This window comes from Lontra canadensis, unplaced genomic scaffold, assembly GCF_010015895.1.
Source record: "Lontra canadensis isolate GAN:19392208 unplaced genomic scaffold, GSC_riverotter_1.0 scaffold34, whole genome shotgun sequence".
NCBI classification, from domain to species: domain Eukaryota; kingdom Metazoa; phylum Chordata; class Mammalia; order Carnivora; family Mustelidae; genus Lontra; species Lontra canadensis.
Genome location: NW_022631028.1, coordinates 6,182,763 through 6,326,941, shown reverse-complemented (window position 1 = coordinate 6,326,941; position 144,179 = coordinate 6,182,763). Strand labels below are relative to the sequence as shown.

At 38.9% G+C, this 144,179-nt stretch overlaps 4 protein-coding genes across 6 annotated transcripts; 3 read left to right on the top strand and 1 right to left on the bottom strand.

The window, feature by feature from the left end:
• Positions 1-40,336: 40,336 nt before the first annotated feature.
• Positions 40,337-54,561, top strand: LMOD3 (leiomodin 3). 2 transcript variants are annotated; one of them, XM_032867362.1, is made up of 4 exons: positions 40,337-40,494; positions 40,949-41,278; positions 44,011-45,411; positions 54,256-54,561. In XM_032867362.1, exons 2-4 carry the CDS (start codon positions 40,985-40,987, stop codon positions 54,280-54,282), a joined length of 1,722 nt encoding a protein of 573 aa, XP_032723253.1. In that variant the 5' UTR covers positions 40,337-40,494; positions 40,949-40,984; the 3' UTR covers positions 54,283-54,561. The 2 variants fall into 2 exon arrangements, with proteins under 2 accessions (XP_032723253.1, XP_032723252.1); XM_032867361.1 differs by lacking the exon at positions 40,337-40,494 and having other exon boundaries at positions 40,826-41,278.
• Positions 54,562-59,751: 5,190 nt separating this feature from the next.
• On the bottom strand, positions 59,752-79,248 carry ARL6IP5 (ADP ribosylation factor like GTPase 6 interacting protein 5). Its single transcript, XM_032867360.1, has 3 exons — positions 78,964-79,248; positions 62,779-62,996; positions 59,752-60,301 (listed from the first exon to the last, which is right to left on the bottom strand). Exons 1-3 carry the CDS (start codon positions 79,137-79,139, stop codon positions 60,129-60,131), a joined length of 567 nt encoding a protein of 188 aa, XP_032723251.1. The 5' UTR covers positions 79,140-79,248; the 3' UTR covers positions 59,752-60,128.
• A 3,699-nt stretch (positions 79,249-82,947) lies between these two features.
• Positions 82,948-106,458, top strand: UBA3 (ubiquitin like modifier activating enzyme 3). 2 transcript variants are annotated; one of them, XM_032867358.1, is made up of 18 exons: positions 82,948-83,033; positions 83,221-83,262; positions 85,050-85,170; positions 86,507-86,587; positions 90,122-90,204; positions 92,918-92,998; positions 97,713-97,756; positions 98,088-98,152; positions 98,457-98,612; positions 99,437-99,539; positions 99,699-99,812; positions 103,604-103,657; positions 104,360-104,396; positions 104,483-104,564; positions 104,883-104,983; positions 105,108-105,171; positions 105,291-105,345; positions 105,667-106,458. In XM_032867358.1, exons 1-18 carry the CDS (start codon positions 83,014-83,016, stop codon positions 105,753-105,755), a joined length of 1,392 nt encoding a protein of 463 aa, XP_032723249.1. In that variant the 5' UTR covers positions 82,948-83,013; the 3' UTR covers positions 105,756-106,458. The 2 variants fall into 2 exon arrangements, with proteins under 2 accessions (XP_032723249.1, XP_032723250.1); XM_032867359.1 differs by lacking the exon at positions 83,221-83,262 and having other exon boundaries at positions 82,956-83,033.
• A 2,269-nt stretch (positions 106,459-108,727) lies between these two features.
• TMF1 (TATA element modulatory factor 1) lies at positions 108,728-143,167 on the top strand. Its single transcript, XM_032867355.1, has 17 exons — positions 108,728-109,147; positions 112,594-113,789; positions 115,570-115,673; positions 116,707-116,833; positions 119,773-119,878; positions 125,528-125,670; positions 125,896-126,062; positions 126,347-126,503; positions 130,421-130,513; positions 131,222-131,378; positions 135,264-135,456; positions 136,235-136,304; positions 136,546-136,638; positions 137,511-137,612; positions 138,135-138,287; positions 139,420-139,545; positions 141,278-143,167. The coding sequence occupies exons 1-17, from the start codon at positions 109,006-109,008 to the stop codon at positions 141,419-141,421; spliced, it is 3,273 nt and encodes a 1,090-aa protein (XP_032723246.1). The 5' UTR covers positions 108,728-109,005; the 3' UTR covers positions 141,422-143,167.
• Positions 143,168-144,179: the final 1,012 nt, after the last annotated feature.

The window sequence follows — 144,179 nt, the reverse complement described above, 5'->3', positions numbered from 1 at the left end:
TTGACCTGCATCTTGAATGCATTCCCATGCACACCTTTGTTTCTTGTCCATGGTCCACATTAAGTAGCAAGATGGCGCCATCTTAAAACCATCCCTTCTGATCCAGCTTTTGTCTGTTATTCATACATATATATTTTACTTAACTATATGACACCGGTGTGCTTTGCTGAATTTGAGTGGAAAGGGGGGTAGCATTTATTGGAAACACCCTAAAACTCCAGTAACTTAACTGGTCTCCACCTTTATAATGATTCATAAATACTAATGTAGTGCCAATATATTAAATCTTACACACACACCTGCCCAGGTGACAGTGATTCTTCATCAGGGATCTGCCCACACCATTATCACAAGTGTTCCCAGCTCTTCTGCTAAACCTTAAAGTTGCTAGAGCCCCTGTGACTTCAAGGCCCAGCTCTGACACCTGCTAGCCCTGTGACCTTGAAAAAGTCACTGGGCTTCTTTAAGAATCATTTTCTTGGGGCACCTGGGTGGCTCAGTGGGTTAAAGGCCCTGCCTTTAGCTCAGGTGGTGATCTCGGGGTCCTGGGATCCAGCCCTGCATAGGGCTCTCTGCTCAGTGACGAGCCTGCTTCCTCCTCTTTCCCTCTCTGCCTGCTTGTGATCTCTGTCTGTCAAATAAATTAAAAAAAAAAAAAATCTGTTTTCTCTTCTCCCTTCCAAGGATTGACGTGCATTTTAAGGATGGTGCGTACAAAATGCATGGTGCATGACAGGCTCAGAGTAAACACACATTGTATGCTAGTGGGAGTGGTGATTTTGCTATTTTATGACCTGACTCCCTAAGGTATCATTGATGGATCCAGGGGTGCACGCTTGACCTAAGCCAGGGCACTCACACCCCCTCTGAGGAATTTGAAATTGGGAAGTGAAAACATCAGAGACTGGGTGGTATCAACATTTGACATTTGAATCTTTCTGCTAAAAAGCTGTCAGAGGACCAGCAGGATGAGCATCACCTGAGAGCAGGTTACTCGACACATAATCTCAGGGTCCAGCCCAGACCGACTGAATAAGGATCCATTTTTTTTTTAAGATTTTATTTATTTATTTGACAGAGAGATAGAGATCACAAGTAGGCATAGAGTCAGACAGAGAGAGAGGGGGAAACAGGCTCTCTGCTCAGCAGGGATGCTGAGGCAGATACGGGGCTCGATCCCAGGACCCTGAGATCATGACCCGAGCCGGAGGCAGTGGCTTAATCCACTGAGCCACCCAGGCGCCCCAAGGATCCATTTTTAATAAGGTGCACATTACAGCTTGAGACACACTTAGAGGAAAGTCTCTTATCCTTTTGGAAGGCATCTCTGTGATCTTTGCATCTTCTTACCTGCATATACAAATGCAGATATTTATAAAATATTCTCAAAGAATGCCTTATCTTGTCTTTTTTTTTTTAAGATTTTATTTATTTGCTTGACAGACAGAGATCACAAGTAGGCAGAGAGGCAGGCAGAGAAAGAGAGGAAGAAGCAGGCTCCCTGCTGAGCAGAGAACCCGATGCAGGGCTCGATCCCAGGACCCTAAGATCATGACCTGAGCCGAAGACAGGCTTAACCCACTGAGCCACACAGGTGCCCCCTTATCTTGTCTTAAGCCTGAGTTAGCTCTAGTTCATCCCTGCTGGTTGCAACCTCCACATCTCCATAGCATTGCAGACCATATTCTGGATGTTAGAGCTTTTCCGCCATATCCTATAATGAAGACAAACCTAGATGTGGAAGAGAGGTTAGGTTCTAAAGTCAGCCCTTAAGGTAAAAACCGTATTTGATCAAAATATGCCAGAAAATGGGAGTAGAGATGTGCCACATTAAAAAGCAATACACCAGTTTAAGAGGACCAAGATGGCGGAGGAGCAGGAGACCTAGATTTTTGTCTGGTCCCAGAAATTCAGCTAGATAGTTACCAAACCATTCTAAAGATCTACAAACTCAACAGGAGGTCGAATTAAAGAAGAGCAGCAATTCTGTGAATGGAAAAGCGGCCACTTTCTGGAAGGTAGGAGAAGTGAATCCGAGATGATAGTCAGGAACATAGACCCTGAGGGTTGTGGGGCGTGGGTAGCCTCCACCAGCCAGCTACATGCAAGTGAGAGAGCAGGGGAGCACAAAATCGGAACTTTTAGAAGTCTGCTCCTTGGAGGGACATTGCTACAGAGGTTAAGAGGGGGGTGGGGCCCTTGCGGGGACAGTGTGGTCTCAGGACCTGTGGCATCACAAAAAGATCAGAATTGTCTGAGTGTGGCAAAGCTCCCAGGTATTGGAGCAGGGAAGCTGGATACAGAGACAGAGCCAAGGAGGGGGCTCTCAGCTCAGGGTTACCTTAAGCCATGATCATGCACAGTCGGGCCACTGCTCATCGATCAGGGACCCCACAAGTGGCAGATCCAGAGAGACCCCCTCCTCCTCCGGGAAGCGGCACAGCAGCACACTGCAGGAATCTGCTGGGTTTGGAGAGTCTAAACAGGGCCATGCGCCAGAGACAGAAACGTGTTGTCACAGTCTGGGTGAGCACAGAGCATGGCCGGAGACCAGGGAGACTGGAGGATCTGAATGCTTTCCTCTGAGGGTAAACTGAGGAGTGGGACTCTGAGCTCTTGGCTCCTATGGGTCAGAGATTGCCGTCTTCATTCTCCTCCCCCAAAGCTGTATGGAAAGCGTTCAGGGAACAAAAGCTCCCAAGAGCAAACCCGAGCAGATTACTTAGCCTGGCCCCTGTGAAGAGTTTTGATCAAGAAAGGATGCTGTACCTTATCAAATGGTTTTTCAGTCTCTACCGAGAGTATCATATGGTTCTTGTTCTTTCTTTTATTAATGTATTGTACCACATTGATTGATTTGCAGATGTTGAACCAACCTTGAAGCCCAGGAGTAAATCCCACTTGATTGTGGTGAATAATCCTTTTAATGTACTGTTGGATACTATTGGCTAGTATTTTGGTGAGAATTTTTGCATCCATGTTCATCAAGGATATTGGTCTGTAATGTTTGATGGGGTCATTGTCTCATTTTGGGATCAAAGTAACGCTGGCCTCAAAATAAGTTTGGAAGTTTTCCTTCCATTTCTATTTTTTGGAACAGTTTCAGGAGAATAGGAATTAATTCTTCTTTAAATGCTTGGTAGAATTCCCCTGGGAAGCCATGTGGCTCTGGGCTCTTGTTTGTTGGGAGTTTTTTGATGATTGCTTCAATCTTCTTACTGGTTATAGGTCTGTTCAGGTTTTCTGTTTCTTTTTGGTTCAGTTTTGGTAGTTTACACATCTCTAGGAAAGCATCCATTTCTTCCAGATTGTCTAACTTGCTGGCATATAGTTGCTCATAATATGTTCTTATAATTGTTTGTATTTCTTTGGTGTTGGTTGCGATTGATCCTCTTTCATTAATGATTTTATTAATTTGGGTCCCTTCTCTTTTTTTTAAATAAGTCTGGCCAGGGGTTTATCAATCTTATTAATTCTTTCAAAGAACTAGCTTCTACTTTTATCGATCTGTTCTATTGCTCTTTTGGTTTCTTTTTCATTGATTTCTGCTCTGATCTTTATTATTTCTCTTCTCCTGCTGGGTTTAGGTTTTATTTGCTCTTCTTTCTCCAGCTTCTTTAGGTGGTAGGTTAGGTTGTGTATTTGAGACCTTTCTTGGTTCTTGAGAAAGGCTTGTATTGCTATATATTTTCCTCTAGGTACTGCCTTTGCTGCATCCCAAAGATTTTGAGCAGTTGTGTTTGCATTTTCATTTGTTTCCATGAATTTTGTCATTTCTTCTTTAATTTCCTGGTTGACCCATTCATTCTTTAGTAGGATGCTCTTTAGCCTCCACGTATTTGAGTTCTTTCCAACTTTCCTCTTGTGGTTTAGTTCTAGTTTCAAAGCATTGTGGTCTGAAAATATGCAGAGAATGCTCCTAATCTTTTGGTACCAGTTGAGACATGATTTGTGACCCAGGGAGAATGTTCCATGTGCACTAGAGAAGAATGTGTATTCTGTTGCTTTGGGATGGAATGTTCTGAATATATCTGTGATGTCCATGTGGCTCAATGTGTCTTTAAGGCCTTTATTTCCTTGTTGATCTTTTGCTTGGATGATCTGTCCATTTCAGTGAGGGGGGTGTTAAAGTCCCCTACTATTATTGTATTATTGTCGATGTGTTTCTTTGATTTTGTTTTTAATTGGTTTATATAGTTGGCTGCTCCCATGTTAGGGGCATAGATATTTAAAATTGTTAGAACTTCTTGTTGGATAGAAACTTTAAGTATGATATAGTGTCCCTCCTCATCTCTTATTATAGTTTGGCTTAAAATCTAATTTATCTGATATAAGGATTGCCATCCCAGCTTTCTTTTGATGTCCATTAGCATGGTAAATTGTTTTCTACCCCCTCACTTTCAATCTGGAGGTGTCTTTGGGTCTAAAATTAGTCTCTTGCAGATAGCATATCAATGGTTCTTGTTTGTTGTTGTTGTTGTTGTTTTTAAATCCACTCTGATAAATTGTCTTTTGATTGGGGCCTTTAGCCCATTTACATCCAGGGTAACTATTGAAAGATATGAATTTAATGCCATTGTATTGCCTGTAAGGTGACTGTTATTGTATATTGTCTCTGTTCTTTTCTGTTCTATGTTACTTTTAAGTTCTCTCTTTGCTTAGAGGGCCCCTTTCAATATCTCTTATAGGGCTTGATGATCACAAAATCCTTTAGTTTTTGTCTGTCCTGGAAGCTTTTTATCTCTCCTTCTATTTTCAATGACGGCCTAGCTGGATATAGTATTTTTGGCTGCATATTTGTCTCGTTTAGTACCCTAAATATATATCATGCCAGTCCTTTCTGGCCTGCCAGGTCTCTATGGATAGGCCTCCTGTCAATCTAATGTTTCTACCATTGTAAGTTACAGACCTCTTGTCCTGAGCTGCTTTCAGAATTTTCTCTTTGTCTCTGAGATTTGTAAGTTTTCCTGTTAGATGTCAGGGTGTTAGAAACTGTCCCCCAAAATTTTAAAGAAAGAAAAACTTATATATGTATATATATATAATATAAAAACTTACATATATAATATAAAAACCTATATATTTGTATATATACATATGTATATGTAAATATGACAAAGGGATGGAATATGGCTGTAAAGATAAAAATTTAAAAAGATTTTTAAAAAGGAATTGATAAGAAGTTGGTAGAAAAAAGAAATAAAAAATTATTTAAAAAAATAGAATGTGATCAGGCAAGAGACTAGAACAAAGCCATACTCTAGAATTAGGCTATATTTTGGTCTCTTAGAAGAAACTATATCCCAAATATTAAAGAAAAATGTGTGTGTGTGTGTGTGTGTGTACACACACACACACACACACACAAATAACATTAAATACAATGAAGGGATAGAATATGACTATAAACATGAAAATTAAAAAAAGATTTTAAAAAGGAATTGATAAGATAATATGTTGGTTAAAATGGGAAAGAAGAAAATTTTTTAAAAATAGGAAAAGAAAAAATAAAGAAAATTAAAAATTTTAACTTTGAAAGACTGAAGAGTCTTGGAGAAAAAGAGTTCTGTAGTTCTCATTGATCAGTGAACTTGGTCTTGGCTGGATGTTCTTGCTGATTTTTACTGCCTGTTGCAGTGATTCTCAAATGTCTTTGCCCAAAACTGTGCCAAAATTCTTCATAGTGTACATACCTCAATATCATAAAAGCCATCTATGAAAAATCCACAGCAAATATCATTCTCAATGGGGAAAACTCAGGAACACAGCAGGGCTGTCCACTATCACCACTGCTATTCAACACAGTACTAGAAGTCCTAGCCTCAGCAATCAGACAACAACAATGACAAAATAAATAAAAGGCATCCAAATCAGCAAAGAAGTTAAACTCTCACTCTTTGCAGATGATATAATACTTTATGTGGAAAATCCAAAAGACTCCACTCCAAAACTGCTAGAAGTCATGTAGGAATTCTGTAAAGTGTCAGGATATAAAATCAATGCACAGAAATCAGTTGCATTTCTACACACCAACAACAAGACAGAAGAAAGAGAAATTAAGGAGTCGATTCTATTTATAATTGCACCCAACCCATAAGATACCTAGGAATAAATCTAACCAAAGAGGCAAAGAATCTGTACTCAGAAAACTAAAGAGAAAGAAATTGAGGAAGACATAAAAAAATGGAAAAATGTTCCATGCTCATGGATTGGAAGAACAAATATTGTGAAAATGTCTATGCTACCTAAAGCAATCTACACATTTAATGCAATCCCTATCAAAATACCATCAACTTTTTTTAAAGAAATGGAACAAATAATCCTAAAATGTGAAACAGAAAAGACCCCGAATAGCCAGAGGAATGTTGAAAAAGAAAACCAAAGCTGATGGCATGACAATTCCAGACTTTAAGCTGTATTACAAAGCTATAATCATCAAGACAGTATGGTACTGGCACAATAACAGACACATAAATCAATGGAACAGAATAGAGAGCCCAGAAATGGACCCTGAACTCTATGGTCAATTAATCTTTAACAAAGGAAAGAATGTCCAATGGAAAAAAGACAGTCTCTTCAACAAATGTGTGTTGGGAAAATTGGACAGCCGCATATGAAAGAATGAAACTGGACCATTTCCTTACACCACACACAAAAACAGACTCAAAATGAATGAAAAACCTCAATGTGAGACAGGAATCCATCAAAATCCTAAGGAGAAAATGGCAGCAACCTCTTTGACCTCAGTCACAGCAACTTCTTCCTACAAACATCGCCAAAGGCAAGGGAAGCAAGGGCAAAATGAACTACTGGGACTTCATCAAGATCAAAAGCTTTTCACAGCAAAGGAAACAGTCAAAAAAACCCAAAGACAGTGACAGAATGAGAGAAGATATTTGTACTGACATACCAGATAAAAGGTTAGTATCCAAAATCCATAAAGAACTTATCAGACTCAATACCTAGAGAACAAATAATCCAATCAAGAAATGGGCAGAAGACACAAACAGATATTTCTGCAAAGTAGACGTCCAAATGGCCAATAGACCCATGAAAAGGTGCTTAACATCACTCAACATCAGGGAAATACAAATCAAAACCACAGTGAGATGCCACCTTACACCAGTCAGAATGGCTAAAATTAACCAGTCAGGAAAAGACAGGTGTTAGGATGCGGAGAAGGAGAACCCTCCTACACTATTGGTGGGAATACAACCTGGTGCAGCCACTCTGGAAAACAGCATGGAGGTTCCTCAAAAAGTTGAAAATAGAGCCTCCCTACGACCCAGCAATTGCACTACTGCGCATTTACCTCAAAGATACAAATGTAGTGATCTGAAGGGACGTGCACTCCAATGTATGTAGCAGCAATGTCCACAATAGCCAAACTATGGAAAGAGCCCAGATGTCCATCCACAAATGAATGGATAAAGAAAATGTGGTATATTTATGTATAATGGAATACTATGCAACCATCAAAAACCCCCAGAATCTTGACATATGCTATGTCAGGGTTGGAACTAGAGTCCATTATGCTAAGTGAAATAAGTTAATCATAGACAATTATTATGTGATCTCACTGATATGAGGAATTTGAGAAACAAGACAGAGGATCATAGGGGAAGGGAGGGAAAAATGAAGCAAGATGAAACCAGAGAGGGAGATAAACCATAAGAGACTCAAGCTCAGGAAACAAACTGAGGGTTGCTGGAGGAAGAGGCGGGGAGTGATGGGGTGGCTGGATGATAGACACTGGAGAGGGTATGTGCTATGGTGAGCTCTGTGAATTGTGTAAGACTGATGAGTCACAGACCTGTACCCCTGAAATAAATATTATATGTTAATTTTTAAAATGCAACAGACCATCTTGCAGTAAATCCAACATAGCTGATTTTGGAATACACTGATACTTCTTCACATGAGCCACAGAGGAAGTAGTACCTTCTCTTTCATGATTATATTGTATGAAAGTACTTACTTTTAAACCCAAGACTGAGGAGACTGGCTCAGTTGGTTAAGCATCTGACTCTTGATATCCATTCAGGTCAGATCTTGAGGTTGTGAGATCGAGCCCACATTGGGCTCTGTGCTGGTCGTGGAGCCTGCTTAAGATTCTCTCTCTCGGGGCACCTGGGTGGCTCAGTGGGTTAAAGCCTCTGCCTTCAGCTCAGGTCATGATCCCAGGGTCTAGGGATCGAGCCCCGCATCGGGCTCTCTGCTCAGCAGGGAGCCTGCTTCCTCCTCTCTCTGCCTGCTTCTCTGCCTACTTGTGATCTTTGTCTGTCAAATAAATAATAAAAAAATAATAATAATAAAATAAAAATCTTAAGAATTCCTTACACAATTTAAACTGGTTTTCCGTGACTTTTTCTCTCTCCCCCTTTTCTCTCTCTGGCAGAGGTGACTTCTCACACATTAAATGGGAGCACGTTATCATTCTCAGTATGTTGGATCACACATTTTTGTATACATCACAGACTCTCCAATTCTAGCATTGGGGGCAGCCCCTAGAAGTGTTAAAGGCTATACAAGATAGTAAACAACCCGGCAGGAATTAGCCTGGGACCACTGCTGCAGCTCAGGGGTGCTCGTCTCCCAGAGCACCCATAGTCACACAGCCTTCCTTCGCTTGCTTTCCAACATGATGTCCACTAACCCCGTCCTTTCTCCCTATCGTATCCCACGGTGGCTACGTCATCATAGCACGTGTCCCTCTCTGACAAGTTTCACTGTAAACTCTGTGTGTCCTCAGTCCTAGCAAATACAAATTCTCTGTATTGATCAAGACTTGGTGACACACATGTGAAATGTTTAGTTTTCTAGCCACTCAAAAGTGTTAAAGGCTCCACAGGATAATAAATAAGCCCACACCTTGCTAACGGTCACCTTCTAACACTGTATCTTTACAAGATAGCACTGTCTTTCATCCACGCCGCTGCTTAAAAATGGTCCTCGTCCTACAATGTGAATAAACCTTGAAATGTTTTGCCAGGTAAAATAAGCCAGACCCCAAAAGACAAATACTCTATGGTTCCACTCATAGGAAATGTCTAGAATAGGCAACTTCATAGAGACCAGGAAGTAGATGAGAGGTTACACAAGGGCTGCAGGGAGAGGAGAATGGGGGTTTCTTGCTTAATGGTTACAGAGTTTTTGTTTGGGTTGATGAAAAGTTTCAGAAACCTATAGCAGTGAATGTGATTAATGCCACTTAGTTGTATGTACTTAATGCAAATTTTTGTTGTCTGTACTTAATGCAAATTTTATGTAATACATATTTTCTGTAATACATATTTTAAACAGTGAAAGAAAGGGGGAATAAATGGTTCCTTAAGGTCCCATATTCTAGCTAGCCTTACTGCTTAATAAACCCAAGGATCCCCATCCACTCCATTCAAAACTCTTCCCCCATTCTTTCCTCATTCTCGCCAAACACACTCTGTGTTCATTCTCATTTCCTTGGGTTTTCACATGCTCTTCATTTATTTATTGAATTAATTATTTATGAATTATTATTTTATTAAATTATTACCTATAATGCACCAGGTGACAGAAATACAGGAGTTTCAGACATGGGCTACCTCCCCTGGAAGTTTGCAGTCTAATCAGGGAGTCAGTTGATTTCATAGGTTAATTGTAATATAGTGCAAAATGATATGATCAGGGACCCCTCGGGAACTGGGTGTGGGCAACCAACATAATTGGGGGCAGGGTGCTTTCAAGGAAATCTGCCTGTAGGAAGTGTCTTCCGACTCTTAGTGCGTGTGTGTGTGTGCGCACACGCTCATGAGCACACAAAATTGCCTCCATCTTGTCAATTCAACATCAGGTGATATTGGGAGTAGCCACCCTAGCACAGAGTCAGTAGTGAGCAGTTTGGTATCATCATCATAGGGCACCTGCCACTTAATGGGTTCTTGTCCAAGAATTGTATCTACAGAACCATCCTAATGATAATGGGTGCTTTATCACGCTGTAATCCAAGCACGGCAGATGAAAATAATCACGGTTTTCTAAAAATCGGAAGGCAAGAATACCTTACGACTAGAGAATAGCATGCACAACTTGCTCGGCCCATGGTTTTCTCCTTTCTTTTTTGAGGTCTCAGGGTAAGGGGAGAGTGTTCTAGAAATTAAAAGGTAAGTTAAACTTGGGATATAGAGAAAGGCCAATAGGTATGGTCCATCTGAGCCATTCCCAAGATTCCATGTAAATAAGTGGAAAAAATGAGACTCCTATTATTTGGAGGTCATGAGGTAATGGGAAGAACATAAGCTTTGGGGTCACTTTCCCACAAGGGCCTTGTTAGTAGAAATAATGATAATAAGACCTAACAATAGTTACGCTCTAGTCATATAGTTAGGTTCCCATTCAATATGCCCATGAGGCGAGTACTACCGTTAGTCCTATTTTATAGATAAACAAGCTGATGCTTTATTAGGCTACATGCCCAGTGTCGTTCTCCTCATCTCTCACATGGGAATGAGGAAGCTGATTTGTTTTGATAGAAGTGGACAAGAAATACTTGTATAGTACCTAACAGAATAAATGATCCTCTCGCTGGGATTAATGCCATTGGACCACTTTAGAAATGAGCTCTCTCTGTAACTATCCCCTTTGGTTAATTAAGAAACCAATACCCTTTGGCTAGAATCACATTTGGAAAAGACTCTTGGAATTTGTGTCTTTAATCAGTTTAAAATTCTGGTGGCATCTAACGTAAGCACCTCAATAATCAAATGGTAATTTGTAGATTTGATGCATAAATAATGCTAGGCTAACAATGAAGGTCCAATCTGCCTTGAAAAGCTGTTGGCATGGTAAACACTGTAGATCTGGCAAGGTCTCAATAGAGCAAGGTTTGGGCTGGAGATCTACCAAGAATCTCAAGGGACATAGACATCCTTAGCCTGGTGTCTTTGTTGCAGGAGTATCAAAAGTAACCATGCTATAAGACTAGCTAGGTAAGCAGATAAACCCTGCAAGAGAAAGAAAGTAGTTCCAAGCTCACAGTGCCTAGATTCTGAACAAGTTGTATTTTTAACAAGTAGAAAAGTACCCCAATCCAGCTCTCTGCTCTCAGTAACTCATTAACTGCATCAAAAAAGTAACTGTTGGCCTTCTTTGAAGATAATCTGTGAAAAGGTACATATATTGATCTAGATTGATCTATGAATCAACCTATCAATGACTGTTCCTTGACACAGGCTATACTTAAATCAAAAACAAAGCCAATCTGGGAAGATCAAATTTGTGTGCACACCCTAATCCTCTGGATTCATTCCCCGTGTAGAGGACAGCAGTAGTGCAGGTAATCCAAAAAACCTGAATAGAGGGAAGCCTGGGTGGCTCAGTCAGCTGAGCATCTGACTTTGGCTCAAGTCATGATGGCAGGGTCCTTGGATGGAGCCTTGCATGGAGGCTGAGCCCCACGTGGGGTTCTGCACTCACAGAGGAGTCTCTTTGTCCCTCTCCCTCTCCTTCTGCCTCTCCCCACTGCTCATACATACACACAATGTCTCTCTTTCAAATAAATAAATAAAATCTTAAAAAATATATACAGACATATATTTTTCAAGATTTTATATATATATATATATATATGTATATACACACACACACACACACACACACACATACATACATACATACAGGGGTGCCTAGGTGTGTCAGTCAGTTAATCATCTGCCTTTGGCTCAGATCATGATTCCAGGGTCCTGGGAGAGAGCCCCATGTTGGACTCTGCTCAGTGGAAAACCTGCTTCTCCCTCTCCCTCTGCCCCTCCCCGCACTTATGCCCTCTCGCACTCTCTCTCTCAAATGAAAAAATAAAATCTTTAAAAAAACAAAACACAAAATTAAAAAACAAAAACAACCTAAATAGGGTATTTGATTTTATAAATATGATTTTAAGTAGCAGATTTACTTCCACTTATGCTTGGCTTAAGTAAAGAGTTAAATGATATTAAATTGCTTGGGTACATACTGCATTTTGGTTTAACCAAATAAGTTTCATCATGGTGCCAATACAATTACAATTCTCACAGTTGTAAATTCTAAACTTCCTTTGTAGGGCAAACCCTGGTCTCTCTGGTTATAGGACATTCAACCTGCCCTATTCTTCGCTTTTACTCCTGTGTTGTAGGAAAAGATAAATGTACAAATCTGGAAAGGAAAATAGCATGTGATTTGTTCTACCTAAGACCTGGATGTTAGGGGATATGTCATGCTGTGTTCTTTGTCCAAATTCCTTCAGTGTATTTAGGCGGGTATGTGTCAAGGGCTAGTCCCACACGTCTCCGCTCCCCCTTTCCTCTAGGATGGCATTTGCTAGTCTCCGCACTATTGACTTTTGGGGCCAGATACTTCTGTTGCAGGGGCTGCCCTGTGCAATGTAGCACATCAAATATTCCTCTCCTCCACCTTCCAGAAGCCAGTAGCATCTCCTCCACAGCTGTGACAACAGAAAATGTCTCTAAACATTGCCACATGTCCCTTGGGGAGACACAACCCCTGCTAGAGAACCACTGCTCTACGAGGGGTAGTTGCTAATCTGAGTGTTGACCACGTTGCCTCCATTGCGGCACATTTCACTGGCGGGGTTGATCACTGTTCAGCAGCACTTAACCTGACCTCTCTCCTGCTTTTGGAAGTTTCTTAAGTCACACAGGCCAATAATGTAATGGCTACATGACACTGGGCTCACAGATGTGGGAATCTAATCCAGCTTCAGAATTTACTACGTATTTAGCTTTATTTTCTTTCCTTTCTCTCAGACTTAGTTTCTGATCTATAAAATGGACATAATAATTATACTTATCTGTAGCAGATGTAGTTCATCCCATATCCAATATCTGTGTTGTGCTTCTTCTATACTAAAACCCACAGTTCTGTCTGGGCAGCATCGTATCCAAATTAGGATAGTCAGACCTAGCAAATAAACATAAAGATGTTCAGTTGGATTTTAATTGAAGATAAATGACAGATTTGTCCTGTAAAAGTATGCCCCATTCACTAAAAATGTATTTAGTATATTCAGGACCCCTCTTAGAACTTGACCTACCCTGTTCTTCTTTTCCTTCTCTGACACTCCTTTCCCCATCTCCATCACTTTCCTCCACCCCCACACTTTACATGGGTCCGCAGTGGTCAGGTCCCAAGATTCTGTAAGAGAGAATAAGGAGCAGGAGTCTCACCTCGTCCTTGAACCTGAGCCAGGTCCAGGGCTTTGCTTTAGAGTGTGGTACTCTTGGCAAGCATTGTACAATCTTACACTTTGCTTTTTTTTTTTTAAGACTTTATTTATTTAGTGAATAGAGAGAGATCACAAGTAGGCAGAGGCAGGCAGAGAGGGGCAAGCAGGCTCCCTGCCGAGCAGAGAGCCTGATGCAGGGCTCGATCCCAGGACCCTGAGATCATGACCTGAGCCAAAGACAGAGGCTTAACCCTCTGAGCTACCCAGGCGCCCCCACACTTTGCTTTTCTTTTTGCAGTTGATCCCTGATTGTACTCCATGGATCAGAGCACTAAAAGGAAAAATGAGTAAATGGTACCCCAAATACCTAACCATCATTGCAAATAACAAAATCTAACGTCTGGACAAATGGGGTTTTTTAGCTATATTGAGATGTGATTGAAATATAATATTTTATAAGTTGAAGGTATCCAGTGTGATGATTTAATACACATATCTATTATGAAATGATTGCCACAATAAGGTTAGTTAACATACCCATCACTTCACATAATTATCTTTTTTTTTTTTTGAAGGAAAAGAGGGAGAACATTTAAGATATACTCTCAGTAAGTTTTAGGTATACAATACACTACTGTTAGCTGTAGTCACTGTGCTATACATTAGAGTCCCAGAATTTATTCATCTTATCACTGAAATTTTATACCCTTTGATCAACATCTCCCCATTTCTCTCCGCCTACCCACTTGCCCCTGGAAACCATCATTCTATTCTCTGTTCCTATGACTTCGGCTTTTGTTTGCTTGTTTGAGGAATAAGTGAGATCATATGGTGTTTGTCTTTTTCTGGTTTTGTTTTTTGTTTTGTTTTATTTTTGCTTTTTGTTTTCTTTTTCTGGTTTTACAGCATAATGTCCTCAAGGTCCATCTATATTGTCACAAATGGCAGGATTTCCTTCTTCTTATGGTTGAATAATGTTCCATTGTGTGTCTATACTGTATTTTCTTTATCCATTCATCCACAGAGAGTCGCTTAGTTGTTGCCATGTTTTCGCTATTGTGACTAGTGCTACACAGGGTGAAGATAGCTCTTTGAGATCTTGGTTGAAATTCTTTTAGATATATATTCATAAGTGATATTGCTAAATCATATGGTCATTCTATTTTTAATTTTTAAAAATTTTATTTTAAGTAATCTCTATACTCAATATGGGGCTCAAATGCACAACTCCGAGATCAGGAGTTGCACACTCTACTGACTGAGCCAGCCAATTGTTCCCTATGTGGATGCGCTTTTTCTCTGGACTTTCAATTCAGTTCCATTGGTTTATGTGTTTAATGCCAGTAACACACTGATTTGTCTATGTATTTTTTTTTATTTTTTATTTAATTATTTAGAGAGGGTGCGAATGGGGTAAGAGGCAGAGGGAGAGGAGGGGGAAACTGATGCAGACTCCCCGCTGACTGCAGAGCCTGATGTGGGGCACTTGTCTCACATCATGAGACCATGACTCAAGCCAAAGTCAAGAGTGATACATTCTACCGACTGATCCACCTAGGGATCCCCCATGTGTTTATTTTTATGTCAGTAACAACTTGTCTTGATTACTGTATTGTTTGAAATCAGGAAGTATGTGGGTTGGTTTTTTTTTTTTAAATATTTTATTTATTTGACAGAAAGAGAGATCACAAGTAGGCAGAGAGGCAGGCAGAGAGAGGAAGGAAGCAGGCTCCCTGCTGAGCAGAAAGCCCAATGTGGGGCTCAATCCCAGGACCCTGAGATCACAACCTGAGCCGAAGGCAGAGGCTTAACCCACTGAGCCACCCAGGCCCCCAAATCAGGAAGTATGTTAAAGCTAGCTTTGGTTTTTCTCAGGATTGCTTTGCCTATTCAAGGTCTTTCATGGTTCCATATGACTTTTCAGATTGTCTTTTTCTGCATCTGTAAAAAATGTCATTGGGATTTTGATAGGGATTGCATTGAACCTATCCACAGCTTTGGATAGTATGAATATTTTAACAATATTCTTCTGATCAACAAAGTGGTATCTTTCCATTTATTTGTGTCAGTGTGTTATAGCTTTCAGTAAATAGATCTTTTATCTCCTTGGTTAAGTTTATTCCTAAGAACTTTATTGTTTTAGATGCTATTATAAATGATACTGTTTTCTCTATTTTTTTCAGATATCCATTGTTTGTGTATAAAAACACAACTGATTTCTGTATGTTAATTTTATAGCATGTGACACTTTCAGTGAAATCTTTATGATTTTCTGTATAGAAGATCAGATCATCTACGAACAGGTAATTTTACTTCTTCTTCAATTTGGATGCCTTTTATTTCTTTTTCTTGCCTAACTCTTCTGGGTAGGACTTTCTGTTCTTTTTTTTCTGGCTAGGACTTTCAATGCTATGTTAAAGGAGTGGTGAGAGTAGGAATCCTTGTCTTATTACTGATTTTAGAGGAAAAGCTTTGAGCTTTTCACCATTGAGTAAGCTGTGGGTTTGTTATATATGGCCTTGATTATGTTGACGCATGATCCCTCTATATGCAATTTGTTGAGAGCTTTTGTCATGAAAGGGCATTGAATTTTGTAAAATTTTCTGCATCAATTGAGAAGATCATAGGGTTTTTATCCTTCATTCTATTCACGTGTTATATCACATTTATTGATTTGTATATGTTGAACTATTCTTGCATCCTAGGGGTAATCCCACTGAATTGTGTAAATCCCATTTAATCCTTTTAATGTGCTGTTAAATTCAGTTTGCTAAAATTTCATAGAGAATTTTATATTATTTTTTTTGAAGATTTTATTTATTTATTTGACAGATAGAGGTCACAAGTAGGCAGAGAGGCAGGCAGAGAGAGACGAGGAAGCAGGCTCCCTGCCGAGCAGAGAGCCCGATATGGGGCTCGATCCCAGGATCCTGGGACCATGACCTGAGCTGAAGGCAGAGGCTTTAACCCACTGAGCCACTCAGGCGCCCCAATTTCATAGAGAATTTTAGCGTCTATATTCATTAAGGATATAGGCCTATAGTTGTTGTTTTTTTTTAATTTAAGTATAGTTGACACACAATGATACATTAGTTTCAGGTATGCAACATAGTGTTTTAGTGGCCTATAGTTTTCTTATAGTGACCTCATTCGGTTTTGGTAGCAGGGCAATACAGGTGTCAAAGAATAAGTGCGGAAGTTCCTCCTTTTCGTTTTTTGGGCGTTATTTTTGGAAAGAGTTTGAGAAGGATTATTATTCCTAAAGTACTTGGTGGCATTCACCAGTGAAAATATCTGATCGTGGGTTTTTCTTTGTTAGAAGGTTTTTGATTACTGCTTCAGCTCTGTAGTCACTATTGGGCTGTTTAGATTTTCTATTTCTTCATGATTCAATCTTGGCAGATTGTTTGTTTCTAGGGATATACCCATCTCGGGTAGGTTATCCAACCTTTTGGCATATAACTATTCACAATAGTCTCTTATGATCCTTTGTATTTCTGTGATATCAATTGTCATGTTTCCTTATTTATTTATAATTTCATTTATTTGAGTCCTCTATTTTTTATTATTTACTCTTACTAAAGGTTTGTCAATATTGCTTCTCTTTCCAAAAAAAACCCCAAATCTTAGTTTCATTGATTTTTTTCCTTTTGTCTTTTTAATCTTTATTTTATTTACTTCTGCTATAATCTTTATTATTCCCATCCTACTGCTAACTTGGGGCTTAGTGTGTTCTTTTTCTAATACAATGGCCTGTAAAGTTAGGTTGTTTGAGATCCCTTTTCTTAGTGTGGATATTTATTATCAATTTCCCTCTTAGGATTGCTTTTGCTATATCCCATGAGGTTTTTTTTTTTAAGATTTTATTTTTTTGTTAGAGAGAGAGAGAGAGTGTGGGAGCACAGGCAGACAGAGTGGCAGGCAGAGGCAGAGGGAGAAGCAGGCTCCCTGCCGAGCAAGGAGCCTGATGTGGGACTCGATCCCAGGACCCTGGGATCATGACCTGAGCCAAAGGCAGCTGTTTAACCAACTGAGCCACCCAGGCGTCCCTATCCTATGAGTTTTAATATACTATGTTTTTCCTCCCTTCTTCCCCCTTCCTTCTTTCTTTCTCTCTCTTTCTTTCTTTCTTTCTTTCTTTCTTTCTTTCTTTCTTTCTTTCTTTCTCTTTCCTTCCTTCTTTCCTTCCCTCCCTCCCTTCCTCCCTTCTTTCCTTCCTTCCTTAAGTTCTACATGCAATGTAGGACTTGAACTCATGACCCAGAGATCAGGAGTCATGGGCTTCTCTGACCGAGCCAGCTAGACTTTTGACTCTTTTTCATTTTCATTTGTTTCAAGATACTTTCTGATTTCCCTTTGATTTCTCCTTTGACCCAAGGGTTGTTCTGGAGTGTGTTATGTAATTTACATGTATTTGTGAATTTTTCAGTTTTCCTCTGTGCTACTGATTTCAGACTTCATACCATTGTGGTCAGAAAAGATATTTAATGTGGGGCGCCTGGGTGGCTCAGTGGGTTAAAGCCTCTGCCTTCGGCTCAGGTCATGGTCTCAGGGTCGTGGGATCGAGCCCCGCGTCGGGCTCTCTGCTCAACAGGGTGCCTGCTTCCCTTCCTCTCTCTCTCTGCCTGCCTCTTTGCCCACTTGTGATCTCTGTCTGTCAAATACCTAAATAAAATCTTTAAAAAAAAATTTAAAAAAAAAGAAAAGATATTTAATGTAATTTCAATTTTCTCAAATTTGTTAAGACTTCCTTTGTGACCCAACATATGATCTGTCCTGTAAAATGTTCCATGGGTGCTTGAAAAAAAATGTGTATTGTGGTGCTGTTAGGTCCCTTTGGTCTATAGTGCTATTGAGGTTTGCCATTTCCTTACTAATTTACTATGCGGATGATATTTCCAACATTGAAGGTGGGGTATTGAAGTCCTCTTCTATTATTGTGTGGCTGTCTATTTCTTCCTTCAGTTCTTTTAATATTTGCTTTAAATATTTAGGTGCCCCAATGCTGGGTGCATATATATTTACAATTGTTATATCCTCTCAATGAATCAATACCTTTATCACTATATATTGACCTTTTTTGTCTCTTTAAATTCTTCTTCTTTTTTAAGTCAGCTGCTTACTGGGTGACCTGAGATCAGGACCTGAGCTGAGATCAAGAGTCAGATACTGGGGGGCACCTGGGTGGCTCAGTGGGTTGAGCCTCTGCCTTCGGCTCAGGTCATGATCTCGGGGTCCTGGGATCGAGCCCCACATCGGGCTCTCTGATTGGCAGGGAGCCTGCTTCCCCGCCCCCCCCCCCCACCGCCTGCCTCTCTGCCTACTTGGGATCTCTCTGTCAAATAAATAAATAACATATTTAAAAAAAAAAAAGAGTCAGATACTGGGGCACCTGGGTGGCTCAGTGGGTTAAGCCTCTGCCTTTGGCTCAGGTCATGATCTCAGGGTCTTGGGATCGAGTCACATCGGGCTCTCTGCTCAGCAGGGAGTCTGCTCCCCACCCACCCCAGCCCCACCTGCCTCTCTGCCCACTGGTGATCTCTCTCTGTCAAATAAATAAATAAAATCTTTAAAAATTAAAAAAAAAAAGAAGAGTCAGATACTTAACTGACTGAGGTACCAGGTGCCCCTCTTATAATTCATTTTGGCTGCTGGCAAACTGTAGCTGTGAGGAGCCTGGAGCCAAGTGTAGGACTCTTTTAGGATCTCCAGGCACAGGTAGGAGTGTCTCCTGCTGGGTCCCTGTGCCAGCAGGCCTGGTCATCACCTACAGCTGGGATAGGCTGTAGCCCAGTTTCAGGGCCCTTTCAGAATCTGTAGTCTTACCAAGTTTTGCAGGCTTACCTCCAGGGGCTCCCCAACTGTGGCTGAGAAGGGATGGAAACAGTTCATGGTCTATTTCAGAATCTACAGCTGGGAGCAAGATTTGTATGCCAATTATTTGACATACAGGTGGGCATTACTTCTTCTAGGTCCCTTGGCATGTGATGTTGGCAACAGAGCAATAGACAAATGGGGTTGCAGCTAAGTTTTCAGAGTTATGGAGCAGTTTCTGGATCTATAGCTGAGACCATGGTCTGAGAGTCAGCCAGATGTGCACCTGCTTTCCTTAATCCTGGACTGCATGGTGTGTGTGTGTGTGTGTGTGTGTGTGTGTGTGTTTGGGCGTGCTCAAAATCTCCTCCTTGATTCCCAAAGTTTCTGTCTTTCATTCACGGATGGATGACAAAATATTGCTGTTGCAGCAGGGATACAAATGAGGGACACTCGCTCAATAAATGGTTTTAATTGGGGGCTGAATAGAAATTTCATCTCAGACACCAAACTGATTGATAGTGGCTTCCTGGTGGAGGTTCTGTGAAGGTCTCCAAGGTTGCTCTGGGCTTGGAAATTGCATCATCATCAGTTAGCAATGTCTGACATGGGCATGACATAGGGGAGTGGCAATACAGGTGCTCTCTGTTTGTCATCTTGATCTGTAATATAAGCCTCAGCCAGTGATAGTAGTGGTAATTTTCTGCTGGGTCATGCCCTGACATGGCCTTGGCAGGCTATTCAGATGTCTTGGTAGCAGTTGGGGAGTTGTGCTGTTTACTAAACTAACTTTGCACTCACTAAACTCATAATTTAAGTAACTGATCAGTGAGCATATTATATCCATATATTTGAGCTCTCAAGAGGTGTTTAAGCTTTTAAGTGTATTTTGATGCCTAAAAAATGAAAAACTCTTAGGATAAATACAAGAAATACATATATGTTAGATTAAAAAAATGCTAGTGACTACCTTAGTTTTATTTGTTCATGAAACTTGAGAATATTATTTCTCTCCATTCTTGAAACATTTATTTTGGAAGGAAAGGGAAAATCACATTAATAGAAATTACACATGCCATGACATATAAAAAGTCTCAAAATTATTTTAGTAAAAATGGCGCACACACAAAAAGGCAACAGAATTATTTTGCCCCCAAAATGAATGCCGACATTGACATGAAACATTCAAATACCATGTCCTCGTTGCCTTGCTTCTTTCCCAGAGCCCTGCACTTTGATTCCTCTCGTTGCTGGGTGGTTGTTATTGTAAAGGCGCCATCTGACCCTCTATAATCCCCAGATTACATTTCAGTGGATTGCAGTTGGGCAGAGGCAGATAAATATTTTTTTCAATTTTAGAAGCCTCCATCATACCTACAAGTATTTTCTAAAGGGATGCTAGTTTGTGTTACATGGAAACATTTGCTGAGCAAAGTCAGGGAATGTCTGGCAACTGAAGACAGTGAGCGATGGCTTAATCAGTCGTTCGGTGTTGCTTATCAGGGGGAAAAAAATGAAGCCAATACTGTGAAATTTGTTTGAAAGGATTTAGCATGTGACACTTTCATTAATTTAAAAATAGACCCCAGGAAGTAGGTGAAATAGGTAAGGAATGATGTTCATTATAGGATCAGCGAAATAACTTCACTGTGACTAAAAACAATCATGGTGATGGGAAGACCACCAATCCGCGTCCAGTTCTAATTCTCCCAAGGATGCTTGTTTCTCCTTTGTGGATGGGTTAAATTTCTGAACTCAGGGAAGGACACCTGTGTTTCCAAATACGGACTTCTGAAGATAGTAAGAACTCTATTGCTCAAAAGATTTCATGGCCTGGTGAAATGGTTTACTGAGGAATGTAATATGAACCAGTGACGCCAGAAAGGCTCTGAAATGATCCTGCATATTGGCGGCACCTTAAAAACTGGAGAAACAATGACTGACTCACCTCTAATTCCGCACTTTTATCTACAACAGTAAGAGCTCACAGGGAGAATCAACTGTGACTTTCAGTTAGAACTTGAAAACCAGGGGTGCCTGGGTGGATCAGTGGGTTAAGCGTCTGCCTTCAGCTCAGGTCATGATCCCAAGGTCCTGCAATCGAGCCCTGTGTCAGGCTCCCTGCTTAGCAGGAAGCCTGCTTCTCCCTCTCCTGCTCCCCTGCTTGTGTTCCTCTCTCGCTGTGTCTCTGTCAAATAAGTAAATAAAATCTTAAAAAAAAAAAAAAAAAGAACTTGAAGACCAGCTACAGTAAAGTTGGCTATTTTAGACTATGATTGGTTATTTTAGGTTCAAGTGCTTTAAAAGTTGTCACACCACCTCCAATGGCCTTCTGTGCAAACTGACACTCTGGTTGCTCTCCAGGCTGCTACAATTACAATACGATGATATCTGTGTCCTGATAGAGTGGGAGGCAGAATTCCCTTGTGTAAGCTTTATTGCACACCAGAGACTCTGAAGGAAAGGTCTGGTCCAAGGGCAAGCCAAAGAGGGGGACATATGAGTTGTGGCTTTGTGTTCCTATTGACCTCATGAATTTATCAAATTGTTTTCAGTAAGCACTTTTGATAAGTACCATACATATCTTCCTTTTCTCCCCAACCTCCTACGTGACTCATTCATTCCCTCATTCATTGGCTCAACGAAAATACTTAATAACTTTTTGTGTGCACTGAACCATGAAAAGACATAAAGAACACTGATAGCCCTTGTCCTTACAAAGTTTTCTGATACATGAGATATCGGCTTATCTTTTGCTGTAAAGAACGCAAAGAATAACCATGCTTTATTATTGTTGCTTTTTTATATTAAATTACAATTCAGATGTAATAGTATATTGGTTTCATGTATACAACACAGTGATTTGATATTTTTATACATTGTGAAATGATCACCTTGAGCGTCTAGTTACCCTCTGTTGTCATACAAAATTATTACAGTAACTAAACCTTGTATCATTTTACTAATAGTCATATTTAATATGTGAGAATGTCATCTCTCCTCCCTTTTACATGGCAAAGAAAGGTAAAATATATGTTAATTGAAAACATTACCATTTGGAGAACTAACTGCTGGCATATCCTGTCCAGGAACATACCAGGCCTGATTCATAATCAGTGCCGTCAGGCTCCAGTAGCAGATACCAACAATCACAGGAGGTAACAGCGTATCTCACATGTAAAGATGGGCGTGCGCGCGCGCGCACACACACACACACACACACGCGCGCGCGCGCGCAAAGCACCGAGCAGATGAGATAGCCAACATGAGAAGAAGACAAAATCATGAAGTGGAAGAATTCATGCACAGGGAAATAGAGTTAATAACAGAGAGCCTTAAATCCTTGAAACAGTACAGTGTGACATGTGTTCTAAGAGAGGTAGCCCAGGTGGCTGAGGACCCAAAGAGGAAGCATCCCACACAGAGGGAGGAAGAAAAGATTCAGGTTCTTGGAAGAAGTGATATTTAAGCTGTTTTTTGTTTTGTTTTGTTGTGTTTTTTTTTTTTAAATTTTAGATTGAGGTCAGCTAGGAAAATAGGGCACAGAAGATATTCCAGATCAAATGTATAAACAAGGGAAGGCAAGACACAAAACTTGATAGGAAATACAAAGAGATCAGGATTCCTGATTTTGAAATAGTCTGCGTTCATTGTAATTCACCTTTGTGTAGTTCTTTGCTGTTTTCTAAATGCCTTCACAGATACTCTGTGTCAATTTCGCCTGCTCCCTGTTTAGTTGTACACATTTGAGAACATTTCACAGAGGAGGAAACTTCACTTGAGGGTCAGTGATTTGCCTGCGGGGAAGAGTTTAGTAGAGATAGGCTCCAGCCTTCTGCTACGCAACTAAGTGGCTTTTCTGCTGCTTTACAGTTGTCTAGTTTGTGTTCGCTGGCATAATACAAAGTGGCAGGTATTATTCTGGTCCCATGAGTAGTGAACAGAAAGAATAAGGTGGAGAAAGCAACTCCTGGTATGCTCTAAAGAAAACACGATTTTTCTCAAGTAAATTTTAAAAAATCTAAAAAAGGGGGGGCATGCTTGGGTGGTTCAGTTGGTTAAGTGACTGCCTTTGGCTCAGGTCATGATCCTGGAGTACTAGGATCGAGTCCCGCATTGGCTCCCTGCTCGGCAGGGAGTCTGCTTCTCCCTCTGACCTCCCGCTTCTCATGCTCTCTCTCTCGCTCTCGCTCTCTCTCAAATAAATTTTTTAAAAATCTAAAAAAATAAGAAAGAAAACACAATTTTATCACAGAACCTGAAATTTTCATCTGATTTCTGGAAAGCCTAGTAAAACCTTTTAAATGCAACAGAAGTCTCCCAAAATTTTAAAACTTAACAATATCTTGTCAAATTGAACTTGACTTTAGGAGGCAGCATAGGTGTGGGAGAAAACAGTAGGGATCAATATCGTAATTGTTTTAACACTGCTCTTTTCCTTGCATCTTGCACTATGGCTTTATTCACTAGAATTAACATGTTCAATATGCTGTGACTTTTTCAGCAAAGAATCATTGATAGGGTTATAAACTTAGCACCACATGTAGGGGGATACCATATTTTTACCAATCCAGCAATTAATCCATCTTCTCCAGGTAACAGCACCCCAGTAATTCTTGAGGTACCATCCTTTCCTCACTGGATAGGAGTTTTTGTGGAGTGTCCAGTCCAGGTGTCCCCCTGCCCCCTGTCCTCAGGACATCTAACTAAGGGAATCATATACCCATTCTCTGGAATTTTCATCTTCTACTGAGAAATCTGAAGACTGAATGGATGGTGGGGGTTTCTTTTTCTCCATAAGACGTGTGAAAGACACTGCTGCCTAGCTCCTGCTGACCGGATTCCTACAACCCTGGATTTCTACCACCGACGTGCATTCAGAAACAGTGCACTTGGCACCACTGACATTAGGACCTCTCCGGCTCACACTGCCATCTTGTCCCTTGCAGGATTCTGCAGCAGCTTCTTCAGCATCTCCCTGCTTCTACTTTTGCCCCCAGAAAAATCTATCTCCCTTGTGAATTCAGAGGGATCCTCTAAAGTCACAGATCGTCTTCTTCCCTCGCAGTTCCCTTGCAGTGGCGCCAACTGCATTTAGGATCAAATGGGAACTCCTTACCATCTAGACGCTGTCTAAGCCCTGCCTACTCCCCAGACCCACTCCTGTCACTCTTAACCTGACTCATTAACTTCCAACCCCCCTGGGAAAAAGAGAGAGGAGGTGAAGAGTTATCTCAAGAGACTAAATTATTTCAGCAATCAAGTGACTCTCAGTCGCTGAGAATTTTACCATTCATTCAACTCATCCATTCAGAAGCCCTCTTCATCTCTTCTAGAAAGTGGGGAATAGCAAAGCAGATGAGACAGACATAGTCCCTGATTTTACATCACTTATATTCTATTTTTTTTAAAGATTTATTTATATATTTTAGAAAGAACACAAGAGCAGAGGGAGTGGGGGAGGGGCAGGGGAGGAAGAGATTGAGAGAGAAACTCAAGCAGACTCTCTACTGAGCATGGAGCCCAATATAGGGCTCAATTCCAGGACCGTGAGATCATGACCTGAACCAAAATCAAGAGTCAGATGCTTAACTAACTGACACCCCGGTACCCCACATTGCTTGTGTTCTAATGGAAAATAGTCAAATGAAGAATATTTAACAGAAGCCACCCTAGGCTAATGGTTGCTCTCAAAGAGACACTGCAGAGATGCTTTAATACATGCTGGAACCATTTAAATAAGTATACCTCCTATCAAAAAGACTGCACATAAGAAAATGCTCATCTGGGTTTGTAAACTTCAATGTGTTCCTCTTAAAAATGATGCTTCATATCCACTTGTAGTCACATTTCATACACAAGTATAAGTAATGGCACTTTTATATTTGCAGAAAGAAATTATTCATGGAAAAATACTACTCCCTTGAAAGAATAACATACATTCCATGTCATAAATGGTAACCTCGGAAAGACAAACTTAATTTCTCATAGAAGAAAACAATCCCATCTTTAGAGAAAGAGAAACTGAAGAAAAGGTTTTAAGATCACACAGTGCGTGGAGGGACAACTGTGATTAATTATGTGTAACTGTTGAGAACTCTCCAATAAAGATAGCCACAGGTTTTTGCAAAGTGAGATTTGCAGAACCTCACTTACATAATAAAAAAAAAAAAAAAAAAAGAAAAGAAACAGGGCGCCTGGGCGGCTCAGTTGGTTAAGCAAGTGCCTTCAGCTCAGGTCACGATCCCGGAGTGCCGGGATCGAGTCCCGCTCCACGGGGAGTCTGCTTCTCCCTCTGACCTTCTCGCCTCTCATGCTCTCTCACTGTCTCTCTCTCAAATAAATAAATAAAATCTTAAAAACCCAACAACAACAGGAAACAATCTTAAAACATTATAGCATTTCAAATACACACACACACCCACACACACACCCTAAATGTTAAAATGTGTTATCTGTTAAATAGTTATTTCCATTTTTTATTTCTGTTGATCTGTAGTTCCAATTTTTTCTATAATAGGCTTGTGTGATTTACATAATCAAAATCAAACTTATTTAAAGAGAGAAAAAATAACTTATTTCCAATGACCATATTTTTTAGCCTTTTCTTTGGAAAGACACCCAGGAGGAAGCTCGTTTGTACCTTAGTAAGATATGATAAAATTCTTGAGACACCGAACGTGGTTTCAGGTTATGCTTCTAAAGTTTCTTGAAGCTCTGGCCTTTTCTCCAGTGTCATGAGTGCTTCTTGAGTAACAGAATTGTGGTATCTAAATTTCTTCTTCATTTCAATCAACTAAAGTGCACTTTGCCTCGTAACCTCAGGCATCTGGTGCCAACAGTGTCGTGGTTCTTTTTTCCACATGCAAATGGCCTGTGATGTTGTTCTAGTTCCACCTTTTATTTAAAATTTTATGTATATATTGAGGCAAAATGAGCATGACATGAAATGCCTAGATCTTAGATATACAAATAGCTGTGACAAACAGATCCCCTGATGTAACCAACACTCCAGTCCGGAGAGAGCGGTCATCCCGGAAATACCCCCAGTGGCAGCTTTCCAGGCAATCCCCACCCCCATCAGCAACTGTGCTTAGGATTGCCATCTCTCAGGTTTTGCTTTACTAGTTCTTGGTTTTTTTACAAGTGGAATCTTACTTCTTGTATTTGGTATCTGCTTCTTTCACCCACCAGAGGTCCTTGCCGTTCAGCCTTGTTGCCGTGAATATCAGTAGTTCATTTTTATTGTTATAAAACTTGTTATCCATTCTTCCATTGGTAGACTCAATACCCTCAACCTTTTTAAGAAGCGGCTTTTTATTTTGTAAAATAGTTTAGAAGAAATGAATAGAATCTCTTTGTTTCCTGTATCGGATATATTTGTTTGAGATACCAACTGAATTTCATTTTTTTAATTTTTATTTAAATTCCAGTTAGTTAATGTATGATGTGTTATTAGTCTCATGTGTACAACATAGTGACTGCACACTTCCATATAACACCCGACGCTCGCCACAAGTGTCCTCCTTAATCCCCACCGCCTTTTTCCCTCATCCCCCCACCCCACCGCCCCAGTAAACAACAGTTTTGTTCTCTATACTTAAGAGTCTGTTTCTTGGTTTGCTTCTCTCTCATTAACATTTGCTCATTTGCTTAGTTTCTTAAATTCCACCTATGAGTGAAATCATATGGTATTTGTCTTTCTCCGACTAATGTATCTCACTTAGCATAATGCTCTCTAGTTCTATCCACTTCATTGAAAATAGCAAGATTTCATTCTTTTTTATGGCTGAGTAATATCCCATTGTACATACACCACATCTTCTTGATCCATTCATCAGTAGATGGACACTTGGGCTATTTCCATAATTTGGCTAGTGTAGACTGCTGCTAGAAACAGAGGGATGCATGTATCCCTTTGATTTAGTATTTTTGTATTCTTTAGGTAAATACCTAGCAGTGCAATTGTCAGGTCATAGGGTAGACCTGTGTTTAACTTTGTGAGGAACCTCCACACTGTTTCCCAGAGTGGCTGCCCCAGTTTGCATTCCCACCAACAGCCTAAGAGGGTTCCTCTTTCTCCAAATCGTCGTCAACACCTATTATTTCTTATGTTGTTGCTTTTAGCCATTACGAGAGGTGTGAGATGATATCTCATTATAGTTTTGATTTGCATTCCCCTGACGATCAGTAACGTTGAGCATCTTTTCATGTGTCTGTTGACCATCTGTATGTCTTCTTTGGAAAAATATTCATGTCATCTGCCCATTTTTAATGGGATTATTCATTTTTGGGGTGTTGAATTTTATAAGATCTGTATATATTTTGGATACTAACTCTATCAGATATGTCACTTGCAAATATCATTGATAAATATAAGCTGGCACATCTTGATCATCTAATTACTTTAAATATTTTTCACTCAATAATTTTTCAGATATTTTTTATATTGTGGGAATAAACACATAATATAAAACTTAGTATCTTAACCATTGTTTTATTATACCCATTTTAAAGTGAATACTCAATAGTGTTAAGTATATTAATGCTCTTATGCAATCATCTTTGGAATTTTTCATCTTACAAAAATGGAACTCTGTACCCATCAAACAGCTCCCCCCTTCCTGCTCCCCACCAGTCCCTAACAACAACCATTTTACCTTCTGATTCTATGAATATTACTACTGTAGATGCCTCATAAAGTGGAATCATACGGTATCAGTATTTGAGTTTTTTTGTGACTGGCTTTTTCACTTAGCATAATGTCCTGAAGTTTTATCCATGTTGCAGCATGTGACAGAATTTCCTTATTCCTTGTGGCTGAATAATATTCCATTAGATATCTATATCTTTATCTATATCTATATTGACAGATAGATAGATACACCACGTTTTGCTTATCCCATTGATCTGTCGGCTCATAGCCAGCTCTTGGCTATTGTGAATAGGCTGTCATAAACATAGATGTTTAAATATATCTTTGAGATCCTATTTTCTTCTGGATATTCTTCTAAAAGTACTACTGCTAGATCATACAGTTGTTCCATTTTTAATGTTCTGAGGAACCGCCATACTGTTTTCCAGAGTGGCTGAGCCATTTTGCATGCCCATCAACATTGCTTCAGATAGTTTTTGAATGAGTCAAATATCATCATTAATGTAAAGGTCCTAGGTTACCTTTTGCTTTTACTCCTCTCTCTCTCTGCCCAGAGAAAGCTACTACCCTGAATTTGGTGACTCTTTTACCTGTGCATATTTTGATATTACTCTATTAACTGCTGACACCCATTGCTATGAATAAGTTGTCTACAGTGACTCTTAGTTTTTGTTATTCTGCAGATAATGTCTTTTCTCTCTGGTAGATTCTCTGAAGTTCTCTAGTTTTACTACATGTTGTCTAAGTATGGCGAGGTGCAGCTGTTTTAAAATTGTAGATGGTTTTAAATGTTTTGAAACCCACTTTGCTCAGTTTTGGAAACATTTTCACTTAGAGAACCTAAATTTTGCTTCATTTTTGGAAAATAAGGAATAATTTCTCTTCAGATCCTGCTTTGTCATCATTCTCCCCACTCTCTTATTCTGGAATTTCTGTTAAACAAATGTGGGAGTCCTAGAATCATGCCATATTCCAAACATCACAGTTCTATGTTCCATTCAGAAATATACTCTGTGTCCAGCTGGAGTTTATCTTATGGTTCATTCCTATAAATATACTATTTATTTCTAAGATTTTTATTTTTGTATATTTTTTGTTTTATATTTTGTAACTATTTTGAAAGAGAAATTGTATTTCACTTTTCTGAACATCTTAAATAGCATTTTAAAAGTTTATCAAAATCTATAAATTAACTTAATCTGCAGTTAACACATGTTCAAAATACTGATTTTGCTGGGTTTTCCCCCCACATAAACTCCTTGAACCATTCACTTTTTGTCTTTTCCTTTAAAAAATTATCCCTGTTGTTTTTTCTTTCATACTTTATTTTTTATTTAAGTATAATTAATCTACAATGTTATATTAGTTTCACATATAACCCATTCTTATTTTTTAAAAGATTTTAATTAATTTATTTATTTGAGAAAGAAAGACAGAGTGAGAGAGTGGGAGATGGGAGAAGGTCAGAGGGAGAAGCAGACCCCCCATGGAGCTGGAAGCCCGATGTGAGACTCAGTCCCGGGACTCCAGGATCATGACCTGAGCAGAAGGCAGTTGCTGACCAACTGAGCCACACAGGTGCCCCACATATAACCTATTCTTAAGTTCTCACTAAAATATAGTAAACCAGGGGGCCATGCTGGCTCCTCTATGATAATGCCCATTGAGAATGGCCTACATTTTAATGTTGAAAAATAACCCCTATAAGGATATTACCTATATATTAATACACAACTAAAATATGGTTTAATGTTTATTTTTTTCTGATCATAAAAGTACACATGCACCTCCTAATTTAAATAACTTGGAAATTTGTAAAGAAGAAAACAAGGATGCCTGCTTCATATTGATAAAGATCCCACCAGATTTTTTCTATGTTTATATATATAATAGATATAGGTGGATTATATTAATACACTTTTTAAGTTGAATACATTGTGCCATTTAATAACGGGCATTTATCACTCCATAAATTATAGATAAGATTCCATAATAACAGCTTTATATCAATTTTTAAAACAGGTTTTGAGGTATTAGGTGATAAGAAAAAGATATACTTTGACTAGTCCCCCATTGTTGAGCATTTAGGTTGTTTCCAGGTCACTGTAATAAATAATTCTGTAAACATACTTCTATTTTTTTTAATTTTTAAAAGATTTTATTTATTTATTTGAAAGAGAACACAAGCAGGGGGAGGGGCAGAGGACGAAACAGACTCCCCACCAATCAGGGACCCTGGTGCAGCTCCATGAGAGGACCCTGAGATCACAACCTGAGCTAAAGGCAAGACACTCAACCAACTGAGCCACCCAGGCATCCCTGTGAACACACTTTTAAACATTGAAAGTTGTGAGGATCTTTCAAAATAAAATATGCTACCTAAATGTATTTCACTACCCTTAGTTTTTGTTATTGTAGTAAAATATACATAATATTTTTAAGTATACAGTTCAATGGCATTAAGTACATTCACGATGTTGTTGTCACCCTTGCTTTTAACCAAGTATGAATGTGCAACTTGATGGAAGAAATCTCCTTATAGCAGAATGTGTTATAGACAGCCATCAAGAAATCTTGGGCTTGCTCTTAGTTTTTAAGTTTTCAGAATATCTCTGCATTTGAGAGTGTGGACTTTTACCAAAGTAGTTGGGAGATATCATATTGCTGTGGTATCCAAAAAGACAATCTTGACATTGCTTGCTGCATTTACAAATGTCAGAGAAAAATATGAATTGGTTGTTTTATTTATTTTATTTTTAAAGATTTTATTTTACTTATCTATTTATTTGACAGAGAGAAAGAGATCACAAGTAGGCAGAGAGGCAGGCGGCGGGGGGCGGTGAAGCAGGCTCCCCACTGAGCAGAGAGCATGATGGGGGGCTCAATCCCAGGACCCTGAGACCATGACTTGAGCCGAAGGCAGAGGTTTAACCCACTGAGCCACCCAGGCGCCCCTGAATGGGTTGTTTTAAAAGATGCCGATGATTTAAGGACCAAAGCACTTTGTTCTGTGTGTCTGATCAGACCTGCATTTATTTATTTTTCTTTAATTTTTTATTTTTTATTAACGTATAATGTATTATTAGCCCCAGGGGTACAGGTCTGTGAATCATCAGGCTTACACACTTCACAGCACTCACCATAGCACATACCCTCCCCAATGTCCATAACCCCACCACCTTCTCCCTACCCCCTGCCCCTGGCAACCCTCAGTTTGTTTTGTGAGATTAAGAGTCTCTTATGGTTTGTCTCCCTCCCAATCCCATCTTGTTTCATTTTTTCCCTTCCCTACCCTCTAACCCCCGACGTTGCCTCTCAAATTCCTCATATCAGGAGATCATATGATAATTGTCTTTCTCTGATTGACTTATTTTGCTCAGCATAATACCCTCTAGTTCTATCCACGCCATTGCAAATGGCAAGATTTCTTTTCTTTTGATGGCTGCATAGTATTCCATTGTAAATATATACCACCTCTTCTTTATCCAATCATCAGTTGATGGACATCTAGGCTCTTTCTGAAATTTGGCTATTGTGGACGTTGCTGCTATAAACATTTGGGTACACGTGCCCCTTCGGATCACTACATTTGTATATTTAGGGAAAATACCCAGTAGTGTGATTTCTGGGTCATAGGGTAGCTCTATTTTCAACATTTTGAGGAACCTCCATGCTGTTTTCCAGAGTGGTTGCACCAGCTTGCATTCCCACCAACAGTGTAGGGGGTTCCCCTTTCTCCACATCCTTGCCAGCATCTGTCATTTCCTGGCTTGTTAATTTCAGCCATTCTGACTGGTGTGAGGTGATATTTCATTGTGGTTTTGATTTGTATTTCCCTGATGCTGAGCGATGTGGAACACTTTTTCATGTGTCTGTTGGCCATCTAGATGTCTTCTTTGCAGAAATGTCTATTCATGTCCTCTGCCCATTTCTTTTCTTTTTTTTTTTATTTCTTTTCAGTGTAACAGAATTCATTGTTTTTTGCACCACACCCAGAGCTCTATGCAATATGTGCCCTCCTTAATACCCACCACCTGGCTCCCCCAACCTCCCACCCCCTGCCCCTTCAAAACCCTCAGATTGTTTTTCAGAATCCATAGTCTCTCATGGTTCACCTCCCCTTCCAATTTCCCTCAACTCCCTTCTCCTCTCCATCTCCCTATGTCCTCCATGTTATTTGTTTTGCTCCACAAATAATTGAAACCATATGATGATTGACTCTCTCTGCTTGACTTATTTCACTCAGCATAATCTCTTCCAGTCCCGTCCATGTTGGTACAAAAGTTGGGTATTCATCCTTTCTGATGGAGGCATAATACTCCATAGTGTATATGGACCACATCTTCCTTATCCATTCGTCCGTTGAAGGGCATCTTGGTTATTTCCACAGTTTGGTGACCTTGGCCATTGCTGCTATAAACATTGGGGTACAGATGGCCCTTCTTTTCACTACATCTGTATCTTTGGGGTAAATATCCAGTAGTGCACTTGCAGGGTCCTCAAGATCAAAAGCTTATGTGCAGCAAAGGAAACAGTCAACAAAACAAAGAAGAAACCCACAGAATGGGAGAAGATATTTGCAAATGACAGTACAGACAAAAGGTTGATATCCAGGATCTATAAAGAACTTCTCAAACTCAACACACACAAAACAGATAATCATATCAAAAAATGGACAGAAGATATGAACAGACACTTCTCTAATGAAGACATACAAATGGCTATGACACATGAAAAAATGTTCATCATCACTAGCCATCAGGGAGATTCAAATTAAAACCACATTGAGATACCACCTTACACCAGTTAGAATGGCCAAAATTAGCAAGACAGGAAACAACTTGTGTTGGAGAGGATATGGAGAAAGGGGAACCCTCTTATGCTGTTGGTGGAAATGCAAGTTGGTGCAGCTACTTTGGAGAACAGTGTGGAGATTCCTTAAGAAATTAAAAATAGAGCTTCCCTATGACCCTCTGCCCATTTCTTGATTGGATTCTTTGTTCTTTCGGTGTTAAGTTTGATAAGTTCTTTATAGATTTTGGATACTAGCCCTTTATCTGATATGTCATTTGCAAATATCTTCTCCCATTCTGTCAGTTGTCTTTTGGATTTGTTGACTGTTTCCTTTGCTGTGGAAAAGCTTTTGATCTTGATGAAGTCCCAACAGTTCATTTTTGCCCTTGTTTCCCTTGCATTTCACAATGTTTCTAGGAAGAAGTTGCTGTGGCTGAGGTTGAAGAGGTTGCTGCCTATGTTCTTTTCAAGGATTTTGATGGATTCTTTTCTCACATTGAGGTCCTTCATCCATTCTGAGTTTATTTTTGTGTGTGGTATAAGAAAATAGATGTGCACTTATTTTTTATGTGTTTTAGCAGGTTATTGATAACCCAAGTAACAAGATTCAGGCAGTTATTCTGAAATTGACTTAAACATTATCTGGGGTTATTATCTGCATTTTAAAATGTAAAAGCAGGGGCGCCTGGGTGGCTCAGTGGGTTAAGCCGCTGTCTTCAGCTCAGGTCATGATCTTGGGGTCGTGGGATCGAGTCCCGCATCTCTGCTCGGCGGGGAGCCTGCTTCCCTCCCTCTCTCTGCCTGCCTCTCTGTCTACTTGTGATTTCTCTCTGTCAAATAAATAAACAAAATCTTTTTTAAAAAATGTAAAAGCAGCATTTATTTGTTATTCTGGAAATATAGAAAAGGCTGTATCAAAAAACGAAGCAGAATACAAACACTGGTAATGCCTCCACTTGGGTCTGTAACATTTTAGAGTATTTCTTTCCAGCCTTTTTTTTTTTCTCTGTAGACACACACATTTTGATTTCTTTATTTGACTTGATTAGATCAACATGTCACAAAATGCACTATGAGGAACATTACTTTTTTAAAAGATTTTATTTATTTATTTATTTAGAGAGAGCATGTGGGAGCATGCAAATGGGGGAGGGAAGAGGAAGAAACCCAAGCAGACTCTGTACTGAGCATAGAACCCAATGTGGGGCTTGATCTTACAACCCTGAGATCACAACCTAATCCAAAATCCGAGTCAGAAACTCAACCAACTGAGCCAGCTGGGTGCCCCGAGGAATATTACTCTTTTTTTTTTTTAAATATTTCATTTATTTATTTGACAGAGAAATCACAAGCAGGCAGAGAGGCAGGCAGAGAGAGAGAGGAGGAAGCAGGCTCCCTGCTGAGCAGAGAGCCCGATGCGGGGCTCGATCCCAGGATTCTGAGATCATGACCTGAGCCGAAGGCAGCGGCTTAACCCACTGAGCCACCCAGGCACCCCAGGAACATTACTCTTATAATGTGCCCTGTGGTAAAAAGTTTTTGTGGTCATCAGTTTGGAAAAGACAATTTTCTCAATTTAGAAATTCACAATTATCTTAAATGTTTACCAAAAATTAATAATAGGTGGCTCACACTGATGTGTGATTTGTTTAAAGACTGGATTATTTATTTCTTGAAATTTTCTCAAATTACTTGGGTGACTTCATTTTCACTTAAGTTCTAGTATCCTTATTTTTAAAAAAAAAGAAATTCATAATTCTCATTGGGATGTTCTAAACTTTGGGTTAAGAAACTTCTCTAGCTGGCATGCTGGATGGCTCAGTCAGTTAAACATCTGCCTTGACTCGGGTCATGATCCCAGGATCCTGGAATCAAGTCCTGCATCATACTCCTTGCTCAGCAGGGAGCCTGCTTCTCCCTCTGCCCCTCTCCCACTACTCATGTTCTTGCTCTCTCTCTCTCTCTCTAACAAATCAGTCAATCTCTCTAGCTTTCTCTAAACCAATTTGATCCAGGAATCCTTACAAAGTCAACATTCTGAATAAGTATTTGATGATAATAGTATTGCTGTTGATGATTATATAACTTACAGTCTACCAGAGTTTGCCATTTTTTATCTGCACCAACCAGCAAAGTGATCTTGCTTTCTGTGCTATGTGATTGCGCTCTGCTACAGACTTGAGATGCCCCTTCTGCTGAACTGAAAGGAAGTAACAGAGGACACTGCCTAAGAGCCCCAGCTCTCAAATGCCATGCCTCGGTTTTAAAATCTGTAAAATGAGGTTCATGAAAGTATCCATCTTGTAAGATTGTTTTTTGCAGAAATTGACATATCCAATATAAAGCACTTATCCCAGGCTTAGGGGATGTTAAGTGCTCAAAAAATATTGGTGGTGTGGCTATACAATTTTTTTAAAAAGATTTTATTTATTTAGGGGCACCTGGGTGACTCAGTCCATTGAGCATCTGCCTTCAGCTCAGGTTATAATCCTGGGGTTCTGGGATCAAGTCCCACATTGGACTCCCTGCTCAGTGGGGGACCTGGCTCTCCCTCTGCTGCTCCCCCTGCTTATGCTCTCTCTCTTTCTCTGTCAGTAAATAAATTAAATATTTTTTATCTATAAATAAATTTTTATTTAAATTAAAATTTATTGATAAATAAATTTTTATTTACCTATAAATTTAAAAAGATTTTATTTATTTTATTTATTATTTTAAAATATTTTATTTATTTATTTGGCAAAGAGACAGAGCACAGGAAGAGGGTCTGAGGAAGAGGATCTCAAGCAGAACCTCTGCTGAGGGCAAAGCTCAACACGAACACCAGTTCAATTTGGGGTTCAATCTAATGACTCTGAGATCATGAGCTGAGCCAAAATCTAGTCGTTTCATCAACTGAGCCATCCAGGTTTCCCAAGTGGCTATAAAATTAATAGCAGTAGTAGTAACTACCAGCTGTCATGTTAATAGCAGTAGTAGTAGCAACAGTAATAAACATTATAGTGACAACAGTGGCAATAGTAGTGGCAGTAGTAAGTAGCAGTGCTGGTGAAAATAGCAGTAATGGTGATATTTAGTGTAATAGCTGTATTAGTAGGAGTGTATTAACATCCTCTCGCCCTTTGGAAGTATAAGTATAGAGAATTAATTCATCTTTGAAATTAAGCCCAAATCAAATGAATTCAATTTTGCAATTTTGAGATGGCTTATAAAACAATTAAGATAAAATAGTAATTATCCGCTTATAATTCGAGCTTCTCTGGGATCTGGTAAAAGCAAGAGAGGCTGGGAATTTTGGCTGTAGAGAAACACTTGCTTCATAAATTTAGGAGTCCACCCTGTGGCAATGCAACCATGGGTCAGGGAAATTTGAGGAGAGAGCCAGGCATTTATTTCACTCTCCCGAAGTCTTCAGGGAATTTGCAGCCAGTGGGCAGAATGCTGGTGATCCAGATGAAATTGCATAAGAGAGTGGGGTGCCACAAACTGGACAGAACTGATTAATTTAGTATTTATTTGGAAACCATTTATAGAAGTCATGTTCATTTATAGTTAGTGCTCGGGGCTGATGGAGGATGTGGGTTACCCGTAGTTTTCCCCATCCTGAATGAATGTGGGATGGAAAAATAAGTGGATCAAAGGAAGAAGTGCTTCCTTTCACCATGAGGACTTTTCGTAAATGTATCCAGCTTTACATATTTCTTTTACAGTTATTCTATGCATTGTTTGAAAAGAATAAAGCCAAACAGCTGTTTATTCCTTTCTTGAACAATATTTGTTAGGAATCAGGTACTTTCTGGGCAGAAAAAATTCATACAATTTGGTTGTGAAAATATAATAATAATTAATGTTAAATAAGTGTCTACCATGGATTGTGTCTTTCAGGTTCTTAAAAAATCCTAAAGTGGCTGGCGCACCTGGGTGGCTCAGTCGGTTAAGCATCTTCTTTCAGCTCAGGTCATGATCCTGGGGTCCTGGAATCAAGCCTCATGTCAGGCTCCCTGCGCAGCAAAGGAGTCTGCTTCTCCCTCTCTCTCTCTGCCCTTCCAGCCCCATCTTGCACCTGCATTCGAAGTAAATAAATCAATAGATAGATAAATAAAATCTTTAAAGTATGTACAATTATCCCACTTTTGCAGATGAACGCATGAAACACAGAATTGACATGCCTAGTGTAGGTGAGGAGGAAAGTATTTTTTTTTTACTACCTTCATGGTTCTCCAGTTGAGACCCTGTAAATTGACAAAGACAGATAAACAAAAGAAAAGCATACAAATATACTTAAGGGAAGTTTTGCGTGACACAGGAGTGTTCATATGGAAATGTGTACCCCAAGAGAAGTTAAACCGAGTGATTTTGTGCTAAGTTTAATGAAGAGTAGAAAATCATGGAAAAACATGTGACAGGACAAAAGGATATGAGCTAAAGGTAGTAAACTGGGCAAAATTTAGCAAGGCTTGTCAGTTTGGATTCCTCCTGGTGTCCTGTCTTAGGAGTTGAGGACTCTGTTCCATGGAAAGGGAGGACGCCTCTCTGATGAGCGACTTAGGACCTGCTTGAGTGCAGGAAAGGAGAGGTCATAGAGTCCTTCCTGCTCCTGCCTTTTCTGAAACACCTTCAGCTTAAAATATTCCATATTTCGGGGTGCCTGGGTGGCTCAGTGGGTTAAAGCCTCTGCCTTCAGCTCCGGTCATGGTCCTGGGATCAAGCCCCATGGCAGGCTCTCTGCACAGTGGGGAGCCTGCTTCTCCCTCCCCCACCCCCGCCTCTCTGCCTACTCGTGATCTCTGTCTGTCAAATAAAATATATATGTTCCATATTCCAAGGTGCTGTATCTGGAGGTAGTGTGTTCTGAATCAGATGCCGTTCCTTGAGCTATCTGAGCCTGATCTGTAAAATGGGGGCCTTGCCATAGCCCTGTGATCCCTGTGCTCATTTACACATCTGAATCACCTGGAGAGCTTTCAAAAAATACAGATTCCTGAACCCAAATCAGAGCAGTCTGGTGGAGTAGCTTCTGGGTGGGCCCCAGGGCATCAGTGCACTCACTCTGAAATCTCTGCCAGACATTCTGATCCGTGATGCCCTACCTGAGCTAGAAAACTCAGCAGTCGCACAGCGAGCTGCTTTCTTTGGGTACGGTGGTTGGAGTCTGATGTGAGACGGCAGCTGCACAGCATCGTCAAGAGAGAAACCCAACTCAATCATCTGTGTGTCAAATGAGGCTAATTACACCAGCAAAACCCTCTCTGTCAGCATATGAGTAAAATGCGCAGCGGAAGCAGCTGGGAGAGATGTACGCTCTTCCTGAATTCGCTCAGCAGGATGGAAGTTAGCTGAAAGAGTGCCCCTTACAGCACTTCCTCAATCCGCTTTTGATCATCAGAAGTGTTTGTCACCAGAAGAGAATTTAAATCTGAAAACTTACAAGCAACAATTCAGATCGTTTTTCTTGGAAGAGCTGTCTATTAACAAAATAAATGGTGGTGTTCTATTTTCCTTAGACACAGTCCCATCTAAAAGCCTCTTGCTTTCTGTAAAAGCAACAAGATTTTTTTCAAGCCCTTTGTTGATTGACATTACTATAATGGTTTCTCCCATGGAAATGGTTTACAAAATGTGTTACATTTTATAATTGTGTTTGTTTTTCTTTAAGTGTTTCTTTGGTTATCCATGAATGATGAGACTAGTAATAGTTAACACTTATTAAGCACTTGCTCTGTGCCATGCACAATCCTGCTTAATTTGTATAGCTATATATAACCTCATGTCTGTCTCTCAGTAATTGTATACGGTAACTATTATTCTCCGATCCCTTTGATATGATGAGGTAATTGGGCCAAGTAAGCTGTCCAATGGCACATAGTAAGGAATTCAGCTGGAACATGAATCCAGCAGACTGATGCCAGATCTTTCTTTCATATTTAGATCAGTATGCCCCAAAGTATGAATTTGGAAAGTTAATTGCACAGGATAATAATAAATGATTTGGAGGGTGGGGGTTGGGAGGCATGAATTAAATGAGGTTGGGGAATTTTGGGTTAAACAAATTGGTTTCTTTGGTGTGTGATTTCTCAGAGTGTTAAAAAACTCAGGTGTTACACACATCTTTAAAAGGCAAAAGCGGAATTTCACATTTCCCAAACACCTTGAACACAAAACTCTTCTTAATCAAGTCTCTCTAGACCACTGACAAACGACGTCTGTGAAATGATGGTTTGCAAATGAGTTATCGGCAAAGTGGTCTACCTCCTTGCCGCCGAAGCCATGAATGTCTGTCCATCTTACAGGGATAGTAGGAAGACCTGAGAGCAAGAGGACAATACTGTGGTGCCACCATGCACCTGTGTCCTTTACGTTAACATGATCATTCAAGTAAATTGCTAATAAATTTCTTGGGAGCCATTTAGCCATATCTTTGAAAAGCTTCTCAACCTTGGGGTATTCAAAATAAATAACTGGGATGGGAAGAAAACATTAGAACATCCATTTAAAACTTCCCACATTTGATTTTTCTGGATATGTTTTGTTATATAGCTGTACATGTGTGTGTGTATATAACAAAACATATGCCAAAAATTAACATTTATAATTATAAATATTTACTTAAGAATATTTGGCCATGTATATTATAAATATAATATCTATAAGTGATATATTAGAATAGTTACATATGTAACTTGCAAAAAATTTAATATATATGTATTGGAGATGATTTGCAAAAATATTGAGATCACTTAGGTGTATGAAATGTCTTCCACTTCTTCATACTCTTGGACCCAGCAATTTCACTTCTTAGAATGTATTCAGCTTATCCTAAGGAAATAACTTTACACATCTATAATTATTTAGCTAGAGGGGTTGTTTATTAAAGAACTCCTTGTGCTTGTGAGAATTGAAAAAAGTCCCAATATTCAACAATTGGGGATTGCTTACATAAATTATTGTCTATCCATATACAGAGTCTTAACAGAGAGCTATTAAAAATTATGTAGTAGTAGAAAACCATGAAAAAATCCTGATTTTGTAATTTAAAAAAAAAAAAGAGAGATGACAAAAGATTATTTAGTTCATATGCCTGAAAGAATGCACTGGAATGATGAACCAAAATGTTAATAGTGGTAGCTCTTAGTGGTGACAAAAGGGAAAATTTTTATTTTCTTTATACTTCCCTGTGTTATCTTAATTTTTGTACAATAAATGAGCAAAAAGCATCAAGTAAGCATTGAAATAAGCATTAAAAGCTTGACTAAGCGTTATATTCATAAAGCCCCAAAGTTGGCAATTATGAAAGAGTATACAGTAATGAAGTCTTTCCCAGCCCCATCTCCCAGACAAGCCACTCTTCTCTCTGAAAATATTGACGATAATGGTTTCTTGTTTATTTTTCCAGGGATCTGTTATGTTGATAAAATTTGTATATATATACCTATATTCTTTTACCTCTTCTCCTACAAAAAACAACATATAATACATACTGTTCTATACTGTTATATTGAATAATTCTGTACACCTGTCATTTCACCCCTATCGACAGCATATCTGTAGGATACATTGCCAAAAGAGGAATATCTGGGTCAAAAAAATGTGCATTTGTCATTTGGATTAAATACTGCCCTCTGAGGACATAAAAAAAGAAAAATCCTCTCATGGTTTCTTCCAGGACTTTAACAGTTTGGGTGCTTGTTGCCTTTCATTTGTGATCCACGTCAATTTATCCTAGCTAATGGATACTTAGTAAGAAAAACCAATTATTTAGAATATTAAACTCCTCGCTTATAGTGGAATTCAAGCACTGGTTGTCCCCGTCTGTCAGATCACAGGATCGAGATGCAAATAAGGACATCTTGCAGAGGTTCAGCTTACACTGGGAATGAGAAACAGAGCCAGACCCCCGCTCTGCTGTGTGCTGGTTTGCTTCCAGAGTCACCCTGGAATGAAGAGAGAAGCCCTGAGAGCTCGAGTTCCACCCACAAGTAGAATTTTGACTTCTGTGGAACTCCAGTTGCTGGTTGGATCTTCCCTCCCAAAACTTGTAAGTTGCTCTAGTCAGCTAAATAAAAAGAAGTGATCTCCCCTGTAGTGTTACGGTATGTGTGTATGGGCTGCATGAACTGGGGTGTGACAGTACCTGGGAAGAACTGATTTTATCCCCATAGAAATTCTCTAGACCTGGTACTCGCTGGCAGACCTCAGCAGCTGCACTGAAATGTCAGATGGATTTGCACAGCTGACTCAAGTTGCCAGAATGAGAGCCACACAGTAGTTTCATAAATTGACGCTATCCAGCCAAGCCCTGCTTAATATAGATACGGCGTGAGCTTAGCTACAGCTCCCCACCCCCAGCTGCTCAGCACAGGCCACTGGGATCCGCAGGGGTGAAAACCTCTTTAAGCAGTGTTAACCTGGAATGTTTATTAACTGGGGGGGAATTCCTTGAGAGTTTTTGATTATTTGGAGTGAGTCTTTGATTATTTCTCCTTTTCTAGTAACAGAGAAAAATACAGGGGGGAAAAAAAAAGATCATGTCAGAACACAGCAGGAATTCAGACGAAGAAGAACTCTTTGATGAGGAGATTGATGAAGATGAAATCTTGGCCAACCTGTCCCCCGAAGAGCTAAGAAAACTGCAATCAGAAATGGAAGTGATGGCCCCTGACCCCAGGCTTCCCGTCGGAATGATTCAGAAGGATCAGACTGACAAGCCACCCACAGGAAATTTTGACCATAAGTCTCTAATGGATTATATGTATTGGCAAAAGGCATCCAGACGCATGCTGGAGGACGAACGTGTCCCTGTCACCTTTGTGCCATCCCAGGTAATCAGGAATTTGTGTACAGCAGAGAATCGTCTGCCTGGGCCCCAGCGACAGGTGTCCCTGCAGCAACTGTCTGTTTCTCAAGACTTCATGTTTGGTCTTGTTTTGTTGCCGCTGCTAGATTAGGTCATTAACATTTAATCTGATGTCGGACTGGAACTTCCTGAAACACTTACATGGTATAACTGGGAAGGAAAAGTGATAGTTTTCGTGTAAATGTCTCTTTTTTAAAAAATGGCTGTGGGTTTCACTGTGTAGGAAAGCCTGATTCTACAGACATGATCTTAATGAATTAGCTCATAACCTATAAGAATTTGTCCTTAACTCCTTTTTTTTTTTTTGACACATAGGATGTTTTAAGAAGCTGATGAATGCTCTGTACCCCTCCTTCTGTTTACACATTCATAGGTAGTATTTCACAGAAAATTGCAAGGGCGTCACTGCCCTTCTGAGGTCTCGCCACATAATCTATAGTTCAACCATGTCAAATAACCCCCAAAATTCCATGTTAACACAGTTTATTGGATATCAGTAACACATTTAGAAATTGATAGCTATTGAATAGTTGTTGTAAAGACCATTCTTTCTGAAATATATTTCTTATATGGCCACTAGAATTGTAGTTGCATCTATGAACCTATCATATATCAGCATACTTTTCTTAATGTTCCACTTAAAAAGGACAAGCCAAGGGAAGACCAAGATCCCTGCAGGTAAAGACTCTTTTAGTTATACCTGCTGATACAGCTCTATCTTCTCACATTGCTATCATGCTGGCGGTGACTAAGGAAACTTACAAACTGGTTTCAGGGTCAGAAGAGTTCAAACATGTACTAAATTTAAGCAGTTGCCCGTTTGGTCAGGTTGGAGTTTAAGGTACAATCTGCAGCTATTTGGAGTGACTATATTATACAGTTGGAGTAAAAACCAATTCTATTCTGGATGCAAATTTCAGAAAAAGAAAACTGGGTACTTTGAACACTTTTGTCTTCCCTTAGTATAATTAAACAAATTGATGATTGTCTCCCCCTACTGGGACAGATGAGAAATGCAGTGGGGAAGGCTTTAAAGTGGTTAGGATGACTTTTGCCAACTGTCACTTCCAACCTACCATATGTTGTAAGCAAGAAGATCAAGTTCTTGCTTGAAAATGCTACACCAGCTTTTGAAATGACACCTGTGAGGTACACATGTGGTATAAGAAAGCACACTAATTGATAAGCAAGAATCTAACAAACATCATTGCTTAGAGACTGCTAATTTCCTTTCTAGACTAAGGCATTCTTTTTTTTTTTTTTTCTTAAGATTTTATTTATTTATTTGACAGAGAGATCACAAGTAGGCAGAGAGGCAGACGGGGAGGGCGGGAAGCAGGCTCCCTGCTGAGCAGAGAGCCTGACTCGGGGCTCAATCCTAGGACTCTGAGACCATGACCTGAGCTGAAGGCAGAGGCTTTAACCCACTGAGCCACCCAGGTGCCCCAAAGCATTGTTTCTAAAGATCTGTATAATCCCATCCTCTTTTGTAGCCAGCACTGCCCCCTAGACACTTTCTTTCAAAAGAAACTGGACTCATGATCCTGTCCTTGAAGTAGTCAGGATAGTGGTCATAGAGCTGAGGAGACAAAAAATCCAAGTCTAGGTCTTTGGTATATTTCAGAGTATTGAAATGCTCTCATTTTTCCCACAGTATGTTATGTTTTCAGGGAAAGTTGATATACACATTATACTAGATTAGCAGGTATCTTGGGATGTAAGTTTTGTTTGGAGCAATGAGCAATTTGTGTAACCCAGGACTATTGAACACAAAAATGCCTATTTGGCTATATATAAAAAAAGACTTCAGTGTATTGATCGATAACTTCATAAGGTTTTCAAAGCAAATAATTTTTGGACCGCTTCTAGAATTGAACACCATTTTTAAAAACAATACAGAATCCAAAACCAAAATTATGTTTCATTTTACCATATGGAATGAGATAAACACAACCAAAAAAAAATGTGTTTGTATCTATCTGTAGTATGGCTATAAAAGTTCATCTTTATTTAGATTATATTTACTTACAAAACTAATACGTGTATTTAAAAAAAAAACACTTTAGAATTATAGGCATCCCCTCTCCAGTTATCTTTTTTTAAAAGATTTTATTTATTTATTTGACATACAGAGATCACAAGTAGGCAGAGAAGCAGGCAGAGAGAGAGGAGGAAGCAGGCTCCCTGCTGCACAGAAAGCCCGATGTGGGGCTCGATCCCAGGAGCCTGGGATCATGACCCAAGCCAAAGGCAGAGGCTTTAACCCACTGAGCCACCCAGGTGCCCCTCCAGTTATCTTTTTATTTTATTTTATTTTATTTTATTTTTAAAGTAATCTCTGTAGCCAACATGGACTTGAACTCATAACCCTGAGATCAGGAGTCACATGCTCCTCTGACTGAGTCAGCCAGGCACTGCTCCCTTCTCAATTAACTTAATAGTTCCCTCTCTTTTTAAGAGAGAACTGATAATTGGGTAAGCATTACCATAGACTTGTTTTTCCTATACACTTATAAGCTTTTATATATTGTATATGTGTTTGCATATATGTATACACATACAAATGGAATACTATACACACCATTTATTTGCTTACTTGTTTCACTTCCTAATAAATCTCTTATTTCCCATAGCGACTGCTCTGCTTCCTGTCTCTCCATCCCCATGTGTTCTAACCCTCATAAACCTCTCTTTTAGGTGGACACTCAAGAGGAGCACAAAGAAGTAGGCAAAGGTAATAAAAATGTGTCCCAGTATTTAAAAGAAAAGCTCAACAACGAAATCGCTGCAAATAAAAGAGAATCAAAAGGCAGCAGCGATGTCCCAGAAACCGATGATGCTGATGGTGAAGAAGATGAAGGAGATGACGGGGATGAGGATGACGAGGATGAAGATGACGAGGATGAAGATGAGGAAGGAGATGATGACAGCGAAGAGAGTGTGGAAAAGCCACAAAGAGGCGTGCAAGGCAGGGTAGAGCAGCAGATCAGAAACGGGGAGAGCAGCTGCGCACAAGTAGCTAAGAAGGCATTTGGAGAACAGAAAGACGGACCAGAGGCCCAAGAAAAAAATGAGAAGAAAATATCAAAATTAGATCCCAAGAAGTTAGCGCTAGATACCAGTTTTCTAAAGGTAAGTGCAAGGCCTTCAGGAAACCAAACAGACCTAGATGGGAGCTTGAGGCGCGTTAGACAGAATGACCCTGACATGAAGGAGCTCAACCTGAACAACATTGAAAACATCCCCAGGGAGATGTTGCTTGACTTTGTCAACGCAATGAAGAAAAACAAACACATCAAAACCTTCAGCTTAGCCAACGTGGGCGCGGATGAGAACGTCGCATTCGCCTTGGCGAACATGTTGCGGGAAAATAGGAGCATTACCACTCTCAACATCGAGTCCAACTTCATCACGGGGAAAGGAATCGTGGCCATCATGAGGTGCCTCCAGTTCAACGAGACACTCACCGAACTTCGGTTTCACAATCAAAGGCACATGCTGGGCCACCATGCCGAAATGGAAATCTCCCGGCTGTTGAAGGCAAACACCACTCTCCTGAAGATGGGCTACCATTTTGAGCTCCCGGGTCCCAGAATGGTGGTGACCAACCTGCTCACCAGGAATCAGGACAAGCAACGGCAGAAGAGACAAGAGGAACAAAAGCAGCAGCAGCTCAAAGAGCAGAGGAAGTTGATAGCCATGTTGGAGAACGGGTTGGGGCTGCCCCCTGGAATGTGGGCGAGGCTGGGGGGACCCATGCCCGATCCCAGGATGCAGGAGTTCCTCCAGCCTCCTTTGCAGCCTCCCAACCCCCAAGCGGCCGCCTTCAATCGACAGAACGAAATGATGAAGAAGCCGTCACAGCCCCCGAAGTACAGGACGGACCCTGACTCCTTCCGAGTGGTGAAGCTGAAGAGGATCCAACACAAGTCTCGGATGCCCGAGGCCAGAGAGCCACCTGAGAAGACCAACCTCAAAGATGTCATCAGAACACTCAAACCCGTGCCGAGAAACAGGCCACCCCCGCTGGTGGAAATCACTCCCAGAGATCAGCTCTTGAATGACATTCGCCACAGCAACGTCGCCTATCTTAAGCCCGTAAGTAGAGGGGAGGAGAAATGGTGAACAAGTTCCAGGGTATCCCACCTCTACCCCCTGCTCATTTTAACACCGGGAGAGTCTCACTAGGGGTGACTAACTGGAGGAAGCCATCAGCATTACCAGGGCAACGAAATTACCAGTTATCCCCAAGGACACATATACAACTAGACAACTTTGTACCAGTGCAATTCACAGCTAAGGTGTATTAAGCGATTATTGTAGGCCAGATGCATTACATGAATTAACTCATCATCTTAACCCTAGGAGGTAGATATTATTATTCTCCCTATTTTATAAAAGAGAAACTGAGGCTTACAGAAGTTCAGTACCGTGTATAGGAGATAAAGCTAGAAAGTGGTAGAGTCGACACTGAAATTCAGCTCCAGGTCCAGGGCCAAGCCTTTATCCACCCCAGCCGCAGAGCTGACCTTCAGAGATCTCGAGGAACCTGCTGCAGGAATAAGTAAGGACGAAGCCTAATTTAGGCCCGTCATTTGTAAATAACTGAGTGCTTCCAGAATGTTTAAAAATAGTTGGTTCTTTTTTAGCAGATGAAGAGAGACTACCTGCAATTGCATTTCTGTACTCTTCACTGTTGAGGTGGCCAGATAAACGGTAAATGTCAGATTAGCATCTCCATAACCCCGGGCTAATTGCTACATTTTCTATTTTCCATCAGTTCTAAACTGCTATAGATTTTAAGCTCTGTGAATGAATGGAGGTTTGACTATGATTTCAGCTTTAATGTTTACCATGATTCATGATTAACTGCTGCTGATACACAAAAATGTGTATTCCTTGCAGGTGAAGTTGAAGAAATAAGATTTTTTTTTTGTCATTACAATGATACCATCTATGGACTCTGAAAGGCGTATGTCCAAAAGTCATAGGTACTTAATAATGAACTATATCATTTTATTTTAAGATTTTATATATTTATTTGACAGAGATCACGAGTAGGCAGAGAGACAGGCAGAGAGAGAGAGGAAGGGAAGAAGGCTCCCTGCTGAGCAGAGAGCCCGATGCGGGGCTCGATCCCGGAACCCTGGGATCATGACCTGAGCCGAAGGCAGACGCTTTAACCCACTGAGACACCGAGGTGCCCCAAACTGTATTATTTTAAAATCTAGAGTGTAATAGAGCCAAAAAGTCCATCTATTATTTCATCATAGGGAGTCACAATTTCTTCAAGATGTGTTATACAGATGTATGTCCCTTATTCCCATCTCCGGGTAATGCAGAATTGACAGCATTCCATTCTTCTAAATCAAAGATGACTTTCCTCTGTGTCATAGAGGGATTCTGATTCTTCCTTGGGTAGAACAGGGTGAGAACACTAGAAGGTCCCCTGAGGTCAGGCAAGAGTTCTTTGCCTGCCCTTGGGTACTACATAAAGAGTTTCTGCACCTGCTCTTCTCCAGGCAGCCAGACCCCCTGTAGGGGGGTGGCTTGGGGTGTTGATTTGAGAGAAACTAACTGTGTCACTGTGTAACCAGTCATTGGTAAAGCATATTCAAGCTGCCTTGGAGGCTGTACCAAGAGAAAATAACAGTCTGAAAAGAGTGAAGAGGAGTCTTTTTTTTTTTTTTTTAAGAGATGGAGAGAATGTGCACAGGGGGAGAAGGGGCAGAGGGAGAGGGAGAGAGAGTATGTTAAGTAGGCTCCACGCCCAGCACAGAGCCGGATGCTGGGCTTGATCTCACGACCCTGAGATCATGACCTGAGCTGAAATCAAGCGTCAGACAAGTGGGATGCCGGGGTGGCTCAGTCAGTTAAGTGTCTGCTTTGGCAAGTCAGGGTCCTGGTATCGGGTCCTTCATCAGGCTCCCTGTTCAACTGGGTGTCTCCTTGTCTCTCTGCCCCTCCCCTATTAGTGTATGCTCTCTCTCTCTTTCTCTGAAATAAATAAAATCTTTTAAAAAAAAAGAGTCAGATTCAACCCACTGAGCTAGCCAGGTGCCCCAAGAGAAGTCTTTCTAAAATCTGCCTTAGAGGTGACCTATGGATTCGGAATAGCAGAGAGAATGAAGTTTGAATGATTTTCTGACCCAATTCCCTGCCTTCCGAGGGAGAGTTCTACTGAGCAAGTCTGCTTGCCCTGGAGTCTGTTTCATTTTGCCCATTCACTTATTAGTTAATGTAGCACTTACGTAGTGCACCTGTGTGTCAGGTACCCTCTGAGGGGCCAGGGACACGGGGTGAATAAGACAGGCACATTCTTGACCTCACGGAACTTACAGTCTTGGTTTTATAACTTCCACAACCAGGACCCTCTGCCTTTTAGTCAACCGAAACACTTTAACTTCGAGTCCAGATTCTAGAACAAAAGACATTAAAATAAATTAATGAGGATAACCACAAAAACGCAACCCCTGGCTGATTGCTACATTTTCTATTTTCCATCAGTTCGAAACTGCTACCGATTTTAGGCTGTGTTTTGTTTGTGCTTGATGTCCGTTAAGAAAGAAACACGCTTCAAAGTAAATGCTGACATGATTTTTGAATGAGTGTCTTGCAAAGCAGCCCATGCTTTGAAGTGTCTTTTGTCTGTTCCAAGGGATTGGCAGTTTCTCCTGCTTTCACCCGCCTGGCTTGGCCTGTGAGAGGCATCTCTGCAGGTACATGAGATAGAGATCGTCACACAGCTTCATACACATAGTCCTGTGAATGCTCTGAAAAAAAAAGATGTGCAAATGCTTTCATCCCAATGACCAAAATTCACTCCACTAATGTCCCTTTGTTCCCCACCGATCAAATTGTGTTCCTTGCTGCATACATAGTAAATTTTCTGCTTTCATGCTGAATCGCAGTGTGATCTTTTTAGAAGACAGTCTTTTTATTGTGAAATCATTTTGACTTGCAGAAGTTCAAAAATAGTACAAAGAGTTGTTACATTCCCACCCCATTTTGTCAAGTTGGCGTTGTCCTTCTTCAAAAAGCTATTCTAAATGGCAACACATCTGCCTGCATAGTTAATGGAGCTGCTGATAGTGTGGAAAGCCGTGGTGTGTTCGTGCTTGAATCCGCCGTCAACTCTTGTAAAGTTTACGGACTGTGAGATGCTTTCTGATTTGGGGAATCTGTGGAAATGTCACAAAATGTGCCTCTTAGACTGAGCGGAATATAGAAAACACCACTGGTGGCAATACTACAAAATCCCAGCAGAAAGGGGTATTTTTAGCCAGTCAAATGAGACATAACAGCCCTCATTTGGGAAAAGTGAAATTAAAGATTTTTAGGTTTTTCTCCCCCGCTCTTGGACTGGTGGACAGAGATGCCCTCCAAACCCCTGGGTTTTCAAGGATGAGGTTAGAATTAAAGTATAATTTTGAAATGTTGTGATTTTTAAAAAATATTTTTCCATTTAAATTCAATTAACTAACATATAATGTATTATTGGTTTCAGGGATAAAGGTCTGTGGTTCATCAGTCTTATATAATCCCCAGTGCTCATTGCATCACATACCTTCCTTAATGTCCATCACCCACTTATCTCTTCCCCTCCAGTAACCCTCCCCTCCCTCCAGTAACTCCAGTATCTGGAGTTACTTCCCTCTCCTCCAGTAACCCTCAGTTTGTTTCCTATGATTAAGAGCCACTCATGGTTTATCTCCTTCTCTGATTTCATCTTGTTTTATTTTTTTTCCTCCTTCCTCTATACTCCTCTGTTTTGTTTCTTAAATTCCACATATCACTGAGCTCATATGATAATTGCCTTTCTCTGACTGACTTATTTTGCTTAGCATAATACCCTCTAGTTCCATCCACGCCATTGCAAATGGCAAGATTTCATTTTCATTGTGATTTTTTAAAAGCTGAGGATCCTAACTGGAATCTCAAATATCCAAAAACATAAATGATTTAGTCTTAGCTAGTCTTGTTTTCCTTGTTCAGTCTTCTGTTTTCCTCTCATGGACTTGGAAATAGTAATTCTGTATATGCAAAACATATCCCATCAAGCAGTCCGTTTATATTTTTTAATTGTATTTTTTTTTTTTTCATTTCAATGCCTGTTCTCTCCCCCACGCCATATTTCTGGCCTGGAACCCTTAAAATGAAGTTGGTAGCAAAGAATAAAGAGAAATCTGTACACTGGCTTGGCTTAAATGCTACCTTCTCCAAGAAGCTGCCCATTTACCCAGTTTAAGAGAGATGTGTTCTGTGGGCCAGTTATGTGAGAACAGGCCGACTGTCAGCCACATCTGCAGGCCTGGAGTGTTTGGCTTGGATATTGTTGTACCAAATTTAAAATATCCCACAATAACACTTAGTTCTCTGGCACCACCTGAAACATCAGAGCTGGCCATGGTGGGCTTGCGTTTGCACAGCACTCATCAGCTGGATTTGACATTTGGCTTCTCTCTTAAGATAGGTAATGGACACTCCAGTTTTTCTCAGCCTCCACCATGCCCTACTGCCTAACACCTGGCCTGTTTCACTTGTTGACATTACTTACTTGGCTCCTGTAGAATTTTTTTAGTTTGTTTTGTTCTTGTTTTTAGCTGTGCTTTTAAACTCTCTGTCTTGTCTAACAAAGTGAATTCATTCAATAATCACAGATTCCTTTCCTGATGAGTTAATAACTGAGTTAATTGGAGGCTTACCCCTCCCTAGGCAAATGTGGGATTTCCTTTTTCTTTTTCTTTCTTTTTTTTTTTTTTTTAAGATTTTATCCATTTACCTGAGAGACAGAGATCACAAGCAGGCAGAGAGGCAGGCAGAGAGAGAGAGAGGAGGAAGCAGGCTTCCCGCTGAGCAGAGAGCCCGACTTGGGGCTCAATCCCAGGACCCTGGGATCATGACCTGAGCCGAAGGCAGAGGCTTAAACCACTGAGCCACCCAGGTGCCCCGGGATTTCCCTTTATCCTGAAAAATTTTGTGGACTGTTCACTGCCTACCATCCCAGATGGGTCTTTGTACTTCTCCCTGAGATAAGATCCCATCTGTGACGATTTCATTTACCGATATCAATGTCCAGGTGCCAATGCATTTATATCACACACAGGCTTCAGTGCCAATCAAAGAAGGTGGTTTAACATTCACTCAATTTCACCTTGGGTTCACCTCTCTATACCTGGATTGCTTCCACCCCATTGCCTAAAAACACAGCTAAATTTCTCCTTTGGAAAGACTTCAGTTTAAGAATATCAAAAGCACGGGGCGCCTGGGTGGCTCAGTGGGTTAAGCCTCTGCTTTTGGCTTGGGTCATGATCTTAGGGTCCTGGGATTGAGCCCTGCATTGGGCTCTCTGCTCAGCAGGGAGCCTGCTCCCTGCCCCCCGCCTGCCTCTCTGCCTACTTGTGATCTCTGTCTGCCAATAAATAAATAAAACCTTTAAAAAAAGAAAAGAATATCAAAAGCAGCCTTGGTTAGCCAAAAGACTCCATGACGTATAGGTAGTTATGATTATGAAATGGGACATTATAGACCCTGGAGTCTTCATTTCCACCTCTTGCCATTTCTTCTTCGCCTCATTAACAAGATCTTCTTTCTCTTAAGGATTTCTGGATTCCATACTTCTGCAATTTCCTCTTCTTTCCCATTTTATCTTCTCCTTTTGTTTCCATTGTCACATAATCTAGGATACCTCCCAGATCTCTCTTTCCGTTTAGATCACTGAAGTTTTCTTAGCACCTTCGTTCAGTTTTTCCCAGCCAACCTCTTGAGTTGAGGCCTGCTTGTGTTTCTGGTTCCCTGTGTTCACTGTTCTTTCCCTTCTCTTGCACATTCAGGTCTAAAGCCCCAGAGTTGTCTTCAACGACTTTTCCCTCTGCCCTATATTTTTGTTCCTTATTTTATTTGTTCCATCAGTTCCTTATACAAGAGGTCTCCCCGGAAAAGAGCTGTGTAATATTTCAAACTCATCCTGAAAGAGCATACCTTGACCAGAACTACAGAGCATAGGAACTGCCTTTTCTTAATACCTAGTTGGAAAAAGAGTTTATGGTGTACAATGTTTCTGAAGTCTGTGATAGTGAGTCTTAAATTTTAGCATGCATCAGAACTACCTCGAAGGCTGAGTACAGATTCCTGAGCTCGTCTCTAGAGTTCCTGATTCAATGGATTTTGGATGGTGCCTGAGAATTTGCCTTTCTCTCCAGGTCCTTGGTGACACTGATTCTGCTACTGTGGACATCCCACTGACAACAACCACAAGTCTATGGCACCCACGACAAATCACATCCCTTGACATTTCCCCCAAAGGGTCTTCTTTTCTTGCCTCCATACCCTTTGCTCATATGACTTTTAGTTCTGTCTCTTGAATGCTATCCAAACAGGCTTGGCTTGAACAGGACTTCTTATAGCAAAAGAAACCAAACGAGTCATCAGGAGTGAACGCGCTCCCTTTATGTTTCCAAGACCCTTCATGCATATGTCTCTTACAGCATCTCCCGCATTTTGCTTGAGCACCTTTATGGGAATAGTGTGGGTCTCCTAGTAGATTCTGAATTCCTCAGAGTAGGCCTTCCTCAACTCTTTCTGGACACCTACTGGGGTGTTGACTAAAAGCAGCAATTCAACTTGATGTGCCCAATGAAATAACCCCTGGAGACGGTCTTCTCTTCCTGCCCCAGTCTCTGTGAGTGTATGTACGTGTGAGCCCTGTGTGATGCTCTGCACACATACTTTTCTTAAACGAATTTTAACCAACCAGTGAAGGGGGGAACAGGGCCCCCTAACCATACGGTGAGCAGATTGCCATGCTTGTAAGTTTTATATAACATCAAGGCTAGTTATCTTTTCCTCTCTAGTTTCTGTCTTTTGTGTTCTGCTTAGAAATGGCTTCTTTTGAAGCTTACTAAAATATTTGCCTATCTTTTATTGCTGCTTTTATCACTTTTAGTTTTTTTTTAATTCCCTATTACAGATGAGTTAAAAGGTTAAATTTTTTTTTTAAAGATTTTATTTATTTAGCTGACAGAGAGAGATCACAAGCAGGCAGAGAGGCAGGCAGAGAAAGAGGAGGAAGCAGGCTCCCTGCTGAGCAGAGAGCCCAATGCGGGGCTCAATCCCAGGACCCTGAGATCATGACCTGAGCTGAAGGCAGAGGCTTAACCCACTGAGCCACCCAGGTTCCCCAAAAGGTTAAATTTTAGAAGGACATAAGGAGCAAGAAACCCACTTTGATTTTTTTTTTCTTCCGAATCGCTGATCAATGATAGCCAACCAGTGATTCTTTTTCACAGTGTTCTGAATTACCATCTTGATCATGTTTTAAATATGTCAATATGTGTCTGGGTTTACTATGTTGGGTCAGTGCCACATTTTGCTTTTTAAAGTATTTGTATTGTTTTGGATCCCTCCCCTGTATATAAACATACATCTGGAATAGCATTATATAAAATGCTTTTTTTTCCATTCCGCAAAACAAAGAACAGTTTTAATTATTTGTTGCAGCGCTGTAGTTCTTTTAACTATGTGGCATTGTATTTTTGGCTCACTGGTGTTCTTCTCTGTTGGTGTTCTCCATGGTTGAGCCCTAGAAAGGTGCATCCTGAAAGTCAGGCACTAGGATGGAGAGGGTCAGAAGCACACGGAGAACCCCTTGGTTTGAAGGCTGGGTAGGCAGCAACAACTGCTTGAGGGCAGTTTCCATGGTGGGCAGGATATTGGGAAATCTTTCCAGCCAAAGGCTGAGAGAAGACTGGCTGCAGGAGGGGCCGTAACAGATGGCCAAAATGGCTCATCACATTGGCAGGTGGATGTGGGGAACAGGAGAAAAATTCTTACTCATTTTTATACACACTCTGAGTGTCCTCTGTACCTCTTCAGTGTCCTCTGGAAAGTTCTTACATGATGGATAAGTCACTCTCCCAAGATGTAATACCACCTGACACTGTTTAAGAACTTGCCTTATCTTTAAGTCGTTCCTATGATACAAACCTGCAAGTCAGACATAAGCTACTCTTTGGTCATTGATTCTGCCCTTGGGCCTTCTCCAAATACTTTGCTTTATAAATTTAAGTGACCTTCAAATTGGGAATGTGCTTCAAAACCTAAAGGCCAGGTTATAAAAGAACATCTATCGTATTCTCTAGTGGTATTTTTTGTGGTTCAGGCTTGGGTACTGAAATCAGGCAGATCTGGGTTGCGATCCTGCCCTTGCACTAACCAGCTGGGTGGGAAACGCCTTCCCCTCTCTGAGCCTGTCCCCTCCTTAACAAGGCTATTGTAGAATAAAATGAGAAAATGTTCTTGAAGTGTGGTGTTGCTTACTAACTTGTTTTCTATCACGTAATCCTTAAAATAGCTTTGTCTGCTAGACACGTGCTGTTACGGTCAGTTTATAGCTGAGAACACTGATACCCGCGACCGCACAGCTAGTAATACCAGTACCAGGATTTGAACTGGGCAGACTCCAGCATCTGCCCTTTTGGGTTTTTTGTTTCTTTTTTTTTTTTAAGATTTTATTTATTTATTTGACAGAAAGAGATCACAAGTAGGCAGAGAGCATGCAGAGAGAGAGAGAGGAGGAAGCAGGCTCCCCACTGAGCAGAGAGCCCGATGCGGGGCTCAATCCCAGGACCCTGGGATCATGACCTGAGCTGAAGGCAGAGGCTTTAGCCCAATGAGCCACCCAGGTGCCCCTGCCCTTTTGTTTTTATGAGATTTACCATGTGCTTACAGCCCTTAGATCAGTCCCTGGCATCACGAAATGCCCCACGGATAATGGATACAGTTGTTACTGTTGTCTTATTATGCTTTGGGAGGCTCTCTGGCCCAAATTTCTCATCCATTTTGCAACTTCTGAGGCACGTAAGTTTTGTCATTTTTGCTGCCAAACTCTTGAATTTCCAGGATTAATTTTTTCCCCTTTTTTTCAACTACTTCAATCCACAGGTGCAACTGCCAAAGGAACTGGCATAAGTGGGAACAGAATAATCTTAGAAGAACAAGGAATTGAGACAATGAGTCTGGTCAGAGCTTGGAGACCGTCTCAGCAGCATACTTCTGGAGCCAGGTGGTGGAACTGGGAACAAGGCTGGCATCTGATAGGAGTATTCTGTAAAGGCCGGGGCAAAATAAGAGGCTGGCAAGGAAGGGGGAGATAAAAAAAATTACTATTCTGGGACAACATTTTCTACTTCCAATCCGTTTGAGTGACTTGGGTGAAATTTAGTTGTGTTTCCAGCAGCAGCATTTAAAAAAAAAGAAATTTTTTTCCTCATAAACGTTTGTTTTACTATTGCTTTCTTCTGGTAAATGACAATAAAAATTATAGATGTGTTAAATATTTCTTCCTCCATCTCCTGCTGTAATTCATGGCCCAAATCTGTTTCACTCTGTGGAAATGTGAATTGAACTCCAGGTCCGCTGATGCTCTGAAATGGAAGACCTGTTCGTTAGCTCTTCTCCAGAGAAGCAGGCGGGATTTTCAGTTTCCAACCCTGTTTAGCTTGCTCTCCTGGCCATTCCCCTGGAGCATCGTACTTCGGAAGGGGTATGTATCTGTGAGGAGTGGAGCAAGGAGGCACAGGACATGGAGAACACAGTGTTTCCAGGAAAGGTCATGGGGGAAAAAACCCTGCAGGTATACATACATGTATACGTATAGACTTCCTTGTTTCCCTATATAAAGGAACAAAGGCAGAGAGCATTTTTGTTTTATTTAAAAAATAAAATGTTTTGCATAAATAAGATAGTTATTGACAAGTTTTTAGTTTTTGCTAATGAAATATATGTAAGTTTAGTTTGCGACGCTAATTTGGTCTTATAAGTCTCATCAGAAACCTTCTAAAGGAAACTTGCTATAGTACTAAACTTCAATTTCTTAACTTTATTCAAGGCCCTCCATTATCTGTTCCCAATTTAGTAATTGAGTCTGCTTTGCCACAGATTCTTTTTTTTTTTTTTTAATTTATTTGACAGAAAGAGATTACAAGTGGGCAGAGAGGCAGGCAGAGAGAGAGAGAGAGGAGGAGGAAGCAGGCTCCCTGTCGAGCAGAGAGCCCGATGCGGGACTCGATTCCAGGACCCTGAGATCATGACCTGAGCTGAAGGCTGAGGCTTAACCCACTGAGCCACCCAAGTGCCCCACCACAGATTCTTTACACTTCTCTTGATAAGACATCCTCTTACATCCCGTGTGCCTTGCTCTCCTTGATCCTTCCATGGAACAATTTCCAAAAACACTTTCCTTCTTCTCTCTGTTACCTTCTTCAGGCTTACCAAAGTCCTACCCCATCTTTACAGGTGGGTTAGGTCCTAATCCTCCATAAAAGTCTTCCAAACAACTCCAACCCCAGTGGTCTTTCCAAGTTCCTAGAGTTCTTAATTATCTGGTCTAGTTGCTAGATGCATAGAATCTGAAATTTTATATAAACATGGCATGAACATTAGAAATCAGGAAATCACACATTGGTGCCTTTTCTGTCTTCTTTACCTGACTGAACAGATGGCACCTGCTCTCTTTCTCCCTTTTTTTTTTTTTAATGTTATTTATTTATTTGACAGAGAGAGATCACAAGCAGGAGGAGGCAGGCGGGACGGGGGGTGGGGTGGGGGAAGCAGGCTCCCCGCTGAGCAGAGAGCCTGATTCGGGGCTTGATCCCACGACCCCAAGACCATGACCTGAGCTGAAGGCAGAGGCTTAACCCACTGAGCCACCCAGGCGCCCCTCTCTTTCTCCTTTTATATAATCATAGGTGATACATCACAAGCAAAACCGGCTAGGAGAGAATAGATCTAATGGAGAAAAGTTAAACAATACATTATTTAGAAGGACAAGTCATGGGAAAGAAATATGGTGTTTCCATTTTTTAAGGATAATTTAGTGTGTACTAAAGTATCCACATTTGAATAGCTGTAGTTTCAATCAGGTCACTGATTTTACAGTAGCAAATAGCTGAGAGTTTTTTTCTCCTGTGTTACCATTTCTATAAAACCTCCTTGCACGCCAAGCAGGACCTTTCTAAGTGTCTAGCATGTTCTACATCAAGAGCACCCATGGGACACAGTGCTTTAAACATGTTTAAAAGCTTACTATGTATTAGTGGTTGAAGTTCTTTTTTCTTTTTTTTTAAGATTTCATTTATTTATTTGACACAGAGAGAGAGAGATCACAAGTAGGCAGAGGGGCAGGCAGCAAGAGAGAGGGAAGCAGGCTCCCTGCTGAACAGAAAGCAAACTGCGGGGCTCTATCCCAGGGCCCTGCAATCATGACCTGAGCCCAAGGCAGAGGCTTAACCCACTTAGCCACCCAGGCACCCCAGTGGTTGAAGTTCTTGAGAGACCTTATGTTTGCTGATATAGCCACAGTATTAATAAAGTCAGGAATGTCAAAAAGTGCTAATAGTCCCAAAAGACAGCTTTAATTTTAGACGTGTGATGAGAAAAGATGATCCAAATACATAGCTTACTGTTTTACTACACAGATTTTTGTCAAGGGACAGGTGAAGCCGCTTACTTACACTTGTTCCATCTACCCACTCCTACCCTAAAAATCTTAGTTGAAGATTAACTTTTTTTTTTTTTACTGTCTTAATTTTATTTATTTTCAGTGTTCCAAAATTCATTGTTTATGCGCCACACCCAGTGCTCCATGCAATTCATCCCCTCCTTAATACCCACCACCAGGCTCACCCATTCTCCCCACCCCCTCCCTTCCAAAACCCTCAGTTTGTTTCTCAGAGTTCACAGCAGTCTCCCATGGTTTGTCTCCCCCTCCGATTTCCCCCCAACTCACTTCTCCTCTCCTTCTCCTAATGTCCTCCATGTTATTCCTTATGCTCCACAAGTAAGTGAAACCATATGATAATTGACTCTCTGTGCTTGACTTATTTCACTCAGCATAATCTCTTCCAGTCCTGTCCATGTTGATACAAAAGTTGGGTATTCATCCTTTCTGATGGCTGCATAATATTCCATTATATATATTTAAATTGTTTTTAATTTTTTTTTTTTTAAGATTTTAAGTAATCTCTAAACCCAACACGGGGCTTGAACTCACAACCCTGTGATCAAGAGTCGCACTCTTGATCCCACTCCAACCAAGCTGGCCAGGTGCCCCTTAACTTTTTTTTTTTTAAAAATTTTGTTTATTTATTTGACAGACAGAGATCACTAGTAGGCAGAGAGGCAGGCAGAGAGAGAGGGGGAAGCAGGCTTCCCGCTGAGCAGAGAGCCAGATATGGGGCTCGATCTCAGGACCCTGAGATCACAACCTGAGCTGAAGGCAGAGGCTTTAACCCACTGAGCCACCCAGGCGCCCCAAATTGTTTTTAAAATGCAATGATTTACAGCTCTTACATGCTACATTTTTTTTTAAAGATTTTTTTTTTTTTATATGACAGAGAGAGATCACAAGTAGGCAGAGAGGCAGGCAGAGAGAGAGGAAGGGAAGCAGGCTTCCCGCTGTGCAGAGAGCCCGATGCGGGGCTCGATCCCAGGACCCTGAGATCATGACCTGAGCCGAAGGCAGCGGCTTAACCCACTGAGCCACCCAGGGGCCCCCATGCTACATTTTTATATTATTTTCCTTTCAGAATTGACCACCAACCATTAGTAATTATTATGAGTATGTATTTTATTTAAGTTGTCACTATTGCACTCAGTCTACAGAATTCATGTAGACACTAGAAAGGGCTCAAATATGTCACGTTTAAAAAAGGATCCCATTGGAATTCAATTTTATTCTGACTGGAAATTACTAAAGAATTAAAGTATTACTAAATAGTGCCATAGCCTCCCCACCCCTCATCCAATGGAGATATGGCCTAAGAACCCCAGTGGATGCCTGAAACCAGATAGTACTGAATCCCCTACATATATTGTTTTTTCCCTGTACGTGCCTACAACAAAGTTTAATTTATAAATGAGGCACAGAGAATAACAACAAAAACTGATAATAAACTAGAACAACAATAATAATATGCTGTGATAAAAGGTATGTGAATGTGGTCTCTCAAAATCATCTGATTATACATACTTATCCTTGTTCTGTGATGACATGAGATGAGAAAATGTCTCCTGTGGAGATGAAGTGAGGGGAATTACGTAGGCATTGTGTTGTCATATTTGTTACCATTGACCTCCTGATGTGTCGGGAGGAGGATTGTCTGCTTCTGGACCAAGGTTGACTGCCGGTCACTGAAACCATGGAAAGCAGAAGCACGGATAGGGAGCATGGGGGGGAGACTATGGTGTGTGAAACACAAGCTGAATGGTTTCTGCCGCAGGGCAAGTCCTCATCATGTAGAGGGCTGTCACCAAGTATCCCAGGTATTTAGCAACAGATGTGCATGAAACAAAGCCTCACAAATAAAAATCTTGGATCAACTTTATTCTCCATCTTTGGGTAAGGGTACAAACTCTACACCATGTCTATGAAGTCACGGTGCTCTCACTGTGCTAGAGAGGAAGGCTGCGGGTTGGGTGAGAAGTTAAAATGCAAGACAAATCAGGAGTAGCATATGCTGTGGCTTCTTATTTTAGGATGTACAGAGAGTCTCTTCAGTAAGTACTGCTCCCGTTGTCTTCATAACTCAGTGTTAGGAAAACCCAAATGTTGTCTCTTCATCTATGAAATCACTCAACTGGCAAGCAAAACATTTCGTATCATCTATTTCTAAATACATGAGAAATAAAAGGAAGAAAGTAACGGGATATATAAACTCATGCTATCTTGATTCTAATGTCTAGCTATGAAAACATACGGTGGTAACCATTGCTATCTACAATTTTTATGAAGTGCAGAAAGCCACTAGTGACTCCCACTTTCATTAAGTCTTTTTGCTTGGTCATCGACAGATGCCTTTCAGATTCAAAAGGCCAACCATTATGGTTCTCTTTGTTCCCCTAAGAAATCAATACAATGTACATCAATTTCCTTCTTTCTGAATGTTCCAGTTAAAAACTAAACAGTGAAAAAAATATAGGAAACATTATCTTGGACACCTTTTTATCAAAACAACAAAAGATGTGCCACATGAACAGAACTCAAGTTTTATTTTTTTGTTGTTGCTTTTTTTTAACAAGACTCTCAAGAATATAGGTTATACAGCTATAATCTTAAAGGAGGTGATCTTGAGGTTGCAACAGATACCTGCTAGTGAAATGGCATTACTAGCATTTCAGAAATTTACAAAAACTTGACAAAGTACTCTCCTAAACAGCTATCTTTATATTTGTAAACAAAATAAAAACTGGTTTATCCAGTTTCCACTGCACGTCAAACAGGCGGCAAAGTGATACAGATCATCTCTGATTTTAAAAGAAGAAGAAAAGCCAAACTAGTTTAGACTGCACGTATTCTAGTCCCAGGAAGTATATTTGGAGGAGGACACGGGTGGGGCAGAGGATTAAAACAGTCTAACACGTTGACATCTACTTTAACAGTTTTTTTTTTCATTTACTCATATTGCCTTGATACAATTAGTTTTCTCCCTACAAGTTAACAGTACTGTTGCTGTACAACGCAGAATTCTTTTTCTTTTATTTCTCTACAGAAGCAAGTGTGATCCCTTTCCTAACAGTTTGCATAGACACACTTGAGACTTCAGGCATAATAGGAGGGTAGTTTTCTCATGGTTTCTGAGGGCTTCTCTCTGGAGCATCGGAGATGTTAACAGTTGGGCCTACACATGCATGCTGCCATAGGTAGGTGGATGGTACAGGCGCCTCCCGAGTTCAAGAACACAAATGGGAAGTACGTCTGGATAAGGGCAAACTGCAACTTGATGTCTGCCACAGCCCTATCAATGGGGCATGGGTATTTATTCCTTCACTTTGCTGATATAGTCAGCGATTTTGGAAACACTTTCCTCCTGCTGTTCTAGGGCATCTAGGACAATGCCCATCGGTGTCCTCTTCAAGCCTATTCCCTCCATTTTATTCTCCAGTTTGTTCTTGAGGTTCCGAAGTCTCAACGACGCATGAATGAACATCACTGCGGGGAAATGAAACCTGGTTAGCATGGAAGCAATGGTTCTCTGTCCACCACGACCTTACGTTCCCTGTCTTCACACTTTAGGGAAACCGCCTCAGCTATAGACCAGTCCGGTTCTCTAACTGATCCAAGTCCTCAAAAGGATCCTTGGACTTGGTCTTAGGCTCTTCGTTGTCAAGTCATATATTAAGTTTTCTTTATGTGTAAAGGAAAACATATTTAGCAGGAAGGACCCTAATCTGGCAGCCACACTCTCTCATGCTGAGTTGTTACCCTTCTGCTACTACTTAGATGCCTTGAAATTCACAGTGAATCAACAGGATTCCAACTCACGTAAAAACCGACTTACACAAAGTTTTCCAAAAAGGAACTCATGCTCGGTTCACTGATAATCTTCCTGCAGGAAGCATGCGGGTGAAGTCCACCAGGATGTGCCTCCTGAGGGGCAGATGTGCCTCCCGAGGGGTAGTCTCCCACAGTGCTGGGTATAAATGTCTAGATAAAAACTCATGGTTTTATAGATCTCAGGTACCTCAAGGTTCTGCACATTGCTTCATCACTCACTTACAATTACTCACATCTGTTTACTAAGAAACATTCCGGGGCTCCTCTCCTGGACCTCCTGAACCAGAACCATGAAGGGACAGGCCTGGGAATCTGTATTTTAAACAGGCCCAGCAGGGGATCTCTATCAGCGATTTTCTAACCCCCATGCACATATAAATCACCTAGGGAGCCTGTTAAAAAAAGGCAAATTCCAGCTCTCCACCACTCAAAATCCAGAAAGACTGAGGTAAAGCTCCATGATGTAAAGAGCCACTATTCACTCTGGATGATTCTCATATATGTGATCTTAGACCCTCATTTTGAGAAACACTGGTATGCCTTACATCTGGAGACTCCCAACCTAGAGTTTTGGAAACATCTGAGGAACTTTCTAAAAATACAGGTTTTGGGAGCACCACTGTCAAAGCACAGAATCAAGATCTTAAGGGATATGGCTAGGCAATCCATATTTTTTAAGTGTCCTATATGATTCTGACAATCATCAAGGTCTAGGAGTCACGAATCCTCTCTAATTTCCTTATTTTATAGATGAGCAAACTGCAGCCCATATAGGGTACCTGGTCCAAATCACATGGCTGGTTTCCAGCAGGTCTAGGAATAGAAATCTGGACACTTGACTCTCTACCAATGATCTATTTCATAACACTTGCCTGTCCGGGGCCCTGATGTGGAAAAGTACTGAAGTTAACGAGCTGCATTAAAAACAAACCAGAACCTTTGAAATACTAAGCTTGGCACATAAGGAGAACTTCAGGAATATTTCAAAAGTTTGAATTTGCTGATTCAAATATTTTGTCCAATAAGGGTCACCTGGCTGGCTTAGTTGCAAGAGCATGCAACTATTGATCTTGAGGTCAAGAGTTCGAACCCCACATTGGGTATAGAGTTTACTTAAATAAATACTTAAAAAAAACCAAATATTTTGTCCATTAAGGTGTGAATTCACCCAGAAATATCTGGGCTTAATCTAACATAACCCCAAATAAGCAACTGATTTTATTTAATGAAATAAATGCCCATGTGAAATGCTATTAAAGGGATCTTCCTGTGACTTAATATAATAGAATTTTAATTAGATTTCTGCTGATGAGACTGGGATTATATCTGTTCTGTATATCAGGTTTCAAGCGTTTGGGATCTCAGTAAATGACACATGTAAAATTTGGGAAATATCTGGCTCTCGCCACCAAAATCAGAGTACTCAGTAACTGTATTCTGGGCCACTTATTCTTTTTTTTTTTTTTTAAGATTTTATTTATTTACTTCACAGAGAGAGATCACAAGCAGGCAGAGAGGCAGGCAGAGAGAGAGGAGGAAGCAGGCTCCCCGCCAAGCAGAGAGCCCGATGCGGGGCTCGATCCCAGGACCCTGAGACCACGACCCGAGCCGAAGGCAGCGGCCCAACCCACTGAGCCACCCAGGCGCCCCTCTGGGCCACTTATTCTTAAAGACTTAGGGCACTTTGACACTAAACATGATCTACTGAGTAAAGTAGATAGTAAAGAGTTTATTTCTAAATGAAATCCATTCATTCTGTGTCAGGACAGTATGAATGTCCTTTAGGAATCTTTAAGGAGACTGAGAACAGATGAACATTAGACAAATCTAGAGGCTGATGCAGGCTGTGCAAATTTCTTGCCATGGGCCTTGGGATTTGTATTTCTTTTGTGCATTGTTGTATCCCCAGAAGACTGTCTGGCACATACCAGGCCCTCAATATATCTCTGTGGAATTAGTGAAATATCAGGTCTTGATCTGTTGTGGCAAAAAATTCAGATAATTTTGTAGACATGCCAACACACATAAAGAACAGGCCAGGTAATTCCCAATGAACAATTGCTCCTACTTATTTTTTCTTTTTCTTTTTTTTTTTTTTATGGCATAAGAAAAGAAGACTGAGGTTCACTTACGCAATAAAGGAAAAGTGATGCCAAACACAAAGACCATGACTCCCCCGAACATGGATATGAGGAAGTAGCTCGCCAGCATGACCACCATGACAAATGTCGTGGGATACTGCTTCTTCATCCGGCGGAGGATGTCTTTGTTGTGGGCTGCCCACACGAACCCTGTGAACACAAGCACCACCACAATGCCTCCAAGGATCATGTTGAAGGGGCTCAGGAACCTGGAATACGAAGAAAAGAGGGAGGCGAGGTCAGCACTGGGAGCCGCAGGATGTGAATGAAGATGAGGAAGGTGAGGAGGAGTCAAGTCCGTGCTGAGTACTTATCTACATGGTCTTATTTAATCCTCATAATGCGATGAGGCAGATAGTATTAATTCATTTCTCAGAAGAAACTGAGGCATGGAGGTGAGAAAAATGGTGGAGCCAAGACATTTGGAAGTCTGACTCCCAACAAACTGGTCATCTTATTAGAGGCCTATAATTTTCAAAAACATTTTCCCCTGAAAGTCCATAATGGTTTTTATTACATTTTATTTTCTTTTTTTTTTTTTTTAAAGATTTTATTTATTTATTTGACAGAGAGAGAGAGATCACAAGTAGGCAGAGAGGCAGGTGGAGAGAGAAGTGGAAGCAGGCTCCCCGCTGAGCAGAGAGCCTGATGTGGGGCTCGATGCCAGGACCCTGAGATCATGTCCTGAGCTGAAGGCAGAGGCTTAACCCACTGAGCCACTCAGGCGCCCCAGTTGTTATTGCATTTTAAAACATACTACAAATCAAACAAACAAACAAACAAACAAAATACTACAAATAAGTCTGAGGAACCATCTGGGATCTTGCTGTTTCTATAGCTGGACAGCTTCAGTCTTACTTGTCTGTCGCCTTGCTGAACGGGTCCTTTTTCAGAAACATGGGTACCATCCAAACTTTTTGTTGATATCTTTGTTTTGAACTGTTGCGGTTTGCTGAACCAGAGCCGGCAAATCTGATACATGTTCAATGTTGTTTCCTTCAAGAATTAACTCATTCTCCTGGGCTTGAGATACTGAACAAGCCAGGCCTGGCCTCATCCAAACCCTGCAGATATATTTTTCACCCAAGAAATTTTGGATTTCGACAAGAGAACCATTCTCCCAGGGAACGACATTGCTGGGGAAGCAAGCACAGCCCTACCTCCACCCGTAATGGAAGCCCAGTGTGACGCCGTTCTGTACGTGACCACAGATGTGCAAACAGGAGCCTGACCCTTTCTCTTCCCCCAGGTTTGTCAACTCTGAGCCTCTTCTTTTTCCTTTCAGGAGACTGATGTCTACACTGATGTGACTGACATCCCCCCACAGGATCCTGGCGGGCCTCTCGCGATCACCGTGTGTCCCTGCAGAGTGATGCTGACATTTGCTGGAACATCAACAGTCTGATTGCTGAGAACGGTCTTCGTTTTCACGGTAAATGCGGCAAAGAGCTAAGAGACTTTTATAATTTAAGAGAGACTGCCTCTTTTGGAGGGGATGTTTCATTTCATTATATCCTGGGCTCTAGTACACACCCCGGACAGCACTCACGTATTTTCTGAGCTCTTCGGGTTTATCTAAATCCTCCCAGAAGCTGCCACAACAGATGTGTATAGAGGTCCCATGATGGCCTCCATGGGCCAGACTCAGTCTGTTGTCACATTTGTGTTTGGATGGTACAGTGTTTAAAAAGAACTTTTACTTGAATCCCAATGTACTGAAAAAAATCCATACAATTTGGGATTTCTAGCTTCTCCTGTAAACGAGAAAATCTAACAAGAGTAGGCTCACTTTTCCACCTGTCAATGACTGGCTAGAGTGCCTTCTCTTTCCTATGGAACAAATGCTCTCCAATTAGCCCCCGTGTCCCTACGACCATCTACTGCATGGCCCTCACTGAGCTGCCATTCATCACTGCTTGTCTAACAGCTGCCCTGCACTGCTCTCTTACATAACCTGCCTGGGCCTTGGAAGCATCTCAGTCTATGACTCCCAGCACAGAGACTCCATTATAATTCTTTAAAAGGGGCAAGAGCGTCATTAGGAGATGGGTTATCAGCTGAGATTTCCAAGCACAGAGCCCCCACCTTCATTGTTACATACCCAAAGGTTACACTATTGTTGATAAGAAAGTGGAAAACTAGACGCAGTATTTCCAAAGTGAGAAGGGACTGGGTGTTGTGGCCCTCACTGACACCCAACCCACAGCATATACATAGTTCTTAATACGACATTTGTGGTCAGTAAGGACAATGAGTTACTAACTTTGTACCCTAATAACGGGCTTAACGAGCATTTTACTCTGCAAGGACAATGAGAGTCAGTGTGTTTTCATCATGCTCTGAATATCAACATGACTAATGTGGAAATGAGAGACAGGGGGAACACAGGACTGGGAGGTGATGCCAAGAGCTTACTTTCTCTGAAACAGAGCAGATGGAAGGATTCGCACTCATGGCAGGGTTCGTATTCGGGATAACTAAGGTTCTTTTTTAAAAATCCCTTTATGTTTTAGCTCTGAGTCTGCCTTCTGAAACACAAAAGCTATGTGAAATAGTTTCAAGTAAGAGAGGAAGTACTGCATTCCTTAATGGGTGAAATCAGGGATAAAATCAATGTGAAACTGCTTTGGTAAAGTTAAAAATTTCTATTTAAATGCATGGAATTAAACAGTGGTAAGAGTAGTGCAGTAGGACATAATTTAGAGTAAAACCCCATAATAGTAAGGTGCTTATTTCATTCAAATATTCATCCCCTTCCAGGCAATAAATCTCCTCCTCAGAATACAATCAAAGGAAACAAATACAATGCAAAGACCGAGATGTAACAATCCTCACAGGAGTGGTATTTACGATGAAAAACTTAAAGCAGTAACATATATGGCCACCATTTTAGAGGTGGTATATGCAGCTATTTTTAAATACTCGATAATATGGAAAGATTTACTAGTCTATTGAGTGGGTAAAAGTAATCATACTACATTCTCTCCGTTAGGTGGATTTATATATGTCATGTACCTATGAAGGAGAAATTTTTACAATTAGTACCTTATTTTGTAATCAGAAATAAAATGAACATATATGAAAGGAAAATATAAAAATATAAAAGCCGCTTCTCCCCGGTCTATGACCCAGGCTAGGCACAGGCCAGCTACAACCGCCCATCTTTACTTCCACTGTCTCTCCAACAACATTAATGCAATTGCAATTCATACACCACAGCGAAGCTGTTCCTTCTCCCACTCAAAGCCTGGTTTCCTGGTGCTTCTCCAGATCCTCTTGTGGCAAGGGGTACCACCCCACTCCCCCAGGCTTTCCCAGCGTCCAGCAATGGAACTGCTCTGTCTGTCCTTCACCAGTTCTTTATCGTCTGGGCCCACAGAGTCACTCTGTACTTTTTCTGTTTTAAAAAATTGTATCTGGGTTATGCTGTACCTTCTGCCCAGATCTGGGGAAGACTACTGCAGGCTTGGAGAAGGGAAGAACTGGACAGGGCAAAAATAAAATCTTTTTTAGCAGGTGGTAAAGGAAATGGAGCGGAGAGGTCCAGAAACTGTTAACTGATTAATACATCTCATTCCTAGCCCTCGAAAGACGCTGAAAGAAGTTATCCTGAGAGACTGGAGCCGTTATACTGGGCAGCATCGTGGGTAGTTTATTCCCATTGTTTACTAGTTTCACCCAAATGTTTTTGAGCTGTAAAGGAAAGCAAACATCAACATTAATGCAAAACACTCGAGTGGAGGGTTCAAGTTTAAGGAAACTGCCTTGCATAAACTGCAAATAAAAGACGGTTGGTTGGTAGCAAAATAGCAAAGGTATCCTACCCAGTTCCTTCTAGAACACCTATCAAAATAATTCATGAGGTGAAGCACATCATAAAAAGTATGCCAAGTTTTGTCTGTTTTCCTCTGGACAAGCAAAGTAGGCTTCTATGTTGAATGTCTAAATAAAGCCCAGGACAAAGAACAACAAAAAATCCAGGCCTGACTCAAGCAATTCCAAATTTGTTTTTCACCTGTTCCTGTTGCTCATGTTCAAGGGAAAAGAACAGAGCACAGAGCCCTATAGAACTGGTTTTAGCTTACAACACACCCAGCCACAATCTATAATTAGAAAGTAACCAAGTTTCCAAGCTGGAAAAAATGAACAAAGTTACTCGGAGCAGAAATGGTTTTCTTCCTTATTCTTCTTAAGTGCCATTCCATTCTAACAAAGAGTAAAATTTGTACCACTCCAAGGCCTTGGCACCTACTTGCACTTGGAGGAAAATAAAACACATACACCACCCTCCAGGGTTTAATTTCATTTTCCAGTGGGTGCAGGAGCTTGGGAGCCGGCTCTCATCTGAGATGAGTGAAATTTCTTAGTCAACAGCTGGGCTCTTAGTCATGCCAGTCACAGTAAAGCCCAGGAAGCTTTAGACAAAAACTCCCATAAATGTGTTACCCCAGCTTTCGTGGGGACAATTGCCACTGGGCTCTGATGGGAGTTTCATCTACTGGTAGTCCCCCAGTGAGAAAGGGTGGGAGGAATGGAGGCAGGAAGATAGAGAGAAGGGAAAAGGACAGAGAAGGGAGAAGGGACAGAGTGGGAGAGAGAGAGAATGCAGTTTTCTGTCCTTGATGGAAATAGGATCTAGTTTAACAACTGTAGAGTGTTCAAAGATAAAGAGCTTCAGTCCCATTGCACAGATGAATAAACTGAGGCCTAGAGAAGTGATGAAACACATTTGAAGGGGTGTGGGGGAGAGAAAAGGATGCCAGCTGATGTAACCATGACAGCAATTCATGACAGCCCCTTTTGTATTGTTAGGCAGCTTCCAGACTCCAATCCCCCCTCCCCCACACCCACCCATTCTCAGTATTCTTCAACTTGGGATCAGCAACGAAGGATCATTCTGGGAAATCCCTTGATGTTCTGGTTTCTCTCTGAGCCGAGGTGGCTACCAGCAGGTGTGGACACATGTCCTGAAAGTGCCAACATGATTCAGCTAGCCAGAGTTATAATTTCAGCTCCCGAAGTGGGGGGTGGAATAAACAAAAACAAAAAACCTGGCTGACCACACAATTTTAGAGCTAGGACAGATCTGGAAAAACACATCTCATTTTACACATAAGCAAGGTAGGGAATGCACAGGTTAGTAAATATGTCCAAACTCATCCGCTGTAGGTAGGATTGGCGATAAAAGTTTACCAAAACAGAGATCCTCAGATCAAGTCGAGTGTACCATTGGTAACTCTGGGCACAATGCAAGGCCCACGAGAGCCAAAAAGGCAGTGAAATACTTCCTGAGCAGTGGAAGCCGCTTTGCCCTGAGTTCCAATTTTCTAACCCCAAAAGGTATTTTTGTAGTTGGGTTCCTGAGGAAGCCTGACTCACCAAGAAAGGCAGGGAACAATTTACTCACAGTGGATTTCTCTAAACTGGTGATGTTTTTTTGTGGTCCTTCAATAGCCAGAAGGGTCATTGCACAGATGAACCCACCCATCCATTTTCTTGCTTCTCCTTGCTCGTAGAATAAAAACACAGTTCGTTACACATGATCCAAGGCCCCACAGGGTCTGGCGCCTGCCTGTGTGTGCCTCCAGGCTACTAAATACTGCTATGGGATTTGTACCTGTCACAAGGAGGACTGGCTGGGGTGGTAAGGGGGTGGTGGTGGGGGGGCTACAATCCAGGCCACATTTGACTCACTAACCAATCTGGCTTGGGCTGCATCTGCTAGGAGTAAGGGGTGCTTTCAATAATCAGTGTGAGGGAGCCTGAGGGCTAGCAGCAGCCCTGCCTGTGGTCTTTTCATACACAGCATCCTGATCTACGCTCGTCCCCTGGGGGTTTTGATCTCACTCTAGACCTTGCCCCATCTCTGGCCCCCACAGCCTGCACACAAGCCATTCTCTGCATGATTCACTCCTACTTCCTTCAAAATGCACCCTGATCAGCCCTTCTTCTGTCTCTCTGGCCACATCAGAGCACGATATGCCTCTCCTTCCTAGCCTCATCACAGCGGTGGTGTTACATTTACTTGAATGAGGATTGGATTCACGTCTGTCTCCCATTGGATTAAGCTCTTTGAGGGCTGGGACTGTAACATTTTCTCCCTGGCACCTAGCAACTTTCCATGACGAGGAATGAAGTGACAGGAAGTTTCTCTTGGACAAATCACTATTATTCTCAGTGCACACTAAATATTACCGGAGAAATAGTCCCCGTCTTTGTACCTTCACAGAGCTGTGATGAAAGGAACAGAGGAAAAAGAAAAGTAGGAAATATCATGTGTGCCCGTCCAGATGTGAGGCAGAATGATTGTGACGTGGTCCGAAAGGGCCCTTTGGCTTCCCGGCAGGAGGAACTTTGTAAGTCTTGCCACTAGCACGTGCTGGGGATCAGGAGGGAGCGCGGGGGAGCACAGGAGACTCAGAGTCCTGCAGACATGTCTGTACAGGCCCCTCTTGCTCTTTGATTCCCCAGATAACCCCAGTGGCCTTCCGTGGTTATTCTGGTTTCCCAGCATGGCTTCTGTCCAGGTAAATACTATTTCTGACTGTAAAGTATAGACGTAAATGTACAAATCAGCTTGGGAGTCAGTATGATCAGGGTCACCTTGGCTTAATAATCACCAGGTAAAGGAGACTTTGGAGCAGTCTAAGGTGGGATAGGAGCCTTCCTCTTTGGTCACAGAAAGGGCGTCGTAACCTAACATTGAGATCTTAGCCAACTGAATTAGGAAGACCCACAGAATTTACTGCATCCCTGTTGGTACTATCAGTCACAGCCTGTGCACTTGGCACCATGGATCTAAACACTCAAATGGCCACTCTGTTGGCAGTGGCCGACAAGTTTAAAGTATTCACGGAAGACACACCTTATGAACCTCCATGTTTTCTTTTGCTTATTAAGCTAATTGCTTATTTTTTTCTTAGTCAACAGTCAATTGGGTCTGGTTTAGAAGCCATATATCTCAGACTTCCCTCAGCGATGGCACTTCCAATAACAGTGTACAAGGATCTGATTAGCTTGCAACTGTCCCTTTTGAAACTTTACATTAGGGCAAATTTCTACCATATACGATGCTGAGAGAACGGTATAATGGACCTTTGTGTATACTCATCATTGCTTTCAGCAATTAGGAACCCATGGGCACTCTCGCAACAGATAATGTTTTGGAACTGAGGTGGAAAGATCTTTGTTTGCAAACTGTCCTTTCTGAATCCTTTCAGCAGAGTAAATTCAACTGTTTCCCCACGGCAGGTTCTGACCCCATGGAGAAGGCCGGGGATGGGCAAATGTAAATGAGCCTGGTGGCACTTAATCTTCTTTCTTACAGGGATCATGCAGCCCGTTTTCCCCCCACCAACACCCAATTTCTCCATTCCCTTCTGTTCCTCTGAGACAGGGAGAAACCACGTGCATGTGGACGGAAGCAGATTAGAGAGGCAGGAACCAAAGCTTCAATTTTCCACTTCAGTTGGACTTTCTGCCTTCTCAGTGGTGTCTCTGTTAGTGATTGCTCCGTGGAAGGGCAGGCTGGGAAATCCCACCTGTTTAATGGTAAATCCTTACAGAAGGAAGAGGCAGCCTGCGGCTTTTGTCTGAGATCACAGGCATGAAAGTATTCTCGGAAATAAGAGGCAAGCAAGCCCATTGCAACAGACAGAGGAGGATGTTATGGATATGTATTCTGAAGCTGAGTAATAAGGCATAGAATTCATTTGTCCAAAAGGAAAAGAATAAGAAATGTCTAATAGTGCTGCACAATTTGGTATTAAGGTCAAGTTCATCTTCAGAATTGGATTTCTAAAGCAGAGCTCTCGGCCCCTACTAAGTAGATTGAGAGCTTTTGCCTTCTAAGAAAGGGACCAGGAATCCACAATACACTAATTTGCACACTTATCCAGAATCATTATAAATCCTAATATGGGAAAAGGAGACAGCAACTACTATCCCCAGGCTGATGGTAGCAGGAAATTTTTTTCTTTTTTTTTTTAAGTGTTGGGGGGAAGTCAAGAACAAGGCTTCATAAACGGTGTCTGAGGATTTAATGAAAGGCAATCCTTATTAGATGAAGAATTTTGATTATAAATTTTATTGAGGGTTGACAGACCTCTTACAGTTCTGTACTCAGAAGCAGCACGTAACCCATCAAGGAAAGGCACAGGCCAGCACTGCAGGTGCCTTGTCTCAAGTGGAGATAAAGAAGGACAGGAGGGCAGGAGGGGATTAATTCTGGGAGGACTGGGAAGGTAGGGTGGAGAAGTGTTCCTGATTGTGCCCTCTGTGCCTGCTCAGTCTCTGACATACAGCACATTCTCAGTAAATACTTACCCATAAATAAAAGACAACTGAGCTGCAGGGGAGGATGGGAAAGAAACATGAATTATCCTTTCCCCTGTCCACACTCAAGGCCTCTCCCATTTTCAACACCTGAGTTTTGAAATTTGGGATCATAATGAACAGGAGAAAGAAGGTAAGTCAGGTTGAAAAGAATGTTTTGATGTATGGGTATATTTCTGTACACTTGCTATCTTTGTATAAAAATTAATTATGTCTGTAGTTTCGCCTTGCTGCCCCTCTAGACTCTAAACACGATGAAAGCAGGTATCATAGAGTCCTATTCTCCACTGTGTCTCCTAGCACGGCGCCTGAGAAGTTGGTAAATGCTTCATAGTCTTTGTGTAGTGGATGAAGCAAAAAAAAAAAAAAAAAGAGTAATATTATAGCATTGGTGTGGGAGTTGATTAATCTCAACAACTTTTTGCTAGGTTTTGGCATAAAAGAACTGCCATGAATTCCATCTGCAAATGTTTTAATACATTCCAATCCAGAACGTCCCAGAGCTCTCTAATCCCGTTCTTCCTTTACCAACTAGAAACTTGGGTTTTTCATTTTTGCAGCATTAAAAAGTACCAACAATTTGACTATTTTTCAATACCAGACAACTGGCAGCCATAGGCCTCAAACACATTATGGGACCACACTCATTCTGAAAAGATTAAGTAATGCTCATTTCAAACAGAAGTACCAGCCTTCCAGAAATGTCTTGCCATTTCAAACAACTAGAAGCATGAAGTGGCACCTGGAGTTTCCACCCTCTGGTAACACCTCCCCAGGCCACATGGTAAGGAAGTACTTTAAGAATATATGGGCTCAAAAAAAGAAAAAAAATATGAGCTCATTCAGGAGCTACACTATGCTGTCTTAAAGGGGAGGCCTGATCATACATGTATAAAAATAAATGAGCCTTTTAGCTGGAGATGCACTGGAGGCATTTATATGTTTGAAAATTCTGTGTGTGGTTGGTGCTTTCTGAAGCCATGCCAGGAAATAAGACTCCTGATGGCAGGGAGGAATTTGTGAGAATAAGAAAGGCAAATATTACAAATTGTGAGAGTCGGCGATGGAGCTGAATTTGGTTAATTAGAAGCTTCAGAATATTTGCAATGGGACTTAACAGGATAAATATTTTACTTCATAACAATAAAAGAGGCTACTATTTATTAGCAGCTTTTGGTCCTAATTAGCCACATGAACTCCAGCCTTCCCAACTGTGAAACTGGGATTTTGATGGGATCAGTACTTCTTAACTTCAACCTGGGGGTGTGTATCGGAATCACTTGGGGAGTTAAGATCCTGCACTCACCCATGAAGTATCTATTTAGTATTTCTGAAGTTAACACCTGGGCGTATGGGTACATTTATTTAAATTTTCTCAGTGGTTCTTTTGAACCAGGCCAGACCAGTGTTTCTTAAATTTTAATGTGCCTATGAATCATCTTAGAGTCTTGTCAGAAAGCTGACTATGTGATTCAGGAGGTCTGGGAGGGTGCCTGAAATTCTGCATTTCCAACAAGCTCCCATGGGGAAAGACGCTGCTGTTCTATGGCCCATATTTTAGATTTCTGGAGCTCAAATCTTTCAGCGTTCTGTTAAGCACAGAAATTCCTGTCCACAACCAGAATGCATCATATACTGAGCACTTAAACTGGAAGTGCCAGTAGGTGTTGTCTTTGCTTTTCACTTTGAAATAGAGGCAGAGACTTCTATTGCTGTGTATGATATAAAAAGAGTATCAAGGGGCCCCTGGCTGGCTCAGTCACTGGAGCGTGTGACTCTTTATCTCAGGGTTGTGAGTTTGAACCCCATGCTGGGAGTAGAGATTACTTAAAAAAAAAAAAAAAAAAAAAAAGAATATCTAGTGGCAAGATGTATTGTGTTAAGGATGGAGGAGGTACAGCATATCTTCTTCAATCTTAGGCATTTTTCCTTTCTTGATTTAAAAAATGCGAAGCCCCTTTCAGCAAAATACACACTTCCCTGCTTGTTATTAATGCTATTCCTTTTAAGTCACCCAGTCTTTTCTGAAGTGATGCCTGAATCTCAAAAAGAAACTGAAGTCTTCAAGGGAAGCAACACAAGTGTTTATAAGAAACAAGTTACAATTATGACAAAACCACTAAAGCATATCCATCGTCTAATATTTCTAAGAGAACACACAAGTTGTGAGAATTCCAGATATACTTGGAACCTAGGACATAATATAGTAACAGCAGCTACTGTGTTTTTTTTTTAATATTTATTTATTTATTTATTTATTTATGACAGACAGAGATTACAAGTAGGCAGAGAAGTAGGCAGAGAGAGAGGTGGAAGCAGGCTCCCCACTGAGCAGAGAGCCCGATGCGGGGCTCGATCCCAGGACCCTGGGATCATGACCTGAGCCGAAGGCAGACGCTTTAACCCACTGAGCCACCCAGGCACCCCAGCAGCTACTGTTTAAATATTATCACTTGCTGGGCCTTAATGCACTTTATATTAATTAAGTCATGTAATTCCAAGTTTATGGTAGTGGGACTCCAGAGCACATGAACTTTTAAGCAAAAACAAAGAAAAGCAACAGCCAGAATGTTGTCAAAAAATAGAAAGGGAGTCTGTGGAATCCGCAGAGTCTTCCGGGCAGAATAAAAAAAGAATGATAGCATAACAAATTTAATAAATCAAGTAATGATCAAAGCCATGTAAGCTTAAAATCTGCTCCATACTTATGTATGAAAACTCAGAAGCTAGGAGCTAAAATCAAATTGTTTTGCTAAGTAACTGCCAGGAACTCTGTTTTTGTAACTTGTTATAAACTGACTTGCATTTAGTGATCACTAAATTATTGTGATTTTCTTGGCAACAGAGCTGTGGTTCTCAACCAGGGGCAATTTTGACCCCCCCGCCCAAGGGCTATCTGGCAACATCTGCAGGCAGATTTTTGAGAGCCTGGGTGCTCCTGGCATTCAGAGGGTAGAGAGCAGGGGTGTTGCTAAATATCCTACAATACACAGGACAGTCCTCTACAACGAAGAATTGTATGATCCCAAATGTCCATAGTGCTGATATTGAGAAAGCTGGCAGGGGAGTATTTCACCAAAATTCTATAAGGGCAATAGGAATTAGTGAAGAGTTTGCATTATAACCTTTTCTAAATTTTATTTTTACACTATAGTAATCTTAGCCAATATGTAGCAAGTGCTGTCAGCAATGACCCAGTTAGAATCACTTGAGGAGCATGCTGTTGCTATGTACTAGAGTGCTGCTATGTGCTTCAACATAATTTGTTCCATTAGGTTGATTAACAGTTGCCCCTGTGATTACATTGCGGCCTTCTGTTCATCTATTTACTTTGTATTCACCAACTGAGCATCGGCTATAGAGGAGGCCTCAGGGATACCGCCAATACGTAATTGTATAACCACGACAATTGATAACCACGGCAAGAAAAAGAAAAAGCAATCACAAACAAAACCCACAGTCTCTGGCCTCAAGGAATTTATAGTCCAGGGTGGAGACAAGGAAGCAGACAACTTAAAAGCCTGTGAGGTTAACTACCAGGAAAGATACAGGCACAGGTGTGTGGCCCAACTAACGCAAGGAAGTGAGGAACAAAGTGAAAATGTTCCCAAAGAGATGGTACTAAAGCTGTCTTGAAGGAGAAGTAGGAGTAGGTAAGTTGGCAACTGGAGCTTGGGAGGATGGAGCTGTTGGGGTAAAGATGCTGTCTATGGAATGCCTGGGTGGCTCAGTAGGTTAAGCCTCTGCCTTCGGCTCGGGTCATGGTCTTGGGGTCCTGGAATCGAGTCCCGCATCGGGCTCTCTGCTCGGCAGAGAGCCTGCTTCCTCCTCCCCTCTCTCTCTCTCTGCCTGCCTCTGGCTACTTGTGATCTCTCTCTGTCAAATAAATAAAGATGCTGTCTATGTTTCTCATACCAACAATGATAAATAATAATAATAAGAAGAAACATGTGTGGAGCAAAAACTAAGAGCTGGATACTATTCTAAGAACTTTGCCTGTAGTAACTCGGGTAATCCTCATAGAAGCCCTATGAGACAGGTACTATAATTAGACTCATTTATAGATAAGGAGGCTGAGGCACGGGCGCAGTTGAAGTCCAAGGTTACACAGCTAATGACCGGCAGTTGGGATTTAAAATTTACTTAATGTGGCTCCGGTGCCTGAACTCTTAACCACTACTTTATACTCTTTGAAGAGCCAGAACATATGACAACTATCTTTAACAAAGGCTGTTAGCTAAGAGACTCAGAATTAATCTAAGAGGCAGAGTAGACCTACTGAGTGGAAGTCACATGCCTGGTAAATAAGGCTTTTCGGATGAAGATGGAACTTCTAACCATGGATTACAAGGCCCTGCCTGATCAGGCCCTCAGATACAGATTTACCTCTATCCTAATCCCTCTCAACCTCCATCTTGGGAAAGGCAGCCCTTTCTGTTGCTTTTGGAGGTAAATGATATCTACTTGGTCTTACTTCTTCCTTCCTGCGAGCTGGAAGAGCAGGCTTTCTGCATCTTGACCCAAGCCAGTTTGCAACACAGGAGAATTCACAGTTGAGGCTAGAGCCCTCCAACAAGGCCTTGGAGGCCCCTTGTCACTACTCAGGGACAGAAGCTTTGAAGAACACCCTTTGAACATGGTTCCTTCCCCAGTAAATACCCAGGCCACATTTTCACACACACTCTACCAAAGTATGGGAAACTGTCAGATGCTATAGAAGAACCAGATAAACAGCCTCCAACACTGCTCTGAGCCACCCATCTCCTGACATCACCGAGAAAGTTCTCTTTAGAATGAAAAATGTTCCAGAGTCAACTAAGCTCCCTGACCCTGAAGATATTTGGTTTCTTCCAGCTTTAAGAGACTAAACTTCGGGGCACCTGGGTGGCTCAGTGGGTTAAAGCCTCTACCTTCAGATCAGGTCATGATCCCAGGGTCCTGGGATCGAGCCCCACATTGGGCTCTCTGCTCAGCGGGAAGCCTGCTTCCCTCTCTCTCTCTGCCTGCCTCTCTGCCTACTTGTGATCTCTGTCTGTCAAATAAATAAATAAAATCTTAAAAAAAAAAAAAAAGAGACTAAACTTCATGACTCATAAGATGACACATTATGGCACATTAGGGGCACCTGGGTGGCTCAGTCGGTTAAGCATCTACCTTCGGCTTAGGTCGTGATCCTGGGCTCCTGGCATGGAGCCCCACTGAGCGGGGAGCTTATTTCTCCCTCTCCCTCTGTGGCCCCCGCCCCGCGCCGCTCATGTTCTCTCTCTCTCAAATAAATAAATAAAATCTTAAAAAAAGCAACCAAAAAACCCAGATGGCACATTAGTTCAGAGCACAAGTGTGAGCAAGTCAATTTACACTCTCTGAGCCTCAAGGATAATAATAATCGTAATAACAATAATAATAATATCTCATCTCACTGGGTTGTATGAGATAATGAAGGTAAATTATTTACCAAATACTTGGCACACAGAGCACTCAGTATGCAATAAATGTTTGCTTTTATTACTATTAGATTGTAAAGAAAAAAGTCACTTGTAGAAAAATTACTGTGTGTTTGTGGGTGCAGAGAAAACAGGTAAAGGTCATACACCAAATTTTTACTGGGGTATGAAGGAAATCCTATTTTTTACACACATGTAGTTTTCAAATCAATTTACTGCTGGCATGTATCTTTTCTAAGTTTTTTAAAACAATAAAAGTAAAGATGCTATTTTTTACTTTTACCTTCAAAAAGTTCACTGCCAACCAACATTTCTTATTTGAAAGGAGAATGGCCAACTCTTCAAAACTGCCTGGAGTGAGCAGGCTATGGCACTATAATGAAGGAGCTATATTTAGTCAGGGGGCTGGACCCTGACCTTCACAGTGAAAAATGGATTCCATCAAAGCAGCAAGCCTGCCCAAGCCTGTAACTAGTCTGGGCAGTACACCTCTTTGAAAAGCAATAGTTTTGGGGCCTCTGGGTGGCTCAGTCATTAAGCGTCTGCCTTTGGCTCAGGTCATGGGCATGGGGTCCTGAGATGGAGCCCTGCATCGGGCTACAGGGTCAGTGGGAAGCTGCTTCTTCTCCCTCTCCCACTCCCCCTGCTTGTATTCCCTCTCACAGTGTCGCTCTCTATCAAATAAATAAATAAAATCTTAAAAAAAAAAGAAAGAAAAGCAATAGTTTTCTCTGAACATTTGACTAATATGTGTCAAACCTTGTCTGATATCTAAGTTTTGAGGGTTACCGCACAAAAAAAAAGGAAAAAAAAAAAAAAAAAGAAAAGCCTCATATCTAGATCACCAGATAGTATGTCTGGCTTGTTTCTTTACTAAGGAGGGAGAAAAGAAAAAGAAAGCAAACCAACAGATGCAATCCTATATACAATTTATTTTGTTTCAAAAAAACCTTTTCATGTTCTGGGAAATGAGCTTCAAGCATAAGGATAGGGGAAAGGTTCAGGAAGCAGCCGCCCCAGGCCTTAGCCCTGTTCTACCCCAACTAATTTTAACTTGGCAGCCACTCTAATTCAGAGTCGGCTCAGAGCCTATGCCTTCCACACACCAAGTCATTCTTAGAGTTTGTGATTCCTTAAGCAACACAGAATGAGGATCTGTGCAACTGTCCACTGAATCCCACAAATGAGGGTTCTCTTCTGCATGGGGACAACTACTTGGAACCAGGTCTGGAAGTTGTGAACTCTCTCCACCGTGCTGTTCCTGGTACTGTAGCTTCTCAACGACTGCCACGTGCCCTTGGGCTAGAAGTCATGTCTGCTGGATCTTGGTGTTGTTTTGAGCTTGTCACCAAGAAGTGACTTAATAATAAATAAGCCAAAGATCAGCAAATCAACCTAAGAAACACCCTATTTGGCCTTTCCCACACCCTCCAAGTTGCAGATTCCTCCTCTTTCTCCCAGGCCAACTTTCCCTCTGTATTGGCACAGGAGTTCCTTTATAAAATCTGAGGTTGGCTTTTTCTTTAAAGATGCATAGAATCAGCAAGATCTAGAATATCGCCATCCTGCAAAAGTCAGAAAAGCATTTCTTAAAGGGTAAACTACAAGAAAAGGTGGTTTCTAGAAGAACAGGTGTGTGTGCGGGAAGCGGGTGGAACTGTATTTGACAACACTTATTTTAAGATCTGCTATTGAGAAGGTCTTTAATACGATGAGACCACGGGCTAGAAGGGAAGGAGAGAAAGTAGCCACGCCTGACAGGTCCTGGATGAAAACGCAAGAGAACCCGGTTCCTAGAGTCAGGGCAGCCTTCAACCCACACCGGGAGCTGCGCCACCAGGAAACACCCACCCTCTTGCTCCAAGCTCATCTTCCTCACACAGTGAGGCGGGCACTAGGCGGAGAAACCGACAAAGCGCGTCGCCTCCTGGGTGCCCTTTTTACACGAAAACCCCCAGAATGCAGAGTTCGGATCCACACCCAGTCGCCCAAGTCTCCCAGGGCGGCGCCCGTTCCCACCAGCCCCAGAATAGGGTTACACCACTTCCCTGGTTCTTATTTTTAAAAGACTGGGGCGCTGCAAATATCTACAACAAGGGCCTAATCAGGGCACAGAAGGAAAAAAAAAAAAGGCTTTGTTGTTGTTGTTGTTGTTCGAAGCTGGCAAAATTTCCTCACCCCTAGCAATCCCTTTACCTCTCCGCCCGGGGCACCGGCAGGAAAAGGGGACATCAGGATTGCTGCGGCCTCGCCCTGACAAGTTTCCACTGGCTTGACCGCTTGCTCTTGCCAGGGCGGAGGCTGGGCGTGGAGAGCGTTTCCACCCCCCGGGATCCTGTACACCCGGAACCCCACGGTGCCGCCTTCGATCAGTGCCCCGGAGGGGGACCCTACTTACCCCACAACGGAAATCATCATGGCAGCCACCACCAGGTAGTTGGTCTGATAATACAGCAGGTTGCTCACCACGCGGTTGTTCCATTTGGAAATGTCCCTGAAGTCCGGCCGGGCGAAGCGGTCAGAGCCAGGGAAGAAATCGTCCCAGGCGCGGAGCGGGGCGAAATTCACGTCCATGTCTACTCTTTCAGCTTCTTGTTCTTCCCTTCTGGAATCTGGCGGCGGCGGCGGCGCCAACCGATCAGCTGAGCTGGGTTAAAGATGACAGCGGCTGAGGCTCAGCCGGCTCTGCGGTTGGTGAGCAGCGGAGCGAAGGAAATTGGGAGCGGGCGGGCGTTTTTCTCTTCTTTACTTCTTGATTGGCTCTAAGAGGTTGGCTACGAAAAGTGGGGCCTCGAGACAGAGCAAGGGGCAGAGTGCAAAATGGAGATGAAATTGACACAAAGAAACCACAGGAAATCCCCAGTGTGAATGGCAATGCCCTCTCTGACAGTGCGAATACACACCACCTCCTTTAAAATACCCCCTTTTGGGTGTTCAACATAAGAATGTGTTCTGGACTTCAGGGAAATTTTTTTGCAGCTGTTCAGATGCCAATCTAAGTGAAATGGAACGGAAGGCAACTACAGCGTTCCTGGAAGATGAGCTGGTTTTGGAAACTAAGTAGTTTCTAACCTCTGCACATCTGAATGCAATTCTGATGTTTTCTCCTTCACTATGAGTCACTATGAGTGAAATCAGATTGGCAAAATGGGAAAGAAGAACGTGTAACAGAAGGGCTGGCTTGTTATTTCACCTCTCTCTCTCTCTCTCTCTCTCTTTTCTCCATCTCTGTCTTCTCCAGACAAAATTATTGAACTACTGTGCTATTCTGATGCAGTGGGCACTCTGGGTTCATCAACCTTGAGCTGGGATGTTGTTCACTTTAGAAAGCAAGCAATGGTCTGCAGTGACCAATAGTGTAGAGTAATTGCTTAGAGTTAGATATTACTGCTATTATTATTAATAATAGTACAGACCATGATTCATCTATATGGTATTAATAATAGTGTGTTAACCTGATTTGTTTTCTGTGGTTTATAATGAACGTCCACTGACTTTTCTCTATCTTGTTGTAATTTTATTGTGGTGATTGTCTCTGAGTGGGCTTCATAGGGGACAAAAAGGTGGAAGATTTGAGTATGATGCCGCAAATATTTTGAGTCCTTTCACGGCTCTATGAAAACACTCTGGGGGATTAAAAAAACAAAAGGTGAAAAGAGTGCAACCTTGCCCTGCCTTCAAGGATCTTGCAATGCAGTGCAAAGACTAACTTAAACATATTGCACTAAGAGGAGTGCTGAGTAGAGATGTCCCAGAACTTAGTGCTCAGTTACAGGAAGTTAGAGGGTGTGGAAGAATCCCCTGGGGCTTAGAATTTCAAGAAGCCACACTGTGGGCAAGCTGAGAAGATGATCTTGGTCATGACCAGCATACCAGCGCCAGTAGGACCCCACACCTGTTGGAGCTCTCAGTGAGCATTAGGAGCTGTGACCAAGAACCTTCTAATTACTCAAGACTGCATGACTGTAAACTGTCAGATGTCTGTTAGTGATAATATGACTCCTCATTGATCATAGGCAATTGATATCCAGTAAACATTTGTTCCGTGAATTTTTTTTTTTTTTAATTTGTTTACAGGCACCTGGCTAGCTCAGTTCATAGAGCCTGGGAGTCTTAATCTCAGGGTCTTTAGTTCAAGCCCCATGTTGGGAATGGAGCCCGCTTAAAAAGAAAGAAAAAAAAAAGAATTTATTTGTTTAAACCTCCAAAGAGGTTTAAAAATAAACAAAAAAGCCAGGTGTAACTTGTATTTAGCATGATTTCCTTCTCCCTCTCTTACAAAATACTAACCAGACTTCTCTTTCTGGCTGCGTATGACTTTTTTTTCCCCCCACTACACATTTCTTTGTCAAAATCATTTTAAATCAAAATGGACACATCTGGAATCCTTACTTGATTTCAGGTACTCTTTGAAATGCTATTAGTAGCGGTACTTTGTCACTATTCATTTAATGGGTCAGATTCAGTGTAGAGGCTTTCCTGTGGCTCTTATATCCATGCCTGTGCTTCTAGATGGACCCATCCTGAATATTTATCTGTCTGTATACAAACCATAGTGGATAGTCTAATAGTTTATGATATATTCCCTTTGAAATGAAATAAATCAGTTGCATGTCTGTTACTTTCATTGCTGGCAAGGGCAGGTGGCTATTTCTAAATGGTCTGTCTCAGTCAGTGGGAACGCCTTGGTGTCATCTAGCAAAACACCACCACAGCAGTCTAGGTGTTAGTCCCAAGGCACACAGATGAAGGGCTAGATGCCTTTGCACGCCTCTTCATTGTCCATCAGCACCCTGTTCCTGAGCCTTACCTTCCTCTCTATGAATTGGGTAGGTTTGAACTAGATGGTCTCTAAGGCGCCTGTTGGTTTTTATCATGTGGGGGAGGGGGTGTGTGGAGCTTACTGTTGTTAATCAGAAGGTCTCCTTTTGATCAGAAAGTAACATTGCTTGGTCCCCACCCATTGAGCCTGTTTTGAAAAGCAAGGGCTTAATCTCAGTGGTTTCTATGGGCTGAGTAGGCTGGGCAAAATTTAAAAAAAAAAAAAAAAAAAAAAGAGGTTTCTGGCTTGTTACTGAGACATGTGACCCAAGAAAGTGGCTGGTGTCTCCTGCTACAGACTGTGGACTGTGAACTCTGTCTTCTCCCACTTACTGCCTGGCACTGACTTTTAGCTCAATGAGTGCTTTTGAACTGAACCTGATTGAGGGATAATAAAGGACAAAGAGGAGACAACATCATAATTTATTAACAGCAGCTACATTTACTGAGTACCCATTAGGTTTTACAAAACTCCATGTCAGTGGTTCTCAAGCTTTATTTTGCACAGAATCATACAGGGCTTTGCAAAAGGTTGGGGATGGGGCCTGAAAACTTGCATTTATAACAATTTCCCAAGTGGTTGATCAGGGATTGTATTTTGAGAACCACTGTATTTCATTCAATTCTCAGTCTTACAAGGCAAATATTTTACAAATGAAGACCTAACATTGCTCAAACTCTCATAGTTCTATAAGTGGAGAGTTAAGAATTTAAACTGTTCTTCTTGACTCTAAATCTCATTTTTTCCAGCTCCAAGAAAGGCTACACACACACACACACACACACACACACATATATATACATATTCTTTTTAATATGAACTTTTGTATCCAGTCATCGAGACACACACACTTTCATCTATCTATCTATTTCTGTCTGCCAGGAAGAAAATAGTCCAAAATTTTATCATTTATCTTCAGGTGATGAGATTATAGGTGTTCTAAATTATTCCTTAATTTTTGTGCTTTTTTTCTTTGTACTTTTATCTAAATATATGTTTTTCCCCATAAAAAAGGTGTTTTGTTTTGTTTTTTCCCCTATTCGGTTCTATTGCTGCTGAACTTATCTGACAGAATCATGGGACATTAAAAAGTCTACCTTCGATATTCACAAAGCATGAAAATAATAATCTCTCCATCCCATCACTACAAACTGATTTAGATTTTATTCTCAAAGTGCGTACTCTTATGCAAAAATGTTTCCTGAAAAGTTAAAGGTGAAAATTACTCTGATGATTAGCCTCAGAGAGACGCTCTGCAGCATAAGGGTGGCTCTTCCAAGGAGTTTTTCACAGAACATACCATTTTTTATAATTATTAATTACCACGTAAATTGTATAAACATATGGCGTATTGTGCGTATATTTTCACGCAAAATAATGTTATACTCTGGGTAAGATTTATGTAATTAAGTGTAGTTAATCAAGATTATAATTACGTGAAAAAGCTTTAGAGCGCAGGGGAGCCTCGGCGCCGTCAACCCCACCCCTTCCTCAGGTCCCGCCCCTTTGCCCCTTTCTGCTCCTCCCCGTCCCTTTCCAACTCTCCCTGCTGGTCCCGCCCCTACGCTTCGTCCTGCCCCTCCGCCCGCCCGCCGTGGGGGCTCTTGGGAAGAGGCGGAGAACAATATGGCGGATGGCGAGGAGCCGTAAGTACTAGGGCTCTGCAGGCGTGCGGGGTCGGGCTGGGTTGTGAGAGAGCGCGGCGGTGGGCGGTCGCCGCCGCCACCGGAGGTCCCCCGACCCCCCGCCCCGACCCCTCGCCCCCCCCATCCCCTCGCGGCGCCCAATGTGTAGCGTGATGCTGACCCTTCTTTTATTCTCTCTTTCTTTTAGGGAGAAGAAAAGAAGGAGAATAGAGGAGCTGCTGGCTGAGAAGTTAGTGCTGCCGGGAGGCCGGGGCCCTCTCCGGGGACCCCCGCCTCCCCCCACCCCAGGCCTAGGGGACCAGCCGCAGCGGGCCCGGGGGGCTGGGAGGGGAGCACCCGGAGCGCAGGCCGCACGGCCTCATCCCCTGACCCCCATCCCGGAGCCCCAGGGGCCCGGCGGGCGGCTCCTTGTCTCTATCTCCGGCGAGGGCCGGAGCCGGGGTCCACCGCCGCAGGCCCGGCTCCAGCCCTCGGGGGTGGTACTTGACCCAAAGGTCTTGCGGAAGGACCATTGAGCCCCACCCCCTCCTCCACCCCCAAATTGTCATAGCCGTGACCTTGTGATTAAACTCATGAAACGGACACTAGGCCGTTTTTGGCCTTTCGTAAACACGGAGACAATAGTATTAATTGCAAACTTCTTAGGAGAACATTATGTGTAAGGTATTGTAATAAGCACTTCAGTCATTTTTGCAAAAGAATTGGCTCTTAAGGGAGGATGTTGACTCCACAAAGAGCGTATTTTTCCCCCCGTTTATTACACACCCTGTTTGTTTTATCAGATATTTAATTTTGTGCTGGTGAGACAGATTTAAGCAGTGTTTTCTAGCCTGTCCCACGCCACATAATTTTTCGTCTTCCTACAGGGGAGGGGTAGAAGGTACTCTTGCAGTGGGTGTGGTGAGTTAGTGATTTCTGTGCCAGTTCCCAGTAGCGTGCTTTAAGAGTTCTCACGTATCTCCCTCTGAAAGTTTAATTTCAGTTGCAAAAGGATTGGGATGATAATTTCACGAATTCCTTCCCACCTTTCATTTCCTTTCCACTTTTGCTTAAAATGACGGTAAAGGTTTGAATGCTTACTATATGTCAGGTATTGTACTAAGGCCTCTGTGTGGATTATCTCTCTATCCTTGTTCGGACCTTAAGGAGTAGCTACAAATGAGACTTATAGCCGCTAATAATCAGCGCAAAGTCACAATGTTGTTGTGGAACCAGACCCAGTTTGACGTCAAATGCTCTGGTCTTTATTGTTAGGCAACACTTGTCCCTTCTGTAAAAATTGGTTCTTACTAGTACATTTGGAGGTAGAAACTGAGATTACAGGAAGTTTGAAAATTTAAAAATAATCACAATCAAACATAAATCTTGCAGAAAGTAAAAAATACATTTCTGTTAGAAAATACATTTTGTATTTTTGTTAGGGGAGTCCCTCCTTATTCAGTTGTATGTTCTAAAACGTTTGTAGGTGGTAATGCCTATCTGTAGTGTAATTATAACCCCAAACTTTTTTTGTGTTCAGTGGAAACAAAATTGGGATCTCTTTCAGGGAAAAATGTGTGAATGTTTCTCTCATCAAAAAAAGTCAGACTTGGAAAGGACACATAAGTTATATTAGATTTGAAGCATCACTATTCCGAAAGTGGAGGTTTTTTTTTTTTTCTTTCCTTGATCCAAGTGTGTTGTTGGAACAGACTGGGGAAGTTTGTAGTGATCTTTTATAAATTCCAAATGTAGAAAAGCCCATTTCTCACCAGTTGACCAATAATATCCCAAGTTTGATCTTGGGGTGCTTTAAGATCCCAGAAACGTGGACTTATTTCATCAACATATGTAGTTCTTAACGTTAAATAAACTAGGTAATAGCCAAGAAAAAAGTTAAAAAAGCATAACCACATTGATATTTCCCTTTTTATTTGAGCAGGTCTGCTTACTTTTTCATTTGGGGAAACCATAAGAGTTATAGGTGTGGCTTTTTCCTACTGATCTTTGCAGCTGAATTTACTGTGTTCTGTGCAGAATGGCTGTTGATGGTGGGTGTGGGGACACTGGAGACTGGGAAGGTCGCTGGAACCATGTAAAGAAGTTCCTCGAGCGATCTGGACCCTTCACACACCCTGATTTCGAACCGAGCACTGAAGTGAGAAACATTTATTTTTAAATAACTCCTCTAATAGTTTTATATTTCAAAAATAATAAAATGCTTTCTTTTTAGTTTGCTCTTTAATAAAACTAATAATTATACAAGTTACCTTGAAATACTAAATATTTGAATATTTGCAGTTGATTATATTTAAATGACAAATATTTGAGTCATTTTCATGTTTCTCATGTAATATGTTGAAAATTCTCAAGAGTAAAATAACTTCATAATCTCATTTAAGATTCTAAGTTTTACTTCACTGAGAATTAGTTTTAAATGACTTCTGAGACACGTTCCCCTTTTTAACTGTACTATGAGAAATTAAATCTGATAGAAATGTAGATATGCTTGCTTAAATTTTGAAATTCAGTTGAAATGAGCATCCTTACGTAGAATTGAAAATAATTAATCGCATGTTAAAAATTATGTGACTGCTATATAATAGAGGGATAGAATTTTGGACTGGTAGTTTTTGACATAAGGCAAACGTTCAATTACATACAACTTGTATTTTACTGCAAGGTAGAAAATATATTCTTTATAGTTAATTTTTATGTCTTTTGTGTTTATGAAGAGATGTTTTGAAATAGCAGTATTATGCTACTCCTAAAATTAAGGCACAGATTCTTGGGTTTCATTCATTGTATCATCAGTATAACTTTCCTCTCCTTTAATCTTGGACTGAATTTAAAGTATTTTGTGTTTCTTTGGATACTCCACCATATTTTCCTGTGCTTCTGAATTCTATTATGGTTTGCCTTTTTTTTTTTTTTTTGGCCTGATAAAATTTAAGACATTGTTTTAAATTGTATTTCTGCTGATGTATAATTTTCTAAGAGTTTTATCTTTTTTTTTCCCTGTCATCTCCTGTTTTGTAAGTTTCCATCACTGTGTTCAAAAGCAGCAATTATTGTTTTTACCTTTTTACTTTTAGACCTTTAAACACTTGAGCATGCTTGAGCCTCTATTCTAAGGTTTTTACACTTTTTTCTTTTTAGCAAGTCAGTTAAATTTGCTTTTCATCCTCTTTCAAAATTAAAAAAAAAGGTAAGTGTTAGTTAACTAGGAATAGTAGTGGAAATAACCTTCTAATTTCATAAAAGTCAATTTAAAAACATTAAAATTGAAACCCTCTGAAGTCATTAGATTACAGAATTTCTGGTTCCACCTTGTTCATAAATTTAAAATATTTTATTAACTACAAAGTCTGCTCTTTATCCTTACTTGGGTTTTTCATGGAAACATCAGAAAGTGTTTTATGGTTTATTGCCTTATTGATGATACTTATGGTTATTATCAACCAGATTTTAATATGCTTTTTCATTCTTTACAGTCTCTCCAGTTTTTGTTAGATACATGTAAAGTTCTAGTCATTGGAGCTGGTGGCTTAGGATGTGAGCTCCTGAAAAATCTGGTAATATATATATATGTATTTTTTTTCTTCTTGTGGCAATTAAAGCATTTTCTTTTTCTGTTCTCTTACTAGGAAATTTTTTGTTATGATTGTTAACCTTTTTTCCTGTGAGCCTTTGTAGATAAATTTAGTAGGTGAAATTTGAGATAGTAGTTAACATAATGATAGAACTGGAACTTTTTACACTCTAAAGTCCTCAACTGTAAAATCATTGATAGAAAATTCTTTTTTTCTTCTTTGATATTTATCAAACAAATCTTTATGCTTCCTCTTGCATAGCAGTCATTAATTTTGGTGACATTAATAACAAAACTGATAATTCACATTTTAACATGTAATTTCAAAGAATTATTTCTTGTGTTTCTCAAAATAACCCAGTTAGGTGGATAGAATATTGTCTCATTTTATATAGAGGGAGATAAGTTTTTCTGAATAGTGATATCCCTAGAACCTAGTCCAGGTCATTAATTCTGAAATTAACACTGAAAAGTGTGCTTTTCACTGAACCATTAGGTCATTACAGGACTTAAACATAAAATTTGGAATAGCTAAACTTTTTTTTTTGTACAGTTTGTTTTCACTGAATATCATCTTGAGAGGGGGTACTCTTTACAGAAGCTATTTGTTTATACTGGTTTGAAATCCATAATATGTGACTTAATAGTTTCACTGACTTCTTGTAACTACAAATAACTTTTTATAAGGCTTTATTGGTTTATTTAATAAAAATGGGTAGGAGAAGAATTGATTTAAAGGTGTTGTATGTCAGCCTTCTCACTGGTGTGTAGAAAATTGGAAATGCTAGAGGAAGCTCCTTAGAAAATGAATCAGGTCACATAACCACACGAGGGACCTACAGAGCTGGCCTTGTGACTGTAATTTAAATGTCAACAGCTACATTCATTTTGCTAAGAAAACACTAATGTCAGTGTTAGTGAAACTGCAGAAACTTAATACACTTCTTGGTACTTAACTGCTCTGCTCAGTTCTGAAGGGATTTTAGGTCATCATGGTCCATGTCCTTAATGAATTTGAAATTTCATTGGAGAGACAACTCTTATATCAAATAAACAGCATTATGTATGATATACTATGAGATGGGGTGCCAGAATGACAGAACTTTCTCAAACATAAAAACCCTTGCAGTACCAAAGAATTCTAGAAGGGAAAGATTTATGGAAGACAGGTAGTAGTTTTGGCAGGCATTCTATGTTAAAATCCCCTAATGGTTAACTTTTTCTGTTATGAAGCTGTGACTTGCACATGTGATGTTTAGTAATTTTAAATGTGAATTAATTGGAGATTAGATCTGAGGAATAGTTATCAAGGAACTTTAGGAATGGCCTTATTGCATTGTAATGTCTTAAAAGAAGAAAACTAATTCTTTTCAATTACCACTTGTTACTTTGCTTATTTCAGACATAAATATATGAGAGATGCGCATGGTTTTTTAAAATTGATTGTAAGCCCCCCACCAAAGGCTCATTCTGAAAAAAGAATATGACATTACTATTGTTGAGTGAACAAATAGTTATAGAAACCCCCCCCCCCCAATATGCCAGGTACCATTTTGAAAGCTAAAGATGCAGCATGGAAAAGGACTGCCAGGTGTTTGTGTTTTGGGGTCTTATGGAAGGAAAAAGATAAGTAAAATACATAGTATGTCAGATAGTAATAAATGCTATGGGGAAAGGAAGAATAGAAGATAGGTAGCCTGGTGGGAGGGGAAGTGGTTTACAAAAAGATGCTATTTGAGCAGAGAGGTGAGCAAGAATATTCTAAGCAGAGGGACCATCAGGTGCAAAATCTGCGAAGTGGGAGCATGACTTTTATGTTCTAGGAGGAAATGAGGTCATTATCGCTGAAGCAGAAGTGGGCAAGGGGGAGCAGTTTCCCACAGGATATCCAGAAGTGATAGGAGATGGAAGGGCTCAGAGTGAATATGGGCTTTAGAGGCTCCTGTAAAAACTTTGCCTTTTATCTGAGTCAGGAAGTCACTGGAGAGATTTAAGCAGATGAGTTGATTTGATCTGACTTTTAACGGTTCACTGAGCCTGATGTGTGGAGAAAAGACTCAAGGAAAAACAGCAGGAAGCTAAGAGGCTGGTTGGATGGTTGTTACAGTAATCTAGGCAAGAGGTGACAATGACTTGGAGCAAGATGGTAGCACTGGAGGTGGTGAGAGTCTTGAGTGATGGATATGTTTTGACGTTGGAGTCAACAGGATTGACTAGTGGATTAGTTATGGGAAATAAGAGAAAGAGAGGAGCCAAGGATGTCATGACAAGGTTTTTTCCCTGAGCAACTGGAAAGATGGTTAGCATTCATTGAAATGGGAGACACTAGGAAAAGAATAGATTTAGTGGTGTTGGTGAGCAAGGACGATAGAGTTTGGTTTTGGAAACTTAATTTAGAGGTGTCTGTTAGACAATGCTTTATCTTACAAGATGGTCAGAGATCACCAGCACTAACCAGAATTAAGCACAAAGGCACTCCAAATTCTGGCCAGTGAAGTAGGAGGAAAACTCCTGAGTGAGGTGAACTGGAAACCAAGTTTTAATGTTCAGATTTCTCATGAGTGTATTGACCAAGTGAGGAATTTATTTTATAGAGGAGGAATTGATCCACACACTGCCAGATTACTTTAGGTGGGTAAGATTAGAGAGACTGAAAATTGTCATTGGAAATAGTAACATGGAAATCATTGATGACCTTGACAAGAGCAGTTTTCTGCGAAGTGGTGGGAGTGAAAGCTTGTTAAGTTTAAGTGTGAGACAGGAAAATGAGAAAGCATGTATGGACAACTTTGGAGGATCTCTTGCTGTAAGGAGAGGCTGAAAAGTAGGGAAATTATTGACACTTGATTTAATTTGACTACTTAACTGACCAAAACCAGAAAAGCATGATTAATTATTCAGACTTTTTTTTTTTTAATCTTTTGCTTCTGCTGGTAAATTTGAGCACTAGTTGTACTGCACAAGTTTGTTGCTTTTCCCTAGCTTTTTTGATTGCTTGTTCTTGACTTAATACTTTTAGGATATTCCTTTTACATGTGCTTACATACATATGTGTGTTGATAATGTACACCTTCTAATAGTTATTTCTGAATTGTAACATACTTAATGTTACGTCAACTACGATAAAACTTGTAGGAATTGCTTTTTAACTGTATTCTGAAAAAGAATAGCAAACTCAGTTAATTAGTAAGACTAGTAAACTTAAAATATCTGGTGGCAGCAGCAAAGCAACAAACTATACAAGTGTTTATGGGATTATAAAACAACTATAGAAATTTTGAGTTCTCTTTTGATTGTAGACTATTTAAAACTGAGTAGCTACACATTTTTGACTTTTACAAGAACCCTAAATTTTATATACCTTATATACCTTGTAAGATACTTTAACCATTGAATACAATTCTATAGAATTTATTATTGAGCATTTATAAATTTCAAGGACTACCTTAAAAACAAATCTTAAAATTTCAAATGTGCGGAAACCTCTGCTTAATTGGATTTTTTTTTATTCCCACAGGCGTTGTCTGGTTTTAGACAGATTCATGTTATAGACATGGACACTATAGATGTTTCCAATCTAAATAGGCAGTTTTTATTTAGGTAAGTTTTAAGATACTAGTTTAAAATTCTGATAATCACTTGAACTTGAGTACATCGCAGTAATAATTTTTACAAACTATGAGAGGGTAACAGTAATTTTATTTTAAAAATAACTACCACTCTCTTTTTTAGGTAAAATTTTGCAAGAAAATTGTGAGCATTCTGGTGAAGCTAGTTTTAAAAACAAATACATGATTTTGTTGTTGTTTAAAGAGATTTCCAAATGCTTTATGTGATTTGGGGCGAGGCTCTTTTCCTCCCGTTGATTTCAAAAGAAAACAGCTGGAATATTGGGCGCTTGTGAGATACATTGGTGGAGACTGGTGGGCCAAGAATTGTATGGTGACTCCGGGGCAATGAAGTTGTGAGAGTTTGAACTTTCTTACAGAAAAAAAGAGAAAACAGACAGTTAAGGAGAGAAAACCCAGGAGCGGTTGAAATGGAATAAAGGGATAATTACCTTAGACGAACATGAAATACAGAAGGCATCTGGGAATGGATTGTTAGAAATGACTTTTAAAACTGCAAGTAGGCCGTATATGCAGACGTGAGGAGAGGTTCATTAGTGAATTTTAGTATGTAGCATTTAGAGATTTGACGAGCTCAGATATAAGTGTCATTGGTCAAAGAACTATACATATGGAGGGATAAGGACTTTTTATTTTTCTTTCTAGATTATTATGTTATTAGCAGAAAGTGCTCAGATAGTTAGCAGAGAAGGTAAATTTAAATTTTTGGATAGGCATGAAACCTGTCTTTGTGGAAGATATTAAAGAGGTTGAAGGATGGGTCAAAGTCAAGTTAAGGAAGTGTTGTAATTGCTATATGAACTCTACATTTCCTGTTTAGGCTTTATCTTGTTTAATTTTTAACCCTTGAAACTACCCTTCTCTGAAACTTCGTGGATCATGATACATTTTAGTATATGAATGCTGTAATAAAGATAACACTGAATTGGTTGGTTATTGATAATAAGCCATGCCCTTTAGTTTATAGCTAAAAAAATGTTTGAAAATCATAATGATAGTTAACATTTGTTGAGTGCTTGGGTTGTAGTAAACTCTTCGTCTATATTCGTAAACTCTATTAGTTGTAGTAAACTCTTCATCTATAGTACCTGTTTTAATCTCAGAGCAGCCCTCAGGGCAGGTACTTGTTTTCAAGATTAAGGAATTAGGCCAAGGTGTCCTGCAAAGATGATACCTGTGAAAGGCCTTTTGTTCAAAGTGCAGTTTTTAGGTGGAACAGTCTGATCCCCTAATTCTGGAAAGGTAAATTAGCAGTCTCCACAGAAACCATCTAGGAGTTTTTTTTTTTGTTTGGGATCTGCTGTGGAAGCACATATAATCCACAATGTAAAAGAATCTTGAATCTTGAAAGTCTCCTTTATTCCTTTTACCCAAAGAGCTCTGTCCAGACTAGTTAAATGCAGTACTAAAATCAGGTTCCTTGATCTATAACTAGAGCCTAGTTACAGGACAAGTCAGAATAAAACTCTTATCAGAAGTTTTGAATCAGGAGAAGCACACTGGGGCACCTGGGTGGCTCAGTGGTTTAATAAGCCTCTGCCTTCAGCTTAGGTCATGATCTCATGGTCCTGGAATCAAGTCCTGCATCGGGTCTCTCTGCTCGGCAGGGAGACTGATTCCCCCTCTCTCTCTGCCTGCCTCTCTGCCTACTTGTGATCTCTCTCACTCTGTTAAATAAATAAATAAAGTCTTAAAAAAAAAAAAGCATACTGCTTCATCGGAGAGAAGAAAATTGACCTGTTAAATTATTTTTCTTTAAAATTCCAATTTTAAATAAAAAGTAAGTTTTATTAGTAACATTGATTTTTTTTTTAAATCTTCATTTAAAATATTCTGTGCTTGTATCTGAAGGACTGGAAAGAAATAGAATATGGTTACTTTCTTCCAAATGTTCATAGTCTAGTGGGTATGAAAGACCTCTGTATCTAATAAAAAATGTTGTGGAAAAATAGTAATGAAGTACTGTGTTGTATGTATGAGGGAGTGACTGACTTCTGTGAGGAGAATGAGGAAGTACTATGAAAGAAAATACCATTTGTACTAAGAGAGACTTCCCTGTGTCCTTTTCTATAGCAATGGTTCTTATCTAGGAGTAACCTTTTGAGGTCTTCTGTTTTTAGTTTCTTAGGAATGTTGGTGTCATTTGCAATTTTGGATAATGTCTTCAGCATTATTTCTTCCAAACATGCTTATGGCTTCATTTGGGGCATAAAATTTACTGTTTAATCAGCACACATGGGAAGAGGATACATGAAGGCTTTTGTATCCCTAGAATGAATTGTGTTATATTTCAGCCAAGACCTCCATAGTTAACACCTTGAGGTTCTGGGGTTCAGGGCAGATTTGGAAGGCTCTGGGTATGGGATAATTTTTTACATTGGGAAATGCCGCAGTGGGAAGTGGCCAGGAAACATACCATTGTTATGCTTCCTGGGGTTGGGGGGGTACTGTTTATATTTACATTTAAGAAATAATTAGACTTGTCAGTACCTGTAAATACTTCATTTGGAACATCAGTTAGCATTGACATTTGTGACCAATTTCATATAAAAAAATTTAGATAAAAGTGTTTCTTCTAAATATTCTCTAAATAAGCTCACCATGAATATTTTTTCTGTCTGAAATAAATTATATCATCTAGATTTATATCATGAATGATAATTTAAATATAATTTTTCCTATAGGCCCAAAGATGTTGGAAGACCTAAGGCTGAAGTTGCTGCAGAATTTCTGAATGACAGAGTTCCTAACTGCAATGTAGTTCCGTATCCTTTTGACAAAAAAAGTTACTTAACTTTCTAAAGCTTTGTGTTTTCTTTATTATAAAAGAGGTATTTAACAGAAAATACAGATAAACAAAAACAAAAACAAAAAACAAAAAACAACAACAAAAAAACCCATCAGCAGTATGCTTATTACCGAGGTACTTACTGGTGACATTTTGCTTTATATTCTAGTCTTTTCTTTAAGGTTATATAAATATTTCTTGCCCTAATTTTTACATTAAGCATTTATGGCCAGTACAATTGTTTATTTTGCATTATTTGCATTATTGCCCTTCCTTAATTTCAGTTTGGATTACATATCTCTTGTTAGACTATAAGTTCCTTGTCTGGCTATAGTTAATCTTTGTGTGTCCCTCCAGTAGCACACTGAATAGACACTCCTTATATATTAACCAAATGGAACGTGTATCAAAGTATATTTATTTTTCCAAGAAGTATGTTTTGGTTTTTTTTTTTTTTTTTTTTTAAAGATTTTGTTTATTTATTTGATACAGATCACAAGTAGGCAGAGAGGCAGGCTGAGGGAGAGAGGGAGGGAAGCAGGCTCCCTGCTGAGCAGAGGGCCTGATGCGAGGCTCAATCCCAGGGCCCTGAGATCATGACCTGAGCCAAAGGCTGAAGCCTAACTCACTGAGCCATCCAGGTGCCCCCTAAGAAAGATGTTTTTTAAAAAGAAGTGTTCGATCTGGAGAACTTCCAATGTGTTTTATAGAAATTCATGAGGTGAGCTTTGCTGTTTGGGAAATGCTAGAGGATACAAAATAAACATACAAAAATCAATTATATTTCTGTGTACTAGCAGTAAAAATGTGGAGAGAGAAATTTAAAATACGATGAATGCCATTTACAACCGCTCAAAAAAAAGGTGGGGGGATACTTAGGTGTAAATCGAATAAAATGAGTATATGACTTGAATGCTGAATACTGCGAAATGGTGATGAAAGAAATCAAAGAAGGTCTAAATAAATGGAGAGATACTCTGTGTTCAAGAATTGGGCAGTTTGACATAGTAAGGGTGTCATGTCTCCCCAGATTTGTATACAAGTCTAATACATTTTCTGTCAAAATCCCTGCAAAATTTTTTGTTGATACAAAATTATTCTAAAATTTATATGGAAAGGTGAAGGAATACCTGAAACAATTCTGAGGGGCGCCTGGGGGGCTCAGTCAGTTAAGTGTCTGCCTTTGGCTTAGGTCATGATCTCAGGGTCCTGGGATTGAGCCCCTCATCCACCTCCTTGCTCAGCGGAGAGTCTGCTTCTCTTTCTGTCCCGACTCCCACTTGTGTTCTCTTTCTTTCTCTCTTAAATAAATAAAATATTTTTAAAAATTAAAAATAAAACAGTTCAGATAAAGAATAAAGTGGGAGGAAATCACAATATAATTTCAAGACTTACTATAGCTACAATAATCAGGACTGTGTGGCGTTAGCAGAGATAGAGACAAACATCAGTAAAACAGAAGAAATCAGAAATAGCCACAGGCAAATATGGCCAATTGATGTTTGACAAAAGTATAGAAACTTTTGTCAAAAAGTTTGGATAATTTCTTATCAGAAAATTGTGATGGAGCCATTGGATAGCCATAAGCAAAAATATGAATCCGAAATCCCAACTCAAACCTCAAAATTGGAAAAATTAATTCAAAATGCATCATAGGTTTTAGTATAATATGTAAAACTGTAAAATTTTGGATGACAGTATAGGAGGAAATCTTTGTTATGTAGAGCTTGGTGAAGAGTCCTTAGATCACATCAAAAAAGTATGATCCCTAAAAGAAAAAAAAATGATAAATTGAACTATATTAGGATTTAAAACTTTGCTTTGTGAAGGGCCCTGTTAAGAGAATAAGATAATATATAATGATGAGAATGGGATATCATGAAGTAGGTATCTGACAGAAGACTCATTTTGAATAAATAAAGAATTCACAAAATTAAGCAATAAAAAAAATGCAGTTAGGAAATGGACAGAAAATGTGAAAAGATATTTCACTAAAGAAGATAACAAAATAAAGAAGATAACAAAAAGCAGATGAGAAGATGTTCATCATCACTAGCTATAAGAGAAATCCAAATTACGACCACAGTGAAATACACAGTAATGTAAAATCCTGGCAAAGCTATAGAAAAACTGCATCACTCATCCATTCCTAGTGGGAGATGGAAAATGGTATTGTCATCTGGAAAACAGCCCATTTTTTAAAAACCTGAACATATATTTTCCATGTGACTCAGCAGTTTCATTCCTGGGCATTACCCCAGAGAAACAAATACTCAGGTCTGCATTAAACTTGTTCCTGAATGTTCATAGCATCTTTATTTGCATTAGCCAAAAACTGGAAACAATCCAAACATCTGTCATGAGGAGAATTATTAAACTGGGGTATAGCCATACTGTGGAGTATTGCTTAACAATAAAAAGGAATTAACAAAACACGCAGCAAGTTGGGTGGATATCAAAGATGTGCTGAACGAAAAATCCCGGTCTCAGAAGGTCATATGTTATATGTTTCTAGTAATGTAATATTCTTCAAATGACAAAATTAGAGATGGAATAAATTAATGATTGCCAGGGATTAGGCATCAGAGGTTGGAGAGGTGTGACTCTAAAGAGGTAGCAGGAGGAAGAGCTTTGCTGTGATGGAATAGTTGTATAACTTTATGGTGGTGGTTACACAAATCTACCTAAGTGTTTCAATCACAGAACTGTACATACTCATTTTATCAATGTCGTATTTGTGCTTTTGGTATAATAGTCCTGTAAGATGTAACCATTAGGGGAAACTGGATCAAAGACTCTTGGGACATCTTTATACTAGCTTTGCAGCCCTCTGTAGATATATGTTATTTCAAAGTAAATGTTTGAAAAGGCAAATACAGACCTCCAAAGAAAGAAAGAAAGAAAAAAAAGAATATGCAAACTCTAAAAGTTAGATCTGTGAACTTTGGGTATTTTATAGAAATCTAGGATGTGGAATTTCTTGGTGTGGCTCCTGAGTCCTCCTATTACTATTCTTCTGTTTGCTCTGGTTCTCTCTCTCTCTCTTTGTTTCAGCGGTACAGGTCTGTGATTCATCAGTCTTATATAATACCCAGTGCTCATTACAACACACACCCTTCCCAGTGCCCATCACCCAGTTACCCCATCCCTCCACCTGCCTCCCCTCCAGCAACCCTCAGTTTCCTATGATGAAGAGTCACTTATGGTTTATTTCCGTCTCTGGTTTTGTCTTGTTTCATTTTTTCTTCTCTTCCCCATGATCCTTTGTCTTGTTTCTTAAATTCCACCTGTCAGTAAGACCATATGATAATTGTCTTTCTCTGATTGACTTATTTTACTTAGCATAATACTCTCTAGTTCCATCCATGTCATTGCAAATGGCAAGATTTCATATTTTGATGACTGTGTAATATTCCATTGTGTCTGTGTGTGTGTGTGTGTGTGTGTGTGTGTGTGTGTGTGTATATATATATCTTCTTTATCCATTCATCTGTTGATGGACATTTGGGCTCTTTCCATAATTTGGCTATTGTGGACATTGCTGCTATAAACATTGGGGGTACAGGTGCCCCTTCAGATCACTACATTTGTATATTCGGGGTAAATACCCAGTAGTGCAATTGCTACCCAGTCATAGGGTAGCTCTATTTTCAACTTTTTGAGGAACCTCCATACTGTTTCCCAGAGTGGCTGCATCTATTCTCTTTTGACCTCCCTGTTACAGCTGCAGTTTATGCTTCCTGTTTGCCTAGCATTCAAAAGGAAAAGAGGCCTGAATGGGTGAGGGCAAGAATTGAATCTATTTTTTATAGCTTTTTTTGTAGGCCAGAATATAAGATCTAGGACAAGTGTATTTTTATATTGTTCCTCTTTTCTCTTATTTTGGTTTTTAAAAAATATATGGTGGATTTTTTATTGTACTTTTAGAGAAGTATATATATTACTAAAAAAATTGTTCCATTAGAAAAATTAAAATTTTTTATATACATGTGCTGTTATGATATTAAATGCTACGATTGATTAACACCCACAGCCATTTTTGATGGGGTTCTCTTGACGGCTTCCACGCAGGGAAAGACTGCTGGTTGGGTTTGGTAAAGTAAAAAGAGACTTGGAGAACAAAGAATTCATACTTCCCCTTACCCCAAAAATAACAAATCACATTTGTACCTGAAAAAGCTAGTGGAAACATCTTTTTTTAAAATTAGCTTTGCAGCAGTTACTCTAATTTTTAATTGAAAATATTTATTATATAATGTATAAATTTAAGGTGTACAAGATGTTAAATTTGTGTTCTGAGTCTTATAGTCATCTGCCTAAATGGGAATTGTAATATGTTTGTTTCCTTCACTAAGATGCATTGTTGCCTTTGGTTGAGGACACAGTCTGCCTCCCACGATGTATGGTTTTTTATAAAAACTGAAGCAGAGTAGAGAGTGCAAGAGAGACATAAATGTAGTCTGGGGGCTCACTTTTGAGAGACACTACTATAAGTAATTGGAGTATTTACAAAAGAGGTTTTGTCATGAATTAGGGTTGTGTTCATTTTGTCACATTTCCTGAATTCCACTGCTTTGAACATTAATGGCTTATTCTTGTTGTGTACCTTTATAATTTGTTCCTTATGGCATTATTAAATTCACTTCATAAGTTAAAAACTTAGCAGCTTAAGTTCCTTTACTTATGTTCAGACATTTCAACAAGATTCAGGATTTTAATGACACTTTCTATCGACGTAAGTTTTCTACTTGAAATTTACTTTTCACTAAATTCTTACTGTATTTAGTTGCTAGCTATTTGAAGGCTATTTCTTCATTCGTTTTCATCTCTTAGTGTTTGCTTTTTAGTAAAGTTGGCTGAACAGAGAATTCCACTGTTTTATTTCTTAGCTGACATCATTAGCTGCATTTTTATATGCTGTCTTGAGTAAGGATTACTCAAGGATTAGGAACTATGTGTGTTTGTATTACAATAAGAGGTGGGGGGTTTTTTGTTTGTTTTTTTAGAAAGTGAATTATTTGATGCAATGGCATTTTTAAAAGCCAAACTTGCTTTTTCTTCTGTAGAATTTCATATAATTGTATGTGGACTGGACTCTATCATAGCCAGAAGATGGATAAATGGCATGCTGGTAAAGACTTTAATGTTCTATGGTTCTTTGAAATTCTTGCTGCTGCTCTTAATATACCAGAAATTAGGATACCATACCATATTTTTGACAAATCAGAGTTTATTTAATTTTCAACTAAGTAGATGTACATCACGATATAGTGCCAGTCATTAACTTTCAGGTGAGAATATAAACTGCTAGTATCATAATCCCATGATTTGATAATCTAGTACTCAATAGTGCGATTGATTTGTAGAATTTCCAGAGAGCATGTTTCTCTTTTGAATTCTTACTCCCCTCTCTGACCTTTAAATAATTTTCCTAGATATCTCTTCTGAATTATGAAGATGGTGTATTAGACCCAAGCTCCATTGTCCCTTTAATAGATGGGGGGACAGAAGGTTTTAAAGGAAATGCCCGGGTGATTCTGCCTGGAATGACTGCTTGTATTGAATGCACACTAGAACTGTATCCTCCACAGGTAAAGAAGCACCTGCATTTGTTTTATAGTCTCTTGGGGTTGAGTTAGGACTAATTATTAAGTGTAGTCAATATTTAGGATTTTTAATTAGGGGTAATCATATTTTAAAAATCATACGAAGAAGAAAGATAAAATATGAAAAGAAAAGAAATTTGTGAAAAGAAAGGAACGGAATATCATGGTACTGATACTATTCTGTTCTCATGATTTGTATTATTTTTTTTTTTCTTTGGAGAGTAGAGATCAAGGGATCCACTACAAAGTTAAATGTTGGGATAGAGCTATAATTTATCTTGTTTGGTTTTTGCCTGTGATTGTTTCAGGGAGATAAAGATACCAGGGATGAGAATGATCCTTCCAGATATGGAGCTCTTTAAGCTGTATACCCACTTTAGGGAATAGTTAGAATTTTGATTTATAAATAAATAAATTTATAAATAAATTTACTTGGAATTGATTTAACTCTGTGAATTTGCTTTTGCTTTGGTTTATGTTATACCTTCAGATTGAAATGTGTAAACATAATAAAATGCTCATATTTGAGAACTTACTCAGCACTTCTCATGATCTAACAAGCTTAAATTTATATACCTTGTAAATGTAGCACAAATCTACATTCCTGTGTAAATGTAAGGTGACTCAGATGCTGTCTTTTAGTTTTAGAAGCATTATTAGTGGTATAAAATGTTTTGTTTTTGTAAGTGGAAAGCTAATAAGAATTTTAACCTCCTGTCTACTTTTACGAAATAGACCTAAGTAGAAGCTACATTTTAAAATAATTCATTACTTAAAATCCACTAAAAAACACCCAACTGTGATTTTAGGTTAATTTTCCCATGTGCACCATTGCGTCTATGCCCAGGCTACCAGAACACTGTATTGAGTATGTAAGGATACTGCAGTGGCCCAAGGAGCAGCCTTTTGGAGGTAATAAACTGAATTTCATAATCTGGAATTACGTAAGATATATATTTATTTATATTATTCATTTGTATCTTTACATTAAAACATGAACTGATTTAAGTTTACATGTTTCTGTCTTACCCTACTTGCCTTTTTTTTTTTTTTTTTTTTTTCTGGTAACAGAAGGAGTTCCATTAGATGGAGATGATCCTGATCATATTCAGTGGATTTTCCAAAAGTCCCTCGAGAGGGCATCACAATATAATATTAGGGGTGTGACCTATAGACTCACTCAAGGTAAGTTAGTGAATTGTTAGGAATTTTAACCTTGGGATAATCCCATTTTCAGGGGTTGGGATACTCTGAAGGAAATAACAGATAAGTGATTTCAGATAGTACCGGCCATTTGAGGTTCAGTCAAGGTACCATGGAAATGGTAGTTTGCAGGTGTCTTAAATTTGGTTGGAGGAGGGAACAGAGTTTGACAGAATCCAAACTACTTCTTAGCTAGGAGTAATTAAAAAAAAAAAAAAAGATTTTATTTAGTTATTTATTTGAGAGAGAGAGAGAGAACATGCGCTCTCAAGGCGAGGGAGGACCGGAGGGGCAAGGAATCTCAAGCAGACTCTGGTCTGGGCACAGAGCCCAAAGCAGTCTCACAACCCTAAGATCATAACCTGAGCTGAAACCCGGAGTCAGATGCTTAACTGCCTGAGCCACCCAGGCACCCCAGCTAGGAAGAACTTCGTAAAATCACTGAATCTTACTAGAATTGGAAGAGGCACTAAGTCATCTAAGGTGAACCATTCATTTTATCTTTAATTGAAGAGGAAGGTGTCACCTCCTGGGGCAATCTATTTTTACATTTGGGTAAGACTGTTAAGACCGTTATTTTGTATGTTGAGCAGAAGGCTCCCTCTTTAGTTTGGTGTGAGTATTGTCCCAGGGTATATCAAATATAAATCAAATTCCCTTTTAAGTAATAGCCTTTTACATAAACAGAACAGTAATCACATTCCCTCCAAATCACTATCATCAATCTTTCTAGTTCCTTTAACCTTTTACATGTTGGCTGACATTAAGTTTCCATCCTGGTTTTTTTTTTTTTTTTCCTTCTCTTTTTCTTTTCTAACCATATTGCAGTTATCCATACTTATCTAGGCTAGAATGAAGCACGCTAAGATTAAAATAGACTTCTGATAATTGATGCAGTCTTAAAGGAGAGCAGGGTTTTTTGTTGTTTGTCATTTACGTTGATGCTATACTTCTGATTCTTTAGGTCACTGTCCACTAAAATCTGGAAGTTCTTTCTACATGGCAGTAGCTAAGCCCCATTTTCCCATTATAGGTTTGGCAGTTTTTTGGGGTGGTAGTATTGTCTTTTCATACTCAAGTATAGGTCTTTACAAGTTTATTCTTAAACCTGCTGTTTTCTCTCTACATATATCTTGTTATGCCTGCCAGCTTATCTGTTCTTGCCAGCATCTTTTCATTTGTTGTTTTGATAATAATGTTTTATCTCTTTCTCAGATAATTAAAAATTTTAACAAGATTGAACTGCCTGAGAACAGACATTTGAATCAGGCCCTTTTTGTTTTATTTCATTTTTCGATCAGGCCTTCTTGAGTATTTCCTATTTCTTTGTCTTACTCACAAGGATATCTTTCTGTTCTCCTGAAGCCTGGCTGTGCTGTTTTCCACAGTTCCCTGGGTGGCCAAGTTAGTAGTCGCAGAACAGAGTCCAGCACGACTTGTCTCAGTGAACGATCATAATGCTCTGTCTCGTGATCATGGTTTCCTAAGCGAGGTACTCATAATTCATCTTTCTAGAAATTTTGTCTGAAGTTCATCACTGAGTTCACCAGAAAATAAGCTTTGTCTTCTTTTTGAAAATGTGCCGTTTCTCTTCGGTGATTTTGTCCTCATATTTACTGATTTCTGGTGATGTCATTTAAAAATTCTGTTCTTAGACGCTTCTTGTTGCTCCCTGCTTTCCCCTGTTCCCAGCCTGCTTTGTTCTTGAGAATACTAACCTCATTCCCACCTTGGAGCTTGAAAACTCCTGATGCTTAGGCCGGGAATGTTCTTCCTTGGATCCCGTTGAGGCTGGCTGCTTATTGCTCTTGGTATCCAATTAACCAGTTTACTTGATTATTCAACTAAAAATGACTTCCGAGCCATTCACTATCGACATTTTTATAATTCCTCAGAAATAATGGTAGCCTCGTTTTTCTATGCAAAGAATATTTCATGCTTACACCCTCATACATCCTTGCTGTTGGGCCTTTGCCCTTAACTCTTTACAGAAATGTTCTTTCTCTAAGTCATTGCATGGCTGGGTCTTAACGGTTTTAGGTTTCACCTCAAATTACCACTTCCCTGAGGTCTTCCCTGATCATTCACTCCGATGCGCTGCCTCCGTCATTGCCAACTCTACCATATACCTTTTGTTTTGTTTTTTAAAAGATTTTATTTATTTATTTAACGGAGAGAGAGATGACAAGCAGGCAGAGCAGCAGGCAGAGAGGGAGGGGGAAGCAGACTCCCTGCTGAGCAGAGCACCTGATGTCGAGCTCAGTCCCAGGAACTTGAGATCATGACCCGAGCTGAAGGCAGAGGCTTATTCCACTGAGCCATCCAGGCACCCCTATATACTTTGTTCTACTTTCTTTTCATAGAACTCTTCAGTATTTGAAATTTTGTTATTTACTTGCATGTAATCTCCCTCAGCAAAAGGAAAGCTCTGTCAGAGCAAATAGGTTTTTTTCACTGTTACTTTGCATAACACCTAGAACAGCAGTCTGGCATATAGTGCACATGTGGCAACTGTTTGAATGAGGTGATTTCAGTTTGTCCTGATCAGGAACTATAAACTCATTTCAGTATGTAGTCTCATTCATATTTCCATAACTTTCATCAAGGTTTGGTGTGTACTTTTGAGCCTGATGATTGAGAGCCCTGACAAGGAGTACAGAAGCAAAATTGGAAGAGAAATCTAGCTTTTTTAAGGGGTAGGGGATGAGAGGACTCTTAACCATTTGGCTCTTCTTGGGCAGTATGTCTGCTACTCCTCACTGTGACTACCTGTTCTTCCTTCCGTACATCTGCTCTATATGGTTCACTGGAGAGCTTCCAGTTTAACCATCAGGAAGTTAGTTCCTCCCTATTTCCCCTTCCCTGAAATTATATGTTGTCATATAGTTAGAATTAATGTTTTAAAACAGCTTCTCAAACTTTTTCATTGTCTTCCTTTCATGTCTTCTTAGATTATTTGGCTTTTCTGAGGTTCTTGAAACCTGCCTACACCTGAAGCCTTGGGGACATGTCTTTAAGTGTTCCCCCATACCCCAAGATAATAACAGCTACTTTTTTCTGAAGTTTCTGTTTTCTAAAGTGAACAATCCAAATACAGTTAGGGAATATTTATGTTTTGCTTTTAAAAAAAATGCTATAAGGTGGGGCTTTATTCTTTCCTGTTCTGTGAAATACTGATATGGAAAAGGTGAGGTAGAAATAAAAGTACAACTAATATTTCATGTAGTCCATGTTACATAGGGAAATGAGACGAGGGGCAGTTTTTTGTTTGTTGTAAATTTTGGGGAATCAAATGGCTGAAACTATTATATGAGGAAAGTTAATTAAATCTTATTCTTTATACTTTATTCAGAGCTCACTGACTATAGTTCATATGCAATTCCTATCACTTACTAGATCTTTAACTGTGGATATTAATTTGTCTCGGTTTCATTTCCCTTATTTTAAAATCAGAGTAAGGAGACTAACAAGGGTGTTATGAAAATTCTGTCTTATTTAATCTTCTTGGAACATTCTGTTAGCTGTTACTATATTATCTCATCTCTATTTGAAGCTTAGTGAAGAGTTTTCTTTGCTACTGTAACTTAAGATTCTGAAGATAAAATGAGGGGATTTTACAGAAGATCATTCCTTTGTTAAACTTCTCTATTTTCTGACCTGAAATCCTGAAAAATCAAGTTGTGGAAAATGATATTTAATAATCAGATTGTCTAATTTAAGATACCTATTCTTTAAAAGATTTGACCGTATTTTAATCAATATATTCTTTTCAGGAGTAGTAAAACGAATCATTCCCGCAGTAGCTTCTACAAATGCAGTCATAGCAGGTAAGGAAAAATGGCCACTGCTTAACTTTGTTTTCTTTCCTGAATTGGTGATTCACTATCTAAACTGACATTTCAACAGCTACTTGGTTTCAGAAAACAGGTGTTCTAGGAATTTGATACCTTCTTGGGTGGGTGGTTTAATTTTTAAGCTGTCCAAAAAAGAACAAGCTGTTGGATTTGTATATATTTTGTCTTCATTCTGTCATAAAGTACAGTGCAGTAAGAGGACATTTTAGTACCTTCCCTTTCAATCAGTGTGAACAGGTTGCTCATTAATCTGAAGAAGTGGAAGGAAAGCATTTAATGCTACTCTGTTGCTTGGATTATACAAAACAAATACAAAATTTGTTATTTTTTCAGTTTTTGAGAGTATATTCTTTATTTTTAATCAGCTGCTTTATAACTTTATCTGTAACCAACTTCTAAAAAAACATGAAATTTTGGGGTGCCTGGGTGGCTCAGTGGGTTAAGCTTCTGCCTTTGGCTCAGGTCATGATCCCAGGGTCCTGGGATTGTGCCCTTCATCAGGCTCTCTGCTCAGCAGGAAGCCTGCTTCTCCCTCTCTCTCTCTGTCTGCCTCTCTGCCTACTTGTGATCTCTATCTGTCAAATAAATAAATAAAACCTTTAAAAAAAAAAACCCTGAAATTTTAAGTTTCTAATTTGCATTGAGTTGAAGTACCTTTATTTTCTCCCCCTTCAGCTGTGTGTGCCACTGAGGTTTTTAAAATAGCCACAAGGTAATGGATTTCATTTTTTAATATGTATATAAATTGATGTTTTGACTTGACTCAATTATATAAAGATGAACCATTTTTCTTTACAGTGCATATATTCCTCTTAATAATTACTTGGTATTCAATGATGTGGATGGACTATACACATACACATTTGAAGCAGAGAGAAAGGTTAGTAATATTACACTAATGAAAAATTTTTTGATCACTCATACCTAGATTTTTACATATTAATTATTGGTTAGAAATATGGTCCAAATTGCCCACAGCCTAAGTATTTTCTAACTTCTAGAACCCTATTCATTATCTGTCTTTTACACTATAACCTGAAATAAATAGTATGTAGCAAAATAATTTAGGAAATTTTAAAACATAAAGATTTGTTCATAGGAAGTATGTATGATTACTAAAACAATTCGATTCTCATTTCATCCTTATAGACTATTGTTGGTTCATGTGCTACTGTTATTTGTTGTTTTATATATGTAGGAAAACTGCCCAGCTTGTAGCCAGCTTCCTCAAAATATTCAGTTTTCTCCATCTGCTAAACTACAGGAGGTTTTGGATTATTTAACCAATAGTGCTTCTCTGTAAGTGTTGTGGACTTCTGTTCTGTTGTAGAAATACTTCTGTGATTTTAAAACTTTAAAAACTAGAATTATTTTTAAAAAGTGATCTTTTTTTGTTTGTTTCCTCTCTCATTATTCTGTTTAGGCAGATGAAATCTCCAGCCATCACAGCTACATTAGAGGGAAAAAATAGAACACTTTACCTACAGGTAATCAGTGTCTGCTTGTTTTTGTTTTTTTTTTTTAGGGTATTTTTCCCCCTACAAAATTATATCACAAGTTTAATTTCATTTAATGTGCTTTACTTTAAAATAATTTTGTTTTCTAGTCAGTAACCTCTATTGAAGAACGAACAAGGCCAAATCTCTCCAAAACGTTGAAAGGTACTTTAAATGAATATATTTACTAGTCAGTTTCTTCTGTTTTTTCTTTTGGTAAAAGTAATAAATGCTTATTATAGGTTTGTTTTAATGCCTTTAAAATGGTGATACCATTGTAATTATATTTTTAGAAGCAATGATAGAATTCTTTTAGAATATTAAAAAATCTCTAAAAATCAAATACAGTATTACCTTGATTAAAGAGAACTAGATTTTGATGTTTATCTAGACATAAAACTGTAGTTTGTATGTGTGTGTTGTGCTTTTTGTTGACTTTTTTTTTTTTTTTTTTTGCTTGGGTTAATTATACTTTTTCTATTTTAGAATTGGGACTCGTTGATGGGCAAGAACTGGCAGTTGCTGATGTCACCACACCACAGACTGTACTATTCAAACTTCATTTTACTTCTTAAGGAAAATAAACTTGTGCATAATAGAAAACTCATGGAAATATATTATGTGGATGCTAAGACATTTAATGTCATTTTTAGCATTAGTGTTGCTGGAATTTGACTTTTATATAATGAACCACTCTTTTTTAAATTTATAACTTCCCCTTGAAGACAGAATTTTGGGGTTGGTACTTGTAAGCATTTTCATTAATAATATGGGAAATGATGCTTGGAGAGAGAGAATGAGCAAATGTATCGCTTCTTTCAGAAGAAGAGGCACGCGCCCTCTTGTGTCTGACTTTCGTTACTGTGGTCTAAGAACGCATTCCTCAGTTTTCATTTGAGCACCTACATAAGGAAAAGATGTCCCTCTAAAGAAAAAAAGAAAATTAAGTTTTAAATGACCTTGACTATTACACCCTGACATCTAGAACATGTTGAACATAGCCTATTTCTTGCTTGATTTAATACTCATTTAATTGTGGTTGTCCAAATGAATATTAATTATTGCAAAGGTTACCTTGTCTATAATAATTTGTAAATGGTATTATAGCTGAATACCTGTGCATGGATATGGGAACTATTTTCATGTTTACTTGTAGTGCCATAGAGGCCAGTATGCACAATATTAAAGCCAAGACATGGATGTTTAAAAGAATTTAATGTTCAGGCAGTTATCACTGATGCTTTCACACTATTTATTAATAAAATCATATATTGTCTACTTTTCTCACTGAAGTTTTTTAAAGTACATTAAGGATAATAATAAGTAGTTCCATAGTAATGTAGGGAATAATTTTCAAATGTGTAGCAGGGTTACTAATACAGAATTTTTATGGTACCTGAATTAATACTTTTACCACAATAAATATCTCCTGATTTAATTTGCTCAAATGTAATAATGAAATGGAATCTTTTTATATTAAGGTCTCTTAAAATGCCCTTTTCCCCCTAAAAAACTAAAATTAAGCCTTAAAACAAAATTGAGTGTAAGTTTTGAAAAATGAGTTTGAGTATCTCAGTGTGGGAACATGCATTTGTATTTCAATTTTTGACTAGATGACAATTTTGTACTCAAAAGACTTGTAATTACATGTTGCTGGGTTAAATTTTTACTCATTATTCTTTCTACCTCCAAACTGACAAATAATTTGTTTCATCATAAAGTCATAGGAGATCCGTAGATATGCTTTATTTAAAAAGTTACAGAATCAGTTTAAATTTTTTTTTTCAGTTTAAGTTTTTTAACATGAAGCAACTAACATTTATACAGATGCTCTAATAATTCTCAAAGTAGCCTTGTAAGAGGGTGGTAATATCTCCATCTGAGAGCTCAAAGGTTTTAGAAAGTTTAATCAGTGGGGCCTGGGTGGTTCAGTCTGTTAAGGGACCAAACTCTTGATTTCTGCTCAGTTCAAGAATTTGGGGTCCTGGGACTGAGACCCGTGTCTGGTTCTGAGCTTGGTGGGGAGTCTGCTTGAGGATTCTCTGTCCTCCTCCTTAAGCCCTCCCTTCCCTCTCTCTAAAATAAGGAAGTCTTAAAAAAAAAAAAAAAAAAAGTTTACATCATTTACTCAAAACTGTACAATTAGAAATCTTGGAATTGGGATTCCAATCCCAGTCAGCCCCAAGCTCCTATGCAGTCAGTTTATTTAAGTTCAACAAACATCATAATACTTCATGGGTAATCTGCTACTTGTGTAGGTTACTAAATATTAAGAGTTTTAATATGAAAATTTTTACTGGTTAGATGAAATTATTGGAAGATTATAACTTCTCAAGGGTAGAATTTAAATCTGATCTTGTTTTAAAGAAAAAAGCACCCACATATAAAAAGATGTCCCTCTAAAGAAAAAAAGAAAATTAAGTTTTAAATGACATTCTCTCTTACACCCTGACATCTAGAACATGTTGAACATAGCCTATTTCTTGCTTGATTTAATACTCATTTAATTGTGCTACAATTAAATGAGTATTGCAAAGGTTACCTTATATATAATAATTTGTAAATGGTATTGTAGCTGAATACCTGTCCCTGGATATGGGAACTATTTTCATGTTTACTTGTAGTCATTATGGCATAGTTTATACTGGGGTAAAATACTCAAATATAGGGGACAGGCAATAATGTAAATAATCACAGCAGGGAGGTATAATAGGTTTAATAAGATTAGTGGGGTTTGTGGCAAATTGGAGTGAAAATTATTTGTCCAAAAGGGCAACGACCTCAACTCAACTAACTGTCCCATTTTGGTATCCATACATTTCAAAAGCATCTGGAAATCCGGATTTTTGTATGGAATCCGGTTTTAAATGTTGACAGAAGTTACAGTGTCCAAATCCCATAGCTACTGACCAGATAAGGAAGGACAGCAATTTGGGTTTTTTTCAAAGAGTGAAATGTTTGAAGAGTGAATGCAGAAAAAGGTGTTGTTTAAATGTCCACAACGCACATTAATAGAGTAATAGTTTTAGTGCTTCTCAAGTTTTCTTTTGCCTGGGACCGAGAGTGGCCCCTACATTGTGAAGAGGTTGTGCCTTCCGTACCCTCGCTCTAACTTTTAACACCTTACAGAAGACGTCTTCATCAGGTAGACTGGATCAGGCCTTATAAAATGTCCAGTATTTTTAGGCAAACCCAAACCCAGGGTTCCACCTGAAGGCCACGTTAACACAGGACTGATGAAATATTTCAGACGGAGCGCTAATAGGGAAAGCCGAACTACCTTTATTTGCAAATTTTTGCTGGCCAGGGACTAGCTTTTAAGTACGTTGAGCTTCTTCCTAGGAAGGAGCTGGCGTGAAAACTGGCTTTCCCACCCAGACGAGTCTACCTCTGCTCGTAGCCACAGAGCTTCTCCGTGCCCAGGGATTTGCGCGCTATGCCTGGAATCAGTTATCAACAGAAATCGTTCTGCGTTCTTCGTAACTAATGGCAAGCTTCGGGTCCCGGATGTGACGTCAGCGCTCCTCCTGTTCTTCCGTCTATTGACGGAACTCTGGGCTCCCGGATTTGGTGGTTGTGTACGTGGAAGAAGCCAGCTCATGCGCAGTCCGGGCCTTTCGTCCCAGCTGTGCGGGCAGGGCTGAGGGTAACATCTCGGGCTCGGGGGAGACGGTCGGGGTCATGGCCAGCCGCTGACAGGGCCCGCTGAGGGCAGAAGGGGGCGAGGCCGTTCCGGTGCACCTTTCCCCGGGCCTGAGGCCGTTCGGCTGGCCCTCGGCCTTCCCGCTTGGTGCTGCCGCCGCCGCTGCCGGCTGAGGAGGGGAGATGAGTTGGTTCAACGCCTCCCAGCTCTCCAGCTTCGCGAAGCAGGCCCTGTCCCAGGCACAGAAGTCCATCGACAGGGTCCTGGATATCCAGGAAGAGGAGCCGAGCGCCTGGGCCGAGACGATTCCGTACGGGGAGCCAGGTAGGGGGGAGAGAGGAGCGGGGCCCCGGGGGTCCCTGCGCTCGCGGAGGCAAACAGGCGAAGAGGTGCAGACAGGGAACCTTCCCCGCTGACGGAGTTCTGAGCGAGTTCCGTCTCCCCAGCCGTCCACAAAGGCTCGTTTTCTCGGAGTGGGTTTTCGCGGCTTTCCCGAGGGAAATCCCAGGTCCCCGGTACCTGTGGCCCCGGGTGCGGGTCCTGCGGGCCTCGGAAGTCCGGGTCGCGATTTGTCGGGCTTGTGCCCCGCCCTCTCTCGACGTAGCCGGGGGCGCGAGCACCCAGAAACTGGGATTGCTGCGCGCTGCGGACACTGAGGAGCCAGCATCTGAAGCCCATCAGCCGGGACAGGAGGAACAACCCCTGCCCCTTAATGAGCACGCTGTGCTTGGTGGCGCGGAATGTGCTTTTTTATGGCTTTCCCATTTTCCAGACAGCTCCCCCAGTTAGGTTGGTTACAGTCCGTGTTTTACGGGAGGGGAAAGCGAGGCTGAGAGGGGCAGAGGAGCTTCCTGCAGGCTACACAGCAGGGGAGGGGCAGAACCTGGTGGAGGTATCACCCGTGCAAGCCGGCCCAGGAGTTTTGGGTTGCGTCCCATTTTATTTCCAAAGAGCTGCGTCTCCCTTTGCAGATTTCTTGAGCTGAATCTTAGAGGGGTCTTCGGCTGCTTTGGCTCTAAGTCTAAGAAACAGCTCCGCATTTTGGTATGAGGGGTAAAAATTTGCATTGGGGTGGGGGCTCTGAACCGCTGTGGAAAAAGAATTCAGTGATTGTCGACTAATTCTTTCCGATTTGTTTTTAAATTTACATCTTTGAAAAGTCAGGACCTAAGTTGGAGGTACCTCATTTTAAGATATTTTTGGCCCATGGCTGTATGTCATGATCTTCCTACCTTATACGAGAGGCTATAGGACCTTGTTGGAGTATCTCAACTTCCTCTTTCACAGATACCCTGCATTTTGAATTACTAAACTTTAGAAGAGACAGAGTATGAACTTTAGATATAAGGATACTCATTTTATGAAATCCGGGACTTGAATCCTCCATGATGTAAGAAAGATGTTAGGGTTTGAAGCTCACATCCAAGAAAGAATTCTTGGTGGTTTTATTAAAGCGCAGGGACAGGACCCATGGGCAGAAAGAGCTGGACCGGGGTCATGAGTGGCCCATTTTATACCTTCAAGTGGGGCTAGCTGTTGTTAGGAGAAGGTCATTTATTGCTGTTTAGTAAAAACTCAGTCGTGAGACTCTCCAGATGTATATTGGTGGGTCATATCTTTGGGAGGATGATTGCCAACATATATCTTGGGGATAGCGATAAAGGAGATTTCAAAAGGAATTTTTTTTTTTTTTTTTTGTCAGAGACAGAGGGAGAGAGAGTGAGCGAGCACAGGCAGACAGAGAGGCAGGCAGAAGCAGAGGGAGAAGCAGGCTCCCTGCCGAGCAAGGAGCCCGATGTGGGACTCGATCCCAGGACGCTGGGATCATGACCTGAGCCGAAGGCAGCTGCTTAACCAACTGAGCCACCCAGTTCTGAGCCACCATTCTCAAAAGGAATTTTTATATTTTAGAGTAGACTTACAGGATCTGGAGGGTCTGGCTAAGATTTCCTTTTGCCCTTGGCCAAGTATTGAGGTTGAGGCAGCTGAGTTCCTAAAGGAACTCTGCCTGTTTCAAGGACTTGTCAATGGACTGCTAGTGGTAAGGAAATTTAATAATTTTTCTTGTGCCTTTGTTTCCCATATCAGTCTGTATGATTCATTTTTCAAAATAGGTTATCCAGAATAGACTCAGATTTAGTGAAATGCCGTGAATATTTATTGATCACCTGTGTTTTACATTGCCTTACTCAAAGATGACCAGTGGATATCGGATGACCCCTGGGATTTATATAAAACATTCTTCAGCTTCTTCAAGAGGCATATTTAACTTGTGTCGTTCATTAAGATGACCTACTAAATTAAGCTAATTAGCACCCTAATCTTGCTTGTTCATTTGCATCTTTACTTTTGGCTTTTCCCTTTTTTTTCAGTGTTTTCATATACTAAACCATTGGGTATAAAACTGACCCCAAACTGAAATTTCCTACATACTTCTATACATCTGAAGCCGTATTATAGGATAGACTTTAATTTAGGGCTTAATAGTTTTTAGGAGATTTTTCAGTGCTTGTTCATGCCCCACCAACTTCTAATTGTGCAGAATTTTTGGTAATTCTGCTCAGCCACTTTTAAATTTAGAAAAAAGAATTTTTTTAAAAGAAATGCTGGGTTTTTTAGTAGCATGTATTTCTGTGACTGAATTATCTTTTTTTACCCAGGAGTTACTTTCTCCTTAGTGTAGTTTTTTAAAAAGCCATAATGTAAACTACCATCTATACATATATTTAAAAAAAACTCCAATACTTCTTAAAAAAAGTGAACATCTTTGAAATTCATATGACCTTTTTTTAGGCTCTATTTTATTGATTTATTATTTTTTTAAAGTAGGCTCCACACTGGGCTCCATGCCCCATGTGGGCCTGGAACTCTGTCTGTGAGATCAAGAATAGAGCTGAGATGAAGAGTTGGAAGCTTAACTGACTGAGCCACCAAGGCACCCCATTTAGATTTTATTTATAAGTAACCTCTGTACCCCATGTGGGGCTCAAACTCCCAGCCCTGAGATTGAAGTACGCGCTCCACTGACTGAGCCAGCTAGGTGGCCCTGAAATTCATAAGACCTTCTAAATTCCTCCTAGATTTGGAATTTAGGAAGGGAACAAAACTTTCTCATAGAGTGGGTTTGGAGAGTGACACTTGGAGAATGAGCTTGTCATTAAGTAGATAAAAGTGAATTTGTCCTCTAGAAGGTACTGTTCCCATCAGTTTACTTTGATCTTTGGAAAAGAACATTTGTCATCAGTATGTTGAGTTTAGCTTTTGAATGTTACCCTCTGTCCAACTCATAACCATATTTTATTACTGATATTAGAAGAATAAAATTAATAGAAGGATAAAATTAAACTAACTGAATAGAAGGTAGGGTCAGTTTGGTATGATTACTCATGCATGACCTGTAAGTGAGGGTACCGCCTATTGTGAGATGCGTGATGTGTGTCTTAGACTTAGCATGAGTTATAGAACATATACTGGTACTCTCTTAATGTGTTATTTAATGTTATAACATACTTGCTTCTGGTAGGCCAGGCCCATTTTGGCCTCTGATCTTTGCTCCTAGTTCCTTTTGGGCAGATCCATATCAGTTTTCCTTTTTAAGGCCCAAAGTTCAACAATGAACTAATGAATTACACAGTAAGCAGGGATCTTAACAGGTCCAAATTATAGGTTGTATTCCGTAAATTTCCTTTTATTAAACTTTATTTATATTGACTTATAATAATTGTAATATTAACATAAAATATTTATTTATTTATTTTATTTTGTCAAAGGAATAAGTACTCCTGTCAGTGGAGGATGGGATTCTTCAACCTGGGGGTTAAAGTCAAACACTGAACCTCAGAGTCAGCCGGTAGCCTGTCCTAAAGCAATTACAAAGCCAGTTCGGAGAACTGTGGTGGATGAATCTGAAAATTTCTTCAGTGCCTTTCTCTCTCCAACGGATGTTCAGACCGTTCAGAAGAGTCCAGTGGTGTCAAAACCACCAGCTAAATCACAACGACCAGAAGAAGAAGTGAAGAGCACTTTACAGGAATCCTTGCACACCGGACAGTCAAGGACATCTGAAACAACTGAGTCAAAAGTAAAAGACTCTACCCCATCTGCATCAGGGGAAGCTCCAGCAGTAGATGCTCTGTCGCCTAAAACTGAGGGCAAGCATGAAGAAACTGTTAATAAAGAATCTGATACGAAGGTGTCAGCTGTACGTTTGAAAGTATCGGAAAGTGTAAGCAATGTGAAAACAACTAGAGAAAACATATCTAATATGTCTGCAGCAGACACGAAGGACGTGGCTTTGGAACCTAAGGAACAAAAACATGAGGACAGACAGAGTAACACACCGTCACCTCCTGTTAGCACCTTCTCGTCCGGTACTTCTACCACCAGTGACATTGAAGTTTTAGATCATGAAAGTGTAATAAGTGAGAGCTCAGCCAGTTCGAGACAAGAGACTACAGATTCCAAATCAAGTCTTCACTTGATGCAGACATCTTTTCAGCTTCTCTCGGCATCTGCCTGTCCTGAATATAATCGTTTAGATGATTTCCAAAAACTCACTGAGAGCTGCTGCTCATCTGATGCTTTTGAAAGAATAGACTCGTTTAGTGTACAGTCATTAGATAGCCGTAGTGTAAGTGAAATCAATTCAGATGATGAACTGTCAGGCAAGGGGTATGCTTTAGTACCTATTATAGTTAATCCTTCAACTCCCAAAACTAAAACAAATGAATCTGTTGAAGGAAAATCGGAAGAAGAAGTGAATGAAACATTAATTGTACCCACGGAGGAAACGGAAATGGAAGAAAGTGGACGAAGTGCGACACCTGTTAACTGTGAACAGCCTGATACTTTGGTTTCTGCTACACCAGTAAACGAAGGACATACTCTCTCGGACAAGGTGGCTGAGGAGCGGGAAGCTGCTGAAAGTAAGCCGGAAGCGCCTTGTGAAAAGGAAGATGTTTGCCAGGTAACTCTAGAGACGGGAAGGGGATTTGGGGATATGCTTTCCAGAGATTAAATCATTGTTTGTTTTCTTTTAGTTGCTTATTTTTAACATTCAGTGTTGTATAATGATTTGTACTGATTAAAAAAGGCAGGCATTTTGACATTTAAGTGCGGCATTGAGGATTTTAAAGTTGATTTACTGACACTAAATTATTTGAAATTTCTCTGAGACAACGATGATAACATAAATCGACATTTCAATATAACTAAGCGTAACAAAATTTCCATCTTGCACCATCGCTGTTGAGTCCTTTCACCTTAAAATTCTTGTATGCTGTGCTCATTAATTTGTCATTTTGCAAAGGATTATCTTAAGGTAACAGATATCTGCAAATCCTTTGTAGGTAAAGGTTCTGAAATGAATACAAATGTATGGTTTTTCCTACATCAAAAAAATTTTCACTGTTCATATTATTTGTAGCAAATCTTAAATGAAAAAATGTAGTCTTTCATTATTTATGAGTGTGTTTCTGTTGTTACTAATTACTTGTTTGTTTTCTCTTTTATGTTATTTTGATGTTTCCCTGATAGCTTTCTTACATGAATAAGAGTGGGAAATGTCCAAAGAGTAATGGTATTGCTTAGGAATGACAGATTGCTTCTACCTGATACATATAAAAGGAAAGTGGTGTAAATTCTTTAACATTAAGTCACAGTTTGGGTTTTTCCTGTGATTTTTAGATAGAGAAATTGAGTTGGATTTGGCATCTTTAATAGACTCCTCTGAGATATAGGATGTCTTGAAGAAATGTCCTGTAAGTGCCATGTATTGAATTATTTAATGTAAAAAAAAGTGCCAGATTCTGTTACCTAGGTTTAATACTATTCACAAACGAAATGCCATGCTCTAACTATAATAGCAGTTTGATTTCCTGAAACTAACACTATTTAATATCAGTAAGATATTTTTGAGCTACTTTCAGAAGGTAAGTGATTTCTAAATTATCCTAGACCTCAATCAGGTAGGACTATTTTTTTTTACTGCATAAAAGCATCATTTCTCCCCTCATATTCAAGTTAATCACTACATCAGCAAGACCTAAGGGTAAGATATTCTAACCATTCCTTTTTGTTTAGCTTTATACTGATAATATTCTGGAGATTTTAAAGTTACATTCCTATGGATTTTATAAAATTGGTTTTATTTTTTAAATGCAAAGTATCATACTAAAAGAAAAGTTACATGTTACATATTTGGATTAAAGAATAAAATGGAGTAACAGACACGTACTTGTATATCCACTCCCTAGCTGAGATACAGAATATTATGGAAGGCTTTAAAGCCCTTCTTGGGTCTTTCTTTTTTTATTTTCTCTAGCTTCCTTCCTCTTTTGGTGGATGTGCACACCTTTCCGAGATTTTTGCTATAACAAACTTATAAATATTCTTGTATATTTATGCAAGAGTTTTCTCCTCTAAAATATATCTAAAAGAATTTTCTATATTAAAGAGCGTCTAGGTCTTCAGCTAGATGTTGTCTAATTGTTTTCCAAAGTGGTTTACTAATTTATACTCCTACCAGGTATGTGGTTGTTCTAATTTATAGTCTCCTACCGGCAATGTATGAGTTCTTGTTCTGAATCCAGTGTGTTCTCAATATTGTTTTTAATTCTTTGTATGAGAAAATGCTGTTTTATTTATTACAGTGATTAGGTTACCTTTACAACTCATCACCTGCATGTAGAAGTGGTTTTCTTTTTTTAAGGTTAAATGTTTGACTTTTGTGTATTCTCCTTACTCAGAGAGTTGAATTTCTGAATGAGAAACTGGATAAAAGGGAGGCTCAGTTATTATCTCTTAGTAAAGAAAAAGCACTTCTAGAAGAAGCCTATGATAATCTGAAAGAGTAAGTATTTTACAAATGTGAAAAATTTTGTATGTTTTGTAGAGGCCCAAATACTTGGTTATTATGTAAGACTGTATTTTAAACTAAGATGTTTAAAATTTAACTTGTGTATAATTATTGAAGATAGAATAGTGGTGGGGTGCCTGGGTGGCTCAGTGGGTTGAAGCCTCTGCCTTCGGTTCAGGTCATGATCTCAGGGTCCTGGGATCGAGCCCCGCATCAGGCTCTCTGCTCAGCAGGGAGCCTGCTTCCTCCTCTCTCTCTGCCTGCCTCTCTGCCTACTTGTGATCTCTGTCTATCAAATACATAAATAAAATCTTTAAAAAAATTAAAAAAAAATAGAATAGTGGGATATTAGTTAGTTAACTGTCTGCTTTGGCTCAGGTCATGATTCCACGGTCCTGGGATCAAGTCTCACATTGGGCTTCTTGCTCACCCGGGAGCCTGCTTCTCCTTCTGCCTGTCACTTTCCCTGCTTGTTTTCTCTCTCTGACAAATAAATAAATAAAATCTTAAAAAAAAAAAGAAAGAAAGAAAGGAAATGCAGTAGTTTTTAAATTCCCACCATAGAGATTTCTTTTCTCCTCACATTATCTTTATCATATTACCTTTGGCATTGAAGAGAAAAGTGTTATTTTGCAAAAATAACACAAAAAACCATTTTACCTTTTAGGATTAGAGATTTAAAACATATATTTAAAGAAAAGTGTGATATTAAAAAAAACCACTGAATATTTGCTCTAAGGAGGTGATTAGTAAAATGTAATAGATTCAAAAATGAAAAATTTTGTTTATCTTACTTTTACATATCAAATATTGGTGACATTTTCATTTTATAATGGGTTTTTGTTTAGGTGTTTTAAAATAAATTAAGCAGGTGCTTTTTTTCTTGAAAGTAACAAGGCTAAAACTAATTTGTTTTAGTCTTCAACATATGTTGAAGACAGTGTTGTTTTCCTTTTGCAAATTGCACTCATCTTGTTACCTAGGAATGTGTAAACAAGTATCTCTGTGTCTTTTGTTTTTAATTTAGTGAAATGTTTAGAGTGAAAGAAGAAAGCAGCAGCATTACTTCCTTGAAAGATGAATTTACTCAAAGAATTGCAGAAGCAGAAAAGAAAGTTCAGCTAGCCTGCAAAGAGAGAGATGCTGCTAAAAAGGTAATGAAAGTTAAAAATAGTATTAATTAAATTCTGGACAAAAATGGATTTTTGAGGGATGCATTCATAATATTTTGGTATGGAAAAAAAGAGAAGTAAGATTAAAGGATACCATATAGTATATTAACATTTAAATTGTAGATTTTTAAATATCTTTAGACTTATAGGTTCTTGACGTTTTAAAAGAATCTAAGCCAGTATTTGTATAATGTATCTATAAGTCCTTGCAAGATACATAGCTAGCATCATTAGGATAATTTTCATAAATGATAATTTCATTAAAATACGTAACAATTAATGGGGCGCCTGGGTGGCTCAGTGGGTTAAAGCCTCTGCCTTCGGCTCGGGTCATGATCCCAGGGTCCTGGGGTCGAGCCCCGCATCGGGCTCTCTGCTCAGCAGGGAGCCTGCTTCCTCCTCTCTCTCTCTGCCTACTTGTGATCTCTGTCTGTCAAATAAAATAAATAAAAAATCTTTAAAAAAAATACGTAACAATTAAATCTAAAAGGCACTGTGTAAATTAAAAAAATATATCATTGCTCCCATTTATTACTGTCGAATCACTTCAGACATATATGTACTTCTTCAAGTCAAAATAATTTTAAAACAAAAAAATTGCAAGGGTTAATGACTCTTGTGAAGCATATTGATTTATCCTAATACAGGATTTCTTCTCAGCACTATTCATATTTTGGGCTGGATGATTTATGCTGTATGGGACTTTTCTTTACATTATAGGGGGTTTACTAGCATCCAGTCCTCTATCTACAAGACACCAGTGTCACCCTCTCCTCCCCATCTCCCAGTGCACAATCATCAAACCCTTTCCTGAGTTAAGATAATTGAAAATGTTGGCAGACTTTGCCAAATATCCTCTTGAGAGCTTAGTCACTCCTGTTTGGGAATCATTGTTCTAATTCTTAAAACTTGTAGCCGTTGGCTATTTCAGAAATAGGTAACCAGCTAAGGTTAGTAAATATTTCTTCTATCTCAACTATTAATAGTGTTTCTCATCATTTGCCCTTCTCAGTTAAGTTGTTCTCCTTCTTCTTGACCTGTGTTAATATTTGTATTTTTTCTTTGTATACTCTTACAGAAGAGGAATAAGTCATAGACTTTCTTCTGCTTAGGTTGCTTTAATTAGCTAGCTTGTTTCAGATACTGACAGTAACCGGAGACTGCCTAACCAACTTACCTCTTCTTGTCCCCACTGTATTGCATCTAGACCAGTCTAACTGAGAAATTAGATTTTAAATAATGCTTGTTTTCTATGATGTACTTTGAATTGTAGATCTAAATTAGACCCAAACCATGGGCTATAGGTGGGGAAAAGCTTGGGCCCCAAGTTTTAACACGTTTTTTTGTGTACTGCTATATATGGAACCCCACCCCCCGACCCAAACTTAGGATCTGTAGGAAATTCAGGGTGAATTGAAGTACTTTAAGTGAAGAGTTGGCTTTTCTAATGATGGAAAACAGATAATGTCAACACCTATGTAGGACTAGGCAGAATGAAATAAATTACAGAGAAAGACAAATAAGCAGTTTGGAATGGTGTCACAGAGGACGAAGTCTGACCAGGGGAACTGAGGAAAGTTTCATGGAAGGCAGGATAGTCTTACTGGGCCTTGATGGGTGAATCAAATTTTGACACCTGAAAAATGTGCAGCAGTGTTGTGGATGGTTCAGAGCATGGGCTTTGTGGACTCATAAACCTGGTTTCAAGTTAAACTCTACCACTTAATTTTAATTTAAATTTAATTTAATCAAGTTAAACTCTACTACTTAATAGCTCTCTGACCTTCAAAGTTTATTCAGTCTGTTTTTGTCTTGGTTTTCTTATTTGTGTAGTTGAATAAAGTATTTCCTTCATAGGATTGTTGTGAGGATAAAATGACAATAGGTGCAAAGCATGGTTCAAGTTGTTTTCAGCTGTTTGGTTTCAGATCATTGCTTAAAACCTTATTTTAAATCATAGAACACTTTTCATATTTCCATTTTTGGGTTTGTTTTTTTTTTTAAAGATTTTATTTATTTATTTGATAGATCACAAGTAGGCAGAGGGGCAGGCAGAGAGAGAGGAAGGGAAGCAGGCTTCCCGCTGAGCAGAGAGCCAAATATGGGGCTCGATCCCAGGACCCCGGGATCGTGACCTGAACTGAAGACAGGGGCTTTAACCCACTGAGCCACCCAGGCGCTCCTCCATTTGTGGTTTTAAGAGATAAACTGTCTTGACATGTTTGTGCTGAATCTCTGCTTTATTAAAGTGGATTGAACCTTATATGTTTTCCCACATTTCACAATGCACTAGTAAGTGCAAATTTTAGATGAGGAAAAGAAATACAGTGAAAAATGGAGAAATATGTTGTTCCAAATACAATGCTTAACCTGATAATATGTGTATAGAGGTACTCAAGAAAGGTTTTGAAAGTTAACTTATTCTCATTTGCATTTCCATATTAAAACCTGTTTATATCTGAGTTCAAGTTTTCTATGTTGTTTTCTCTTTTTTTTTAACATTTTATTTTTTAAGATTTTACTTATTTATTTGACAGATCACACAAGTAGGCAGAGTGGCAGGTGGGTGGGGGGTGGTGCATGCTGAGCAGAGGGCACGATGCGGGGCTTGTTGTGGGGCTCCATGCGGGGCTCAATGAGGGGCTTGATGAGGGGCTCAATCCCAGGACCCTGGGATCACGACTTAAGCCGAAGACAGAGGCTTTAACCCACTGAGCCACCCAGGCGCCCCTTTTATGTTGTTTTCAAACTGTTTACTTAATTAACTGAGGTAATAAAGTCAGTTTAACAGAATAAAACTTAACAGATCTTTATAGAGAATTTCATTATTGATGACTTCTTTGAATATGGAAAAAATTGAAAAATATGCCCAGAGTGAAATTCTTTATGGTATTCACATTCTTTTTTTTTTTTTAAATTAGGAAATTAAAAGTATGAAGGAAGAACTTGCTACTAGATTAAATAGTAGTGAGACTTCAGATCTTTTGAAAGAGAAAGATGAGCAGATCCGAGGATTAATGGAAGAAGGTGCGTATTTAGTTAACTATGAAAAATACTGTAACAAGGGAAATGCTTGCCACATCATTAGCTGCTACTTTCCAATAAAAAATAATTGGAAGCAAGAAAGATTTGTGCTTAAACCTCAGAAATGGTAGGTGACAATTTATGGAAGAATGGGGAGCAATGTGAACAGAGGCAGAGATGCATGTATGTAGCTTTTTGTTTCTAGGGAGGTAAAAAAAATAATAACTTGCTGAAAAATAAATATGTGTGCTTTCATGTAAAAGCTTTTAACAGGTTTTAGAGCCTGTCATGTAACCCAAGATATTTGAAGGTTATAATCCTGGAGTTTATATAGTATCTGAATCTCTAGCTTGAGTATTATGTGGTATCATCATATTGTTTGGTTGTTTGATAGTGAACTTTTCATTATATTCTTATTTTAATTTTTCAGTTACTTAGCACTCTATGAAAAGACTAAAATTAGCTAGGTTATAGAAATTAAATATCCTTCATGGGATAAATTATTATAAATAGACACTGGATTAACTTTTATGTATTATAGGAAAGAAGGTAGTTTTGGAAAGGGTGATTAAGTGAGTCTTTCTTTTCCTCTTAAGGTTTTTCTAGTTCTGAGAATAACTCTTGTTACTTGCAGAAATTTTTGAAGTTTTAGGAGGCGTAGGAAGAAAAAAAAAAGATCATAATCTGGTTTTATAAGGAACTATCAATTTCTTTTAGTTCCTTTTTAAAATTGTTTTTAATACATTGTTAAGCACAATTAAGGTCATGTATTTAATTTGTAATCTTTTACATTTTTATAATTATTTTACATTTTCCTATGCTATTAAATGCTTTGCTATCATTATTAATGGCTGTATTAAAGTCCATTATATGGCTATATATACTATGATTTATTTTACTCTTTTCCTAATGTCATATATTTATTTCTAAAATTAAATTACAAGTAGTGGTGGATTGAACATTTCAAATCATTGAACTAAAGAGAATTTCCAGAATAAGTGTTTGAAAAGAATTGGACAGAATCAGTGTATTTGAAAAAGTTAATTTTACCCAATTTTTCTTTTTCATTTATTCAGGTAATATTTAACAGTTAGTGTGCCAGATACTGTGTTTGATACAGTAATACATAGGACACACTCCCTGTCTTTTAGGAATTTACAATTTAATGAGAGGGAAATATAACTACACAGATAATTATAAAGCACAGTCTAAGCACTGCAGTAGAATGAAAGGAAGATTGATAAAACACATTATCTCAAGACATGCTGAGGTCTTGAACTGCCTGTGTTACAACACTAGAAACTGAGGAGAGGGCTGTGTGCATGGTTTCATAATTTAAAAAAAATTTATTTATATCGAGTGTCACTGTTTTGGTATTTATTAATTTAGGTAGGAAGGGGGATGATGTTCTCTTTTGCTTAATGAAGTTTGTTATACTGAAAATACCATGATCTCATATGGGATTATTTACTTACTGCTTCTGTATCCCTCAGAAGTATTTATTTTTAAAGATTTTATTGATTTATTTGAGAGAGCACACAAGTTCCAGGGGGCGGGGAGAGTAGAAGGAGAGAAGAGCAGATTCTCTGCTGAGGAGGGTTCCCTATGTGGGGCTTGATGTGTGATTCCATCCCAGGACCCTGAGATCATCACCCAAGCCAAAGGCAGATGCTTAACTGACTGAGCCATCCAAGTGGCTCTCCTCCAGAAATATTTTTACATTCACAGTTGAAAATCTGAAAGACTAAGAGCTGAAAGTACACAACAATGAATAGCTGATTACTTTATTACCTTGCTTCATCAATTATTAACACCTATGCAGACCTGCTCCATATCTTTCTGCACACACATGTACTTTCCTTTTGCCAAATCGTTTGAAGGTAGGTGAAAGATAAAACATTTCACCCCTAAATTTTTTTTCCAGCTTTATTGGGATATAATTGAGTAATAAGAATTTTATATAATTTTGATACACATATACATTATGAAATGATTACCACAATCATACTAAATGATTTATCAATCACTTCATATAGTTACCATCTTTTTATGTGATGAGAACAACTACGATCAATTCTCGTAGCAAATTTCAAGTGTATAATATAGTATTATTAACTGTAGTCACCATTCTGTACATCACATCTGCAGAATTTATTCATCTGCATAACTGAAACTTAGTACCCTTTGACCAGTATCTCCACATTTTCCCCATCCCTGGTAACCAGCATTCTATTCTCTGCTTTTATGAATTCAACTTTTTTATATTCCGCATATAAGTAAGATCATGCAGTATCTGAGTCTGGCTTATTTCAGCCTCCATTTTCATCCATGTTATCACAAATGGCAGGGTTTTCTTCTTTTTCAAGACTAAATAATATTATTTTATATACACTTAGGCTGCTTTTTTCTTTTTTAGAATATTTAATGAACTGGGAAAATATTCACAATTTTAGATAGCAAAGACAAGTTACACATTTGTATACACAGTATAATTTTTTATTCAAGTATAATTACATACAGTGTTATATTAGTTTCAGGTGTACAACATAGTGATTCAACAATTCTTTACTCAGTGCTCACCATAAATATATCAGCCATCTGTCACTATATAACATTATTACAGTTATTAACTACATTCACTATACTGCAATTTTTATTTCTCTGACTTATTTATTTTATTACTAGAAGTTTGTACCTCTTGATCCCTTTCACCTATTTCAGTCCTTCACCCCCACTTCGCCTTCAGTAGCCACCTTTTTTCCCCTCTTTTTGAGAGTTTTCTGTTCGCTTATTTGTTTTTTTGTTGTGTTTTAGATTCCGCGTGTAATTGAAATCATATCACGTGATCCTTTTAATGTATTATTGAATTCAGTTTGTTAATATTTTGTTGAGGATTTTTTCATCTATACTCATCAGGGATATTGGCCTATAGTTTAGTTTTGTGTGTGTGGCTTTGGTTTTGGTATCAGGATAATGCTGGCCTCATAGACTACATTTGAAGAATAGGTATTAATTCTTCTTTAAATGGCAGAATTCACTTGTGAAGACCTCCTGGTCTTTTGAGAGGAGTCTTTTGTCTATCAATTCAATATTGTTACTAGTAATTGGCGTGTTCAGGTTTTTTTGTTCTTTCTGATTAAGTTTCAGGAGATTTTATGTTTCTAGGAATTTAACCCTTTTTTTCCTAAGTTGTCCAGTTTGTTGGCATATGTAATCTTCATAGTATTCTCTTATAATTCTTTGTATTTCTGTGCACAACACATTTTTTTTTATCCATTAATCCATTGATGGACACTTAGGTTACTTGGATATGGTGAATAGTGCTACAGAGTGTACATATCTCTGAGATACTGATTTTATTTCCTTTGGATATATACCTAGAAGTGAGGTTGTTGCATCATATAGGAGTCTATTGTTAATTTTTTGAGTAATCTCCAAGTTGTTTTCCATAGTGTCTGTACCAATTTATATTCTTGCCAGTAGTATACCAAGGTTCCTTTTTCTCCACATCTGTGCCAGTTCTTATCATTTGTCTTGTTGATAATAGGTATCCTAATAGGTGTGAGGCGATATCTCATCATAGTTTTGATTTGCATTTCGCTGACAATTAGTGACGTTGAGTACCTTTTCATATATCTGCTGGCCATTCATATGTCTTCTTTTGAGAAAAGTCTATTCATGTTTTTTGCCCATTTCTTAATTGGCTTATTTGTTTTTTGCCGTTGAGTTGTATGAGTTCTTTGTTTATTTTGGATATTAATCCCATATTAGAAGTATGGCTTGCAAATATTTTCCTCCATACTACAGATTATCTCTTTAGTCTATTGATTGTTTCCTTTGCTGTGCAGTATGTTTTTAGTTTGATGCAATCCCAGTTGTCTATTTTTACTTTTGTAAAAGCTTGTGCTTTTGGGATCATACCCCAAAAAATCATTGCCAAGACCAGTGACAGAAGGTTTTTTCCCTTTGTTTTCTTCTAGTAATTTTACAGTTTCAGGTATGTTAAGTCCTTAATCTGTTTTGAGTTGACTTTTGTATTTGGTGTGTGATAGGGTCTAATCTCATTCTGCATATGATCATCTAGTTTTCACCGTACTGTTTATTGATGAGACTGTCCTTTTCCCATTATGTGTTCTTGGCATTTTTGTTGAAGATTAGTTGGCTGTAAATTTATTTCTAAATTTTGTGTGGGTTTTCAAGGCTCTCTACTTTGTTTCACTGATCTGTATGTTTTTGTGCCAGTACCATGCTGTTTGGATTATTGCAGCTTTATAGCATGTTTTAAAATGAGAACGTGTGATACTTTCAGTTTTGTTCTTGCTAAGGGTAGCTTTGGTTGTTTGAGGTATTCTGTGGTTCCACATGAATTTTAGGATTTTTAAAAATTTTTGTGAAATATGTCATTGGAATTTTGGTAGATACTGCAGTTAATCTATAGTCCACTCCTAAATTTATGAGTCTCCATCTCCCAAAAGCAAGTACATTTTGCTTCACAAGCATGATATCATAATCATACCTAAGAAAATCAGTATTAATTCAGAAGTATACTCCAGCAGGTATTTCATTATTTATCTCCATGGTCTTTAAAAATGACTTTTATGGGACGCCTGGGTGGCTCAGTGCGTTAAGCCTCTGCCTTCGGCTCAGGTCATGGTCCCAGAGTCCTGGGATCGAGCCCCACATCAGGCTCTCTGCTCAGCAGGGAGCCTGCTTCTCCCTTCTCTCTGGCTGCCTCTCTGCCTACTTCTGCCTGCTTGTGATTTCTCTCTCTGTCAAATAAATAAATAAATAATCTTAAAAAAAATGACTTTTATACCTGGTCATTTGTCCTGCCCCAAGATCTAGACAAAGTTTGCATATTGCACTTGACCATTATGTCCTTTTAGTCTTCCACCAATCTAGGATGGCTCTGTCTTAATGACATTGAAGGCTTTGTAGAGTCCAGGCCAGTTGTCCTACATATTCCCCATGTTCAGGAGTTTATACCTTTCTTCATGATTAGATTCAGATCAAATTTCTAGTAAGAAATATCATTGCTGATACTGTGTACCCACCTCTCCATTATATCAGTAGATGCATAATATACAACGATGGGTGATGCCAGAACTGAATGTTTGGTTAAGGTGGTGACAGCCAGATTTCTCCATTTTTCAACATTTTCAAGCACATTTTTCTTTTCATAAGCCATAAGTAGTATGTGGGAATGATTTTTTAAGGTGTGAATGATTTTTTTAAGGTGTAAATATCCTATTACCTACCATCCTTCTACCTAGTAATTTTAATTAATTAATTAATTTATTTATTTATTTTTATTTTGACAGATCACAAGTAGGCAGAGAGGCAGGCAGAGAGAGAGGGAGAAGCAGGCTCCCCGCCAAGCAGAGAGCCCAATGTGGGGCTTGATCTCAGGACCCTGAAATCATGACCTGAGCCGAAGACAGAGGCTTAACCCATTGAGCCACCCAGGCGCCCCCTACCTAGTAATTTTGGCATTCATGGATGGTTCTTGTCCAAATCAGTTTAACATTTGTGGTTATGATTTTGTGATTTTAAAAATACTCTATCATTTTATTTCACTGGTTAGATAAAACGTTCTCTCCAGATTCTTAAGGAGTCATTGTTTAAATTTATTTATTTTTTTGCCATTGCCAGGAGAAAAACTTTCAAAACAGCAACTGCATAATTCTAACATTATTAAGAAATTAAGAGCTAAAGACAAAGAAAATGAAAATATTATTGCAAAGCTGAACAAAAAAGTTAAAGACCTAGAAGAAGATTTGCAACATTTAAAACAGGTGAATGTTAATCATTTTCTAAATATATATTATTACTTCCTGAACAATGGCCATGGTTTATAAGACATTTAGAATAATTTATCAGGGTATATTATGTGGGAAGAATTTGTCAAGCGATTTAATAAGTGAGTGTTAAAATTATTGTAACACTTAAGATTCCTGAAAAAAATTATTTACCGTGGTGTTATTTATTGAAAAATACTTTTGTGTATTTTTATAATATAGGTCCTTGATGGCAAAGAAGAAGTTGAGAAACAACATAGAGAAAACATTAAGAAACTAAATTCTGTGGTGGAACGCCAAGAGAAAGATCTTGGCCGACTTCAGGTAGACATGGATGAACTTGAGGAAAAGAACCGAAGTATTCAGGCTGCTCTGGATAGTGCATACAAGTAAGAAAATGAACAAATATGCAACCCATTTAAAATGATCAAAATTGGATATTGAAAAACACATTTTCTGTTATCTAATCACTAACAATATTTATGAACTTAGGTGTATATGAACTTGTGACTAGTCAAAGCAAGTTCAAAAGAGAGTCGTTACCGTAGTCAGTGTTTATTATATGGTGAACTTTCCCTCGTTGTGTAACTTACGGAAATCCACATGCAAACTTTACTAATGTGGCTGTGTAATTAACTATTTTAAATAGAAATTATCAATCTAATCTTTTAAGGGAACTTACTGATCTCCACAAAGCCAATGCTGCAAAGGATAGTGAAGCCCAGGAAGCTGCTCTAAGTCGTGAAATGAAAGCTAAAGAAGAACTTTCTACTGCGCTAGAGAAGGCCCAAGAAGAAGCCCGTCAGCAGCAAGAAACATTAGCAATTCAAGTAAGCAATAGATAGAGTTACATTAGTCTTTAAAAACTTTGTGCTTTTGCAAATTAAAGAGTACATTAGTTACTTGAATCAAATTTTATGTAGGTACATGTGCTAAATTTCCTTTCTAATCTTATTGGACACTTTTCTTTCTTTTTTTTTAATATTTTACTTATTTATTTGACAGAGAGAGATCACAAGTAGGCAGAGAGGCAGGCAGAGAGAGGGGGAAGCAGGCTCCCCGCTGAGCAGAGAGCCTGATACGGGGCTCTATCCCAGGACCCTGAGATCATGACCTGAGCCGAAGACAGAGGCTTAACCCACTGAACCACCCAGGCACCCCTTATTGGACACTTTTCTAAGAGTACTTGATTGTGTCAATCTTAATTGTGTGGTTTTTGAACTGTTGTTAAAGTGATGCTTACATTGTACTAGTATTGGTTTGTTGTTTTTCTTTTTACTTTTCAGACTAACTTAAGAATATTATGAAAGGCAAAGATTGTGTTATTGCACATACGGAGATAAATACTAAGGGTTGCTTATAATTTTAGGAGAATCCATAGAAGTCCTGAGCTTATTCACAACATCTGTAGGAGTCCATGTAGTTCAGATAGAGGAGCAAAACTGAAATTTGTCAGGCTTTTTCTTATAAAATGATCAGTTGATAGATATTTGGGGTTGTTTTCACTTTTTGATTATTATGATTAATGGTGCTATAACACAATTATAACATTCATTTACAAGTTTCTGTGTGAACATTTATTTTAAGTTCTTCTAGACATATATTCTTGGGTCAATATGGTTACTCTATATATAATTTTTTGAGGACCTGCCAAACTTTCCTGTAGCAATTGCACCATTTTATATTCCCATCAGGAATATATGATGGTCTTTCTCTTGCCAGTATTTGGTATTGTCTTTTTTATTTTTATTTTTTATTATATAGCCCTTTTAGTGGGTGTGATTTGGTATCTGCTTGTGGTGTGCTTGTTTATATTTCCTTAATGACTAAGGGTGTTGTGCATCTTTTTATGTGCTTACTGGCCATATGTATCTTTTTTTTTTTTTTTAAGATTTCTTTATTTATGGGGACGTGGTGGGAGAGGGGGAGGGAGAATCTCCAGCAGACTCCTCTCTGAGTGAGGAGCCCAATGCGGGCTCACCCCACAACTCTGAGATTATGACCTGAGTGGAAGTCAAGATTTGGACACTTAACTGACTGAGCCACCCAGGCGCCCCTGACTGTATATATATTATTGCATCTTCTTTAGAGGAATTTATTTGTTTTTGTTTTTGTTTTGTTTTGTTTAAGATTTTATTTATTTATTTGACAGAGACCACAAGCAGACAGAGAGGCAGGCAGAGAGAGAGAGGAGGAAGCAGGCTCCCGGGCGAGCAGAGACCCTGATGTGGGGCTCGATCCCAGGACCCTGGGATCATGACCTGAGCTGAAGGCAGAGCCACCCAGGCGCCCCTGGAGGAATTTATTTGAATACTCAAATCCTTTGTCCATTTTTAAATCAGGCTTTTATTTATTTATTTATTTATTTATTTTAAAATTTTTTATTTTTTCAGCGTAATAGTATTCATTATTTTTGCACCACACCAAGTGCTCCATGCAATCTGTGCCCTCTCCAATACCCACCACCTGGATCCCCCAACCTCCCACGCCCCGCCCCTTCAAAACCCTCAGATTATTTTTCAGTAAATCAGGCTTTTAAAAAATTGTTTAATTATGAGAGATCTTTATGTATTCTGCACATTAGGTTCCCATCGGGTGTAGGATTTGCAAATACTTTTTCCCATTTTTTAGGTTGTCTTTTATTTTCTTAATAATGTCCTTTGATGTACGAATTAAAAAATTCTGATGAAGTCCAACTTACCTATTTTTTCTTTTGCTACCTATCCTTGAGTGTCATATTTTAAGATCCCATTGCTTAATCTAAGGTCTTGCAGGTTTTTACCTATTTCCTTCTAAGAATTTTATAGTCTTAACTCTCACATTTAGGTTTTCTGCACATCGATATCCAGCTGTCCCAGTACCATTTGTTGAAAAGACTATTCTCTCCTCATTGACTCCAGTGCAGTTTTGATTTAATTTTACACAAATATGTAAAATGTTTACATGATTCCAAAGTGAGAGCTATAAAACAATATTTTAAGACAAAATTTGCTTCCAGCTTTGCTGCCCCATGCTCTTTCCTTGCTTATAAGTAACCATTTTATTAGAGTTTGTAAATGCAAGAAAGTATATAAATCTATACACTTAATTATATACCTCCTCACATATATATGCAGATACATTTATACCCATATGTATTTGTATCTCCCTCATAGTTCTTACATAAAATATAATTTAATATTTATACCATCTTACAGTTTACTTTCTTTAAATATTCTGATGATCATTCACTCCATAATAGAACTTAGAGCTTTTTACAGAATTTCTTTTCACAGTTTTGTAATACGTTGCTGTTACTATTTATACTGTTGTTATATTGTTATTATACCATTGTTAATTCAGTCATTTCCTACTGATGGATATTTGGGCTGTTTCCAGTATTTTGTTATTATAAATCACGTCAATGTACCCCTTTTGTTTCTGACCACCAGGTTGGATAAAATCTTAATATTTTATATTAAAAGTATGCTACAATAATAAACAATGGGGGAATGAGAGACAGAGCACATGGGGCTACCATTTATAAATCATCACTTTTTAGGGGCCTTAGCTGCCTCAGTGGGTTAAACATCTGACTCTTGGATTCAGCTCAGGTCACGATCTTACGTGGTCGTGGGATCAAGCCCCATATCAGGCTTTGCGCCCTGTGCGGAGTCTCCTTGGGATTCTCTCTCCCTCTCCCTCTGCCCCTCCCTGCTTGTGTGCATGCTCTTTCTCTCAAATAAATAAAATCTTTAAAAGAGGAAAATCATCACATTTCTAAGTAATGTCAGTTTGGGGTATTAACTTCTTATCCTCATCTCTGTGTATGTATTTTTAAATAATTGGTATCATTATTTTACAGCTTTCTCATTTAAGATTAAGTTATAAAATTTTACATATTCTTTACATCCATCATAATTATTTTTAAAGATTTATTCATTTTTTTTTATAAGAGAGAGCGTGCATGCACGCATGAGTGAGAGGGAGAGAAGTAGACCCCCTGCTGAGTGTGGAGCCGGACAGTGGGCTGATCTCAGGATCCTGAGATCCCAACCCAGAGCTGAAATCGAGTCAGATGTTCAGCTGACTGAATCACCCAGCTGTCTCACATGCATCATAATTTTTAATGAGAATATTCATGCTGTATCAACATTTGCAAAAATAGATTACTGTTGATGGATATTTACACTATTTCTTACTTTGTCTGTTTTTGCTAGTCTAGCTAATAGTGTTAGGTGAGTATCTTTGTATATTTAGATTTGCTTCTGTTGAATAAATGCTCAAGACCAAGATGACCCGGTGAAAGAAAGTGAGAAGTTTTATGATTGTTTAAACATATTGCCATATTGTTTTGCAAAAAGACTATAGTAGTTTACATTTACAGCAGTGTATGAGTATAGCAGCTAGCTTTTATAGCTATCACATTCCGCCTCACGTTGCAGACATTTGTAGAGGCACTGTCTCTCCTCCTATTGCATGGCAGTGGCTGTGCCAGTTTATGTGCCTTTTTTTGTTTTTTTTTTTTGTTTGTTTTTTTTTTGGCCTGACAGTGCTAACAGTGCTTTTCTAAGTATATATTTATTGAGTATACATACAGTTCACAGCTGCTTGATGAATGGGTCATGTCATAATCATATGTAAGAGCTCACTGGATAGTGTAAGTATTATACATAAGCAGTAGGTCAGCATAACACAGAATGTAGTCAGGAAGTCATAAGTAATGTTTTGTGTTGTTTGTGATAGCGTATTGGTTCTCTTTGTGCAGGTTGGAGACCTTCGACTGGCCCTGCAACGTGCAGAGCAGGCCGCTGCCAGAAAAGAGGATTATTTACGCCATGAGATCGGTGAACTCCAGCAGGTGCTGTCGCAGTTTTCCTAGACACACATCCACGATGTGTCTTCCTAGAAATAATAAAACCCTCCAGTGGAGATAATAATCATGGGATTGAGCGGATTCCTACCATAGTTTATCATTTGCTGTATTTTTGTAGCTTATATGAATAATACCAGAGTGGACACCTTAAAAATAAACATGAAAAGCCTTAATTTTGTTACGTAGAAAGTAATTTTATAATGACAGTTTTATTTTTAGTATTTTTTTTTCATTTGTTATAGCCAGTTTATTAGTATCAGTCTTTGCTTACCATGGGGCAGATAATCAGTTCCAGTTTTTATACCAATACTCTATTAATTTTCAGTCAGTGAACATGCATGGAGAAGGGGAGAGAAAATGCATCTCAGATTGATCTTTCTGTTTCTGTAAATACTTAGAAATATTTGGATGATGAGGCAACTGCTAGGAGGTTTGGATGATAGTCTTTTTTACCGTAAGGTAACCAAAAGCTATCTTTATATTAGAAAAGCTTTGTAAAGAAGCACTTATTTAGACACTGTTATGCATTCTAACTACCTTAAGGATTGAATAATTAGAAAATAATGTAATTAAAAAACAATTTCCTCTTGGTGAAGTAATACTTTCCAAAAATCTTTCATAAAGTTTGTTTGCTAGTATTTTTAGAGTTTTCATTGGTGTTAGTGGTAATGACTTAAGAATTTCATGATTCAGAGACTCCAGGAAGCAGAGAATCGAAACCAAGAGCTGAGTCAAAGTGTTTCATCAACAACAAGACCGTTGCTTCGACAGATAGAAAATTTGCAAGCAACTCTGGGGTCCCAGACATCATCGTGGGAGAAGTTAGAGAAGAATCTTTCCGATAGACTTGGTAAGTGCTTTAGTTCTTAAGGTCAATGCAGAAGCTCTTTCCTCTTGTTTATGGAATTAGAATAATGGTATGAAATTAAAATCCACTTGATTTGATAGTTACTCTTTATGTCTAACTTGTAGAGTTTGACCTCTTCTCCTTTTTTACTTTGATTTTCTAATATCCTAATTGACCCTTTCAAACCATTTGTTTTCCTTTTGCACAGTGTGTCAAAATCTGTCCCATATACTTCCATGTCATCCTTTCATATTTACAGACCATTGCAGTCATTTTTTTCCTTGTCTTTTGCTACATCTGACCCCTCTCTAGCTTGTCTGCAATATAAAAGAAGGTAGAGATCAGATATGATTCTAGTCCTTGGTAGAATTCCAAGAACAGAGATAGGTCTAAGGAGGATCCTGATCAAACTCTGCTAGACAGATTCTGAGGAGACTTTATTTTTTTTAAATTTACATATAATGTATTATTTGCCCCAGGGGTACAGGTCTGTGAGATTCTGAGGAGTCTTAAGATCCTTCTTTATAGAAATGCTTCAGGTTGGGGCGCCTGGGTGGCTCAGTGGGTTAAAGCCTCTGCCTTTGGCTCGGGTCATGATCCCAGGGTCCTGGGATCGAGCCCCACATCGGGCTCTCTGCTCGCCAGAGAGCCTGTTTCCTCCTCTCTCCGTCTGCCTCTCTGCCTACTTGTGATCTCTGTCCATCAAATAAATTAAAAAAAAAAAATCTTAAAAAAAAAAGAAATGCTTTAGGTTGCCCTTATGTACTATTATTAAGAAAATAATTATTCCAAGTTGTTTATGTAAGCACAGATAAGTAGTATATGCATATATATGTGTGTGTGTGTACATACATACACACACACACACACATATATTAGATATCCCAGAAGCTAGCTAATTCATGAAGAATTCATGTGTCCTTTCTATGCCTAAAACTAACTGTTACTTGAGAGAGACCATGGTACAGTGATAAAAGCAGGTCTTAATGGGTGTCCCTGTAAATCATGAGGGGTAAACTAGATTAGTGGTTTTCAAACAGTATTCAGTGATCCCTTAGATGTCTTAGGACTATCTTAGTATCAGTCTTTGCTGACCATGTCATGGTGAGAGGGCAGCTCTGTAATTAAGGTGCTTGATATATCCCTCCATGCTGTGTTAATGAAACTAGTGCCTTCTTTTCAATCTTTTTTTATTTTTTGAGTTTCATGTGAGATTATATCTGGAAAAAGATTCATCTCCTTAAAAAAATCACTGAACTAGATGAATCTTTATATATTGTTTAATTTATAGGAATAAATTTTAGGTCTGTCATTTGTTATTAAGAGACATTTGCTGTGAAAAGCAGACATCTGAAAATGACACCTTCTGACATGAATATTTTTTAGCAGTAAGTGAAAACTAGATACCTGTTATTGTCATTTTTAAACTGAATCTGCATCCTCTCAGGGATATGTGGTATTGTGCTGGAATATAAGCAAAGCCATGGGACACAAATACCAACTAATGCTTTTTTTTTTGTTGTTTTAAGGTTTTATTTATTCATTTCACAGAGAGAGATACAGTGAGAGTGAACACAAGCAAGGGAGTGGGAGAGAGGGAGAGGGAGAAGCAGGCTTCCTGCTGAGCAGAGAGCCCAGTGTGGGGCTCGATCCCAGGACGCTGGGATCATGACCTGAGTCAAAGGCAGACACTTAACAACTGAGCCACCCAGGTGCCCCCCAAAGAATGCTTTTAATAGGAGTACAAGTACATTATGTAACAATATAAAGTGAAATTAGGTCTACTTTGGTGGGAAAAAAATCTCAGAGTTGTATCCATTAATCTTTGTTAACTGGAATTTTTTATTGAGATAATTACAGATTTACATGCAGTTATAAGATATAATAGAGGTAGTCCCTTGCATGCTGTACCCAATATCCCTACATGTTAACACTGCAAAATCATAGTATAATATCATAGCCAGGGTATTGACACAGATACAAGGTACTAGTTTTATTCAGATTTCCCTAGTTGTAGTGGCCTTTATTTGTGCGCGTGTGTGTGTTTGTATTAAGTTCTTCACAATTTTATCATTTTTGTAGGTTCATGTACCCACTCAAGATGTTGAACTGTTCCAACACCACAAAGATCCTTTATGTTGTCCTTTTAGAACCTCACCTTCGTGGCCCTCCTTTTGTGTGCCAGATTTTGGCAACCACTAAACTGTCTTCCAGCTAAAATTATGGAATTTCAAAATGTTATATAAATAGAAGCATATACTGTGTGACAATTTTGGATTCACTTTTTCTCTCTCAGCATAATTCCCTGGAGGTTCATCTAAGTTACCGTGTGTATCAGTGATTTAGTCTTTTCATTGCTGAGTGTGTTTCCATGGTATGTGCATACCACATTTTCTTTAACCATCTACCTGACGAATGATATCTGGGCTCATTCTAGATTTTTTCTGTACAGATAAAGCTACTGTGAACATTCTTGTATAGGTTTTAGGGTGAACATGTTTTCATTTCTCTACCTAAATGCCTAAGTGTGCAGTTGCTGGATTGTGTGGGTAGTTGTAGGGTAGTTGTATGTTTAGGTTTTTAGGAAAATGCCAAACTGTTTTTCCAAAGTGGCAATAGGTATGACAGTGATCTAGTTTCTCCACATCCTTGCCAGCATTTTGTGTTGTGTCTATTTTTTCATCTAGTCAATCAGACAGGCATGTAGTGATATCTTACTGTGATTTTCATTTGTATTTCCCTAATGACTCGCGTTGTACATCATTTCTTGTGCTTACTTTCTGTTTGTATATTCTTTTCAGTGAAATACCTTTTCATGTCTTTTTTTTTTTTTTAAGATTTTATTTATTTATTTGAGGGAGCATGCACTAGCAGGAAGAAGGGGCAGAGGGAGGGGAGAAGTAGGCTCCCTGCTGAGTCGGTAGGCTGACGAGGGCCTTGATCCCAGGACCCAGAGATCATGACCAGAGCCAAAGGCAGATGCTTAACAAACTCAGCCACCCAGGCACCCCACCTTTTCATGTCTTTTGGCCGTTTTCTAATTGGATTCTCTTTATTTTCACTGGTGAGTTTTGAGACTTCTTTACATATTCTAGACAATGGATAATGTGGCTTGCATTTTTTTCCTCCAGGTCTGTAGCTTATCTTTTTATCCTGTTCCACAAAAACAAAAGCTTAAATTTTGAAGAAGTCCAGTTTATCAGTTTTTCTTTTTCTGGCTCTGCTTTGGTGTCAAACCTAAGCACTCTTTGCCTGTTCCTAGATCCTGAAGATTTCTCTTGTGTTATTTTTTTTCCTAAAATTTTTATGGTTTTGTTTTACACTTAAGTTTATGATCCATTTTGAGTTAATTTTCGTGTACAATTATATATGTAATATATATGTATATAAATATATATATATATAAATTTTTGTAATTTAGTTTGATTTTTTTTTAAAGATTTTATTTATTTGACAGAGATCACAAGTAGGCGCGGGGCGGGGCAGGGGAGCAGGCTCCCTGCTGAGCAGAGAGCCCGATTCAGAGCTCTATCCCAGAACCCTGGGATCATGACCTGAGCCAAAGGCAGAAGCTTTAACCCACTGAGCTACCCAGGTGCCCCTGATTTTTTGTTTTTTGACTGTGGATATCCAATTGCTCCAGCACCATTTGTAGTCCATTACTCTTTCAATATGTGCCTCCACATTCAAGTTAAAATAAGGGAAAATAGTAAAGCATATCTATAAGTTAAGATTTGTTCTTTTGTCTATGTAGGCAGTCTGCCTTAGGCAATAAGCAGTTACAGATTCCTCTGTGGCTACTTGAATTCATTAACTGTTTGAAGTCAGAATATACTTGGTATCTTGGGTATAAGTATATGTGATTCTTCTTTTTTATCCTACAATCAGGTGAATCCCAGACTTTGTTAGCAGCAGCAGTTGAAAGAGAACGTGCAGCTGCAGAAGAACTCCTTGCCAACAAAATTCAGATGTCCTCCATGGAGTCACAGAATTCTCTCTTAAGACAGGAAAACAGTAGATTTCAGGCCCAGTTAGAATCAGAGAAAAATAAGCTAAGAAAACTTGAGGATGAAAATAATAGGTGAGTATGTTTGTTGAGTATTATTCTTGGTAGTTTTATGACATCTTAAAGCACTTAAAAAAATATGTTATGCTGTTTAAATTAATAATAATTAATTTAGTAATAGGATGTTACAGCAGGATGCTTTGGGAATTTATTGAACTTTATATAGGCTCGTGAAATTGTGTGGCATGTTCTGTATGTATTTGCATTTTCCAGGGAAAGAATTTATTACTTTAATAGGGTTTTTTTTTTCAAAGGAGTCTAACTACAAAATAGTTTGGAGACTACTCATTGGAGTTATTTTTATATTTTGTATTTTACAAAAACACTTAGCAGTGTTCCAGTCTTTCTAAATAAATGTATGGGTTCTTTGGAACTACAAGCTATAAAATCCATCTATCTGAAATTTTATTAAGGCTGTGATTAGTGTGGTATTACTCCCTGAGTTCTTCCTTAGAAATTTTAGTTTAAAATAAATGGCCCAGTAAAAGTGATTTATGAAGTAAAATACTTGAACCTATACAAATACTTTCATAGGACTCCCTAACAAGCTTTTGTAGAATCTGAACTTATTCCAGAATGGTGGTATTCAAATTCTTCTTAGAAAGTCTCTTTTTAAATTAAATCCTAGCTCAGAGCAGCAATGTAATAAAATGCACAAAAGTACTAGCTTGGCTTCTGAGTGTAAAATCCCTGTCATCTGGTAAATACATTTGGAAAATCAAGCTGATGGTAGAAATGTCTATTAAAGAGTTAATAAAGTAGTTTTCAATAGCATGTACTATCATCTTTGTAGGTACCAGGTTGAATTAGAAAATCTAAAAGATGAATACGTAAGAACACTTGAAGAGACAAGGAAAGAAAAGGTATTTACCAGTGTTCAGTTGCCTCTAGAGAATGATAGGGGATAATTCTCCACTAGAGAATGGTTGGGGATGGTAGCCAACTAATAAGATGCCATGGTGCAGTGAGCAATGTGACTACTTTCGGAAGTTGGTCTTTAGGAGTAAAACAAATAGGAATACATACTTTATGTTCTTGACTTTGGAATGGACTTAGAAGGATGATTTAGTACAGAAATTATCTAACTGTACCTCTCTCCATTAGATACTACTGAATAGTCAGTTAGAAATGGAGAAAATGAAAGTTGAACAGGAAAGGAAGAAAGCTGTTTTCAACCAAGAAGCAATAAAAGAAAAGGTATTGAATTTTGGATTTTTTTTTGTTTTTGGTGTAACCAGGCAGTAGCTGTTGTGATTAATCATTGTTATGTAATTTTAGCTATACTTTGTAAATATCATTTCTTATGTCTAAAATCAATAGAGTGATGAATTCTAGTATTGTAATCAGTATCCTGTCAGATTGGGTCCAAAGTAATTTGTTGTTTATCCAAAGAGATCTGTGATTTCTAGGATTCGAATGATAGAATCTGTTGCCCAATGTTAAATGAATTTTGTGGTCGTTCACTGAAACTAATGCACTTCATTTGGCCTCTAGGTACCTTGGGAATAAAACTGATTTATTTACTTTATTTCTGGTTAAGGAAGGTAATTTTTCTAAAATGAGTTTCCTGTATTTGAAGGATTGGAGTATACTAGGTAGTTAGCATATTATATTAAAACTGCTTCTGTGTACATGGAAATTACCTTTTGAATTCATTTGGAATTTTAAAACTATATACTTAAAAATAAAATGGGTAAGCCAGAAACTTGATGGTTTATAAAACTCATTAGTAATCTTACTCTAAAGAATTAGGTTCAATTGATGATATAATATATAATATAGAGAAGTTAGTTCATATACTTATTAGAATAAAAACATTCTCATTCCATTAAAAATAAATTATGTTGTAATATAAATGGGTCCTGAGATGATTTGGCCAAGTCTGTCTACAGTTTTAAATTAGTTTTAAATTACTATTGGGCCTTTAAATAAGACTTTAGAAATCCTCTCTGTAACATTTATGAGGAAATGAGAATGAGTCTTTGTTGTCATTTGTCCTAGAAAAGTTTCTTGCTTTTTTTAATTTACCATTTTAGTCTTTAATGTGACTGTTTTTTTCACTCCTTAAGGAACGGAAGCCATTTTCTGTTTCTAGCACTCCCACCATGTCACGTTCGAGTTCAATAAGTGGAGTTGATATGGCAGGGCTACAGACATCTTTTCTGTCTCAGGTGATATTTTGTTTCTTACATGTACCTAGTTGTTAAACTCAATGATGTTAAAGGAAATATGCAGGTAGCTTTTGGCTGTCAGCCATGACCTTGCCATTCCATAGGCAATTCATCTGTATGTTCCCGAAGGAGTGCTAATTGCACTGAGGAAATAGAGATGATTTTTTGCCTTTGAGAAAGTCATGGACATTTTATTTTAAGATTTTTTAAAAATATATTTATTTCTTTATTTATTTGACAGGGAGAGAGAGAGAGAGTGTGTGTGTGTGTGAGAGAGAGGGAACACAAGCAAGGGTATTGAGAGAGGGAGAAGCAGGCTTCTTGCTGAGCAGGGAGCCTGAAGTGGGGCTTGATCCTAGGACCCTGGGATGAGCCCAAGGCAGACACTTAATGACTGAGCCACCCAGGTGCCCCAGTCACAGACATTCTAAAACAAGAATTAGCAGAAGCGTTTTGTTTGAACCTTACCGTGGAACTCAGTTGATAAAAACTGAATAACTGAATGTGGTTTGTTTAATGTAGGACGAGCCTCATGATCACTCCTTCGGACCCCTGTCTGTGTCAGCTAATGGAAACAATCTTTACGATGCTGTGAGAATGGGAGCAGGATCCAGCATTATTGAAAATCTGCAGTCTCAGCTGAAACTCAGGGAAGGAGAGATTACTCATTTACAGGTTTGGAAAAATTAAATGTGCTACAGAAGTAAATGAAATTTTGGGGCCCAGTAAGTAGCACCCTACATCTCCATCTCACTTCTGAGCAAATTGGGAAATAAAGTGAGATATGGCATGTGAAGTTTAAAATATATCACATATATTAATGATAAAGACAAGTTGGAGAAAATAGCCAAAGATGAGAGCCAAATGAGCCTGCTGACTGCCTGAGTTAGGGTGACTTACCTACCCCATCACAGCAGATGCGGGCCTGGAGTGGACCTCCCTGTGTGTTGTAGCCTTCCAGCTAAGACTTTTAAGCATCTAGGAGCAGAGAACTCTTGGCAGGCACCTTTCCCCAAACATTAAAAAAAAAAGGAAGTTGCTGATCTGAACAGTCATTTTATTCCCAGATTTACCACTTAGATAAGTCACTTCCCTTTCTGAGGAAGGAGTGAAGGAGATAAGAGAGGTTAGAATTAGAACATCCTGCATGTGAAAGGAAGCCTCACAAATAGGGAGGCAGCATCCTACCACTTTACCTTGTTTTTTAAAAACTTAATATGATAAGATGTTAGAACATTTTACATATTTTCATTGTTGCACTTTATATACTGAGAGGTAAATCTTTCCTTTTATTCTCATTATATAATTTTAGTTAGTTGGAATACTACTCTATTAAAGAACAAGTCTTTGAATTGGAAAATAAGATCAGAATAATCTTTATATGTGTTATGTTCATGTAGCCCAGTGTGCTGCACTTGAGGGCCCAGATTAACTTCTTGGGTAGAGCTGGTAGATTCTGTCAGTATGACCCACACAGCCGGTGCTGCATTAAAGTATGTTTTTATTTCTCTGAATTTCTGCAGTAATTTAGAGTGACTGAAATATATGTTGTTTCTCTAGAGAAAAATACAGGGCTGCGTATTTCAAACAGACTATTGGATTTTCTCTAGTTCTTTTTGCCCTATAAACGGTAACTTCTGAGGAGAGCAGAAACTCTTGTTTTTGCCATTTCCTTAAGAAAAAGTTAGTTTATGGCTGTATGTTGATATACTATTTCCCCCAAAATAATATTGAATATATTTATATTAGTAGAAGTATTAAACAAGATATATTTTTATTTAAATTACTTTCTGGTAATGTTTCTCAGCTAGAAATTGGCAACCTAGAGAAAACACGCGCAATAATGGCTGAAGAGCTAGTTAAATTAACAAATCAAAATGATGAACTCGAAGAGAAAGTGAAAGAAATACCCAAACTTCGAACTCAGCTAAGAGTAAGTATTCTTCATTTAAGGATGAGGCCAAGGGGTTGCCTCATGGCTTCGTTGGTTAGGTGGTTGACTCTCGATTTCAGCTCAGGGGATGATCTCAAGATCATGGGTGTGAGCCCCTTGTCGGACTCCACGTCAGGCTCTACACTCAGCAGGAACTCTGTTTCAGAATTCTCTCTCTCCCTCTGCCTCTCCCCCTGCTCGTTTACATGCACACTTGCTCTCTCTTTCTCTCTCTACAAAATGAATAAATCCTTTAAAAAGAGGATGAGTTCAAGGTATTTTTATCCAGTTACATTAAATTTCATATTGTTAGTTTATATAAAATGCACAAGTTTTCATGATTTCTTTGAAAATGGTATTAATATTTCAGAAAAGCAGATTCAAGAACCTTCTTTTTTTTTATTTTGTGTTCTCTAGAAAGTGTCAATTTATTGGTTTTAGTTTTTTCATCCCACATGGACTTTATTTATTTATTTTTTAAATTAAATTTAATTTTTTTTCAGTGTTCCAAAATTCATTGTTTATGCACCACACCCAGTGTTCCATGCAGTACGTGCCCTCCTTAATATCCACCACCAGGCTCACCCAACCCCTCACCTCACTCCTCTCCAAAACCCTAAGTTTGTTTCTCAGAGTCCACAGTCTCTCATGGTTTGTCTCCCCCTCCAATTTCCCCCAACTCACTTCTCCTGTCCATCTCCAAGTGTCTTCTCTGTTATTCCTTATGCTCCATAAGTAAGTGAAACCATATGATAATTGACTTTCTCTGCTTGACCAATTTCACTCAGCATGATCTCCTCCAGTCCTGTCCATGTGGATATAAAAGTTGGGTATTCATCCTTTCTGATGGAGGCATAAAATACTCCATTGTATATATGGACCATGTTTTCTTTATCCATTTGTCTGTTGAAGGGCATCTTGGCTCTTTCCACAGTTTGGCGACTGTGGCCATTGCTGCTATGAACATTAGGGTACAGGTGGCCCTTCTTTTCACTACATCTGTATCTTTGGGGTAAATACCCAGTAGTGTAATTGCAGGGTCATAGGGAAGCTCTGTGTTTAATTTCTTAAGGAATCTCCACACTGTTTTCCAAAGTGGCTGTACCAACTTGCATTCCCACCAACAGTGTAAGAGGAAGAACCTTCTTCTTGATTGTCACACTACACAAAGTATTTTTCATAATCATGTCTTGTCCCCAAAATAAGAAAATAACTGGATTTTATTTGACCAAGGCTCATTTATAATGCTTCTCTTTTACATGATCTTATTAGTATTTTGTTCATTGATGTTATATATATCATCACAATTTGCATATTTGGTATTAGGAGTCACTGTTAAGCCATATATGAGAATATATTTTCTTTCAACTTTTTCTGTGGGGTAAATGCCAGGTAATACTTAAACCACAATGAACCAGAGAGAGTAAAATTTTAATCACACGTGTTTAAGTTAATAGGAAAAAAGACAGATTGATCTTTATATAGGGATAATTGTAGATGAGTGGAGAGAGAAAATTGATAGCCATCTGGCTTAAGTTGTTTTTTTTTTTTTAATTCCTTTACTTGCTATTTATTCCAGCAGATTGGAATATCATTTAATTTTTATATGAGATGACTTGATACTTTTATTTAGATTGTAATGTGTTTACTGTTGACTCATTTATAATATAAATATAATATTAAAGATGTTTTATAGAGTTAATTTTAAAAATTATGAACACATGTTTTATAGGATTTGGATCAAAGGTACAACACTATTCTGCAGATGTATGGAGAAAAAGCAGAAGAGGCAGAAGAACTTCGATTAGATCTTGAAGATGTAAAAAATATGTATAAGACTCAAATAGATGAACTTTTAAGACAAAGGCTCAGTTAACTTCTGAAAATTACATTCCTATAAACTGAATGTAAACATTTAATATCTAAAAGTAGACTTCCAATAAATTCTTTTATAGAATTAGAAAGTGGAATTTACTGTAGAGTTCAAGAACTGAAAAAAATTGTTTTCTAGTATATAGTAATATTTGCAGTTAAATTATTTTGTGCAATATTTGAACTTTATTTTTGAAACTATTCTTTAAAGATTTATTTTTTAAAGCATCAGTGTTTTTTGTTTTTGTTTTTGTTTTTTTGTCTTGAATAGCACAGAGATTACTTTTCCTCATACCAACATGGTTAGGGAAGGAGAGAGTGTTCACATGTTGTATTGTAAATATATAATTAATTGTATCTGTAATTTATATGTTTGTACATATTAAGGACATTTAAAGAGTTATATTAACATATTGAAACTTTGAAATCTTTCACATTTCAACATATCTAATTACTACTTCATGAAAATAGACATTAAGTGTTCTAGTAAAAAAAATGATTAAAACTGCAGTTACTAAATTTTGAACTAATTTTTTTTTCTTTTAAAGTAGAAGTCACACACTGTCTGAAGCTTAAAGGGTGAATGATTTAAACTTTAAAACTTTTGTGGTCTGAGAATTTCTTTCACCCAGATTCTACAATTAAGTATGTACAGATTTTGGTACCTCTCTGGTGAAAGCTGTAGCTATTCATTTAGTTATATAGGCATGATTGGATAGTGGAACAGTTTTACTTAGAATGATTTTGTGATGATATCAGTGACATTTGAGTGATTTTTGAAGAGGTATTGTTTTACTGCCCTTCCCTATAAAATGAATCAAAAGTGATAAAATAATACCATGATTTTCTCTTAAAAATTAATTGTTAATATTTTATAAAGCCTTATTTTTCAGCACATTAAAAATCAATATTTGATATTATAAAATATAAGAATATAGAGAAATTATCAGAGTTAATTTAAATTTGGCCTTCTGCAATTCTGTATAATTTATCATTTTTTCTCAAAAGTTTACACACAAAAATAGTGTGGGATAGCTTTAAAAAAATAGCTATGCTTTCTTCCTAGTGTTATTTTGTTTAAAAGTTAACTGGGCCTTGTTTTAAATTCGTGAAATATTTTGATAGATCTTATTACTGAAAGTCATTACCTGACTTTACTTGCAAATAAAAACTCTCATTTAATTTTTAGTTGAATTTTAAACACTAGAACTTTGGAGTATAACTATAAGCAAGCCATGTGGAAGAATTTAGAATGCTTTTCAGGGCAATTCAAGTGACCTCATTTTTGTTCTTTTTTATTCCAGACAGTATTTCTGTCATTGGATCTCTAATTTGTAGCAGTAACAAATAGTCTTTCAGTGTGAACCAAATTCATAAAATTAATTTTCTGTATTTTAGTGGTAAAAAGCAGTGTAATAGCTTTTTGTCAGCTTGGACTTTTTTATTTTTGTTTTTGTTTTTGTTTTTTTAATATTCAGGGGCTGACAAGGAATGACAAGACTGATAGCAATAAGAAATGTACAAAATTAGAAAATATAGGAAAGTTAAGTTGCAAAATATCAAGTGTTTGAAACTAGAAGTTCAGGAATTATAAAATTATTCTTTTAAAATATCCATTAGCGAGAAAATAAAACCTTCAGGTTGTTGAAAAAAGATTGAAATAAAACTCCTATACTTTTCAATTTCATAATATTAAACATTCTCTTTTCTTAATTCTTATTTACATTAATAAAATCCATTCAACTTATAATTCTAAAGTGTCTTCAATTTATTTAACTTAAAAATGATAAGCAGTTAGGGCTCTGGCTGTATATTACCATATGTTCTTTTTCCAAAAATTAATAATGGATATTTACATAGATTTTATTACACACTTGGATCTCAATACATTTATAAGTTGAGAAGGTGTAGTGAATAAGTTTCTTAAAAAACCCCACTAAGTGGCAGAATACCTATTATGATATTAGTTGCTGTATTTTATTGTTGGTCATTAAAACTTCTTTATCCATATTTTGTAAAATTATATTTTAATGTTTAAGAGAATAGTTTGCAATCAGGTATTTCTCTTGAAAAGAAAATAGATACTAAAAGTCATAACAATTTCAGAAATATAAAAAAAAAAGAGTAAAAGAGGTGTGAGCCTTGTTGATATATAGACAACTGAGCACAAACTAAAGGTGTTTTTCCAACTCTTGGGAAGCTAGATCGAGACTACCAATTTCTTTCTTTTCCATTGACTCTTGTTGCAAAGTTTCAGTTTTACACTGTTTAGGCTATGGGAATGTATTCAATGTATCTATATTGTGATTTAAGATATTCTAAATATGGATAATTTCTGAGCTGGGGAAACATGAGTTCCTGTAGTTAAGCAATTAATTTCTGTAGAAATTTTTTTTCTCATGATTCTTCAATTGACATTTGATTTCGGAATTGAAAATTTTATTCAGATGTTTATTAAAAGTATATGAATTGTAGTATTTAGAAAAAAGCCACAAGAGAAAAGAGAAAATGACTACAGGTATCTCTATCTTGTTTTACTACTATTTGTCTGGTATGTGTACATTTTCTTCTAATGTATCATAATTTTTTATTTCCCTTTAAAATTCTAATCTTCTCTATTCCATCCAGTTTTATAGTATAACTTTAACTTTTTGTAAAGGGCTAAAAGTATGACTTCAGCTACCGATGGATAAAATATTTTAATTCTAAGTGAAAGGTAATAAGCATGAATCTGATTTGAATAAAGATTTTAAAATAGTATT

Coding starts and splice junctions, on each gene's coding strand:
- UBA3 (XM_032867358.1), top strand. CDS start 83,014: ATGGCGGATGGCGAGGAGCC. Junction 83,034..83,220: donor ATGGCGGATGGCGAGGAGCC/GTAAGTACTAGG, acceptor TCTTTCTTTTAG/GGAGAAGAAAAGAAGGAGAA. Junction 90,205..92,917: donor AATAGGCAGTTTTTATTTAG/GTAAGTTTTAAG, acceptor TTTTTCCTATAG/GCCCAAAGATGTTGGAAGAC.
- ARL6IP5 (XM_032867360.1), bottom strand. CDS start 79,139: ATGGACGTGAATTTCGCCCCGCTCCGCGCCTGGGACGATTTCTTCCCT. Junction 62,997..78,963: donor ATGATGATTTCCGTTGTGGG/GTAAGTAGGGTC, acceptor TTCGTATTCCAG/GTTCCTGAGCCCCTTCAACA. Junction 60,302..62,778: donor CATCACTTTTCCTTTATTGC/GTAAGTGAACCT, acceptor ATTTCCCCGCAG/TGATGTTCATTCATGCGTCG.
- TMF1 (XM_032867355.1), top strand. CDS start 109,006: ATGAGTTGGTTCAACGCCTCCCAGCTCTCCAGCTTCGCGAAGCAGGCC. Junction 130,514..131,221: donor AGATCGGTGAACTCCAGCAG/GTGCTGTCGCAG, acceptor TTCATGATTCAG/AGACTCCAGGAAGCAGAGAA. Junction 131,379..135,263: donor GAATCTTTCCGATAGACTTG/GTAAGTGCTTTA, acceptor TCCTACAATCAG/GTGAATCCCAGACTTTGTTA.
- LMOD3 (XM_032867362.1), top strand. CDS start 40,985: ATGTCAGAACACAGCAGGAATTCAGACGAAGAAGAACTCTTTGATGAG. Junction 41,279..44,010: donor TCACCTTTGTGCCATCCCAG/GTAATCAGGAAT, acceptor CCTCTCTTTTAG/GTGGACACTCAAGAGGAGCA. Junction 45,412..54,255: donor ACGTCGCCTATCTTAAGCCC/GTAAGTAGAGGG, acceptor TTCAATCCACAG/GTGCAACTGCCAAAGGAACT.